Source organism: Mustela nigripes, chromosome 1, assembly GCF_022355385.1.
Source record: "Mustela nigripes isolate SB6536 chromosome 1, MUSNIG.SB6536, whole genome shotgun sequence".
In the NCBI taxonomy this organism is placed as follows: Eukaryota; Metazoa; Chordata; class Mammalia; order Carnivora; family Mustelidae; genus Mustela; species Mustela nigripes.
The window spans coordinates 236665433-236809611 of NC_081557.1; the positions used below are offsets into that span (position 1 = coordinate 236665433).

General features: G+C 42.8%; 2 protein-coding genes and 1 long non-coding RNA gene across 15 annotated transcripts in view; 2 read left to right on the top strand and 1 right to left on the bottom strand.

Annotated features, from left to right (window-relative positions):
• Positions 1-3032: 3032 nt before the first annotated feature.
• On the bottom strand, positions 3033-30608 carry LOC132005657 (uncharacterized). The gene is made up of 5 exons (XR_009400864.1): positions 30550-30608; positions 27759-27835; positions 10779-10845; positions 5886-5962; positions 3033-3391 (listed from the first exon to the last, which is right to left on the bottom strand). It is a non-coding gene; the product is annotated as an uncharacterized LOC132005657 (long non-coding RNA).
• A 586-nt stretch (positions 30609-31194) lies between these two features.
• UCHL1 (ubiquitin C-terminal hydrolase L1) lies at positions 31195-45531 on the top strand. The gene is made up of 9 exons (XM_059383041.1): positions 31195-31313; positions 31432-31443; positions 31923-32051; positions 35305-35455; positions 37757-37842; positions 37921-37968; positions 38830-38896; positions 39756-39814; positions 45076-45531. Exons 1-9 carry the CDS (start codon positions 31281-31283, stop codon positions 45160-45162), a joined length of 672 nt encoding a protein of 223 aa, XP_059239024.1. The 5' UTR covers positions 31195-31280; the 3' UTR covers positions 45163-45531.
• A 58820-nt stretch (positions 45532-104351) lies between these two features.
• The window catches only part of LIMCH1 (LIM and calponin homology domains 1), a 327804-nt gene continuing 287976 nt past the window's right edge, over positions 104352-144179 (top strand). For 12 of the 13 annotated variants that reach the window (XM_059383225.1, XM_059383068.1, XM_059383114.1 and 9 more), the window contains exon 1: positions 104784-105000. In XM_059383225.1, coding sequence (XP_059239208.1) covers positions 104905-105000 — 96 coding nt within the window. In that variant the 5' untranslated portion in view covers positions 104784-104904. Of the gene's footprint in view, positions 105001-144179 lie in introns of all 13 variants that reach the window. The other variant, XM_059383076.1, reaches the window with a different exon arrangement.

The following is a 144179-nucleotide window of genomic DNA, read 5'->3' on the forward strand; positions in this document are numbered from 1 at the left end:
AGAAAAGATTTTCTGAGAAGAGACACAGTGGTAAGGCTGAAAGGTCTAATCTCAGAGGAGTCCTTAAGAGAAAGGACAGAGTATTAAAAATGCCCAGATGGGGGCACCTGGGTGGCTCAGTGGTTTAAGCCTCTGCCTTTGGCTCAGGTCATGATCTCAGGGTCCTGGGATCAAGTCCCACATTGGGCTCTCTGCTCAGCAGGGAGCCTGCTTCCCTTCCTCTCTCTCTGCCTGCCTCTTTGCCTACTTGTGATCTCTCTCTGTCAAATAAATAAATAAAATCTTTAAAAAAAAAAAAAAAGACAGACAGACATTACATATTGAAATGGGTTGATTCATCAGTAATATACAACAATCTGAATATGTATGCACCTATAACTTAGAGATCAAAAATACACAAGCAAAAACTGATGGAAGTGAAAAGAGAAATATGCAAATCCACAATTACACGTGGAGATTTCAACAAATCCACAATTACACGTGGAGATCTCAACAGTTCTCTCTCAGTAATCATAGAACAAAAAATCAGCATGGATATAGATCTGGCTACTCTATAGGACATTTATAGGACATTCTGGCCGACAAGAGCAAAATACACAATCCAATCATAATAGAGTTAAACAAGAAGTTAATAAAGAATGATATCTGAGGGTGCCTGGGTGGTACAGTTGTTTAAAGCAGCCGACACCTGGTTTCAGATCAGGTGGTGATCTCAGGGTTGAGAGATCGGGCCCTGCATCACAGACTGTGTGCTCGGCACAGTGTCTGCTTCAGAGTCTCTCTTCCACTGACCCTCCCACTTGTGCGCGCTCTCTCTCTCAAATAAATAAAAAAATCTTAAAAGAAAAAAAAAGAAGAATATGGGAAAAATCCTCAAATATTTGAAAATTAAACAATGCACCCTTAAATAATTTATGGGCCAAAGGGGAAATTTCAGGGAAAATTAGGAAACAGTTTGAATGAAATGAAAATGAAAATACAAAATTTCAAAACTTGTGGGATGCCCCAAGAGTTTAAAGGAATATTTACAATATTTACTTAAAAAAAAAAAAAATGAAGGGATGCCTGGGTGGCTCAGTCAGTTGAGTGTCTGCCTTCAGCTTAGATCATGACCCCAGGGTTCTGGGATCAAGTCCCACATCGGGTTCCTTGTTCGGTGGGGAGCCTGCTTCTCCCTCTGTCTGCCGCTCCCCACTGCTTGTGCTATCCCTCTCTTCCTTACAAATAAATAAATAAAACCTGTATTTAAAAATAATGATAAAAGTTTTTAAAAAGGAAAGGACTTAAATCAATAAACTTTCATGCTTAAAAAAACCCAAAAAAGCAATTTAAATCCAAAGTAAATAGAGAAAGGAAATAAAAGTATTAATGAAATAAAAATTTTTTAAAAATAGAGAAAGTCAAGAAAGTAAATGCTGGTTCCTTGAAACAAATCAGTAAAATTGGCAAGTCTCTAGTTAGACTGGTCAAGGAAAAATAAAGTTTATAAATTAACAATATCAGATTAATAGAAAAATATTGTTAGCAACTTTATGCTAAGAAATTTGATGTCCTTGGGAAAACGGACAAATTTCTTAAAAGACAAAAATTCCACCCAAGACGGAAAAGAAAACTTGAAAAGCCCTACATACCTTAAAGAGATTGAAAACTTCAAGCCACTGGTGAATTTTATGAATTTTTTAAAAATTTTTATAAAATGTTAAAGGAAGAAATAATAAGACTTCTACATAAACTCATTAAAATAGAAAAGGAGGGAAAACTCCATAACTTATTCTAGGAGGCCAGAATCACTTGATACCAAGCCAAATAAGCATAGACAAGAAAACAGAAGTACAGAGAATATATGTATAAAATCTTTTAACAAAATTTTAGCAAAGTATCTCCAACTATATATATACAAGTTGTATTTTGTCTATGTGTGTATATGTGTGTGCATGTGTTTATTAGACATATTAAAGGAAATCAGATTAGAAAAGAAGATACAAAACTGTCTTTATTTATAAATGACATAATGGTGTATATGGACAATCCAGTGCAATCTAAAATAAGACTGCTAGGGGGCGCCTGGGTGGCTCAGTCAGTTAAGCATCTGCCCTCCGGTCAGGTCACCATCTCAGGGTCCTGGAATAGAGCCCCTCCTTAGGCTCCCTGCTGGTCGGGGATTCTGCTTCCCCCTCTCCCTCTGCCTTTTCACCCAGTTTGTGCACACTCTCTGTCTCTCAAATAAATTCAATCTTAAAAAAAAAAAAACAAAAAACAACAGAATAGAAGAGAAGAGGATAAAAGAAAATAAGGTTGCTAGAACCAAAGAGTAAACTTTAAAAAGCCACAAGATATAAGGCCCACATTAAAAGACCAAACCAGGGTGCCTGGGTGGCTCAGTGGGTTAAGCCGCTGCCTTCGGCTCAGGTCATGATCTCAGAGTCCTGGGATCGAGTCCCACATCGGGCTCCCTGCTCAGCAGAGAGCCTGCTTCCCTCTCTCTCTCTCTGCCTGCCTCTCCATCTACTAGTGATTTCTCTCTGTCAAATAAATAAATAAAATCTTTAAAAAAAAAAAAAAAGACCAAACCAAAACAAACCTTAAAATTCACTGAATTTCAAGAAATGAATAATTGAAAAGTGTTTTAAGATTATGGTAGCATCAAAAAAATTGTAGTTCCACTTACTAGAAAAATTTTAAAACATTCATGACAGCATCAAAATATCAGGAATCAAAATAATGAAAGACATGTGAGACATATATATACCGAAAAATACAAAACATTGCTAAGCAAAGTTAAAGAAAACCTAATTAAATGAAGAACTATCCCATGTTTGTGGATTGGAAGAAGCAATACTGTGAAGTGGCAATGGTCCCCATGTTGTTCTATAGATTCAATGGCATCTCAACCAAAATCCTAGCGTATTTGTGTACAGAAATTGGCAGGCTACTTTTTAAATAGAATGGCCAAGAAATTTGTTTATTTAAAAAAAAAAAAGCCTTCTTCACATTTTACACATTTTAGTTTTTTGTTATAGCAGCATCCTACTTCAAGGTGCTGATACCTGTTTTAGCTATATGTTACCATTTAACAAATTACTCCTTGCAGCTGAAAAGCACATTTATTTTCCCAGCTTTTCTGGGAGGTGGGGGAGGGACAGGCATCTGGTAACATCGTAGCTGAGTCTCCCAGGGACTTTCATGTGATGACAGTCGAGCTGTTGGGACCACAATCCCCTGAGGGCTGGACCGGGGGCAGGATCTGTTTCCACACTTTCTCACATGATTTTTGGTAGTTCTCAGTTTCCGACTATTAGTCAGAGACCTCAGTTTCTCCCCAAGTGAGCAACCTGAGAATCTTGACAATAAGGCAGCTGCATTCCCCTACAGCAGGCGATCCAGGAGAAAGCTGGAAAGGAGAGAGAGAGAGAAAGGAAATAAGGCAGACCAGAACAGACCAAGACAGAAGCCATGGTGTCTCTTGGAGTTTATTTTTTATTTCTTTGTAAATAATGTTAAAAGAGTTGATGTGGTTTTTACTTTTTTAAAAAAGATTTTATTTATTTTGAGAGAGAGTGAGAGAGAGGGAGTGAGCAAGCATTAGTGGGGACAGAGGGAGAGAGAATCTCAAGCAGACTCCCCACTGAGCACTGAGCCCGACATGGGGCTGCTCTCACGACCCTGAGATCATGACATGAGGCAAAATCAAGAGTTAGATGCTTAACTGACTGAGCCACCCAGGCGCCCCAGAATTTAGGCATTTTTATAAAATACCACATTGTTAGTGAAAGAAGAGGGTTTAACTTTTTCCGTGAGAAAACTATAGAGCTTTAAACTTAAACAAGTGATAATAACAATATCCATAATAAAAATAAGCAAACTATTTTGAACATTTTCTATGTTCCGCACACTCCACTGAACACGGAAATTAAGAGCATGGTCTTTGGCACAGACTAGGCAGTCTGGCTTTCTGTTCTACCATGTTATGTGGTTATGTGTCTCTGGGCAAGTTATTAAACATCTCTGTGCTCCTGTGTCCTTATCTATAAAATGAGGGTAACGATGCTAGTTACCATATAGAGTTTTGGGGAAAATTAAATGGGTCTTATGATATAGATCACTTAGAAAAGGCTGCCATCTAACAAGAATTGTGTAAGATTTAGCTAATATCTGTATTACGTAGTGTTTACAAACATCACCTCTTTAAATACTCAAAATACCCTTAAAGGTAAGGGTGATTATTATTTTACTTCATATGCAGGACAGTTGAGCTTGGAGATGTTGGTTAAGCAATTTACCTAAATGTACACGACTGAGTTCTATGCAGTTCTCTGGGGAAAAAAAAATTGTAGATGTAGAAATTAGATTAGAGAACTCACTAGCTACTGTGATTTTTCAGATGTAATGTTAAAAGAATATGGAAATAGAAGACGTTTTAGAGTGCCTGGCTATAGAAATCAGCCCATAGTTCTCACAGAAAAAGTGAATATACGATATCAGATAATGGAAAATCTGGCCAGAATATAGTGAAGCAGAACAAAGACATTTGAGAAGCTACCACACATCTCCAAAGTCTGACCAAACATTGAGGTCCTTTTCTGTGGTATTGCTGGAACATTTCCAATAACCAGAATTGCTTCTGCTTTTAGATACCTATCTGTCATTCAGGGCATGGTAGAGGTTAGGCCTGTCCAAAAATATTCCAGTCCTCCTCTTCCTGGAAATGTGGTAGAACTGCATTTCTCATTCCCTTTTAATTCAAGCATGACTATATGGCTTGCATTTTCCAATGAATTATGAGTGAAAATGACGTGTATCATTGCCAAGTGGAAACTTTAAGAGCCAGTACACCCTTTGCGTGTCCAGGTCATATCAGTCTGGATCCCGTGGGGGACTACCACAAGCAGAGTCTTCCTCTTGACCCTCTTTGGACACGTAGTGTGAGCAGCTAGTAAACTACTGCTGTTTTAAGCCACTGACATTGGGGGGTTGATTGTTTGCTATTCTGCAGAAACCCATCTACTCTGGGATGACTATGCATGGTCTTAAAATTTTTCTTTTTAAGAATTGGACCTCTATGACACCTTAGTGCCGAAAACATTTTGTTGAACCCTATTACTAGCTCATAATGTATTTCCAAAAGCTAACAGTTTATAAACTGGCTTTAGCATCCTTAGAACTGAAGCTTTCCAAATTCATAAAGGGGAGGTTATTAGCTTTTAAGTTTCTTCCCTAGTGTATCAGTTGACCTGAAACAGAAACCAGCAGAAGTTGGCAGAGCTCGCAGTAAAGAAAACCAACACTAAACATTAAATATGTTAGAGTGGTGAAGTTCCTGCTGAATTAGGATTATCAGAAAACCAACACGTTGGGTCCTGTTTTCACCATTTAAACAACAACAAAATAGAAAACAAATACACACAGAAAACCAACTGGATGTCAAAGACATAGGCAATGAGATACAAAGCTGAGATGTTCATAAAGATCACCTTTAATAGGAAACACCTCATACTGAGCAACGATTATTTTGTCTGTGGCTTTTTTAGTGTTCATTATAGACAATTAAAAAAAATTTTATTTTAATTCCAGTTAGTTAATACAGTGTTACCTTAAATTTCTCATCACAGAAATTTAGAGTAGAGCGGGTAGGAATATCACACATTTCACATATGTTTATAGCACAATATACATGTAAGTTAAAGAGGTGGCCTAGGAAGTAGGCAATAAAGAAACAAGGAAAGTAAGAATATATAATAATAATTAAAAAAACAAAACAAAGAAAAGTAGTCTTAAACAGAAGGTGAGCCAGAGGATACTCTTTCAAAAGCAAACACATATGAAGTAAATGTAATACAAATATCAATTATTATAGGGAATTTGTTAATTTGGGAACATACTAAAACCTGATAATGTGTATCATCATCATTTTGAAATCTGTGTTGCTTTCCTCACAAAGTTGCTTTCTTCTCAATTGCTTGTCCTAAAAGCCAAACAAAAGTATAAAACATGATTTCACCTGAAAAGAAACTTGAAGGATAAACATTTTCTTTTTGAAACTTTTTGGTAAAATGGAAATAATTTTTGCCCATTGGCCCCCATGTATTCCCTCCTGTATTACCTATGGTGTAGGTAGGCCCTAAACCATGATGGTTGATGTCCTTAAAAAGACAGCTGTGTAGGGACTCTTGGGTGTCTCAGTTGGTTAAGCCACTGCCTTCGGCTAGGTCATGATCTTAGGGTTCTGGAATCAAGTCCCACATTGGGCTCCTGGCTCAGTGGGGAGCCTGCATTTCTCTCTGACTCTGCCTGCTTGTGCTCGCTCTCTCTCTCTCTCTCTGACAAATAAATTTTAAAAATCTTAAAAAAAAAAAAAAGAAGAAGACATCTGTGTAAAAACACAGAGACATGGGGAGAATGCCACAGGCAGATGAGGCGAAGACAGAACAGATGTATTTACAAGACAAAAACCCCAAGAATTGCTGTCTGTCAGCAGAAGCTAGGAAAGAGACAGGAAAGAAACAAGAGTCTCCCACGAAGTCCTCAGAAGGAATCAACTCTTCTGACATCTTGAATTTGGATTCTCAGCCCCCAGAACTTTGAGGGAATAAATTTCTGACGTTTCTACCAGTTTGCAGTATTTTATTACCTCAGCCCGAGGAAACCAACACACCCATCCACTCCAAACAAACAGCTTTATGTCTAGATAAACACTGTGCAGTAAAAATTTTTGTACCATAAACTAGTATCTCAAAAGTTTCAAGATGGTCAAAGGTATCAAAGACAAAGTCAGAAAAGAACTTGCAAAATGTTATTGTCCTTTTCTGTGGTGACACATTGATGACACACTAAAACAACCCTCCCTAGATTCAGAGTTAATTTACCTCCATTTCATTTCAGTAAACAAAATGATGTGTCGTTATTAAAAGGGGAATGAATGCTGAGTAGGCAGAAACCACAGATACCCACTCTGTGAGCCAATCCGATGTCCTCTACAATTAATATGAAATCATTGCTCTTGTTAAAATGTAGAAAACAGCCTCTATGCCCTCCAGCTACTAAACGTCTCACTATTTGGTGACACTTACCTACAGATCTGTTTAATTCTCTTAGACCAGAGAAAACACGGACAAAAATGAGAAGAAATCAACTCAAAAACAAAAAAGAAAGAAAAGAACTAAAGTGGGTAAATTCTTTTAACCAGGTTCCGAACCTCAAAGCAGGAGCTCTACGATGAGCAGACTCTGGGGTCCTCACCGTCTTTCTGTAAGGGGGAAACACTTTCCTAAAAGACTGCCCCAAACATGTGTGCCTCGGGCTGGAATTCTGTTCCCATCTTCCCTTTCACATTTGCTCTGTCATCCTCTTTACAGAGGGGAGGCCCATCTGGACAAACTGATTCTAACTGGTGCATTGCCTCTGGGGTAAAACCAATGAAAAGTACAATTCAATTTACTGCCCGTGGCCTTGAGGCAGCTGAAGACTTTGGAGACTCGATGGTCTTACAAGTCCTCTCATTCCAGTTCTTTGCAACTAATGAAACTGGAGTGGAAGGAACGAAGTTGTCAGCTAATAGATGGCGGAACCTAATTTTTGTGTTTTTGTCATATACGGAGTGCAAAACATATATAGTGATGATGTTGCTCTAAGAAATTCTTTCCATTCCCATCTTTTGTTTTGTTCTGATATGAACAAAGTTTCTCAGAGCTGTATCTGTAACACTGAGAAACAGAAATAATGGAACTGATGTTAAGCCCTGTCTCAACAGTGGGAGAAGGAAGTTTACTGTTATTATTATTATTACCGTTATATACCTTCCAGCAGTAGTAGCACCTTCATTCGTCCACAAATACATAAACTCATTTTTTAAATGCAGACTTATTTATCTTAAGATATGCACTTCCAGGGGCACCCCGGTGGCTCAGTCGGTTAAGTGGCTGCCTTTGGCTGGGGTCATGACCCAGGGTCCTGGGATCAACCCCCACATCGGCCCCCCTGTTCCGCAGAGAGCCTGCTTCTCCCTCTCCCTCTGCCTGCTGCTCTGCCTACTTGTGATCTATCTCTCTGTCAAATAAATAAGTAAAATCTCAAAAAAATATGCATTTCCAAAAAAATTTGCTTTTAATCTTTAATAATTTTCCATAAGATTTATAACATATTTATGATATTTTGATGAATAATATGCTAGTAATAACAGTAGCTCAAACTGGAAGGTATTTTTAAATTTAAAGACTTAGGTCTCAAGAAATAAAATTGAATTTCGACATTGCCGAGAATTATGTTTAGGATGATAAATAAAAGACTTTAAGGCATTAAAATACATTATATTAGGATGAAATTTTCTGAGAGAAATGGAATTAAAATATGAGATAAAGAGCAAAAAGGAACAATGTAAAATGTTAATGAACAGTTGGCTTAAGTAAAAAATACATGATAGTGAGTATCAAATAGTGATAGTCCTTATTTCCACTGGTTACATTTAAAAGAGTAAAACTTTATCAATATGTCTAATACACCAAAAATTATATTCTTTGCACTGATTTAAGCTGATGATAAAAAATGTTGTACGTCAATTAAAAAATGTATGGAGGGGAGTGCCTGAGTGGCTCAGTGGGTTAAGCGTCTGCCTTTAGCTCAGGTCGTGATATCAAGGTCCTGGGATGGAGCCCCAGCTCTCTGCTCAGCAGGGAGCCTTCTTACTGCCCCCACTCCTGCCTGCTTCTCTGCCTACTTGTGATCTCTCTCTCTGTCAAATAAATCAATAAAATCTTTAAAAAAAAGATGTATGGGGGGGTACATTGTTAATGGTCCATGCTAGCCAAAAATGTTTGAAGAACACCCATCCAAAGGAGAGGCAAGATGGGTATTTTTATTTTTATTTTTTAAGATTTATTTATTTATCTGAGAGAGAGAGCACACCCATGAATGCAAGAGCAGGGGGAAGGGCAGAGAGAAAAGAAGAGAATCTCAGGCAGACTCCCCACTGAGCACAGAGCCCGACCCGCAGGGCTCGATCTCATGACCCTGAGATCATGACCTGGAGCAGAATGATCTGCGGTTCTGACAGCCTGCCTCACCCCTGTGATGGTGACAGGGGTCCACCGGAGGACGCCCACTGAGGGGTCCTGGGCGGAGCCCGGAAGGATCCTCCCAGCCTCTGGCTCTTGGAGCTTCCTTGTCAATGCGAGGTTGTGGTTTCTTGCACCCATTATTGAGGATACTAAGATCATTTTGATCATAATCAAATTCCAATCCTGTCTCCTTCATTTGGCCTTCTGGAGGCCTAAACTGAGCTTTTGGACAAACCCATTCTTCAGTCCACATTTACAGACAATATCTTGGCCTTCCTCCTACATAAGATAAATTATATCTATTATACATGGCTTTATTTTTCTTATTTAACTATCAGGTAAATTTTTATTTCCAAATTTTGATGGCAATAGGAATATGGGGGTCTCATTCCCATGTATCACCTATAAAACATGTAATAAATGCAATTGTAAAATTAGCACTGGAGAAGGAGAAAATTTAGTGTATTAATTATTCAAAATAACGACTTGTAAAGATAGCTCAGCCCTGTACTGAGCATAGCCACTTTGAAGACAGTCAACTAGGAAGGAAGTTTAATTAATTCAGGGCACATTTGCAGAGCTCCAACCAATGCACAGAAGTGCACCGAGATCAGAGGATGGGAAGAGAAGTAGGGCAGACCCTGCTGTGGAGCCTCTACCTGGCAGCAGGTAATTCTCATATGACATGATCGGTACAAATCAAGGGGGGAAAAAGTGGTTTATAGGAGCACGGTGGAGAGGAAGGAGGGATAGGCTTCACAGAAGAGATATTTAGTTCTATCTTAAGGAAGAACAGAAATTCACTAGAGGAGACAGGAAAGAGCCATCCAGTATGGAGAGCACAATCAATATCCGGAGACCTGCAAGGGCATGGCATCTTTAGAGAATGATAAGAAGTTCAGTGTTTCTGGAACTTAGGGTTTTGTAGGGGAGGGAGCAGAAAGTGGAGGAGGAGGTTTGGACTTGACCAATCTGCACGGGAAGGGTATGAGTATGACTTCACATAACTGAATGTGTGGGTGAGCAGAGAAACAGCCACCACCCTAGACAGCTTGGGTAGACACAAGGGGCCAGATGGTGGGATACAAAACACAAAACTTTGGGAACCTACCACTTCAATGAAATTCCTAGGAGTCCAGATGCATGGGCCACATCAAGATATCCCTTTGAAGGATAAGGACAAGTTGCTGCCTATGGCCCCCTCATCAATAGGAAAAAGCAGAACACCTTGTGTTGTTAGGCTGTTTGGGAGGCAATGTACACATTTAGGACTGCTGCTTTGACCCATTTACCCAACAACCCAAAGGATTCCCCATTTTGGTTGGAGTACAGAGAAATATGTGACTCTCTACTGGGTCCAGGCTGCCATGAAAGCTGCATGGCCATTTGGGCTGTCTGGCCCAGTAAATCCCATGGTGATCAAAGTGTCTGTGACTGGTAGGGATGCTGTATGGAGCCATTGGACAGCTCCTCAGTTCAGACTGTTAGGGTTTTGAGCAAAGCTATGCCACTCTCTGCACAGAACTATCTTCCTTTTGGAGAAACAGCTTCTAACTTGTTGTTGGGCTCTAGCAAAGATTTAACTATTCAAACTAATAGTGCTCTGGATGTTGGCTAGCCATAGAGCCTGATGTGTCCAGCGACACTCCATCTTTAAATGGAAGTGGTCAAGACTGGCCTCGGGCAGATCCTAAAGGCATACGTAAGTCATGTGAGCAAGTGACTCACCTCCATGGCTTCCGTTCTTGCTATAGTGACTTCATGCATCTTAATCCGTGCCAACAGCAAAGAAGGCCTATGGGAATAGAAGAAAGAAGTCATAAATATGAATGATGATCAAATGACCAGTTTGAAAACAAGGGCTATCGTGGTTATGAACATTTCTTTCTCACGTTGATAGGAATATATTTGTGCATACATTTTCTTTTTCTCTGTCCCATTTTCCCACTATCTAACATAATGTGCTAATAGCAGTCAATCTTAAATTTTAGGATTTATAGTATGAAATATCAAAGAGGGGCTCAACTCAGCTAGAAAATGAATATATATTCATAACTCTAATATTGACAAGGTGGAATTTTGCATGATCATCTGCTTGAGAAATCGTTGCATATGTTAAGTAGAAGAAGTATGTCTTTGGTCTTGACTTTATTTGAAAATTAAATATGTTTAGAACAGCAGCTAAGAGTGGCCCCAGGCCCATCAGAAGATACTTGGCTCCTAACTCACTGAGGCTGTAACTACACAGGCAGAGGATACAGCAAGTGCAAAGGCCCTGGGCATGAACCTGAATGAGGGAGTAATATGACTGAGTGGAGTTAGTGAAGGAGAGACTGGGAAGAGATGAGATACAGAGGTAAGGGGAGAGAGACAAGGTCGTGTATGGCCTCACAGAATACTACAGGAGTTTCAATTTTTCCTCTGCTTAAGATAGAAAGCCTTGGGAGGGTTATAAGCAGAGTGACATGATCTGACATTTTAAGTGAATCCACTCTTGCTGCTATGTTAAGAATAGACTGTAGGAGGCAGATAAGGGCAGAAGTAGGAAGATGAATTAAAAGGCCAATGCAATATTCCAGTTGAGAGATGTGATTGACTCAAACCCAGCTGTTAGCCCTGAATCAGGTGAGGTGGTGACAAGCTGTTAGAATCTGGATATATTTGGGGGCACCTGTGTGACTCATTTGGTTGGGTGTCTGTCTTTGGCTTGGGCCATGATCCCGGGATCCTGTGATAGAGACCCACATTGGGCTCCCTACTCAGTGGGGAGCCTGCTTCTCCCTCTCCTGCTCCCCCAGCTTGGGTTCTCCCTGTCTCTCTAATAAATAGGTAGGATCTTTTTAAAAAAAAAAAGGGGGGGGGAGAATCTGGCTATATTTTGAGTGTAGAGATTTTAGGATTTGCTATCAAGCAGAATGTTGGATGTGAGAGAAAAAGAGGAGTCAAAGATAACTATAAGATTCTTGACCTGAACAATGAAGAACAGGACTGTCATTTAATGACACAGATGGCTAGGGGTAGAACAAATTTTGAGAGAAATACTGGAAGTTATTAGATATACAAGGGAATACATCAACTGGGCATTTGTATAGACAAGTCTGGCATGTGGGGGAGGGTGCCACAAAATGTGTATCTCTATCTGAGATAGAGATACACATTTTGGGATCATCTGTTTACAGATGGATAAGATTGTTAGGAGAATGAATGTCGTTAGAAAAGGGAAGCGTTCAGGATTGGGCTTTGGGGTGGCTGGAAAGGTTGGAGAGACAAGTGGCCAGAGGACTGAAGAAAAGCAGGAGCTGATCCTGGTGTCTCAATTCTGTGCTTCTCCACCTTTCCTGCAGGTGGAAAACATGTCTTAATTGATCTGTAAGCTCCTGTTATCAGTCATCTATCAGGTACTCGGTAAGCAGATGTTGAAATGAGGGTCCTGCTAGATGACCTCATGGAAAAACACTTTCTCCCATTCTGGGAGAAATCATACATCTGATGACAGATTTCTGTCTAGAATATACAAAGAATGCTTACAACTCAATAATAAAAAGACAAGTAACTCAAATTTTAAATGGGCAAAAGATCCAAATAGATACATCTTCACAGATCTACAAATGGCCAAATCACACTTGAAAGATGAGTAACGCCATTAGCCTTTACAGAAATGCAAATCACAGATACCTACTAGGATGGCTAGAATCAAAAGGAGAAAAACCCGTGCTGGCGAGGATGGGGAGAAATTGGAATCTTTATCCCATGTTGGTGGGAATGTAAAATGATGCAGCCACTTTGGAAAACAGCCTGGCAGACTCTCAGAAAGTTAAACATAGAATTACCATTTAGTTCAGCAATTTTCCTCCTACATAGATAGCCAGGGGTTGCAATTATAATAATCAACAAGATCAGGGGTGCATGGGTGGCTCAGTGGGTTAAAGCCTCTGCCTTCAGCTCAGGTCATGATCTCAGGGTCCTGGGATGGAGCCCCACATCGGGCTCTCTGCTCATCAGGGAGCCTGCTTCCCCTCCCCCCCGCCTGACTCTCTGCCTGCTTGTGACCTCTGTCTGTCAAATAAATAAAATCTTAAAAAAATAAAAATCAACAAGGTCAGATTGGCAATCTAGAGGGGACCTGAGGTTTATTGAGACAGAACATGAGGTCCCCAGGGGCAAAATAAGTGGACAGTGGAGGAGGATACCACTTATGAGGAGAAGAAATCAAGGATGGAAGACCACGAGACTAAGAGAGGGTACCCCAGTGAGAAGTTATCATTCCTTGCCTGGTTCCGGACGTGATTCAGTTTTCAGACCCAGACTCATTGACTGAGTCCCAGGAATAAGGTCTTGCAAGAGCATGTGGGGAAGCATGGTAGTGACCCCCAGGGGTTGCTCTCAAGGGAGGCCAGATGGATCCTGGAAGGTGACAACAGACCACAAGTGTAGCCTTACCGTATCAGCCTGTCAGGAGTGGTGTCCTTGTTATAACCGATTAATATGGCCTTAGTTACATGGTATACAGCCACTGATTTGAAGCTTTTGCCCCTTTTCCATTCCAATCCAAAAGGAAGGGCAGAAACACTGTTCTCCCATGGAATTGACAAGAGTATACAATTATGGTCCTGCCTCAGCGCTGTGCTTCCGTTCTCACATTCCGTCCTAGTGTAGGGCTAAGAGACCTTCATTTTCTGGACATCCTACAGAGCATCACACAGATGCCTTGCAGTGGTAATATTGTGTTGATCAGGCCAGATGACCATGAGGTAGCTAGCACCTTGAAGGCCTTGGGGAGCCCTTGATATGGCACCAGATGTGTGTTGAGCTCAAGAGCAAGGGATCCACTGACTAGGTCTCTGGCCACCCCACCTGGAAGGTGCTGGCCTGATGGAGCATTCAAACAGTCCACCAAGACAGCACAGCCAAGGAATGGACTCTGGGGTACAGAGGCTGCTTCCTTGTTTCGAAGGAAGGACAATTTTGCAGGGAGGTTCATGCTCCAGAGCTTTCTCCGGTTGATCAGGCCAAGGTCAGACTTGACCTAAGACCGCACCCTCGCTTGGGTCTTTCCCCTCCTTTATTTTGCCTCTTTACCTCCTTTTAAGGGTTTTCCTGGATGTAAGGCTTTACCATCAATAAATCACAGTGCACTGAATCCCTCTCTCTGGCTCTGCTTCTTTAAAACCAGACAGGAGACAACCAGCAACAAGGAAATGCCTGTGAGAGAGGGAGCAGTTCCAGAAAAGTGAAAACCACACTAGTTACAGGTCCTCAGGACAAATACCTGCTTGGAACAAAGGATCTGCTTTCCCTGATTCTTCCGAACTTAACAGATCCTAAAGGCTGGGAACCAGTCTGCTTCTCGAACTGGGTTTTTTATACCGTGGGAATATGCGACCACATTTCAGGAGTACTTAGAAATCCTCCTGGAATGACAATGTGCTAGAATACATGGGGGAAATATCTTATTTTATTATTTTATATTATTTGAGAGGGTGTGGGGAGCGAGAGCACAGGAAGGTGGAGAAGCAGAGGAGGAGGGAGAAGGAGGGGAAATGAATCTCAAGCAGACTCAGCGCTGACCATGGAGCACAACATGAGGCGCAATCTCACAGGCTTGAGATCATGACTGGAGCCAAAGCCAAGAGTCGGAAACTTACCTGCATCACCCAGGCGCCCCAGGGAAATATTTCATATTAGAATAAACACACCTCTATTATGAAGTAAAGTACAAAATGAACAAAAACCACTTTTTAGGTGAAACATATCATCTCAAAAGGCACATTTCTCCCGAGGAAGGCAACTAAGAGCCCCCAGAGTTCAAGATTCTTCTGCTGGAAGGAGTATTTGAGTCAAGTTTGATGTGTAGTGGCAGTTAGTGATGGTTACTTTGAACGAGAGATAAAAACAGGCTCCATCCCATAGACTAATGAGATAAGGAGAGGACTCCAAATTTCATGAAACCATTTTAAGTTTTTAGTCCTTCCCCCTGGTAATAACTAGCATGTCTAAGGGCTTTGTATTTGCTAAGCACTTAATAGGTGAATGCAATCCCCGGTCATCCTGTGAGCAGCCTCGTTTACATACGGAGGAAGTTCAGAGAGGTGAGGTCACTCTGCCAAAGTAGTTGGAAAATATGTGGGTACCCTCATCTTGGCACATTCTGTGTCTTCTCCACTCTCTGTGCTCCTAGAATGTAGGGCATATAAAAATAGAGAGATCCAGGTATCTCAGAATAATATGTCGCTGAAGTCAAAAGAGTTGGAATCTGGCCCGAATTAGAATGTTCCACTTCCCACCTTTTATCCTAATGTTCATTTTATGCTTTTGTCCTCTTGATTTCATGTTTTCAGTTGGATTTTTTTGAACTGGAAACCTTGACCTTTTTACCATGCTATGCTTAGTTCTTTCTCATCACCTACATTCATTTTGCCTGATGTACAGCCTCTTAGGTCTGGCCTGTAAAAATGAATACAAGGTAAGTTTGAGAATATCAGAGATGAGAACAATCAGGTTTCACAAGCACAGAAGTCATGAAGAATTTTTTCATAGAGGTTACATTTTGTTTATTACTTTATTCAAAATTCGCCAGGTTCCATGTATACAGTCGGTCTGCCTCTAAAGAAATAGACTTAAATGCTATTTCAGGGTCTCATAAAGAGAAACTCAAATCTACAAGTGGAACTTTTTAAAAAGATTTTATTCCTTTGTTTTGAGAGAGAGAGAGAGAGAACTAGTGGGGAGAGGGTCAAGCAGACTCCTCATGGAGCAGGGAGCCCGGTGCAGGACTCGATCCCAGGACCCCGGGATCATGATCTGAACCAAAGGCAGATGCTTACCGACTGAGCCACCCAGGTGTCCCCAACCTGGAATGTTTTAGGAGAAAAGAATGGATGTTAACTTGTTCCTCCTTTACCAATAGGATCGTTTAAAGAATTGTTTCGTACCATCTTCCTGTCCACTGACTTGCTGGGCATACATCCAAGGTTATGAGGCCTGTATGGCCAGGTTCTAAAGATGATTTCGATTCCTTTCCAGTGTGCTGTTTTATAAGTCAGTCTCATGTATCAGATAATGTTCATATTGACATGCAGTCTCCAGAGGATTTCAGCTTGCATCTGTGGTATGGGAGCTGCTGTCACAGTTCCTGGTATTTCCTTAAAAATTTTGCCCCAGTGGACAGAGAACATTATTTTTCCTAGGTTTGCTAGCTGAGAACTCACTTCAGAAATTTTTTCGAAACATATGGTTTCTGACATTGAATTTCAGGCACATAAAATGCAATAGTTGCACAAAATTAAAACCATTTTTAAATAGATGATTTAAAAGGGGCGCCTGGGTGGCTCAGTGGGTTAAAGCCTATGCCTTCAGCTCAGGTCATGATCCCAGGGTCCTGGGATGGAGCCCCGCATCGGGCCTTGGAGAGCCTGCTTCCTCCCGTCTCTCTGTCTGTCTCTCTGCCTGCCTCTCTGCCTACTTGTCATCTCTATCAAATAAATAAATAAAATCTTTAAAAAAATAGATGATTTAAAAGACTATAAAGGTTTTTCCCCCACTTTCTGACAAGCGTTCAATAATTTTAGTACTTTTTTCAGGGTATCGTTTACTGCTTATAAACTGTTTCTATCTTTTTAAACTTGTTTTTTCAATATGGAAACAATTCCACAGGCACTAATTAATCTTGGCTGATCCTGAAAAGGTGCTCGAGGTAAAACTCACATGATCTCTGAGATAGAAAGGCATCAGATAAGCCTAGTAAGTGTATTAATCGGAAATCAATCTGTAACAATGTGGCAGTTTTGGAAATCTCAAGCCAAGCTTTTTGCTCTGATGCCATGCCTTATTCTGGAAGTCTAGGCCGCCTAGATGGTAAAGCAGTGGTAACAAATGCGACAATGAGGATAAATTGCAAATGAGTCTTTAAAAGAGAAAACTGAAGGGGGAAAAGGGAAGGAAGGAAGGAAGGAAGCTCCGAGGGGAGAAGAAGCAGAGAACGGAAGAACGGAGGAACTCTACCTACCGGCATTTCTCCTTAACCATAGTACAGGTGTTTTTCTCAAGAGGACAATGAGGGTCACCTGGGTGACTCGGTTAATTGTCTGCCTTCGGCTCAGGTCACGATTCTGGGTTCCAGGAATCTCAGGATTGAGGCTCGAACCCCGCTCCCTGCTCAGGGGGGAGTCTGTTTCTCCTTCTGCCTCTCTCCCATCTTGTGCTCTCTCTCTTGCTGTCTCCCTCTCTCTTTCTCAAATAGATAAATAAAATCTTAAAAAAATAAAGAGGTCCAGTCACCCAAGGGGAATCAAAAGGTGGTTCCTAAAGAGGTAGATTTCTCTTTTCTGATAAGTTGAAAGAAACTGTGTTGAAGGAAGTTTTGTCAGAATATACCATAGAATATACCACGATATAACAAGGCCACCATCAAAGTCAAGTTCATGGCTGGGACTTTGTGGTCTAACTGAAACCTAGGGATGCCTGGTTGGCTCAGACAGTTAAGCATCTGCCTTCTATTCAGGTCAGGATCATGGGATGCTGGGATCGAGTCCCATATCAGGCTCCTTGCTCAGCAGGGAGCCCACTTCTCCTACTGCCGGTTGCTCCCCCTGCTGATTCTCACTCTCTCTCTCTCTCTCTCTGACAAATAAATAAATAATATTTTTTTAAAAACGAAATCTCGGGACACCTGGGTGGCTCAGGTGGTTGGGTGTCTGCCTTCGGCTCAGGCCATGATTCCAAGGTCCTGTGATTGAGCCCTGTATTAGGCTCCCTGCTCAGCAAGGATCCTGCTTCTCCCTCCCTATGCCTGCCACTCTGCCTACTTCTGCTCATTCTTGCTATCAAATAAATAAGTAAAATCTTAAAAAAAAAAAATCTAAAAGTTGTCATGATGCTCATCCCAATAGCCACATAAATAACTGAGACACATGTGGCATAGTGGGTTTTTGTCCTACCTTGGCCACTTACTGGTATCATAATTTTTGACAATTATTTGAATGATGTGGGGCTTTACTTTCAGCACATTGAGGCAACAGGCAGAAATGGATGGGAAACCCGTGGCCATCTCTTATTGCTGCATGATTTTAGGAAAGTTTCATAACTTCTGTGAATCGATTTTTTCAACCATAAGATGTGAAAAAGACCTAAAAAGATTGTTTGGAAGAAGCCAGACAAGGGTACATAATTTTATAAATCTACATAAAACTCCAAAAAATGCAAACTAACCTATAGTGACAGAAAATAGGTCAGTGGTTGCTGAGAGAGGCAAGAAGAGGGAGAGACGGGAGGAGAGAATTACAAAGGTGTGCCAGGAAACTGGTGAGATGGTGGATATGCCCCCAGCCTTCATCTGGTGACGATTTCACAGATATATACATATGTCAAAACTTATCAAATTACATATTAGACATTTTAAACACTTATTTTATGTCAATTATGCCATAATAGAGCTGTGTTTTTAAAAGGGTCAGAGGGTACCCGGGTGGCTCAGTTAGTTGGGCATCTGACTCTTGGCTTCGGCTCAGGTCATGATCTCAGTTTTGTGGGATTGAGTCCCATATTAGGCTCTATGCTTGGGATCCTCTCCATTCCTCTCCCTCTACCCCTCTCCCCTCTCTCTCAAAGTAAATAATTTTTTTTTAATAGAAGCATCAGAGAACTAAATGAGACAGTATACTGCCAAATAATTTGCAAAATATATGGTACAAATAGGTCTCCAAATATGACTTTCCTACTTATGTCGTAGAACTATTTAAAATGTTACTGTACTCTACAAACATCTGTCACTATTATACATTGTTAAAGATTTTATTTATTTGAGAGAGAGAGAGAAAGAGAGAATGAGACAGAACATAAGCAGGGGGATTGGCAAAGGGAAGGGGAGAAGCAGACTCTCTGCTGAGCAAGAAAGACAATGTGGGACTTGATCCCACCACCCTGAGATCATGACCTGAGCTGAAAGTAGACGCTTAATCGTCTAAGCCACCCAGGCACCCGTAGATTTCAATAAAACCACAAAGTCCGAGCCATGAACTTGACTTTGATGGTGGCGTTGGACAGAAGATCCAATGTGGTATGTTCTGAAAAAGCTTCTTTCAACACAGTTTCTTTCAACTTGTTGGAAAAGAGAAATCTACCTTTTTAGGAACTGCCTTTTGATTCCCCTTGGGTGAACGTTCTCTTTATTTTTTTTAAAAGATTGTATTTATTTTTTTGAGAAAGAGAGAGAGAGAGAGCATAAGCAGGGGGAGGGGCAGAGAGAGAGAGAAAGAGAAGCAGACTCCCCACTGAGCAGGGAGCCTGATGTGGGACCAATCCCAGAACCCTGGGATCATGATCTGAGTTTACAGCAGTTGCTAAACCGACTGAACCACCTAGATATATTGACAGATATACCCTGTCGATATCATAAACACTGAAAACTTCCCAGCAGTTTTATAGCTGGATAAATATTTTCAAAGAAAAATATGGGACAATATGAAAATACCTCTTTTTTAAGATAATAGTTCTGTGACTTTCACATCTTTATTTGAAGTATATTTTACATTGCTGGAATCATAGTACACATGGGATTTGCATGCTATCTTTTCATTCTACGTTTTAATCATAAAATGTCTGCATGTTATTTTTAATGACTGCTCTATAATTTTCTCAGTGGTAAAAATCCGGGATATGTTTTGAAGATAGAGCTGCCAGGATTTGCTGACGGACTTTGGGGTATGAAAGAGAGGACCCAGGGGGTGACGCTGAAATTTTTGGCCTGAGCAATTAGAAGTTCAGTGACGTGTACTTTGTCTGGATGGGGAAGAGGGTGGAAGGGCAGGTCTGGAGAGAGGATGAGGAATTCAGTTGTGGAGTAGGCACTGGACAGGAAGGAGATCAGAGGGGAGGTCTGGCTGGAGATACAAATTTGGGAGTCCCCAGCATAAAGAAAGGACTTAAGACCATAACTTGATTCAACCACTGAGTGATGGGGACCACCTAATGTCTAGAGATGACAAGAGTGACAGAAAAGGAGTGCCGGTCAGGAGAGAGGAAATCCCAGAAGAGTTGTCTGTCCTAGATGCTGAGAGAAGAAAGCATTTATGGACAGAATGCTGCCTGTCATCCCAGGAAGAGGAGGACAAAAAAGTATTCTTGAAGTAACACATGACTACATCAAAGAAGATTTGGTTGGAGTGCTGTGAGCAAAACTATTACTGGAGTGGATTCAAAAGGTTAGAGTAAATAGAAATTTCTCCAAACAAGATATACACATGGCCAATAAACAGATGAAAAGAAGCTCAACATTATTAGCCATCACAGAAAGACACATCAAAATGACCATGAGAGGGGCGCCTGGGTGGCTCAGTCCTTAAGTGTCCACCTTCAGCTCAGGTCATGGTCCCAGAGTCCTGGGATTGAGCCTGGCACTGGGCTCCCTGTTCAGCGGGAAGCCTGCTTTTCCCCTCCCACTCCCCTTACTTGTGCTGCCTCTCCTGTTGTGTCTCTCTCTGTCAACTAAACAAATAAAACCTTTAAAAATTTTGCATTAAAAAAAATGACCATGAGATACCACCTTACATTCACAAGGGAGGCTACAACCAAAGGAAAATAACAAGCGTTGTTGGAGGATGTGGAGAAATGCTTTCACACAGGGGGACATTTTTAAAAGCTCTCATAACACCATTTTCCCTGATGTCAGCCAACATTCCCTTCTTCACTTTCTCAGGAATATTGGATACAGGAATGGAATGATCTGTTTCTTAGGTGTCTGGCAAGCATATAAGGCCGAGTGTTTTTTCTTTGAAAGAGTTTTAATTACTTTATTACACAAAGCAGGCTTTCTCTTTTTTCTAGGTATTTGCATTTTTTCTCTGAGTTTTCAAATTGACATAAAATTATTCATAACATTCTCTTATTGTCTTTTAAATCTATAATGTGTATAAGACAATGTTCTCACTTTATATTCTTATATTTATATTATTTGTGTAATAATATCTTTTTCCCAATAAATCCTGCCTGGTGATCATCTAGTTTATTTATCTTTATTTGTTTTTTGTTTGTTTGTTTGTTTCCCTCCCTTATTAATCTTCTTTAAAAATTTTTTAATCATTTCTATTTTCCTCCTTTATTAATCTTTTAAAAACACTTTTTAGTCATCTCTACTGTGTTCTACTGTATCATCTATTTCCACTCATTATTATCTACTTTTTTCTACTCACCTCAAGTTTATTTTTCTAATTTCTTCAGTTGGATCCTGAGCTCACTAATTTTCCACATTTCTTCTTTTCTAATATAAGCATTTAATGTTATGAATGTCCCTCAACTAATACTCTCATTGCATCTCATAAATTTTGATATTTCCATTTTTAATATTGTTCAGTTTTATATATTTTCAGATTTCAATTAATGCCTTACTTTGAGCAATGATTTACCAAAAAGCATATTTTAATATCCAAAATTAGTTTCATAGGTCTCCTTTGTCCTTTCATTGCTGGTATCTGAATTCATTGCATTGCCATTAGAAAACATTGTCTGCATAGTCCTGATTTTACAAAAATTTGTTGAGTCATGCTTTATGACAAGGCACTTAACCAATGTTTTTAAAAGCTCCATGAACACTTGAGAACCATGCCCGTTTTAAAATGGTCGGGAACAGTGTTTTGTATATATCCATTAGATTAAGACTGTTAGCTGTAGGGTTCAAAAAAGAATTTATTTATTCTTTTACATGTCAGAAGCTCTGCCAGCGGAGACCGGGGAGAGAGAGAGCTAGAGAGCAAGCTGCTAGGTTTCAGAGGAACTGATTAAAGCAATGCCAAAAATGAAAGAACTAAGCCCCTTTTCACTTAATGCCAAGGTACGAGCAAGAGGCTAAAGTGGAAAGAGTGCAGACTCCTCCCTTCCCTTTTCTCTGCATGGAACAGTACCCTGACCCAAGTTGCTGGATCGGTGCAGATGTGGGGGTCAGCCCACTATTGAGGGAGCCCGGAACAAGACTTGAACAGTTTGATTGATTCTGTAGTCCCAGTGAGGACAAGGGGGAAGGGCTAGGAAGAGAAAAATTCTGAGTCAGCCCGGGTGGAGGTGCCTTCAGGGTTTCCCCCTCTGCTCCCTAGAGGGAGGTCTCTGAAGGGGGACCTGGAAGACTGTGTCCCTGGCTCAGTATATCATTATATCATCCTGGTGAATTAAGTAATCATAACAATGGCCTCCATCTTTAATAATGCCTTTGCTTAACAATGTGTTTGCTGATGTTGATATTAATATGGTCGTACTAGGTTTCTTTGTTTAATGTTTCTCCTGGGAAACTTTTTCCCTTCCTTTTAATTTCAGTCTTGGCATATCCTCATACTTTTGGCATGTCTCTCAAAAATAGGACATATCTAGGGGCGCCTGGGTGGCTCAGTCAGTTAAGTGTCTACTTTCAGCTCAGGTCAATGTCCCAGGGTCCTGGGATTGAGCCCCCTGTCAGGTTCCCTGATCAGTGGGGAGTCTGCTTTTCCCTTCTACCCTTCCCGCCCCGCCCAACCCATGCCCTCTTCTCTCTCTAGTAAAGAAATAAAATCACTTAAAAAAAAAATAGCACATTATCTAGGTTTTTAAAATCTAATTTGATAAAACATGTAAGTTTAGTCATTTATATTTAGTATGATTTATTTGGACTTTTTCCTATCTTACCTTGTTAATCCTATTTGTCCTGGATTTTCTAGGTTTTCTCTTATCTTGCCTTTTTGGGAATTTGATTATATATTTTTTTCTTTATTCTATTTCTCTCTAATCATTTGGATTTATATATCTTTCTTTTCTTTTTGACTTCCCTTGGGATGTTATCACGACTATTTCACTCAACAAAGTCTAAAGTCAATTTTTAACTTCAGTCAGGATAATAAAAGGACCTCAGAATGCTTTCACTCTCATTTCACTTTCTCCCATCATGTATATTATTATGAAGAAGAGTATTTTGCTGCTCTTCTTTTCACTAATACTATACACTAGATATTATTACACATAAATCCATTTGGGTTTCCATACATGCCTTCCCTGAATATTATTTTAACTATTTATTTTTTTTTTATTTTTTTTTAATTTTTTTTATTTTTAAAGATTTTTTTTATTTATTTATCAGAGAGAGAGAGGGAGAGAGTGAGCACAGGCAGACAGAGAGGCAGGCAGAGGCAGAGGGAGAAGCAGGCTCCCTGCGGAGCAAGGAGCCCGATGTGGGACTCGATCCCAGGACGCTGGGATCATGACCTGAGCCGAAGGCAGCTGCTTAACCAACTGAGCCACCCAGGCGCCCCTATTTTAACTATTTATTTAGCTATTTTTTTTCTCAGACCATCTACTGGATTTTTTTTTTTTTTAAGATTTTATTCATTTGACAGAGAGAGAGAGAGAGAGCACAAGCAGGCAGAGCAGCAGGCAGAGCGGGAGAGAGAAGCAGGCTCCCCACCGAGCAAGGAGCCTAATGCGAGACTTGCTCCCAGGACCCTGGGACCATGACCTGAGCCGAAGGCAGCCACCCAACTGACTGAGCCACCCAGGCATCCCTAACGGATCATTTTTTAAAAATTATATCCTTTAAAAGTTCCTTTTATACAGTTCTCTGGGTAGTCAACTCAGCTTCTGTTTGTATGTAATTTTTTCACCTTTGTTTTGAAAATACAGTTTTGCTGAATGTGAAATTCAAGAGTGATGGTTATTTTCACTCAACATTTTAAAGGTATATTATTCCACTGTCTTTTGGCTTCCTGGGTTGCTGTGGAGGAAACTGATGCCATCTTCATTTATGGTTTCTTTACAGCTGATTCTAAAATCCTTCTTTGCTCATGGTTTTCTGCAGTTTCATTGCCTATATTTAAGCACAGATTTCTTTCTCTATTTTCTTTCAGAGATAAATGTCCTTTTTTGAAAGAGAGAGACAGAGACAGAGAGAAGGAGAGAGCATGCTATGGGGGGTGGGGTGGGGAAAGGGGCAGAGCGAGAGAGTGAGAATCCTAAGCAGGCTCCACACCCAGCTGGAGACAGATGCAGGACTGGATCCCACAACCCTGAGATCATGACCTGAGCCGAAATCAAGATCAGCTACTTAACAAACGGAGCTACCAGGTGCCTCACAATTTGTCCTTTTTGAGATACAATGTGGATTTCTTTGCCTTTTTTTTGTTGTTGTTAAGATTTTATTTATTTGACAGAGACAGTGAGAGCAGAAACACAAGCAGGGGAAGTGGGAGAGGGAGAAGCAGACTCCTTACTGAGCAGGGAGCCTGATGTGGGACTCGATCCCAGAACCCCGGGATCATGATCTGAGCCGAAGGCAGATGCCTAACCAACTGAGCCATCCAGACGTCCCACAATGTGGATTTCTTTTCTCCTTCCTATTGATGTTCCTATGATGTGCTTCCCACTCTCTTTAGGCGATCAGAGTCCCCTTACTGAGGTAGGCCTAAGGCTCAGTTCTGGTCAGTTTTCTTAAGAGCAGTTTTCAAGGAGTAAGGGCTTCTGGGTAAAGTTTCACAGCTGAGAAAAAGAAACAAACAGGATATCTGCTTCTGGCATTATGGCTGACCTAGTGCTCTGAGGCACTCTTGCACTGAAGGTCTACTGATACACTGTGTAGAACACATTTTTGAAATACTGCTGGTCTGCCAAGAGGCAACAAAGATCCTCAAGGACAGTCCTCCCTTCTCCTCCTCTCCTATCAATCTCCCGCAAAGGAAAATAGATTTGAGCTGGGGTCTGAGAAAGCAGAGTGGAGCTGGGGTTAGAACAGTGGGCAGCCAGTTAGTTAGGAAGGAGGAAGAGAATAAATTCCGGCTGGGAACCCGCTGGAGTTGGTTACATAAATGACTGAGTACTGGGAGGAATATGTGGAGAAATGAAACTTTAAATTTCTTAGGGTGGTGGATTTATGGCTTGAGGTGTTTTTTTTTTTTAACTTTTAAAAATTAATTAACATATAATATATTATTGGTTTCAGAGGTACAGGTCTGTGATTCATCAGTCTTTTTTTAATGTTCTGTATCTTTTTTTTTTTAAAGATTTTATTTATTTATTTGACAGACAGAGATCACAAGTAGGCAGAGAGGCAGACAGAGAGAGGGCGAAGCAGGCTCCCTGCTGAGCAGAGAGCATGATGCGGGGCTGGATCCCAAGACCCTGGGACCACGACCTGAGCTGAAGGCAGAGGCTTTAACCCACTGAGCCACCCAGGCGACCCCATCAGTCTTATATGACACCCAGTGTTCATTACATCATGTGCCCTCCTCAATGTCCATCACCCAGTTACCCCATTGCCCCACCCCTTTCCCCTCTGGCAACCCTCAGTTTGGTTCCTATGATGAAGAGTGTCTTATAGTTTGGGGTTGAGGGGTTTTGGTTATTTTTCCAATTTGATTTGTTCAGATGTTCTTTTTTTATTGCTTCATATGCTTAGGCCATGGAAGCTCAGTGTCCAAGTAAGACCAAGACACTAAGCATCTATATATTGATTGGTTCATGCTAAGGAGTCTTGGGGGGGAAAAATGCTTGGTAGGTTAAGACTCAGCAGTGTTCTCAAAACATCTCTTCCTGGTGTATTTATAGACTTAAATTTTTCTGCTTATCATATTCTTCATATAAGAATCTCCTGGTAAAAGGAAACAGATAACAAATGGGTCTGAAGGACACTTCAGAAGCTGATTTTAACTGGTCAATCTTTTTTATTGTATTCTAGTGACATTAAAAAGGTCTAACAGCTAACATAACCCAAACTTTTATATGATTTGCTCTATGTATCTTTTATTTTCTGCTGCTCAAGGTCCTTAGTATGCTGGGATAAAGAAATCTCAGAATTCATTAAATCTTCACTTTATTGTCGAGGAGACTGAGTGCGAACTGACCACAGACTGGATGTGAAGAGCTTAATACAAAAGACCATGTCCCTGATTCTAAGATGCACATGTTTTTCATGTTTAAACATTTTTAAAAGGAAAATGCTTTGGTGTACTGGGTCCCCCTCCTATTCTCTTGAGAAGCAGCTTTAAATTGATGATTTATCTTAAAAAGCTAGGAAACATGGCTCACACCTTGTGTCAATTACCTGCTAAAACCACTCTCAACCCAGGTAAGCCTAGTCTAGTGTCAGCACATAGTATACACTCAAAAAAATTTGTTGAATGAATGCATGTACGCCTGGAAGGTGTAAATCAATGAGAACATGTACTCTCCTCCTTCATATTTATCTTTCTTCCTTCCGATAACCCGATAAATGAACTGCTTTTAGGGAAACAGGAAGGAAATTGACTTTGCCATGGGAAATAAGTGGGGTAGTTTCTTTGCATTATACATCACCTTTTTTGGTGTGTGTGTGTGTGTGTTTAAGATTTTATTTATTTATTTGACAGAGAGATCACAAGTAGGTGGAGAGTGAGGGGGAAGCAGGCTCCCTGCTGAGCAGAGAGCCCGATGCGGGACTCGATCCCAGGACCCTGAGATCATAAGCTGAACTGAAGGCAGAGGCTTAACCCACTGAGCCACCCAGGCGCCCCTTTTGGTGTTATTCTGAACTTATAAATCTCTGGATGTCAGAATCTTAACTTCTGGGGACATATTATTGGCAGGGGAACTGTCAAGTAAGTTTAAAAATGTTGAGGAAGTACTCTGTCAATTATTAATGTCATGCTAATTATAAATTCAAGCTAGATCCGTAGACCTATAAGTAAAGCTTATAGGAATGACTTTATCAGGTGACCTGCTCTGGCCCTGGACATTGCAGAAATCATTTCAGCTCTTCTCAGTGCCTGAGCCTCATCCTTATTTCTGGCGGTCATGACCAAGGTCCTAGGGCTGGTCCGTAGATGGAGTCAGGCAGAAGAGTTGAACATGTGCAAGTTCAACGAAATCAAATGAAGTTGGATTGAAACCCAGACTCGGACACTCAGTAGCTGTGTGAACTTAAGCAGGTAACAGCTTCTCTGAAGCCTCAGTTTACTTATCTGTAAAATCAACAAGGACAGCAGAGAACTGGTATGAGGAGTCGATGAGGATGACCAACACAATGTTCTCTGTATAACAAACAAGGCTAGTTTTTCTTCCTTCCTCACCTCTCTCCTTGGGTAACTTCTGCAGAATATATAGAATATTCTCAAAGTATTTGGGAAGTACTGCTTCCATGTTTCAGTATCCTGCCTTCATAAACACATGGTGTACTCTACCCCTTCAAGTAGCAAGACTCTTTTGTCCGAGCAGAGGTTTTCTATTGTTGAGATTTGTGAATGACTCCTGTGATTTTTGCCAGATCCTTATAGACCAATGATACGACTTGCTTATGTTATTTGTTAGACTTGCCCAAAGATTTCACATGGGTAAAACCACAAACTTGATATTCTAATTATATACACATATAAAAAAGCATAGCTTCTCTGATGGATATTAAAACAAATAACTATTACATTTTTGATTCACCTAAAATATAGAAGTATGCTAATATAGGAGCCCCAAAGTACTCCAGATATTTTATTTTTTGAAGATTTTTTATTTATTCATTTGAGAGAGAGAGAGAGAGAGTGGACAAGCAGGGAGCAGGGTTAGAGGGAGAGGGAGAAGCAGACTCCCCACAGAGCAGGGAGCCCAACATGGGACTCAATCCCAGGACCCAGGGATCATGACCTGAGCCGACAACAGATGCTTAATGACTGAGCCACCCAGGCAACACTTCTCTAGGTATTTTAAATAGAAAGGGATTTAATACAGTTTGGTACTTACAAAACCACTGGAAGGGCTGGAGGACTAAACTTGGGCTGAGCCTTCAGGACTGACTGCCACAAGATTGCAGAACTGACCTGCCAAGGATATTTGAGTTTCTGTTTTATTAGTCATCAGAATTATTAGAAGGTAGTTTTTACAGGGTCCATCCCAAATCTTCATTATTGCCAGAAAAATAATACTTATGATTAAAAAAAAAAAAAAAGCCTACTGCTGGTGAACCAGAAATGACATCTTTATTTATGAAGGCTGACTTATTCATTCATTGATTCTGTTTCTCCATCTATAACAGGTCTACTCCATGTTTACTCTATGTGTTTAACTGATTTTTTTAAATGGATTTCTGTCACCAAAAAAAAAAAAAAAATGTTTTTCTGACTTTGTACATTCATTTTTGAGTGAGTTTAATTAAAATGCTGACTTTTGAATTGATATTTTTCCATATTATTACATACTTTTGTAACCATAGACTCTGGTAAATAAAAAAGGGAAAAAATGAATATAAAGATCAATTGTACCATGATAACTGGCACGCAGAGCTGCACACACATCTCTACTGAGTTTTTATTGAGACACAGTCACCCATTTGAAGTTTCCTGGTATATTCATAGGAGCGTACCATCATCACCAAAATCTCTATTAAATGTCATTGTTTATTTTTAACTTGTTTTTCTAAATCTCATAATTCTGCATTTTAGATTGCTTATGTTTACTTGCATGCACACACTTTGTCTCTGCTGCAAAAGGGTTAAAATGTTGCCAGGTGGCTGCAGGTAGAAATGACTCCATTCAGCAGCACTTTTTTCCCAGGTAGAATAACTAAGTTACAAAACCCTTCCAACTATGATATCAATTGTTGCCAACTTAGGCAGCATGAAGAATACAATGGGGAATGTTTTGCCTGTTCTAGTCAGTGACTCCAAAAGGAGAGAAGTGCTGGTTGGCATAACTTGTTCTAAATGCAATCATTCTATTTCTCCTAAGACCCCTAGAATTTTACTGAAGACTGTCATCAAATCTCCCGGCCTACAGTTTCAGCAATACACCCCCCCCCTTTTATTAAAGATCAGGATAAGGTTTGTTTTTGTCTTCTCTCTGGCATCTCCTTATTTGTTGTATTTATTGCTCTGATGCTTTCTGGCACAGAGTAGGCCCTTGATATCTATATATATCTCTATACAAATAAATATAATATATAAACAAATATAATATAAATTATATATATAATATATAAATAAATATAATACATTTCTCATATAATATATAAATAAAATTAATATATTATATATATATATGGTATGATTGAATAAGTGCCTTTCACAGAGATTTCTCTAGTGTTTTCATGACCATTTTTACTATTTACTTTGGTAATAACTGTCACATGCTAAATTCTCTGAGTCCATCAGACCTTATCTTAAACATCACTTCCTTTGGGAAGCCTTCCTGATTCTCCACACGAGGTGAGGGGCTCCTGAGTTCTGATTGTTTTCACATCACTCGTATAAAATCTCCATATTGGAAGTTTTGAGTTTATTTACCGTGTTCACCTTTCTATCCCCAATTCTAAGCTCAGTGCTCATCACATAGTAGATACTTTTTTTTTTTTTTAATTTTTTATTTTATTTATTTGTTAGGGAGAGAGAGAGTGAGCACAGGCAGACAGAGTGGCAGAGGGAGAAGCAGGCTCCCTGTGGAGCAAGGAGCCCGATGCGGGACTGGATCCCAGGACAGCGGGATCATGACCTGAGCCGAAGGCAGCTGCTTAACCAACTGAGCCACCCAGACGTCCCACATAGTAGATACTTAATCAGCATTTGCTGAATAAATAAAGTTAACTGAGCTGTAATTCATCTCTGTCTAAAGGCAAGAACTCATTCAGCATAGCCAGGTGGACTATTCACCTGTCCTGGCTTTCAAGTAGTCTCCTCTTTAAAAACAAAAACAAAAACAAACCAACAACAACAACAAAACCTTGTTGAGGCGTAATTTATAAATCATAAAATTCACCCATTAGATTCTTCTCCCTAATGTTTCTTTCTCATTTTTCTAGGTGAAGGTCATATTTCTGATGGTAAAAATGGGAGAAGATAGAAGTGGAAAGGAATGTTAACTTGGAGAGAGAATGGACTCTTAGTGCCCAACTTACTAGGCTTTACTTTTTTTTTTTTTCATTTTTCTTTGTGATCAGAAACGAATTGACTTCTCTAAGCCACAAATTCTAATTTGTAAAGTTGGACTAGGAAGAATTTTTTCATTGGATCCTCTAAGCATTATGAGAGAGGATGCAATAGATCTGTCCACTGAGACACTGTAGAGGTAATAACTCAAGAAAAACAAAAAACAAAACAAAACAAAAAAACAAAAAAAACCCCAAAAGTAGACTCCCTCTCTTATCCCTGCCATTAACCGGGACTCCACTAAACAGTAGGTCTGTTCTTCCTCCATATCATCATTTTGTTATGAGCATTTTAAAACAAACTTCTTGCTTCCTTAGCGTTTCTACAAGCCCCATTTAATTCTGAGTTTTAGCTCTCCTGACACTATTCTTTCAGATCTTTGTCCCTCTTCTTATCCATTCTTCTGCATATGCTTTTTCTCTCCATCTTTTGCACATGCTGTAGGAAAAACAAGCCCCACCTGCGCTCATTAGAGAACAGCCTTTCCTTCAGCTGCCATGCTCTTTCTCCTTCGCTGTGAATATTCCATTGTGAGCTCAGAATCTTATTTTTCAAAGCCTCCCACTCTTTTAAAAATACGTTTTCTTTTACACCCTCTCGTCTCGAAATCATACCTTTCTTTTCCCTGGATGTGCGTCCTAAAGTCTCCGACCGCCTGCCTCCTCTCTGTCTTATATTACGGTCACACACACCAGGTTTCTATAGCTTCCCCATGACCAACCAATTCTCCCCGGGAGCTACATTACATCAGCATTACTAATGCAATACCGTTTATCCTCCACATTGTTTTAAGCTGGGCAGTCAATTAAAAACGCACCTCGGTACCGATCTGATCTAACATGGAGGATGAATTGTCTGAGGTCAAATGCAAACTGCTGCAAGATTTGGGAGACGGATATTTACATTCATACTAAATCTATACCTGTTGAATTGGGGCTTTTTCTCAAAGCTTCAGAAACCCTGAGCCCTCCGGTAATTGGGATGGTGAGAATGATAGGTTTCCGGAAACTTCGCAAGAAATTAGACCCCCATCTAAATGACTGCTCCATAGGCTCAAGGAACACCCACCCACAAAACCCATCTCCACAACCACCACATTATCTCACCAGCAAGTGAGACTGCAAAGGTTTGGGGGCCCGGCCGTACCACTCGGCGCGGCGCATGGGGGGGTTTCGTGCCCATTTGGCTGCGACTGACCGTTTCCCCGTCGCTTGGTTTTGCCCCTGCTCCCCCTGCGCAGGCACCTACAGTGCGTCAGGCCGGAGCTTTATAGCGGCCGCCTGGGCGGCTCCGCTCGCTGTTTTTCCTCTTCTCCCGGTCGTTCCTCTTCCTGCGGCTCGCGAAGATGCAGCTCAAACCGATGGAGATTAACCCCGAGGTGAGCGTCAGGTGCATCGCTGCTCGGGGACCGCATTGCTGAGAGTCAGCCCAGGCCAGGTAGCTGCCTCGATGACCGGCTTTATTTTTGTATTTTTTTCTGTGCATTTGCCTTTCAGATGCTGAACAAAGTGAGTGGCGTCTCGCACTGCCTCTGTACCCTTCCCCCCGGGAGCGCCGACGCGGAGGCGCGCATCAGCTCCGGCTGTCTCTGTCTCGCAGGGACCCAGCGGCGTCCCGCGCGCTCCCAGATGCCATCCGTCTGCCCCAGCATAGGGGTCGCGGGGTGGGGATGACTCTGCGGAACCGTCCGAGGTGGGAGGGAGGAGGGGACTGGGCTCAGATGCAAGCGAGGGCCAGGCTCCCGAGGGCGTGGCGCGGGCCGCGCGGACTCGGGTGCCCGGGCTTCGCGCGAGCCACGTGTGGGCCGCGCTTTGTGCTGTGTCACTGCGCGGGCGGGGGTGGGGAAAGAAGCTGGGGGCGGGGCAGGCCGCGACTCCTCCCAGGCTGGGATGGGGGCACCGAGGGCGCCGGCTCGGCCCCGCCCTCCGGCAGGTGCCCGCCCCTCGCGGGTCTCGGAGCCCCTGGCCGCGGTCTTTCTTCTCCGCAGGTGCTGGCCCGGCTGGGGGTCGCCGGCCAGTGGCGCTTCGCGGACGTGCTGGGGCTGGAGGAGGAGGCTCTGGGCTCGGTGCCAGCGCCAGCCTGCGCGCTGCTGCTGCTGTTTCCCCTCACGGCCCAGGTAGGGCGTGGGGCCCGGGGTGCGCGGGCCCGGGATGGTGCGCGCGGCTTCCAGACCCGAGTGAGGCGTGGAGGACCGTGTAGACTCCCGGCTCCCGCCCCTCCCGGACTGGGCGCCCACACCTGCAGAACTGCCCCTTTCCTGCGGCATGTGGGGGGGGGAGATATCGTGGTACCTACTCATTGGTGGTTAGAGAATTTACTGGCTCCTCGCTCGTCCATCCAGCGTGGCCTTGAATTTCAAAGAGAAGAAGCAGCATCTCTGTTCCGTCATCTCAGTTACAAAGAAAAGAATTCATCTTCTTAAGTTCACTGGAACCTACGCTTTTCAGAGCCTTCCACTTCAAGGAATGGCTGGCTGGTTGTTTCCCTTTAAGGGCTGAGAACTGTCAGTTTCTGGTTTGGTTCTCAGACTCCCACCTTACATTAAAAAGGGGTGGGGGGTGGCCAGCGGGCTTGCCTAAGCCACAGGGAAACAATAGGTTTTTTTAATGCTCCCTCTCCACTCGGGTCTTTGGTGGCCTTGGGTTTCTTCTCTACAACATGCACACTCGGTTTTTAGCCTCTTAGATGTGTGTGTGGTTTTTTTACTTGTTTTTAAAGCGTAGTCATTTTGTTTGTGGGGTCTTCTTTCACGTCCTGTCTTTCCTCTCTGACCCTGTAGCTAAGTGAAACAGGTGGGCATTAAAGCAGTTTTAGAAACACCTTTTCATTTCCCTTTAGATGGTCTTCCTACAAGTGTGCATGGATGTATGTACCTCAAAGACTGAGCGTCAGATATAAAAAGGTAGCTGGGATGATTGTTGTCTTGCAATGTATGAAATCCCACTAACTGGCCTGGGATTGTCTATCTCCTGTTGCTGTCCCTGATTTGGGAGTGGTGAAATCTGCATTAACAAAACCCCGGGGCAGTAGCTTTTGGGGCTACATTCCAAACACTGTAAGCTTTAATTGAAGCACCACCATGCTAGGACTGGGCGTTCTAGAAGCATCCTCAGCATAAATTATTAAGCCCTATGGGAAGTTGCATTCCTCTCAGTAAATGGACTATTGTGAATTTAAAAACCCTTATTAAAGCTACTAGGATAATCTCCCTGTCCTGTTTTATTGCAAAGCCTTTAGTTGGGTAAACCGGAGTGGCCAAATAATTGCAAGTCAAATTAGCTTCCCTGTTGACCCAATCAAATATCATCTCCTCTCGTTTGAGCCTGTCCCTGAGCTCGCTCGCTCTTTAGAGGCTCCATGATGACTCGGAGATTTTGAGCGGCACTCACGGGCAAGGCCTCTGGGAGGCAGTGGTGCATCGTGTTTGTCTTTCAAAGGCCTACTGCTTGCTTTTTACAGGATGAGGCTGCACTTGTTCTGGTTTGAATCATCTGGGTACTTAGTCCTTTAGCTTAATTGGGGAAGTCAGATTGATTGAGCACCCAGTCTGTGACACAGAACACCAATTAGGCTAAACACTGAAGCAAACTCAAAAGTTGAGGTTTGTATGTTGACTTCTGAATAAGCTGATGTTAATTTAGAAAGCATCTGATTTTGAGAGTGTTATGAAATCCTAACTGGACCAGTTCTTTTTTTAAAAGATTTTATTTTACTTGATTTTATTTGAGAGAGGCAGACCGAGCACAAGTGGGGGGAGGGGCAGAGGGAGAAGCAGACTTGCTGCTGAGCAAGGAGCCCAAGGCAGGACTGGATCCCAGCAGAAGGCAGGCACTTAACTGACTGAGCCACCCAGTTGCCAACTAACTGGACCAGTTCAGAAATAGTAGTTTTAAGTGATAATGAAATATTTGCAAAAGTATCTCCATGCAAAAGCTCAAACATAATAGAGAATGGTGCTATCCTGTTAAAAAGCAAAAACAGAAGTGAAAATCCTTAACAGTCTATGAGTAGTAACTCATTTCAGAGATGTGATAGATCTTTGATGTTAGAATTTCCTATGAGCTGGCCTTGCGGAACGGGAGATCTTCTTTTTTGTCTGATGGTGTCACAGACAAGGCTTAAATTTCAGTTATGTGTATAGTAATGCAGAGCGACTGGAATTGCAAATATACTTCAGGGGCACCTGGCTGGCTCAGTGGGTGGAGTATGCAACTCTTGATCTCAGGGGTTGTAGGTCTGAGCCTCACGTTGGGTGTAGAGATTACTTAAAATCTAAAAAAAAAAAAAAAAAAAGGAAACATGCTTTTGATGTTCTCTCCAATTATACTGGTTATGAGACATTAGTGTTTCTATGGCATTGGCGCCATGCTTTTTTTTTTAAAGATTTTATTTATTTGACAGATCAAGAGTAAGCAGAGAGGCAGGCAGAGAGGGGGAAGCAGGCTCCCCGCTGAGTGGAGAGCCCAGTGCGGGGCTTGATCCCAGGACCCTGGGATCATGACCTCAGCTGAAGGCAGAGGCTTTAACCCACTGAGCCACCCAGGTGCCCTGGCACCATGCTTTCAACTGAGAAGTCCTTCCTTTAAGGTCTAAAATTTATTAATGAAAGGTCCAGACAAGCCCACTAAATTACTGTACAAAGAGCAGATGGATTCTTTGAGGAAAACTATTCTCTAGTCTCATTTACTGATCTCTTCTGACACCCCTCCACCCCCCCATTGTTAATCTGTTCTCAAAATGTATCGTTGACAAGGACAAACAAGTGTCCGGTCTACCTCTTGTAGGATGAGAAGATTTCATGAAATCCCAGCCCAGCACCCTAAGTCAGTTGTCGTTCCTCCCCTCCCCGCCCCCCAAAAAGTGGGAACAATTTCTTTAAATTGCTCCTTTCAGCAGTTAAATCTTGTTTTGTATTTGTTATTGAAAAGAAGCGTACATGGACGCAGTAGAAGTAGGTCTTCCAAGAATGCTGGGATAGAGACAAAGCTTGATTGGGGTCCTGTGTGAAGTACAATGGGTGGTGTGTAAGGACAACAGAAAAAATGAACCTGCCTGTTCTGACTTCAGGAGACACGCATTTTCGAGCTAAAAGGTTGCAGTGGCGTCTAGACCAATCCTTGGGCAACATCCAAGGCCGTGACCACGCTGCAGCATCAGGGTGGAGTCTCAGAACCTCTCGGAACCCTATGGGCTGGCGTGGGTGTGGGAGGCAGACGGGCGAGTCTCTGGGCACTGGCCAACCCCCAGAACCAGGGCTCCTGGTCACACATCCCACTTGTGTTTCCATTTAGGTGGTAGAACTCGCTGTGTCTCCGTCTGTTAGTGCTTTGCATTTTCATTTGAGATAGAAAAACGTTTTCTATTCCCAGCATGAGAACTTCAGGAAAAAACAGATCGAAGAGCTGAAGGGACAAGCGGTCAGTCCTAAGGTGTATTTCATGAAGCAGACCATTGGCAACTCCTGTGGGACCATCGGGATCATCCATGCTGTGGCCAATAACCAAGACAAACTGGAGTTTGGTAAGTGCGTTTTGAGGGCAGTCCTCTCGTTGATCTCTAGTTAACCATAACTTGTCATCCCCCCAACCCCCAGGGGTCTGTTGAGCAAAGTCACTGCCTTACATTTTTCTGAAACCTCCTAATCCGGATGGAACCAGTAGGCAGATTAATGATTGATTCTCTTCTGAGGGAAGGAAACGCCTTTTCCAAGAAATATTGTCTAGCTTCTCTTCCACCCGGAGGGGAAGACGGAGCGAGGGGCAGTTCTGTGCTCCTTCTCTGCACAGGCTCTACCACTGGCACGCTGCAAGTTGGGGTGATTCTTACGTACTTCTGTTCCATTCTCGATGACTCGGAAGAAGTGGAGATGAGGTTAAACCATCAAACATGAACCCTCAGGATTTGTCTCTAATGGTTCTGGGTCTCTTAAGCAACAGGAGAACCAAAGTCGTATAGGGCAGCTGGACGAGGATACTGTGAAAATTGCTGCGGGAAAACGTGGTGGCAGCTTGCTACGTTGCAAGGATCCAGCCAGGAGCCTAGTCAGGTGTGGGGTCTTAGCTCACTTCCCATGAATGTTCTGGAGGAAAGGGAAGAAAGGATTGTCAGAAGCACAATGAGCAGCACTAAAATATATGAAAAGACACGGCATAATGTGTGCTAGTGGCCAAGGGTCCGTGAACTTTCTTAAAAGGTGAGAGTAAATCTTCTAGGGGTTTGAGGGCCGTTAGGTCTCTGTCTTTGTAGTTCAAAGGCAGCCCCAGGCAAGATCTAAACCAGTGGATGTGGTTGTGTTCCAATAATACAAAAATAGGCACACTACTTTGCAAACTCCCGACTTAGGCGGTGGATGGAGGTAGCTAAGAATGGAATAATTTCAGGGGCGCCTGGGTGGCTCAGTGGGTTAAGGCCTCTGCCTTCGGCTCAGGTCATGATCTCAGGGTCCTGGGATCGAGCCCCGTGTCAGGCCCTCTGCTGGCGGGGAGCCTGCTTCCCCCTCTCTCTGCCTGCTTCTCCGCCTACTTGTGAGCTCTGCCTGTCAAATAAATAAAATCTTTAAAAAAAAAAAAAAAAAGAATGGAATAATATCAGTGAATAGTCCATGGTGTTACTTGGAACAGGTCGGATACTTTTTTTATTATTATTTTTTTAAGTGAGGGAAGTGTGGCCAAAACTACTGTTGGTATACTTTCCAAACCAAAAAAAAAAAAAAAGTCTGGCCATAAAGATCCAATTTTTCTAGAACTCAATTTTTCATATTACACAATATTTCATATTTCAATTTTTCATATTAAGGAGGTAGAGCTTGAACCTTTACTTCTTCTGCAGTAAGTCTCCCGTTAGAGTCCTGTGTTCAGAAGGTCAGCAGAGCTTGTGGAACTCTTGTAGCTGTAGTCATGATTGTACTGCAGAGAAGTTACTGGAGTCCCAGCCCTGTCCGTAAAGTGAAAAGGATTCCTTCCAAATTTTAAGTGGTCTTTATTTAACTAATTTTTTGAGTTTAGAGCTGAAAGTTTGAATGTGGTCTTTGAAATACAAATCGTTCTTGCTCTAGCCACGTTGTCTCCTAGACTCAGCTGCATTGAGCAGTGACAAAATGCTTAGGCCAAACTGTCAGCTGGTCCTTTGTCCCTGGGCCCGACTAGTAGGCGCTTTACGTTTGTTAAGATCCATGGGTTAACGTCTATCTGGATAACCATACTACTAAGACTGCATTTTCTAAGTAAAAAAATCTTGGTTTGAGAACCATTATTATTAGACTAGAATGTCATTGTACCACATGGGATCGTGAAGATAACAGCAATTAGAAGAGTGCCGTGCTGGGCTGGCTCAGTGCATAGAGCGCCCGACTCCTAATCTCGGGCTCGTGAGTTTGAGTCCCCTGTCAAGCATAGAGATTCCTTAAATAAATCAATCTTTAAAATAAAAACAAAAAAACAACCAGCGTTCGACAAGATAGTTCCTGCCTTTATGTTAAGACAGATCTCACAAATACATGTTCTGAGGGCATTAGCATCTTAATGAGGGTGATGAGGGAATTGAGAGGGGAGTGTGCGGCGGGAGGGCAGGGGAGAGAGGCAGGAGAGGGCTTGGCCCTGGAGGAGCAGAGAGTTCGGCAGCTTGAATGCAGGGAGAAGGGACTGCTTGGAAAGAGACTGAGGCAGAAAGGAACAGCTCATCCACCTCGTCCGGGACCACGGGAAAGTTAACTTGAGTCGCCAAACATGGCTGCGTAACAGCCGAAGTGTGTTGTAAGTGTGCACCCATTTACGCTATTCTATCTATACTAATATGCTCTTGTTTTTTTTTTTTTTTTTAAAGAGGATGGGTCCGTCCTGAAACAGTTTCTTTCGGAAACGGAGAAGCTGTCCCCTGAAGACCGAGCAAAATGCTTTGAAAAGAACGAGGTAGGAAGAGAACTTGTGGAGCATCAGCTTTAAGGGACTACAGAGGATCTTGTGCTAATTATTTCCTCTCGTCTGCAGGCCATTCAGGCAGCCCATGATGCTGTGGCACAGGAAGGCCAATGTCGGGTAAATGCAATTACAGATCGGGGCCGGGCTGCCCGGGTGCCATCTGTTTCGCCCCTGAACCACATACAATGAACCTCTCACCTGAACACAGCAGACCTCTCCACCCAAGGCTAATTAAGCCCAAGGAAGCCCAGAAAATTCTACCAGAATCCTGCTTTGACCAGACCCATTCATTAAAATGGCTCTTCGGGAATCTGATTGGCAGTAAACATGGTCTTGAGTAAATTCAAACAGTACTTTGTTCAGATCCAAATGATTCTAAGAGAGGAAGCAATTGAGCATTTCACATACTCTTCCCGTAGACTGTTGGAGCGGGTAAGATTACCAGCAGGGACTGACCGTCTCTAGAAGGCTTCAGTATATCGTGAATCTGAACACAGTCCCGCAGTCAGCTGTTAATTTAGATTTAAGTCTGTATCAGTGCCTTTAAAACTACTGTTGGCCCTGCCACTTTCTAGTCTTGACCTTGGGTGAGATACTCAATCCTCCCTAAGCCTGAATTTCCTCCTCAGTAAAAAGTTCTAGCTTTCTAGTAGTTACTATATTTATCTTGATAGATTAGGGTTTTATGACAGTCTTATAACATTGTCTAGTATATAAAAAAGAGGTACATGTTAGCCATACTAATTTAAAATAATACATAAGCAAGTCTGAGTGTATTATACTTAGAGGGACAGAATTTATTAACAAATTAAGTTCTCTTAAAATCATTGCAAAATATGTGTATTAAATCAATACATTATATATTTTGAAGTTAATACAATATTATGTCAATTATCTCAGTAAAGCTAAAGACAAGTTTTTAATACAATATATAGTACAATCAAAACTCATCATCAAAAATATTTCTTGACTCTTCAGGTAGACGACAAAGTGAATTTTCATTTTATTCTGTTTAACAACGTGGATGGCCATCTCTATGAACTTGGTAGGTTTCACTCCATTTTTGGAGCCCCCTACGGTTTTAGACATTCCTTCCGATGAAATTATTCTTACAGTTTTGGTGCATAACTTTGTGGCACATAGTGTATCTTTGTTCACAAAGCCAGCACACCGTACTCTCATTGGGGCCCTTAACCCTTCTTCTCACACTTCTGCCACCCATCAGGCAATGACCTGTGGAAGGAGTGGTTTTAGTCCCAGACCGGTAAGGAGATCTGTGCCAGTTGAAGGCCTCCGTGTTCAGCTTTCCTCTTCCCACCTTCCACTACACACAACCAGTGCAGGCTCTCCAGCAGCGTCCTGACAAGGAATACTTTTGGAAAAAGATAAATGCCTCAATGTGAAAGCATTTGGACATGCTGGGGGCTGCTTTCTCTTAGCTGGTATTTGCTAACAGGAAAGATGGGCCTCCTGGTACAATTCTCCTCTTTGTATTAACAGAGGAAGAGAATTACCTATATGCAGACCAGAGCAAAGGATACTTGGGGCCAGTCAGCAGTCAATGAGGGGCAGTGAAGTCCGAAGGATCCCTTCTTGGCTCTACCTTCCTGACACCTCAGAGGCTGCATCTGCCTTTTACTCTGGGCTCCTTCCCAGGAGATGTGGCCCAAGCCTTTCCGTTAGGGTGGCCACTTTGGGCTCGTATGGTCCTGTTGCTTGAGGATTAGGATTGCCCTGGGTGGACCCTAGGAGCACTTGAAGCTCCTTTGCAGCGACTGCTTCTGACCAGCCCCTCTCCGTGGGAGTGGCAGTGGGAGATGGCAAACTTCTCTTGAGGCTGTGGGTAAGCACAGCGGTCCGAGCATCTGCAGAGAACGTTGAGCTGCCTGGCTTCTGTGTTCCAGACGGACGAATGCCTTTCCCGGTCAACCACGGCGCCAGTTCCGAGGACTCCCTGCTGCAGGTAATCTTCCGAAGCCCTCTTCCCCGGACGCCCGCCTTTCTTCGGCCATACGGTCTCAGGGGCCAATACTTTTTCTGCACAGCAGGCACCCATCGTCTGGGTGAATAGTCTTCAGGGCTTAAAGCGTATTTTGGTAATTCTGTCTACCGTATTTTCTAGCAAATGGTCTTAAACAGGATCCCCCAGAGCAGCCGTGACTAATCTGTATTGTGTGCGGACTTCAGTCCAGGGTTGGAATTAGCCAGAAAGCCATGGCTTTACTTCCTTGTGGGATTAAGGGAACCGTTGTTCTCTTGTCAGATCACATCACAGCTAAGGACTTAAGGGACAGAAACCCAAGCCTTTCCTAATCCATCTCATGCTGCTGGATTTGGGTCGGTCTCACAGGTTGGATATTATGGGTTCCAGTTAGGCCGTCAACTTCAGTTTTTTCTTTTCTCTTGGGCTGCTGTTACGGGGCAAGAAGAGCAGATTCAAAACCTGCCTCGATATAAGATCCAGGATCACTGTCCTTACTGTAAAGGACTCCAGAAACCTCTTAATTCTGGACAAGGGTTGATAGACCACCTGAGGTGCCTCCCCTCTAAAAACAAGTCTTCTAGAATTGAATCAATTTACTGTTATGAAGGGAAGTTGTTTAATTGTAATTTTTAAAAAATGCTGTTAAGGTCTTAATACTTCATCTGTAGTCAGAACTAATCTTTTTTGAGTGCTTGCTGTATACAGATGAAGGTCTGGAAGACTCTCCGTAAAGAACCAGGTAGAAAGTATTTTGAAAATGGGCTTTGTGTGGCACTGGGCTCTGTTGCCAAGCCAGGCATACCTCAGGGATATTGTGGGTTCAGATCCAGACCATTGCAATAAAGCTAATGTTGCAGTGAAGCGAGTTATAAATGAGATGTTTAGTTCCCAGTGCAGATAGAAGTTCTGTTCGAACAATACTGAAGCCTGTTAAGTGTATACTGGCATACTGTCTAAAGGAACAGCATACATATTTTAATGAAAAACATCTCATTTCTGGAAAAAAACGCCTGCCATCATCTGAGCTTTCCAAGTTGCGAAGTTTTGCTGGTGGAGGTCTTGCCTTCTGCCTTGCTGTGGACGGCTTCTCAAGGCAGGGGAGGCTGTGGCAAGTTCTTTAAAGAAGACAGCAGTGAAGCTGGCTGCCTCTGTTGATTTTCCTTTCGTGAATGTTTTCTCTGTAGTGGGCGGTGCTTTGATAGTGGGCGGTGCTTTTGATAGAGAATTTTACCTGCAGTAGAACGGCTTTTAAAATTGGAGCCGATCCTCTGAGACCCCCACTGCTGCTGTAATAACTTAGTTTATGATGTCTTCTAGCCCTTAAAGCCTCTTCCGTTGTCATTTCAACAGTCTTCATAGCTTCTTCGCCAGGAGTAGATCCCATCTCTAGAAACCACTTTGTTCACTGTGAGATGCACCTTATCTGTTCAGATTTTCTCCTGAGGCTGCAGCAGTCCATCCTGCCTTCTCGCTCTGCTTCTCACTCCAGTTCTCTTGCTCTTCTGACTCTTTCCACCACATCTGCTCTTTCTCTGAGTCTTGAGCACTGCAAAGTCCTCCATGAGGGGTGGAATCCTCTTCTCCCAGACTCCTGTTAATGTTCATATTTGATCTCTTTCCACGAATCCAGAATGTTCTCAGTGACATCTAGAATGGTGAATTGTTTCCAGAAGGTTTTCGATTTACCCAGCACCATCAGAGGAATCACTCTCTATGGCAGCAATAGTGTTACAAAATGTGTTTCTTAAATAATAAGACTTGCAAGTTGAAATGACTTGCTGATTCCTAGGGCTCTGGAATGGATGGTACTTAGTAGGCATGAAAATAGCCTTAACCTTGTCCATCAGAAATGGGGTGACAGGGTGCACTGTCCATGACCGATCATATTTTGAAAGAAATCCTTTTTTTCTGAGCCGAAGTTCTCAAGAGTGGGCTCAAAATATTCAGTAAACCATGTTGTAAACAGATAGAATGCCATCCAGGCTTTGTTTTTCCACTGATAGAGCCCAGTCAGAGTAGACTTAGCCTACTTCTAAGGGCCCTAGGGCTTTCAGAATGGTCAGTGAGCATTGGCCTCAACTTAAAATCCCCAGCTGCATTAGCCCCTAGCAGGAGAGCCTGTCCTTAGAAGCTTTGAACCCAGCCATTGACTTCTCTGCTCTAGCTTCAAAAGTCCTAAGTGGCATCTTCTTCCAGTAGAAGTGTAGGTCATTCATGTGGGAAGTCTGTTGCTAAGTGGAGCTGCCTGTGTTAATGACCTTGGCTAATCTTGTGGATAATGTGGTGTAGCTTCTCCATCCGCCCTTGCTGCTTCCCCCTAGTTTTTTGATGTTACGGAGATGGCTTCTTTCCTTAAACTTGGACCGATCTCTGCCAGCCTCACACTTCTCTGCAGCTTCGTCACCTCTCTTAGCCTCACAGCACGGAGAGTTAGGGCCTCCCTCTGGATTAGGCTTTGGCTGAGGGGAATGTTGTGGCTGGTTTCATCTTCTATCTGGACCACTCACACTTTATCCATATGAGCAGTAAGGCTGTTCTGCTTTCTTATCATTCATGTGGTCTCTGGAATAGCCCTTTTAATTTTCTTTAAGAACTTTTCCTTTGCTTTCACAACTTGGCTAACTGCTGGGCACATGAGTTCTAGCTCTTGGCCTGTCTTCACTTTCAACATGCCTGTGTTAATCCTTCCCAAGCATAACCCTTCCTAGCTCTGGATTTAAAGTGAGAGATGTGGGACTTTTCCTTTCGTATGAACACATTAGAGGCCACCGTAGGGTTATGAACTGGCCTACTTTCAATATTGTCTCGGAACAGAGAGGCCTAGGGGAGAGAGAGACACGGGGGGAAAGCTGGTTCCCAGAGCCACGGGAATGCACACGTGTATTGATAAAGGTTGCCGTCTTGTGCGGATGTGGTTTGTAGCACTCTCAAACGAAGACGGTGACATCAAATGTCACTAATCATAGATCATAATAAATACAATAAAAAAGTTTAAAATACCGCAAGAATCACCACAATGTGACATGGAAACCCAAAGCAAGAAAATGCCATTGAGAAAAGGCACCGATAGACTTGCTTGATGGAGGCAGCTGCAGACTTTACATTTGTAAAAACTCAACCTCTGAGAAGGGCGGGAAGATGAAGTGCGATAAAATGAGGTCTGCTGTGTCCTGTTGGGCTGTCAGAGCCATGGCACAGCCTGTGGACCGTGTCTAAGTGAATGTGGAGCTCGTTAAACTTTATCCGTAACAACAGGCAGCAGGCTGCAATTTGACCCTGGTGCTAGAGGCAGTTCTCAGTGTCTTCTCTCTTCCAGAGCATGCATTTGATGAGGCTCTGAGGTAGTGATTATATCCCACATTTTACAGGTGAGGAAACTGAGGTACTGGGTTAAGTGATGTTCAGGGTCAGTGGCTTAAATGGCAAAACCGTGGTGCAAATCTGGGCAGTCTTCACACCACTGTTCAGTACTGCCTTTTTGGGTAATAGACCTGGCCTGGGAACATCTAAACCTCATGACCTCAAGGTGGACCACTAGTGTGAACCAAGTCATGCCACAGAAGGAGAGAAGGTCACTTTCTGTAGCCTGCTGTCAGTTATACCTTAGATAAGTTAGAGCCAATTCTCTGGTATATGAGGGGCATTTGGGAGTAGGAATACGGAATGAGAAGCAGATCTGAAAAAGAAGGATCGAGTTGGGTTTGGCAGGCAGAATTTATTTAGGGGAGAGAGGAAGAGGCAGATCTTCTGGAGATGACCCATTTGGGGGAAAGACTGGTACTTCAAATAAAGCTCTAAAAATACTTTACTATGAAACATTGCTAATACCTTAAAAAATGTACCCCACACAGGATGCTGAAACTGTTACTTGAGCAGAATTTACAAGGTGTGGGGAAAGTAAAACAGTTTAAAAAATAATAAAAATTAGTTAGAATCTCATTTAAAATTAAACGGAATATAAACCAGCATCTTAGTGAAAATTCTTGTCCTGAGTAAGGCTGGTTGTATGTGGTTAAAGCTGTTCTAGGTTGTCTGAACTCTATGGTTTATTATTGCTAAACTGGTAAGAAATTACATAAACTGGGGCGCCTGGGTGGCTCAGACGTTAAGCGTCTGCTTCTGCTCAGGTATTGATCCCAGGGTTCTGGGATCGAGCCCGGCATCTGGCTCCCTGCTCAGCAGGAAGCCTGCTTCTCCCTCTCCCACTCGCTTGTATTCTTTCTTTCCCCTGCCCCTGTCAAATAAATTAATAAAATCTTAAAAAAAAAAAATTACATAAACTTAACCCATGAATTCAGAGGCCACGTCACTGCTTTACAAACACACCTTTAATGGCGGCCGTCCCTTGGGTACTACAGGAAAGGTCTGGAATGCCAATATATTAAAAATTCTAATAGAGAATGAGATATGTAGATGTCAGTCTAGAATTTCCCTCTAGTTTTTACAGGTGGTTCTAAAGCAGGAGCAAAATTCTGGGTGTGGCTGATGCTTTTTAAGGGCCAAACTCATGGATTTGATGGTTTTTAGAGCTTGGAGCTGATGTGTCAAGACTGTCCTCTCCTCTTAAAGGTCTTATATTTCATATGGTTTGTGGAGCGGTCTTTCCACTGGACTTTTTACAAATGAAACTGATATTCACTCTGCCAAGGCATTTAACCCCTAGAATTTGGGATCATTTTTTTTTCTATTACCAATCTTTGTAATCTGGGTCTTGGAACTAGTAACACATGTCATTCCAACCATCAATGACCCATTAATACCTGGAAACCAGGTGTTTAAAGCTGTTCTGTGAAATGTTTATTTGAAAGAAATTCATGTTTACTTGAAATTTCTTGAGGCCTAAGAGAACTCTTAGGCCTTATGGGAGAGAGGATCTATTTTTTTTTCACCTTGTTGTGATTTGAGGAAAAGTGCACTCCTAGTGTATGTAGTTTTGTTGTCAAAACCAGGCACGAGGTGAAGGAGGCCCAGGGCACTTGGTGGAAGTCATAAAAAAGTCAGAGCTTCCAAAGTCAAGTCCATGTCATGGGTTCTTGTCTTGCTCATCACCTAATTTTTTAGTTTTTTAAAATTTTTTTGTTATTGTTGTTATTTTGGTCTGAAGCCAGTCCTGGTTTATAAGTTTAATGGGGGGTTTGAAGTTGATCACGGTGACCTCTGAGCCATACCGTTTAACTTTTCTGATGCAACTTCCTTTTGAGCCGCTGCTGGTTGGATATGAATGACCTTTCTCCTTTCAGGATGCTGCCAAGGTCTGCAGAGAATTCACGGAGCGTGAGCAAGGGGAGGTCCGCTTTTCTGCGGTGGCACTCTGCAAAGCGGCCTAATGCCCTGGGCGGGGGACGTAGCCTTTTCCCCCCTCTTCCCCTTCTGTGTGAAACCAACCCCCCACCGACACAGTCCAAAATGCTTCCGTCCTTGCGGAACACAGCTGTTCTCCTTTGGTTCTGCAGATAAGCTCTCCCCCTACCCCACCGCCCCGCCACCCCCGAACTCTAGCAGAGCCCAGCTGTCGAGCGAGCAAGGTTTGGTATGAACCTCCGATGGCGAAGCATTCCCCCTCCCCCCATGTATGTATTGTACCTCAATAGCTAATGCTTTAAATGGCCACTTTGGTTTGCGTCTGTAAATTAAGGCCTTGGATGTGGTTTAATTGTTTGTCCTTAAAAGAAATAAAACTTTTCTGCTGAGTAAGAGATGAGCTTCAACTGGTTTCCACTTTCTCTTTGACCTTCTCCTCCAAGGCTATATGATTGTCTTCCATGGAAGCAACTCCTAGGGCACAAGTAGGAGAATTACCATAAAAACAGTATTGGTTCAGTGTCTCCAGACTTACTCTATTCAGTCATTCATTCCATTTATTTTAAAGATTTTCGGTAATCTCCACGCCCAGGCTGGGGCTTGAACTCACAACCCGGAGATCAAGAATCACATGCTCTACCGACTAAGGCAGCCAGGTTGCCTCTTTCTATACATTTATATGGCTATGTATACCTGTGGACTAAAAAAAATTTGAATAGACTTCATTTTAGATGAATTTTAAACTTGCAGAAGATTGAGAAGCTCGTACAGAGTTCCCATTTATTCCTCCTCCATTTTGCCTCTTAACATCTCACTTTAGTATAAAACATTTGTTGTAATGAATCCATCTTTGTCTTTCTGTGAACTCCAGTCCACAGCTTCTTCAGATTCCCTCAAGTCTTGACCCAGTGCCCTTTTTCTGTTCCAGGAGCTGATCCAGGACACTGTTTTACATTTAGTCATCATGTATCGTTGGGTTCTTCTTAGGTATAATCAGTTCTCAGATTTTGTTTTTGAGAACTTGACAATTTTGAGGGGGACAAGTGTTTTACATGATGGCCCTCTGCTGGCCTGTGTCCAGTGTTCTTATAATTAGACTAAGGCTGTCAATCTAGCTTCCAAGTGAAGGATGTTTTGGTTCCTGGGAGGAAAATGATCCTACTATTGACATTCTTTTAATGTAAAGAAACAAAATGTCCAGTGACTCAGATGATTCTAATGGCTCAGAGCTGAAGCCAGAGGGATGTATTTTCTATTCTAACTTGGTGTGTGACTTCTATATAACATTTTGAAGAAGGACTTAGGGGAAAGGAAACAAAGCTAGGCTCTTTCGTACTTAATAGGAGCTGGTAAAAAATATATATGTGTGCGTGTATGTATTTGGCCTCAGAAATACAAATTCTACCACTCACTATAGCTCTAAGCCTTTATACTTCATGTATGAGAACATATGTATTAAAATGCTCCCAAAAAACATGGCTTAGCACACCACACCATGAAAGGTTATGCAATAGCTAATATTTGTGGGTGATCGCGCACCCCGGAGATACAGAGATATTTCAGTTTTACGCCAGCATGGAGGTTAGGTTACGTGCCCAAGCCCTCACTGCTATTCATGAGGGAAGTGGTTTAGACGACTCACGACCTAAAGGTAGCTAGACTAGGTTGGGAGTCCATATGAACAGGCTTCAGGGTTATCACACTTGTCTTTGACCTCCACTTTTGCCTCACTAATTTTGGGCAAAGGAATTACCCTCTTCCACATCTTCATATTTTCATATTAAACTAGACATAAGAGTGAAGGTGTCAGGAAAGGGCCTCTAGAAGGTTCCATCTGGTATCAACATCTTCCCCACTGCTCTCTCTGAAGCCTCAGCCATGTACAACTCCTAAGGGTACCACTGACTTTGTATTCTATGTGAAGGCAGTATGTACCTGTTTCCCCAACAAGCCCTCTTGATGTCCTGGATTTGTCAAAGATCTACGTCCAGTTGGCTTTTTTCTTAAAATGTTATCAGCCTTTGGTCTTGAAGAGGACTCTAGTGCTTCCAACAGGCAAAGCCGCCTGATGTTAAGCATCTCCCCTGCTTTTTTTTTTTTTTTTTTTTTTTAAAGTAGGCCCATGCCTGGAACGAAGCCCCAAAGCAGGGCTTGAACTCAACCCTGAAATTAAGACCTGAGCTGAAATCAAGAGTCAGACGCTTAACGAACTGAGCCACCCAGGTGCCCCTAAGCATCTCCCTTCTTATTTTTATTTTTATTATTTTTTAAGATTCCATCCATTTATTTGACAGAGAGAGGCACAGCTAGAGAGGGAACACGAGCACGCAGAGTGGGAGAGGGAGAAGCAGGCTTCCTGCAGAGCAGGAAGCCTGATGTAGGGCTCGATCCCAGGACCCTGGGATCATGACCTGAGCCAAAGGCAGACACTTAACTACTGAGCCGCCCAGGCACCCAGCATCTCCTTTTTTAAACTAACACCCAAAATGTCCAATTGAGGAGTCTTTACACATTAAGTATAATACTTGGTCTGTCTGAAAGACCCCAAAACATGGAAAAATATTTGCGCATCAAATGAGCGAGAGTTTTATAAACGTGTATATGTATGTGTTTAGAAAAGACCATAATAGCTAAATTTTTTACTATATTCTATTTAAAAAAATTAAAAATTTTTTAAGCTATATTCTAAATTAAACTTTGTCACATCTGAGATTGGTATTATCCCCATATTGCAAATAAAAAACTAAAGCACAGCAAAACATAAGCAGGCTTGCTGAAGGTTATTTGGTAGGAAATGATGTTGCCCAGATCAGACCTGAGCAGGCTGGCTTTAAGAGCCCACACACTGGTGGTTGCTGGGCATAGATGGACCCAAGTTTAAGCAAATGAAGTTTAAGCATTAGGGTCTCACACTTCCATGACCCTTCACAATACCCTGGCTGTGTGTCCTTGTGAAATCTGCAATTTCTCAAAGACATGGGTCTGCCCCTCTCTCTAGGTATTGAGACTATGAGTGATTTTAACTTTATTTTCTCATTTTCCAAGCTTTCCAAAATTACCACATTATTCATAATAAAAAAGTGTGAATTTTTCCCACCTAGGACTTGGAACTCTGCAGTGTGCTTCTGGTTAATTCCAGCTTGCTTTCCAGTTTCTTTCATTTATCATTGAAGTCGGTGGAACTCATCAACTTGGTCTTTTGTCTTCTGCTGGCTCTATTATAAGGTTATTTTATTTCTGTGTTTTTAAGTAAGCTCTATGCCCAGTGTGGGGCTTGAAGTCATCACCCTGAGATCGAGAGTCATGTTCGATGCACTGAGCCAAACGGGCACCCCCATTACAAGGCTATTTTAGAACTTAAAAATCATCATCTTTATGCTTTCCTTAACCTCAAATTACTTGGACCATGTTCAGTTTCCTACACACCCCGTCATGTTCAATAATGACTTGACATGCTCATTTGGCATTTACTTCTTCGTCCCTTGAATGATGTGATCTTAGCTCATTGGTGCAATAGCATTAAGTTGTTCACCTGTTTGATATGTTGCCTTTGCATTGGCTGAGGAACAAGGCATGGTTTGGCACAGCCCTGCAGAGTGTGCCACTGTGGTCGGGGCTGTCCCGTGCAGTCCTGTAGGATTGGAACGACAGGACCTCTCCTGCAGGATTTAGAGGATCCAGCTGAGATAGGCCACAAAGAGCTCAGTACATGCAGAACTTGCCTTGAGTAATTGTACTTATTAACATAAATGTTAATACAGAGTTGAGTGTGTGTGAATCTTCATGAACAAAGGAGAGAAGTAGAGAAATTTCAGTGAAACAAATAGTACAGATGATCTCTTCTCCTAGTGCAAAATATCTGGATTTGAGCTATTTGAATCATTTGATGGTTCCCTTTTTCTTATGTTTGCAATTTAAAAAAATTTTTATTTTATTTTATTTTTGGTCTAAAACAAACTCTTTGAACCACAAATTTACGTCTCTGGTTCATCTGTGCTGTGCGAAACACTCTCACTCCCAATCCCAGCTCCACGGGCACACTCCAACGTCACGGTCCAGCTGTCAGTGCGGGGGTGAAGGTGGGTGTGGGGCTGGCCCATGGATCTGCATGAGTCTGCACCTGTCTCTTCGGGGCAGGGAGCTCAGACTGGGGTTGTCCTTGCCCTGCTTCAGAGCCTCCCTCAAGCCCTCCCATGGGGAGAGGTCACTCTGAGTGGTGGAGCAGGCTGGAAACTGTTGAATCTTACAGGCGCAGGGCTCCATCTCTAGGGGTCGGCCCTGTCTGCGCCGTGGGGTCTGGCTGGCGGGACGCAACTGGGGCAAGTTCAGTGCCAAAGGGCGGCATGGGCACCAGTGGGTGAACAGAGGGCGCAACGCTGAGGCTGCCTGTGCACCCCCCGCCCCCCCCGCACCCAGGATGGTGGGGGCAATGAGACTCAGCCAAGCGCAGTCAGAGACAGCGTCTGTGACAGTGGCCACTGTTCTCTGCCATCAGTATTCATAAACCGTTCAAAATCAGATTTTATACTAACGTGTCTCCATATTCTTAGGAATCAGATGTTTTCTATAGTGTTTATCATTCTCTAAAAACCAGGCTTAAAAACATCTTAACCTCAGTATGATACATTTGCCCCAGTGAATGCACCCATATTGATGAATTATTAACTAAAGCCCATCCTTGATTCATATTTGTTTCCTTTTCACTTAATGCACTTTTTAGGTTCCAGAATCCTGTCCATGATTTTGCGGATCATACGGTTGTCATATCTCCTCAGGCTCCTTTTGGCTGTGACTTTTTAAAAATTTTATTTATTTATTTATTTTCACTAAAATCAATGATATTGACCAAGGGGGCTGCCTTGGCTTTGTCTCCAGGCCGCAGAGCTTTGTGCATCCTGGCCATTGCAGGCAGACTGCTTCCAAAGCCTGTGCAGGCAGACTGCCTCCAAAGCCTGACTTCCCCTCTGCAAGATAAATTCAGCCTCTGCCTCCTCCATGATGTGAGAATCCCATGACAGTACTTGTACTGTTCTTGGGGATGTGCCTAGAATATAGTGGATGCTATTCTTTTAATTTTTATCACTAGCTAGTTTCTTTCTAGTCTTCTCTCTTTTTTTCTCCAAGCTAAACCCCAAGGTAGCACGGGCCCAAGTCACGCCTCATTTTCTGGGATAAGGCCCATTTCCAGAACAACTTTTGCCAAAAGTTATCTTAAACCATGGCTCCTAGACCATCAGTGCCTCGTTCTTTGCAGTGAGGGGGGTACATTCTCTTTTGCATCAAGATGTGAACCACAGCAATGTATTTACCCTCTTGTAGGGTAGGGATTTTGAAGAAGGGAATAATGATTTATACTTAGGACAGAAGAGGTGTTTTGAAAAGGGAGATTCATAGGTTTGTTGGCTTTGGATGGCATTAAGGTCTCTCTAGTGGCTAGAAGAAACAACCTTTAGATATTCAGGGTTTGATAATTAAGACTAACTAAGTTCTCTATTTCACATCCAAGCTCATTGAGTAACAGAAGACAAAGCGTACTCTAAACTATATTTGGGGAGCCTGGGTGGCTCAGTCATTAAGTATCTGCCTTTGCCGCCGGTCATGATTCCAGGATCCTGGGATTGAGCTAGGCACTGGGCTCCCTGCTCAATGGGAAGCCAGATTCCCCCTCTCCTACTCCCCCTGCTTTTGTTCCTGCTCTTAGGGTCTCAAATAAATAAAATCTTCAAAACTATACTTACTATGTCCAGTAGGTGGCAGCATAGTAAAGCTTATGGCAATTTTGTAGCTAAGTAAGTTTGAACAACATTGAGTCAGGAAGGAAAAACCAGTCTTTATTGGTGACCGTGGCTCTTCTGGGCAAATGGGAAAGAGTGATAGTACTTGGACCTTCATTTCGGCCCAGTGTTTTGGACAGGACTAAGCAGTCTTGGTATAGATTGGCCAAAGCCAGCCTTCTGATTTGCTCATGGGGCTATTCATAATTTTATCTAGGTTCTATTTATTTTATCATAAGTAGAAATAAGCAGTAGTAAGTTCAAACAACAAGTTCATTAAACAAATACTTTGTCTGCCAATGCTGAGTTTGATATTATATGAAGTACAATCGATATGATATAACCAATTCCTTTTTATTAAGATTATTTATTTGAGAGTGAGAGAGAGAAGGAGAGAGAGAACTTGAGCATGAGAGGGGGCGGGGCAGGGCCAGAGGGAGAAGTAGATCCCCTGCTAAGTGGTGAGCCCAGCGTGGGGCTTGATCCCAGGACCCCAAGATCATGACCTGAGCCAAAGTCAGACACTTAACTCACTGAGCCACCCAGGTACCCCAATATAACCAATTCTACAATTAATTCTACATCTAGTAAAACCCTTCCTCCAAATCCATCTTAACATTAGAAAATAATGGAGCTGATTGTATAATATTAAATTGTTAGATCTTTAGAAAAACATTTTCCTTAGCCCTCCAGTTAAACAATGTTACTTTAATTTTCAAGTAGTTTCATATAGACTCATTTGACCCTTCCATTAGGAGTACGGGGTCTGGTCCTGACATTGACATTAGTTAGTTAGGTGACATTAATCAATTCCCTTTTCCTTTTTTGGTTTTAGTTTTTTCATTTTTTAAAAAATAAAAAAATTAGACCCAAAACTCACAAAAGTCCCTTTAATCCCTACGAGTTTATGTATCATAAGCTCCACTATGGCCCCTTATTATAGTCTGTATGTTGTAACACCCCCTTCACTATTCTGAGAGTTCATAGCTAATATAACTGATCCACACATGGCATTGTAAAAAGTCCACTTAAAGAACAAAGATATGGGGACGCCTGGGTGGCTCAGTGGGTTAAGCCGCTGCCTTCGGCTCAGGTCATGATCTCGGGGTCCTGGGATCGAGTCCCGCATCGGGCTCTCTGCTCAGCAGGGAGCCTGCTTCCCTCTCTCTCTCTCTCTGCCTGCCTCTCCATCTACTTGTGATTTCTCTCTGTCAAATAAATAGATAAAATCTTTTAAAAAAAAAAAAAAAAAAAAAAAAGAACAAAGATATGGTAAAAGCTACCACATAGAGAACATAGTCAATGACACTATAACAGCATTATATGGTGACCAATGGTCACTATCATTGTTGCGAGCACAGCTTAACACATAGACTTGTTGAATCACTACGTGTGCACCTGAAACTCACGTAACAGTGTGTGTCAAGTAGACTGTAGTAAAGAAAAAGGAAAGAAAATAGGGATTTAAGGGTAAGCACTTAGGTGTTACTACTATATTAGAAGACAGGAAGGAGGGTGAGGCGTGTATTTATCGTAACGTCTCCAGGACAAGGACAGCTGCCACTGCAGACAGAAGGTGGGACATTGCACATTGACAATTCTGATTCCAGGAGCCATCTTGGTACTGGTCATGTGATTTTTCCAAAATGGCTGACAATCTTGGTAAAGTCCCCAGCAAAATAACTATGTTATTTCTCTTGATTTACCCACTAAGTGCATTTCTGGAAACTTCAATGCAAACACTGAGAAAAAGAAAACAAAACTGAGCAAATATGATACAGATTTGTCCTTAACATGACTGCCTGGAGGGACACCCCAAACTGGGTAGATGCCGCCTACTTCCTTCTTGTGGGAGGCCGTCTTCTTGCAACCCAGCCCTGGATACTAAATGGTGGCGGAAACTACCCTCCATCATTCCACCAATAACACCCCTAACACCCTTGAGGATGAGTGGAGAGTCTTTCTCAAGTAACTCACCACAGGCAGAATTCCAAAATGGCCCTTGAGATTCCCGGCCCCATCTCCCAGGTATTCAATCAAACACTATGCTAGATGTGGCTTTGAAGGGATTTTGCAACTGTAATTAAGGTTCCAAATAACTGGCATTAAGATAGAGAGATTATTCCTGTTTGGCCTGACCTGGTCTTTAAAAAGGATTTGGTGCTTCCTGGCAAAGAATTATGGTAGCATTTAGGAGCCTGGAGTGACCCCCAACTGACGGTCAGCAAGGAAATGGACTTCTGAGGTCTACAACTGTAAGGAGCTGAGTGGACAAAAGCCTGAAGACACTTGGGAGCAGAATCTTCCCTGGAGCCTCCAGGAAGAAGCACAGCCCACATCTTAACTTTGGCATTAAGACAATACCTTGTTAAGGTGACAGTGCAGGTACGCCATGCTTGACTTTTTTTTTTTTTAATTTTTTATTTTTTATAAACATAATTTTTATCCCCAGGGGTACAGGTCTGTGAATCACCAGGTTTACACACTTCACAGCACTCACCAAAGCACACACCCTCCCCAATGTCCATAATCTCACCCCACTTCTCCCAACCCCCCTCCCCCCAGCAACCCCCAGTTTGTTTTGTGAGATTAAGAGTCACTTATGGTTTGTCTCCCTCCCAATTCCATCTTGTTTCATTGATTCTTCTTCTACCCACTTAAGCCCCCATGTTGCATCACCACTTCCTCATATCAGGGAGATCATATGATAGTTGTCTTTCTCTGCTTGACTTATTTCGCTAAGCACGATACACTCTAGTTCCATCCATGTTGTCGCAAATGGCAAGATTTCATTTCTTTTGATGGCTGCATAGTATTCCATTGTGTATATATACCACATCTTCTTGATCCATTCATCTGTTGATGGACATCTAGGTTCTTTCCATAGTTTGGCTATTGTGGACATTGCTGCTATAAACATTCGGGTGCACGTGCCCCTTTGGATCACTACATTTGTATCTTTAGGGTAAATACCCAGTAGTGCAATTGCTGGGTCATAGGGCAGTTCTATTTTCAACATTTTGAGGAACCTCCATGCTGTTTTCCAGAGTGGCTGCACCAGCTTGCATTCCCACCAACAGTGTAGGAGGGTTCCCCTTTCTCCGCATCCTCGCCAGCATCTGTCATTTCCTGACTTGTTGATTTTAGCCATTCTGACTGGTGTGAGGTGATATCTCATTGTGGTTTTGATTTGTATTTCCCTGATGCCGAGTGATATGGAGCACTTTTTCATGTGTCTGTTCGCCATCTGGATGTCTTCTTTGCAGAAATGTCTGTTCATGTCCTCTGCCCATTTCTTGATTGGATTATTTGTTCTTTGGGTGTTGAGTTTGCTAAGTTCTTTATAGATTTTGGACACTAGTCCTTTATCTGATATGTCATTTGCAAATATCTTCTCCCATTCTGTCAGTTGTCTTTTGATTTTGTTAACTGTTTCCTTTGCTGTGCAAAAGCTTTTGATCTTGATGAAATCCCAATAGTTCATTTTTGCCCTTGCTTCCCTTGCCTTTGGCCACCATGCTTGACTTCTGACCCACAAATCTCTGTGCTGTGAAACAGGACTCAGTTTAAGTCTCTATGTTTGTGGTAAATTGTTATGCAGCAATAAAAGTCTTACACATAATTTAATAAAGCTATACAACCTACTCACGGAGTCCCTGGATTTCTGTGTTTGTCCTCTAAAAAACCACCCATGTGCAGTGCCCACTGCAGACCCCCCCCCCGCCCCCCGTGGCTGCACTGGGAAGCAATCACCTTGATTCTTCTCAGCTCCTTGCCCTCCCGCCATCTCTGAGTACGAGGGTGTGAAGAATACATGGAAAATATCGGGAACCTTATTCTGTATCCTCCCTGGGGACGTTTAAGGTCACTTGGTTCCCTGGTCCAGCCCACAGCCCAGCGTTGCCTTAGAAACACGTTCTTAACCCTGCTTATGGTTTTCATCATGAGGCACCAGGTTGCGGAAATATAAACAGGAAAAATGATGCGTAACCTTAATCACGGATTGAAATCTGATCTACATGTTTTACTCGTTGCTGCAGAAAGTCACATAAATCCAATCTGCTTGAATATAATTTAAAAGAGAATGTTCTTAAAATGTGTGGTACAGAACAGTCTCATTGTATGTGCAGTAAAGCATTCCAGCCTTCTGGGATGTCCTGTCGCCTCCTTCTCTCTTCTTTATGGGACTTTTTTTTTCTGCAGCTGCACCCCTCATCCCCACCCCATGTCGCCACCCCATCATGCTCAGAAATGCCACCAACAGAGCCACTTCACTCTAGAAGTTTCCCCTTTCCATTCCTTTTGGAAACATAGAAGCCACAGCAGAGGGCCTTATAATAATTATTATTTTAACATTTTAAAACCCACAAAAATCTTTGAAATAAAGAGTAACAATTGGCCCAGGGACCAAGCCTGGTTTTTTTCTACCTTTGCTTGCTTCTGTGGGATGCTACGGTCCCCCGTTCCTCCTTTACAGACACATGGTGGCAGTATAGAGGCCATAATTCATTATCATTCATGCAAAGGTGACACATTTCATGAATTTCATGAACCCCATTGGGGTATCTTCTGATGGTCTAAAGCCATCACAAAAGGTGCCCTCAAATATATATATTATTTCCTTCCTTTCATCTTTCTTGCTTTATCTCAACATTTCTTTAACTTTTAATTAAGTAATTTTTAGAAAGAGTTTTATTTTATTTATTTGAGAAGAGAGAGAAAGAGAATGAGTCGGGAGGGTGGGGAGGGCCAGAGGGAGAGGGAGAAGCGGGTTTCCCTTTGAGCAGGGAGCCCAATGCAGGGTTTGATCCCAGGACCCAGGGATCATAACCTGAGCCAAAGGCAGTCACTTAACCAACTGAGCCATCTAGGCGCCCCATTTCTCAAATTTCTAAAATTATAGCATGCATTTTATATTAATTTTCTTCCTAATCTTTCCTCCTGATTACATTTCTTCTGCATTTCTTTAATAGCTTTATTAAAGTAAATTTACATACCATGAAATTCACCCATTGTAAATATGCAATTTAATTATTTTATTATTTTAATTATATTTATTATTTATAGAGTTGTAAAACCATCCCCACAAATCCAGTTTTAGAACATTTCCATTGTCCCTAACAATTTCTCCTGTTTACAGTTAATCCCTGCTCCCACTCTCAGTCTTAGGTAACCACTGATTTGATTTCTGTCTCTATAAATTTGACTTTTCTGGATATTTCACATAAATGGAATGTTACAAACATAGTCTTCTTGCACCTTCTTTCACTTACCATAAGTTCTTTCACATTGTAGCATGTCCCAATAGTGGTTTTTTATTCCTGAATAGCATCCTACTGTATGAAAATACCTCAGTTGATGGACAACTAGGCTGTTTCCAGCTTGGGGCCATTATGAAGAGTGCTACTTTGACCACTCATACACATGTGCTTGTGGGGATGGGTTTTCATTTCTCATGGGTAGACTCTTAGGAGCGGAATTGCTGGGGGTACATAATAAATATAAATTTATAAATGGCCCCCAAACAAAGTAACATTCCTTCTCAACAAGTGCCTACTATTCAAAAAGTGTGATAGGCAATCAATTTTGTGATATCTATAAAAAAATCTTATACACCATCTGATCAGGTAACTCCAAAACTTAGAAGTAATCAAAGATCTATGTGAAGATTTCTCTACTGAGTTAAAGAAACAATAAGGGGAATAATTATAATAAGGGGACAGGATTCACAAACAGCTATGTAACCACAGAACAGATAAAACCCTCTGCTCTTGATCGAGGCAGGAGGATGGGCAGGAGACAATAAATAATAAACATGCAAGTAAGGTGTCTAGTGTGATAGAAAGTAAAGAAAGCTATGGGAAGAAAGTCAGACAGCAGACCAAGGCAAGGAGGTGGGGCGAGGGCATGTGGGAGTGTTGAACGGGGCAATCAGTATCGATCTCACTGAGAAAATGACATCTGATCAGACGGATGCATCTGGGAAAGCAGATTTCCTGCAGAGGGAGGAGCTGGGGCCAGGAGGCCAGTGGGGCAGGAGCAAAAAAGGCTACAGGCAGGGAGCAAGTCAGAGGGGACCCTGGTGGCCGCCATAAGGACTTTGGCTGTATTCTGTGTGAGATGATGAACGGGAAGCCATCAGAGTTTCAAGGAAAATGATATGATCTTTTTAAAAAAATGATCCCTCTAGCTGCTGGGCGGGAAATAGACTGCAGGGAAATGAGCGAACAGCAAAGAACAGGTAGAGGAGGTTCATAATGACCAGGTCTGAATGATGGACAGAACCTGTAACTTCACAGTATTGGACTTGCCCACCTTCCCTCTCAACATCTGCTGTGTTTCCTCTTCTTCCAAACACACACACACATATACACACATACACACATACCAATATGCAAACCATCAGATGTGATTGGTAACGTAGCTGGGGTTGTGATGGGGATTCAATCTTTCTAGCTCTTTCTCATCTCCAGCAAAACCATGTGTGGACATGGTGCAGGTTCTGGAGGCACAGAAATAGGAGAGCACAATCCCAACCCCTGAGAGAGAGAGACAGAGACAGACATACAAACACATGGCGGGGTCGTGGGAGGGAAGGGTGTGTGGAGAGAGACAAGCAAAAGACAACAGGACCCAGTTGCTCATCTGGTCTCTGGCAGGATCAGGGGTTTGGGGGAGGGGAGAAGTGAGATCTCTAACTCTGAGGTTGGGGAACTGAGGGGGCAGCTGGAGCTTCACAGGTGGCTGGGGGCTGAGTGAAGCCTGGAAGAGAAGCAGATTATCCGGCGAACATGGTTAGTGGGAAAATGGGGTGGCCTGCCAGGCAGAGTGAAGTCCAAGGCAGAAGGGAAAAAGTGCCTTTCTGGTTCGAAACCCGCAGACCACTGAGGATGGGGTTGACATAAGGGAGAGTAAGGGCTTTTGGGGGGCAGAGGGGGTGTGCTTGGAATACAGGCAGGAACCAGATTAGGAGGGTCTGGGAGCCCCAGCTCAGGAATTTGGTTGATCTCTCACAGGCAGAGGGGAACGGTTGTGGGTGGGGTTCAAGCACGGAAGGTGCTCCAAGGACTTTCAATGTAACCTCGGGAATCCTGGCAGAGGTGGCAGCCCCGGCCCCTCCCCATCTGGGGAACTTGGAATCAGAGTCGTTTAATGGGAGCCCGCACCATTGCCCATGACCGTGACTGCAAACATTGTACAGCCGGTGGTGATTCTAGTGATGCAAGCCAGGCTCAGTTCGGCAGGAAGGAGGTAAATCTCTTTTGAGCAGTAACAGCAGAGGCTATATTGTTCTCGAACAGGCAGGGCTAAGATCTTCCACCATTTGTCTGCCAGATCCCCTGCCACGAAACAGAGGGTGTAGCCCTGTATTTATACTGATCTTCTCTGGAGCTTAGTAGACAGTCGAGTCATGTGGGGTTTGGGTTGTTGTTGTTGTTTTTTAATGTTAAAGGTGGGTAGAAGGGCCAAAGCCATGTTACCGGGAGGAACCCCCTTTCCCCCGAGACAAGGGTGTCTCACGTCAGCTGTGTCACACTGAGGTACACTCACTTCTCAGCCTGTGAAGAGCCATCTCTCCCCCTCTCTGGTGGGAAGGCTGGATAGAACATTTGTGTCCAACCTCAAGGGACTGGAAGCACCCCCAGCCCCAAGCCCAGCCCAGCGCGGACCCTGAGCATAAGCCCCTCAGGGTCTTCAGCCTGTAGTAGGTGCTCAGGAAATATTTATTTGCTGACTGGGCGGAGGAGGCTCCTAACGAACATCCCGTTGAAGTCAAAGCGTTGCTCGGGTTTGTAAAATGCACGTAGAGATCAAGAGCCCGAAACTCTTCTTTTCCTGAGCAGAGGGATTGGGTTTCCTGATTGGGACAGCCGGGGGAAAGGATTTGAGATGCGGCTCAGGGAGTAGGAAGCAGCTTTGGGAACGGAGAAGGTATTCCCGGAGACTTGTCCTGGGGGAAGAGGCAGTTGAAGGAAAGGACAGAGTTAGAATTCCAACGTTTGTCCTCGCAGTCTTGACTGACATTCTGGGGCCCGCCGACCTGACTGTTGGTGGAGGACCTTTGGGTGAGTGAAGGCCTGGTGTTGGTGTAATGGTGTCCTTTTAGGAAGGCAGCGTGGGGAGAGGATGGGTCTCCTTCTCCACCACCTTCTTGGTGAGTGACTGCACAGAAGGGAGTGGAAGAGACAAGTGAGTCTTGTAACGGCTTTTTGGCTGAGCTGCCACGTGTGACAGTGGCCTCCTTGAGGCTCCAGAGTCCCTAAAGTTGAATTCCCTGATGTCCCCCGCGGGTTCTCAAGGAGCATATTTCAAGACCTCCTTGTAAAATGTGCTCTATTACTATTATGAACGCACAGTGAGAGGCAGCATAACTCAGTAAGAACTTTGGGTTCAGAACACCTGGATTAGAATCTTGCTTCTCTTATGAACTATATACATCTCCTTGGGCCAGCAACTTAAATGTCTCCTAATCATTTTTTTTTTTTTAAGATTTTATTTATTTGACAGACAGAGATCACAAGTAGGCAGGGAAGCAGGCAGAGAGAGAGAGAGAGAGAGAGAGGAGGAAGCAGGCTTCCTGCTGAGCCGAAAGCCCAATGCGGGGCTCGATCCTAAGACCCCAGGATCATGACCTGAGCCAAAGGCAGAGGCTTTAACCCACGGAGCCACCCAGGCGCCCTCTCCTAATCATTGTTAAAGCAGGAAGAGAATATCTACTTTGCAGGGCTGTCATGAGGACTGAAAGGAAGAGTGCTTGTAATGCACTTTTAAAAACTGGAATGAATATACTTTATTGTTTGAACTGTGTTTCTTATAATAGATAGCACATACAGAACAACCATATGGGACAGTCATTCAACTTAGTGAATGACTTAAAAAGACTTTTTTTTATTTGACAGAGAGACAGCGAGAGAGGGAACACAAGCAGGGGGCGTGGGAGAGGAAGAAGCAGGCTCCCGCTGAGCGGGGAACCCTATGTGGGGCTCATTCCCAGAACCCTGGGATCATGACATGAGGGAAGGCAGATGCCTAATGACTGAGCCACCCAGATACCTCAACTTAGTGAATTATTATAAAGCACACACCCTTGGAGTCACCATCCAGACGAAGAAACAGAACTTCACTAGCTGTCCGAGTCCTCTGTGCACCCCGTCTCTGTCACAACTCCCTGCCTCCCCCAAAAGTAACCTTCCTCTGACTTAACATAGTCACTTTCTTGCTTGTCATCCTTCAACAGTGTCTCCCTAAATGCTGTGATTTTCTCTTCTTCACAAAATCTCTCTCTTAAATCCCTTATTATTACAGAGCTTTTAGAAAAACTGCTTCTTAAAAAATTGGCTTTATTTTTTAGAGCAGTTCTAGGTCCACGGTAAAATCAAGGGGTGGGGGAGGGGAAGTACAGAGATTTCCCATGTATCCCTGCTCCCACTCATGCATCTCCAACATCCCCCATCAGAGAGGAACATTGGTTGCACTCCATAAACCTACCATGTGACATCGTCAACACTCGGAGACCAAAGTTTACACTGGGGTTCCTTCCATGTTGTACACTCTGTGGGGTTGGACAAATGGAGAATGGCCTATACCCATCATTGTCCTAAAAATCATCTGTGCTCTACTTATTCATCCCCGCACCCTTGTGATGAATTTTTTAATACAGTGCCTGCAATGGCCCACTGACATCATCTGAGAATAAATTCTAACACAAATGGCTAATCCATGCCTCAAACATACCAAGTCCAAGAGTACAGCCACATTGGCCTTTTTAATTGTTTCCTGTTCCTAAAACCTACTGAGACCACCCTTGCCTCATGTCCTTTGCGGGGGAGGTTGCCTCTATCTGAAATACTCTTTCTCCCTATCTTTGAAAGACAGGCTCCATGTCATTAGTTAGGGAACAACTCAGTTATCACCTTGGCAGAGGTGTTGCCATCACTGGCACGTTGCCCTCTTTGAGTTGGCTCTTACCTCCAGCTCGCTGATCCTCTCTTGGAAGTTGCCTCCCCCCACCCCCATTAAAATCTTCTTGAGGCCAGGGACTTTGCCCATCTCTCCTCCACTTACCTCAGTGCCTTAGACAGTGGTGGAGAGATTGGAGGACTCAACAGACATTTGTTTAGTTCAGAATATCCTTTCATAAGTTTCCTTCTGGAAGGTATTCCATCATTTTTCTTTTATTCAACTCTGTGGACTCTACCACCTTCTAGTCATTTCAGAATTCATGGAAACCAAAAATCCTAATCGGTTTTCTTGGAAGATCTCACATCACAGCTTCTAAGGAATCAGCCAATTTTAGAATAAAGAGTTCCTGGCCACAAGTTGGAAGATTTTTGGTGAGTCTTTATGGGCCTCCATTTTGTCACCTTACTGTGAGCTGTGGCTAAAACCATGTGTTCTTTCTACCTCACTTACCTCCCACGACTGAGACCTGGAGTCCCTCCCTCATCACCATACTCACTCTTCTTCTATTACTTTCCTCCCAGACGTATTCAGAATCCGGCTCTTCCCCTCCATCTCCACTGCCCCCATCTCCATTCAAACTCAGTATTTCTTAGGTGGATTACACCAACAACCTTTAAAAAAGATTTAATTGTGGTAAAATTTACATACTATAAAATTTACTACCTGAATCATTTTGAAGTGTACAGCTCAGTGGTGTTAAGTACATGAACATTGTGGATTAATCATCACCACCACCCATCTTCAGAGCTCTTCATCTTACAAAACTGAAACTCTGTACCCATTAAATAATATCTTTCCATTTGCTCTTCCCCCAGTCCCCAAAACCATTCTACTTTCTGTCTCTCTGGATTTGAATTCTAGGTATGTTCTATAAGTGGCATCATAGCATTTGTCTTTTTGTGACTGACTTATTTTACTTAACACAATGTCCTCAAGGTTTATCTGTATTGTAGCACATTGTCAGAAGTCCCTTCCTTTTTAAGGTTGAATACTGTTCCATTGTATGTATGTTTATCTTCTCATTCATTAATGGATACTTGAATTGCCTCCATGTTTGACTGTAAATAATGCTGCTATGAACATAGTGGTACAAATATATCTTTGAGACCCTGCTCTCAATTCTTTTGGGTATAGACCCAGGAGCAGAATTTCTGTAGCATATTGTAATTTTATTTTTATTTTTAGTTTTTTTTTTTTTTTTTTCAAGGAACTGCCATACTGTTTTCCATGTAGCTGCACCATTTCATATTCCCACAAGCAATATACAAGGGATCAATTTCTTCCCCTTCTCAACAACCTTGTTATTTTCTGTTTGGTTGGTTGGTTGGTGTGAGGTGGTATATCTCGGTGTGGTTTTGATCGCATTTTCCTAATGACTAGTGATGTTGAACATCTTTCATGTACTTAACTTTTCATTTGTTTGGAGATATATCTATTCAAGTCCTTTCCCTATTTTGAAAATTAGGTTGTTTTTGTTGTTGAGTTGTAGGAGGTTTTTATATAGTCTGGATATTAACCCTTCCTCAGACATTTGGTTTGAAAATACTTTCTCCCTTTGCATCAGTTGCCTTATTGTGTCTTTTTATACACAAAATTAAAATTTTTTGATGTTGCCTAATTTATTTCTCTTTTGTTATCTGTGACTTTGGTGTCATATCCAAGAAATCATTGCCAAATCCAATGTCCTGAAGCTTTTCCCCTGTGTTTTCTTCTTCTTCTTTTTTAAGGTTTTATTTATTTATTTAGTTGAGAGAAAGAATGTGCATGAGCAAGAAAGGGCAAAAAGAGAGAGAGAATCTCAAGCAGACTCAATATGGAGCCTTGATCCTATGAAGCTGAGATCTTGACCTGAGCCAAAATCAAGAGTTAGACACTTAACCAACTGAGCCATCTGGGCAACCCTGCCCTATGTTTTCTTCTAAGAGTTTCAGCTCTTAGAAGAGCTTTTAGGACTTTGATCCACTGTGAGTTAATTTTTGTATCTGGTATTAAGTAAGAGTCCAACTTTATTCTTTTGCATGTGGATATCCAGTTTTCCTGGCAACACAACATTTTAACAATAGGCTTGCCTTACCTTGGCCCACCCAGTCCATCCTCATTCACTGGCCAGGGAGACCTTTCATAAATGTTGAAACCTCATTTATTGCTTCTGTATACAATGTACACATAGCCGTAATGACCTGGCTCCTGCCTTTTCTAGGTTCATCCCTTCCCACTTCTTTACAAGACTCCCAGGCTCTAGCCACAATGAATTGAAAATTTGGCAAGATATTCTCTCTCTGCCTGGAATCTTTCTCCTCCATTTTTGCTGGTAAATTTCCAAGAGTGTTTTGACTCTTTTGATATGATTTTCCTGAGAAACTTTCTTCCTTTCCAATACATTTTAGATCAGGAGATGGCATACATTGGCTCTCAAGACAAATGCAATAAAAAAAATTTTTTTTTAAGATTTTATTTATTTATTTTACAGAGAGAGATCACAAGTAGGGAAAGAGGCAGGCAGAGAGAGAGAGAGAGAGAGAGAGAGAGAGAGAGGAGGAAGCAGGCTCCCTGCTGAGCAGAGAGCCCGATGCGGGACTCGATCCCAGGACCCTGAGATCATGACCTGAGCCAAAGGCAGCGGCTTAACCCACTGAGCCACCCAGGAGCCCGAAAATTTTTTTTTATAGATAAAGTTTTACTGGAACATTTTCATGCCCATTTGCATACGGATTGTCAATGGCTGCTCTGATATTACAGTGGCCATGGCAGAGTTGCATAAGTGTAACAGTTACGTGTATTCCACAAAATTGAAGACCTACTCTGTGGTCCTTCATGAAAAGTTTGTGGACCCTGGTTTTAATGCCTCTCGTTATGTATTCCCACTCTCTACCGGCTGAGATAGAATATGTCGCAGTATAGTCCATCTTGTCATTTATCTATCTTCTTGATTCCCACCATCAGAGAAGGGCCCATGTTAACACAATGCATTGCTTCCTAAAATACCATTATGAGGTTCCTCTAAGGAAACTCATTCAACTAAATGAGAACTTTTGAAAGCATAACTATGATGTGGCTCACAAAAGACACACAAAAGCAATAGGAAACTTGTTCATCATTTCCGAGAAGGACGTAAGAATTTAAGGGTCCTTGATGGGGCATAAGAATCAAATTAAGCAGCACCTCAAAAAGAGAATGGCGAAGAGCAAAATGCTGGTGTACTTAGGGAAAGTAGAGTAGCAGCATGAGAAACCCTGGTGGGATTCATTACCAAAAGCTTTCTAGAGCGTAAGCATTCCAAGTCTTCTGAATTTAACTGCAATTGGGAATCACCTGGGGTGCTTTAAAGAGTCCTGATGCATTGGTCCCACCTCAGGGATTCACATTTATTTGGCTGGGGTAGAGACTAGGCATCTGGACATTTAAAAAATCCCCAGATAAATGATGGAAATATTCTGGAACTAGATAGTAGTGATGATTGCACAACACTGTGAAGGTACTGAATGTCACTAATATGACACTTATGTATAAACTTTATATTTAAGTATTGTAACACACACACACACACACACACACACACACACACACACACAGTTCCCAGATGATTCTAATGAGAAGCCAAAGTTGAGAATAAATGAGCCTTTATTACCATTTCCCAGATAATAAAATCAAGTGGAGGTCTTTATTAAATCAAGAGACTGCCAGATATCTGAGCCAGACATTCTGATTCTGTTGTTCTGGATGAGGGCAAAGGAATTTGCTTTCCAGCTAGAGGTGATTCTTATCACAAGAGAAATTTGGGAAATCCGGCTTAGTTCAAGGCTTCCCAAGCTTACTCAATCTTAAAAATCACTGGGGACTCTCTTCAACTTTCAGATTCTGGGGCCCCACCCCAGACCCATTACTTAAGGATCTGCAGAAGAGAAGGGGGACTCGGTGGGTGTAACAAGCTATCTAGCTCATTCTTTGGATGAAGCAAATCTGAGAAACACCATCTAGTCCAGTCCTCAATGTTGGCTCTTCTACAAAAACTGTAAGCTTAAAGAGTCAAAATTCCTTCTTTTGGGGATGCTGATTCTGGGGAAAGGCTGACATATCCCCAGTTTTATTGTTGTTGTTATTGTTGTATTTGTATTTTAAGACACCACCTCTGAGTTTGAGGAATTATGTTATGGTAGGCTTTCTTTTTTTGCTTTCTACTTCCCCAATTCTCACCACCAGCTTTGTTAAGGTATAATTGGAAAATAAAAGTGTAAGCTATTTTAAAGTGTCCAGTGTAGTGATTTCATTTACATACACATTATGTAAGGAGTTCCCCATTGGGTTAAACACATCCCTCACCCCACATGGTCATTTTAATTTATAGTGTATGAAATCATTCGAGTTCTACTTTCTTATCAAATCTCAGTTGTACAGTAGTGTCATCACATACAGTCTCCATAAGGTCCTTAGACCTTATTCATCTTGCAACTGAAAATTTGTACCATTTTTTTCTGACCTTTCCCTATATTCCTCACACAACAGCCTCTGTTTCTATGAGTTCAACTTTTTTTTTTTTTTTTTTTTTTTTTTTTTAAAATTTTTTTTTTGCAGGCTCCCTGCTGAGCAGAGAGCCCGACGCGGGACTCGATCCCAGGACCCCGAGATCATGACCTGAGCCGAAGGCAGTGGCCTAACCCACTGAGCCACCCAGGCGCCCCGAGTTCAACTTTTTTATTTTATTCCACGCATAAGGGATACCATGTGGTTTGTTTTTTGTCTGGCTTATTTCAGTTAACATAACTAATAATGCTAATAAAACTAATAATGCTAATAACAATAATAATAATGGTATAAACATGGGAATACAGATAACTCTTTGAGATACCGATTTTATTTCCTTTGGATCTATACCCAGAAGTGGAATTGCTGGATCATAGGGTAGTTCTGTGTTTCATTTCTTGAGAAACTTCCATACTGCTTTCTCACAATAGCACACACGTTTTCCTTCTCTCCATGACCTCACCAGCATTTGTTAGCTCTTGTTTTTCTAATAAGAGACATCCTAACAGGCGTAAGATGGTACCTCATTGTGGTTTTGATTTTCGTTTTTTTGATCATTAGTGATGGTGAGCCCATTTCCATGACCCTGTTGGTCATTTGTATGTATGTCTTCTTTGGAAAAATGTCCTTTGCCCATTTTTAATTTTTTTTCACTGCTATTTACATGTCTCTTTTGCCCATTTGAAAATTGGGTTATTTGTTTTGTTGCTATTGAGTTGCATGAGCACCTTGAATGTTTTGGATATTAACCCCTTACTGGATATTGTTGTAGTCATTTGTTATGAAAACAAACTGTCCTCATCTCCGAGGTTACACACAAGTTACTGAGTACACGCAGTTCTACACAACACTGTATCCAGACGTTGAGAATTATGAGGTGAGGAACCAGGACCTGTCTGCTCAAGGCACTAAATCACAGAAGAAGAAGGAGAGAGATTAAGATGTACCCAAACTAAAGAAATAGAATCCCCCATGGCAACTTGGTGTCATGTGGGGGGAAGTAGAGATCCTGGGCAAGCTTTGACATCTCCAAGGGGCATGGTTGTCAGTGTCCAAGGCTGGATCTTGGGAAATGGTTCTACAGGCTGTGTCCATCCTCTCACCTGCTCCCTAATTAAGAAGTTAGGTAGTTCAGTGATTACTGCTGACAAGGATAGACTTCTACCTTGGGCAGAAAACCCACAAGAAGATGATTATTTTCTTTTCTTTTTTTTTTTTTTTAAGATTTTATTTATTTATTTGACAGAGAGAAATCACAAGTAGTTGGAGAGGCAGGCAGAGAGAGAGAGAGGGAAGCAGGCTCCCCGCCGAGCAGAGAGCCCGATGCGGGACTCGCTCCCAGGACCCTGAGATCATGACCTGAGCCGAAGGCAGCGGCTCAACCCACTGAGCCACCCAGGCGCCCCGAAGATGATTATTTTCTAACATCTTTTTAGGCTTGTCAAAAATAATATGGCTCTGGTTGTCAATTAGAATGAATGAATTGAAATTCTTTTATCTCAGTAATCTTTTTTTTTTTTCATTTTGTTTTTTTTGTAAGCTCTATGTCCAATGTGGAGCTTGAACTCACAACCATGAGATGAAGACTTACATCTTAATTGCTTGAGTCAGCCAGGCGCCCCCTATTTCAGTAATCTTTGTATCTACATGAGGAAATCACCTATTTTACTCTGCCTGTCCAGGTTAAGAGTTTTAAATAGTGTTCTTCAGTCATCATAAATCTTCTATCTTGCCACCATCCCGCTACTCGTTTCTTAGGTTGAGAATATGGAGGGAAATAGACACAGGCATGGCCTATTGTCTCACGGCACATTGAACAGTCGTTTGTTAGATCAGATGCATTACAAATCCAGAGGGAAGTCCAGCCAAAGCCATGACCCATCATGATGGTGCTTATGCAGCTTTGCCTCTACTGACATCGAGAATCTTGACAGTCATGGTCAGGTAGAGTTCAACAATCCATTGCTTCTTCCAGACGTGAAGGAGACAAATTATAAATATAATGTATACTCATTCTAAATTACTTATTTACATGTCTGTCTCCTGGCTGGATGGAGAACTTCCTGAGAAGAGGAACCCGTCTTTATTTATTGTGTATCTCCAGCTATTATTTCAGGGGTTGGCACAGAATGGAGAGTTATAATTGTTGGTAAAGTTAATGAACGAGATAGACTCTGTCTCTTTGGAAATAACACAATGATGGTAAGTCTAAATTTAGAAGAGGAGTAGAAACAGTTGCATAGATAATAATCCATGTACTTTGATATGGACATATCTGTACTCTGCAAGTAAAATCCCAGGGGTCAAGCATCCCTTAAGTAAATACTTTCTCCTTGGACTTCTATTTTTACTCACAACTGCTTCACATGGCTTAATGCACCTTTGTTTTGTGTTCTACTCTCAAGTGTGCAATTTGAAGAAAATGTTCATGCTTTCATCGTTGCTGTATTTTGTCAGTTGTCCTCCCCCGACCCCATTTTCAGTGGTCCACTTATATTAATTCATGGCTTGATTTCTTATCAAGTCAATACCTTTGGAACTCTCCTTGCTGAATTGTCCACCTCCAGCAATAATTGAGCTTGAAGATGGAGCACACCGAAAAGCAAACATTAGATTTCAGTCTAAAAACACAAAACAGAAAACCCCAGCAATCTTCTCCTGAATGCCTGCCATCTGCAGAGGGAAATGGCCACAAGAATCCCAGCTGCAACTGTTAGTGTCCAGTAGAATCAGCATTGGGGACCGAGCTTGGCAGAGGCAAACCATTGTGTGACCGCGTCCCCCCCACCATCACCCCCCAGCATAGCAGCTGAATCAGCATTTTAGAAAAAAAACCACTCATTTTCAAAATAAGCTTGGACTTGGACAACTTGAGTTTCACTGATGTGTTAAACAGGAGCACAATAATGTTTGCTCCAGCTTAACTTTCTTTCTGAAAAATCTATGTCCCTAGGCTTTCAGCTAAACTAAAACTGACATTATTATACTTAAAATACCAAACATTCAGAACCAACGGAGAATAGAAAGAATGGGCTGATTTTCATAGATGCCTAAAAGACGGCGGAACCCTTGGAGGTAGGGGGTAGTGAGGGAATGGGGAAACTGGGTGATGGGGATTAAGGAAGGCACTTGAAGTAATGGGTACCTGAAGTGTTGTATGCAACTGATGAATCACTAAATTTCATCTCTGAAACTCATCATACAGTAGTAAATTAAATTTAAATGAAAAATTTTTTAAAAAGACAATGAAGAGCATTGACCGTCAATTTATTTGGGACTCTGTCTCACATGCTAGGATTTTTCAACCTAAAAAAAAAAAACACCAAAAAAAACCAACTCAAGTTTCAGTTAGCCAAAGGCAGAGGAAATATTTGGTTCCTAACTTTGGGTCCATGTGAAGATGGAACAGAAAAACCTTCTCTTGCAAAGATCTAGAAGAGCTATGATGATGACCATGAGAACACCATTTGCTGGTGATAGAGAGGGTCTGATAGAGCCATCATTTGAGGGGACGGTTAAAGAAGCACCCAAACGGGCGCCTGGGTGGCTCAGTGGGTTAAGCTGCTGCCTTTGGCTCAGGTCATGATCTCAGGGTCCTGGGATGGAGTCCTGCGTCGGGCTCTCTGCTTGGCAGGGAGCCTGCTTCCCTTCCTCTCTCTCTCTGCCTGCCTCTCTGTCTACTTGTGATCAATCTCTGTCAAATAAATAAATAAATAAATAATCTTAAAAAAAAAAAAAAGAAGCACTTGAACTGTGGCAACCTATTGGTAGTTTGAAGTATTTCTCAAGTACACCCTAAACTCCAGGCTGGTCTTTCCTCTTGGTTGGAGGCTTTGGCTTCTTTCCAGTGGCCTGCTGGCCCCACGGTTGTGACATTGTTTAGTACAGAAAATGGAGGATATTTACTAAGGGAGATGTAGCATTCTCCCCCCTCAGGTAGGTTTTCATGGGCGCAAGGCATCAGTGGCTGACATCTGTAATCCCCACTCCTGTGAGATCCGTGCCCCTCCTCACCCATGTGGCCACTGTGGGAGAGACGCCATTTTCTTATGTGACCTCACGCCCTCATCCTCGCTGGCTGAGTCTGTCCTCGAATTTATTGTAGTATGGAAACAGCCAGAGTACAGAGATGATGGCGCCAAAACGGAGGGAGAGGTTGAGAAGAGCGATCTAAAGTGGAGCACCGGGGCACCTGGGTGGCTCAGTGGGTTAAAGCCTCTGCCTTCAGCTCAGGTCATGATCTCAGGGTCCTGGGATGGAGTCCCGCATCCGGCTCTCTGCTCAGCCTACTTTCCCTCCCCTCCCTCTGTCTGCCTACTGGTGATCTCTGTCTGTCAAATAAATAAATAAAATATTTTAAATAAATAAATAAAGTGGAGCACTGGCTGGCTTTTGGACCCTGGTTCCCATCATTCCCAGCAACACCCCTGCTGGGTTCTGCAAACCAAAAAATTCTGCTTTCTGTCTAGCTGTTCCAAGAAGTGTTTCTGTCGCTGGAAACCAAACACACACAATGGTAAGAGCAGTAAATGGTCACCTCCAGGCTTTTTTTTTAGGGAATTTACTTGAATGATTTGTATTTCTAGATTCTGTTCATTGCTAGGTACAGTGTTATCTGAGTTGCTATCTTCATTTGAATTTGCTGGAGGAGATAAACATGGAAGAACTAAGCTCTGTAAAGGTGTTTTTTTTCCTTTAATACAAAAACATGTTATTGTGGGTATATGATAGAATCCCTTTTGAATAACTTTTCTAACAATGATGATTAATGTTAATGCAATTCAATTTTTTTTTTTAAAAAAGCATATACTGAATGCCCACTATATAGAGGCTTTGAGCATACAGAGATAAAAGGCCAGTCCCCTACTGTGTAAGAAGTTTATGGTCAAGGGCATGGTACTTAAAGTGGTGTTTCCGAAGCAGCCATAGCGAAGCAGCCACAGCGTCACCCGGGAACCTTGTTAGAAATGCAAATGAATCAGGGGTGCCTGGGTGGCTCAGGCATTAAGATAAACGTTTTGCCTTAGGCTCAGGTCACGATCTCAGGGTCTTGGGATCTAGCCCTACATCGGTCTCCCTGCTCGGTGGGAAGCCTGCTTCTCCCTCTCCCACTGTCCCTGCTTATTTCCTCTCTTGGTCAAATAAATAAATAAATAAAATCTTACGAAAGAAAGAAAGAGAGAGAGAAAGAAAGAAAGAAAGAAAGAAAGAAAGAGGGGTGCCTGGGTGGCTCAGTGGGTTAAAGCCTCTGCCTTCAGCTCAGATCATGATCCCAGGGTCCTGGGATCGAGCCTCACATCGAGCCCCACATCGGGCTCCCCGCTTGGCAGGGAGTCTGCTTCCTCCTCTATCTCTGCCTGCCTCTCTGCCTACTTGTGATGTCTGTCAAATAAATAAATATTTAAAGAAGAAAGAAAGGAAGGAAGGAAGGAAGAAACGCAAATGAATCAGAATTCTGGAGGTGGGCACAGTCATCTTGTTTAAGAATCACCCCCAGGTGATTCTGATGTAGCTGAAGTTTGAGAACAACGGGTCTAGGAATTTATTACAGATACCTGCTCACCCAGTCTTCCTTTTTTCTCACTAAGGGCACCATCTGTGACTCACCTCAGCTGCAACGCCAACCTGTGCCCCGTCCCGCCCTCTCATTTTAATGATTTAAAATGGAAGCTCTTTGGAGCTTTCTGAAGAACAAAACCAAGGGTAAGAATCCTGGGAAAAATCTCTCAGCTCTTTGCCCCAGGGCCAACAAGAAAGGAAGGTGTGTGCTCCAGGCCTGTCTGAAGTGGCTCCAATTTATCTCTGCAGACAAGACGGGGTGTGGAAATGATGGGGAAGGGCTAGGCCCTGCAGGCCTGGACTCCATCTTGGCACCGCCTCACTCGAACCCAATCTCTGAGCAGGGAGCCCGTGCCAGGGCTTCTGTGGGAAGGTGTTTGACGAAAGCCAGTGATTTCAGCCCTCAAACCACATCAGAGCCCCCACCTTCCTCTATTAAAACTCAGCACTTGGTGCGAAAAGAGAGGTTGAGGGATACAGTGAGAACTGAGTCAAATCAAAGGGTTTGGAGAACGAGGGTTTCTTGCACCCTGAGGAGTTCCGACGAGCATTGTCTTTCTGAAGACTCTTGCCTCCTGGTTGCCTTCTCTCACAGAACTTCCTAATTTGTTCTTTTCTGTCCTTTTGCTTCCTTACTTCTTAACTTTCTATTTTCTATCACCCAAGTCAATTACATAATTCGTCGAATACCTCTCAGGGGCCAGGCTCCAACACCAGCACAACAGGTTGGATAAGATTCAGGGCTGGGCCTCCAGAAGCATGTGGTTTGCAGTACCCCAGCCAGCCATCATCTGATGGCCCAGTTACAGGCCAGGCGTCGAGCTGGGTTCTGGGTGTCAGACAATGAAGGCAATGTGGCCCCTTGTACTCAAGGAATCTGTTGTCAGAGGAGATTGGCACAAGCTACGTACCACGAGGGCCGTCATGAAGGTGAGGAGGCGTCCAGAGACCAGAGCGATGGACTCTGCCTCATGGGCCTGAGGAATGCTGGAAGGAGAATTGGCCCCTGGAGCTGGGCTGGCCATGTAAAGAGTGGTGACCAGGGGATGGCATGTGACAGCACGGTGTGTCCAGAGAAAGACAAGCTCATGGCGGCTGGAGTTCCGGTTTCGTGGTTGAAGACTAGACCGTGAAGGGTGCCGTATGCCCGGGGAAGGAGTTGAGAGCTGATTCTGTAATGAGTAGAAGTCCATCGGGGCTTTCTTTTCTTTTAAGACTTTATTTATTTGCGTGAAAGAGACAGAGAGAGCGAGCATAAGCAAGGGGAAGGGCAGAGGGAGAAGGCAGACTCCATGCTGAGTGGGGAGCCCTGCTCGGGGCTTGAACCGAGGACCTCGGGATCATAACCTGAGCCGAAGGCAGATGCTTAACCCATTGAGCCACCCAGGTGCCCCTCATCAGGGTTTTCTTAAGCAGGGAGGAATATGGCCCAATTTCAGGCTTTGGAGAGAACTAGGAAGGAGCTTGGAGGATGGATTTTGGGAGATAAAAGCAAGAAGTTAGCGTTTTAGTTATCCGTTGCTGCATAAAAATGACCCCACACTTCATGACTTAAAGCAATGACAAGGTATTATTTCTCATAATTTTATGAATTAGTTGGGTGGCCCTACTGTTCTCAGCTGGGCCCATTCCCAGGGCCGCAGGCAGGTGCTGGGTCAGCTGAGGCCTGACCAGAACTCTCTTTCTCCCTGCGGTCTCTCTCCGTGGTTGCTCATCAGTGTCTATCTAGACCCTGTTTTCTCACATCGTGGTGACAGCGTTCTGATGTCTCCCACCCCAGTGACTGGCTGGCTCTGCGTGCAAGAGGCTGGCCCCTTGCTTCTGGCCAGGATTTCCTGTGGGATCAGCCTTCAGGTGGGATGGCCTCTTGCTCAGCTGCTCTGCCCTGCGCCGCTTCCTTCACTTCCTTCACTCCCTGGGAGCCTTCCTCGGCTCTGCTTTGAGGGACCCCAACCTGAGAACGCAGGAGAGTAAATATTTGAAGAGGTGCTGGAATTTCCGATGGCGTTGCTCCTCTGTGCTTTCGGATTAGTACCGTCTCTCCATCTATTTTCTTTTCTTTCTTTCTTTCTTTTTTTTTTTTTTTTTTAAGGATTTTATTTATTTATTTGACAGAGATCACAAGTAGGCAGAGAGGCAGGCAAGGTGGGGGTGGGTGGGAAGCAGACTCCCTGCTGAGCAGAGAGCCCAAGGCAGGCTCGATCCCAGGACCCTGAGATCATGACCTGAGCCGAAGGCAGAGGCTTAACCCACTGAGCCCCCCAGGCGCCCCTGTCCATATATTTTCACTTCAAAGTTCTCTCTCTACTTTCTGTCTTCTTTCCAATAGCTTAGTCTCCCTTCTTCTCAGTTACAGATTTTTCTGTGCCATTGGGCAGGTTTATTTAAGAATGCTTAAAGGATTCTTTCTGTGGGCCTGGATAGATAGATTTATCTGTCAAAGATACAGCCTTCACAGAAGTGAAGCCAAAACGGTAGAGTTAACTAAAAAAATAAGGGCCTTAATCTTATAAAGTAAGCGTGGTCCTATGGACAAAGAATGTAGTCTATGGGTTTGAAGTCTTGGCACAGTAGACATCTGGTGTGTTTTGTTCTTGGGCATTTTTTCACCCTCTGACATAGAGCCTGATGCCTCCCCTAGCCCTCTCCTCAACCCTGAGACCACGTTCCTCAGGTGGGGCTGCATTTCTGATTCAGGGGAGAGCGTGTAACCGAGATTTAAAGCAATTAGAACATAATACCCTGGAGTTCACAGATCTATACCTCAAGCTGGGCCAGTTAGGGGCGATCAGATATGAGCTGGGACTCTTCCTTGAGCTCTCAGAGAAGGAGTTTCCTGCTGCTTTTCCTGTGGTTGTGAATCAGGAAGTACGTCACTCCAGGAGCTATGGCAGCCATTGTTGGTTGGTGAGGGGAGACTCAAAGCCAGAGGGAGTCCACACAGAGGAAACAGAACTTAGAAGTAGACAAGCTGGTCCTGATTTAATCGTGGGAGCTTCTCTCTCTAGCTGTGCCTGTTATTCTTGGACTCTGCAGTTAACATGAGCCACTACACAATTTCTTTGGTTTGTTTTCCCTTAAGCTGGTTTGATTTGGGTCCTGACACTTGCAACCGGAAAAGACCCAACTAGAACACAAGGAATTTTTTTCTTTAATGAAGCATTCGGTCGATTACCCTCAGACATGCCCTCTCTGTTTGTCAAACGTCGGCAGTGGATATGAAGAGTTTATAAGGACATTCAAGCCGGGCTGCAGCTTAATTAGAAAGACCTTAAATAAAAAGGAGACAAGTGTCTGAAACAAGGAAGATTGGCTGGTAGGGGAGGAAAACCTGGCTTCCCATCCCGATCCTGCCACAAATCACCCTAGGACTCCTGGTCCAGCATCCATTTTGCCACATGGCCACTCAGCTCCAAAGCACCTGTTTCTGCTCCACATTTTCTCCTATTCTCTCTGGCCCTTGGATATTTTTCTTTCCCTCTTTTCCTTTTTATCTCTATTAAGGGCATGGAGCTACAAAGTTAAGGCATCCCGGCAAACGATTAGAGCCCTTTGCAAGTATAAAATCCTTGGCTCCCATGTCCCTGAACTTGTTTTAGCTCTTTAACCTCAGGGCTCCCTGATTTTACCAGAACACAGCCAGGCACACAGACGACCTCATATGTTAATGAACATCTGCATATGTTAATGCCTTCAGTTCTCAGAGGAACCATGCCGGGTAGGAATTCCTGTATTCATCTTATAGGTGAGAATATTTAGGTTCAGAGTAAGAAATTTGCCCCGGAACAAACAAACAAACAAACAAAAAACCCCTAAAAGTTTGTAGGTGAGAATCAGGATTGAAAGAGTTCTGACTCTGGGGCACCTGGGTGGCTCAGTGGGTTAAGCCTCTGCCTTCGGCTCAGGTCACGATCTCAGGGTCCTGAGATCAAGCCTTTCATTGGGCTCTCTGCTCAGTGGGGAGCCTGCTTCCGCCTCTCTTTCTGCCTGCCTCTCTGTCTACTTGTGATCTCTACTTGTGATCTCTCTCTCTCTCTCTCTCTGTGTCAAATAAATAAATAAAGTCCTTAAAAAAAAAAAAAAAGAAAGGAAAGAAAGAAAGAGTTCTGACTCCATAGGCCATGTTCTTTCTACTCTCCTGCAGGAAAATGGAATTCTATAGCTTTGTCGTGGAAGACAGAAACTTTTGCACACCCTTCCCTGACCCTGAATCCCTTGGAAGGCCGTCTGTGAGATGAAAGCTGCATAGTCATTCCCTCAGTAATTTAGGAGAAAATTACTGAGTGCCTATCAGGTGCTGAGCACGTTCCAAATGCTGAGAATACAACAGTGAACAGGAGAGAAAACGTCCCTGGTCCTCAGAGAGCACTTACAGCCAGTAAAAAGGACAGATAGCAAGCATTCAAATAGATGACAGGTATCATGTCAAGTGATAATAAGTCCCATGAAGAAATAATGAAGCAGGATAAGGGTGTTAGAGAGTGATGAGGTACTATTTGAGATGGAATGGTCGAGGAAGACATCTTGGAGGAAGGACATTTGAACAGACACCCCCATAGAGTGACAAAGTGAGGTGTGCAGTTTTCTGGAAGAGGAGTGTTTTGTGCGGACACCTTTTCACCATCATAGGATATCATCAGCTGTCCCTTCTTCTCTGACCACCACCCCTTCACTAGAGAAACTCCTTGAATGTGCGGATGCCCCACGGAAGAGCAGAAACGCCACTGGTGCTGGGAGTGACCGGAAGTAAAGCCACCCCAACAAACAGATGCTGACAGGAGCTCACATCCTAAAACAAGCTGGCCACGTGGTAGCCTGAACTGGATCCTGGAATAGAGAAGGAACATTAGAGGGACACCTGCTAGGAATCTGAACACGGTCCATAGTTTAAATTACAAGTATTTCCCAATGTTAATTTTCTCAATTTTGATAAGTGTACCATGATGTTAACACCAGGCAAGAGTGAGTGATGGATATGTGAGATCCCTGTACTAGCTTTATTACTCTTTTGTAAATATAAAATGATTTTACAACAAAAAGTAAAAAAAAATAACAAAACATAAGAAAATACTGAAAACTATAAACTATTACTAAAACAAATTAAACAAGACCAAAATAAATGCAGAAATATGCCATGATCATGAATTGATAGACTTCATATTGTCAGTTTTCCTCAAAATTATCTATGGATTTGGTGTCATCCCCCCTAAAACCACAGTAGGTTTTGTGTATGTGGATTAAATTATTGATTTTCGTTTATATGAGAGTGCAAAGGACCACGATAGCCAAGACAGTCTTGAAGAAGAACATTCTAGATATCAAGAATTATCATAATTAAGACAATGATGCTGCAAAGAAACTGGAACAGAATTGACAGTCCAGAAACAGACCATATATAGTAACTAGATTTATGACAAAGGAACATGAAAGTTCTAGGAAAAGAATGGTTTTTAATAAATAGCACTGAATCAATTGGATATCCACACAGGAAGAAATGAATTATGAACTCCATCTCACACAATACACAAAAATCAATTTCTTATGTATTATAGGAAAATAAAACTTCTAAAAGAAAACAAGGAGAATATTTTCATGACCTCAGTGGAAGCATTTATTTCTCAAAACACAAAAAACATAAGCAACAAAGAAAATAATAAATTGGACTACCTAAAACTAAGAACTTTCTTCCTTAAAAGAGCTCATTAAGAAATTTAAAAAACCGTCATGGAGGAGAAGATATTCATAGTTTATGTATCTGACAAAGGACTGATATCCAGAAGATATAACTAAGTCCTACAAATCTGTGACATAATTTGACAAATACTTCCAATACACAAAGCAATATGGATGAATCTCACCAACATGGTGAGTTCAAAAAGCCAGATACAAAAGGACTCCTGTGCAAGTCCATTTATATCAAGTTCAAAAGCAGACTATCCTATGACCGTGTTGTTTGCAAAGTTAGCTTGACACAATAAATATTATCGCCGACAGTTTCTGAGAGTCAAGAATCTGGGAGTGGATTAGCTGAGTCATTTAGGCTCTGCTTTTCATGAGGTTGCAAGTCTGAAAGCTTGATGTGCTGAAGGATCCACTTCCCAGCCCACTCACCTTGTTGGCTGGTGTTAGTTTCTTGCTAGTTGCTGCTGGGTCCCCAGTTTCTCATTCCATGGCCCTTTTCATGGGCTGGGTGAGTGTCCTATCAACATGGCAGCTAGCTTCCCATGGAGTGAGAGAGCTGAGGGAGAAGAGATTCCAAGATGAAGACCACAGTGTTTTTTACAACCTAATTATGGAAATGACATGCCGTCACTGCTGCTGTATGATGTTGGACACACAGACCCATCCTAGTGTAGTGAAAGGAGGCTACCCAAGGGCATGCATACCAGGAGGTCGGCATTGGGAGCCATCTTGCTGGCTGGCTTCCAGACCCATCTTCCTCACCACCCCTTCATAGAATATTTGTAGAAATTCTAAGATTCCCAGAATTAATTTCTTTCCTTTTTTTTTTTTTTTTTGCTACGATTTCATCAATATGCATGAAGATTTCCAGATGCTTTTAAACTGGTGACTCTGTTGGAAGAACTTGCTGGTAGGAAGGAGGAGAAACTTGGGAAGAGGGACAAATTCTCCCATTGCTCTCTCACAGCACACCTGTTCTATGAAGACGGCTGTGCAGGCGTATGATTACAGAAATTCTAGCAGGCTTCTCGGTCCTATTACCTCAACCTAACTTCTTCCTTTGATCTCTGATGTCTCAAATACACCAGTTGAGACCCATACCATTAGCAAAAGCTATTTTTTTTCCCTGGTCACATGCAAGCACATTAATCAGAACACAACAGCATGGTTTCCTCACTCGACCGCTCATTGGAATCCTTTGGGAGCCATTAAAAATACCAATTCCCAAGTCCACCTAGGTCCATTGGTCCAAAACCTTCTGAGGTGGCCTCCCAGATTCCCTACCTCTCATCCAGCTCTGAGAGAGTTGGCCAAACATCTCCCAGCCGATCCTGCAGTGGTATGTGGAAAGCACTGTTACATACCATTAATGGATGAAGATTTCAGAACCTTTCTGGAGAGTGAGTTTCAATGAGGGCAAATCATTTGTTCACAAAGAGCTCATTTTCCTTTCCACCTCTATCTGTCCAATGTGCTGAGTGAGATAATGCTTCCTGGCCTCTATGAACGCCCTCTTGTTCCCCTGCTGCACTTTGGTTCCCATCACGTCAGCCTTGAGGTGGAGTGGCCTGTCAGCACCGCTGGCTTCTGACCCGAGACACAGAATCAACTTTCTCTTCTCAGCTGCAGACTTTGTGTGAACCCATGCCAGGAGGGGGCTAGGGACTTACATTTAAGAGAACACATGGCCATCTCTTGACACAGATGGGAGATGTTTCCTTTTTGGCAATAGAAGGACGCAATGCCTTCTAGAGTTGCCACTTAACGTAGATGAGATTATAGTTTGTGGACTGGGGGAAGCTATAGACTCTTCTCACTTATGGGAAAATATACAAATCCTGGGAAAATTCTTTTTTCTTTTAAGAATTTTATTTATTTATTTGACAGAGAGAGAGAGAGCGAGCAAAAGCAGGCAGAGTAGCAGGTAGAGAGAGAAGCAGGCTCCCTGCTGTGCAAAGAACCTGATGTGAGGCTTGATCCCATGATTGTGGGAACATGACCCAAGCCAAAGGCAGTTGCCCCCCTAAAATTTTAAGGGTGCCTGGGTGGCTCAGTCATGGTTAAGCATCTGCCTTCGGCTCAGGTAATGATCCCAGTGTTCTGGGATCCAACCCCACATCGGGCTCCTTGCTCAGAGGGGAGCCTGCTCCTCCCCCTGCCTGCTACTCCTCCTGCTTGTGCGCACTCTGACAAGTAAGTAAATAAATAAACTCTTAAAAAAAAAAAAGTGAATTGTAAAAATAAGCTTTGTTTTTGCATTCATTCCCTTGACAAATACTGACTGAGCGTTTCTGACCAATATCCTGCTCTTGCTTACCCTACCCCAGCTACACTGACCCAACTTCGGTTCCTCCAACAAGCCACACCCTCTCCCGACTCAGAGAATCTGCCAGAGCTGCTCCCTTAGCCCAGAAAACTCTTCCCCGAGTATCTGTTTGGCTAATTTCCTTACTTCCTCCAAGTCTTTGTTCAAATCCTACCTTTTCACTGAAGTCGAACCTGACTACCCCATTTAACACTGAAACCAACTTCCCTTTCTTTCTTTCCTTCTTTTTAAAAAAAATTATGTTAGTTGGTCACCAAACAGTACATCATTAGTTTTTGATGTGGTGTTCCATGATTCCTTGTTAGCGTATAACACCCAGTGCTCCATGCAGTTCGTGCCCTCCTTAATGCCCATCACTGGGCTCACCCTTACCCACCCTCTCTCCCTTCTAAAACCCTCAGTTTGTTTCCTGGAGTCCATAGTCTCTCATGGTTTGTCTACCCTTCTGATTTCCCCCTCTTCATTTTTCCCTTCCTTCTCCTAATGTCCTCCATGCCATTCCCTATGCTCCACAAGAAGTGAAACCATATGGTAATTGACTTTCTCTACTTGACTTATTTCGCTTCCAGCTTCCCTAACCTGGCTCTACCTTTCTGCTTTTTCCATGGCATTTTTGGACTCTAAACATGCCATATACTCTAGTAGGTTGATCATTTATTTTTTGAGGTCTTGCTCGGGGCAGGAATCTTATTTTTGTTCACCAGGCATCACAAGTACTTAAGGTAAGGCCTGGCACATGGTAGACATTTGGGAATACAGGCATGCCTCAGAGATATTGTGGGTTTGGTCCCAGACCACTGCAATAAAGCAAATATCACAATAAGTGAGTCAAATAAATTTTTGGTTCCCCAGTGCATATAAAAGTTATATTTACACTATAGTCTACGAAGTGTGCTGTAGCATTATGCCTAAAAAACCAATGTACGTACCTTAATTAAAAAATACACTATTACTCAATAATGCTAACCATCATGTGACCTTCCAGTGAGTTGTAATCCCTGATCAAAGGTCATAATAATGAAAATAATAATAATAATGAAAAAAAATGGAAATATTGCAAGAGGTACCAAAATGTGGCACAGAGACACAAAGTGAGCAAATGTTGGAAAAATGGCACTGGTAGACTTGAGACAGGGTTGCCAGAAAGTTTCAGTTCCTAAAGAAAGGCAGTATCTGTGAAGTGCAATAAAATGAGGTCTGCCCTCATTCATTGAATTGATTAATTGGGACTGGAATAGTGGTAAGCAAGACAAGTGTGATCATTATTGTCACAGAGATTCTGATTAACTGGAGGAGATCATTAACACAGAAATCATTATCAAAATGTGTATTAGTGGGCACCTGAGTGGCTCAGTGGGTTGAGCCTCTGCCTTCAGCTCAGGTCATGATCTCAGGGTCCTGGGATCCAGTCCCACATCGGGCTCTCTGCTCAGCAGGGAGCCTGCTTCCCCCACCCCTCTCTCTGCCTACTTGTGATCTCTCTCTCTCTCTGTCAAATAAATAAATAAAATCTTTAAAAAATGCATATTAGTGATCATTGTGATGGCTAGGATGGACATATATGGAATTCTGTAGGAGAGTGTATGAGGAACCTTACTTGTCAGGGTGTTAAGGGGGGTTTGCTGAGGGAGCAACATTTACCTTGAGGTTGGGAAGTTGAGTGGAGTAACCCAGTTGGAGGGAAGGAAGGCAGAAGAAATAATCTACATTTTGATTAGTTTCTAGTAGTCCAGCCCACTTATAACAATTAGTATGCCTACATATCATTTGGGGTGACTTTCTTTCTCTCAAAGTATCTATTCAAATTAAGTTTCTAAAAATCTGTATACCACTTGCCCCATTTCTTGAGAGTATCAAAATCTGAACATCACTTTAAAATTTCTCCTTCTATGGGGATAGTCTTTGATGATATTCTCTATCTTTTGGGCTTCTTAATCAGATGGAAACACAATGAATAAGTTTTCAAACCTCATGAACCACTGAATAAGTAAAGTTTAAATATACTTAGCAATGAATCAAGAGTCTTAGAGATGTTGTCTCAGAGACAAAACCAAAAGAAAAAGCTTGAGGTAAAAGTGCCTTACACTGAGATGAAAGCCTTAGTTGATGAGATGAGTAATTCTCTAGGTATTCTTCCAAGACTTTGAAATAAGGTACTTTGTAAAAGGCAACGCAAGAATATGTCTGTGGGGATTTGAAGGTCAAAGTTATAACTGTTAATCACCTGTTAGAGATCACCTGACTGCATTAGGCAGTTTTTCTTTCCATTTCTTAGAAGAACAAACACATTTGTAAGAAAACCCATTGGTATGGAATAATGAGCAAGTGGCCAATACTGTGAAAAAGATTGGAAAACTCATAAGCACTAACAGAATTTAAACATTCACTTGTTGGCCAGGAGGTTAAGAAGAAAAGAACACTAGCGCACTGTTGGCAGGAACGTTAATCAGTACAGCCACTGCAAAAACGGTATGGAGGTTTCTCAAAATGTTAAAAATAGAGGGGTGCCTGGGTGGCTCAGTCAGAAAGCATCTCCCTTCGGCTCAGGTCATGATCTTGGAGTCCTGGGACAGTGGGGAGCCTGCTTCTCTCTCTCCCTCTGCAGCTCCCCCTACTTGTGCTCTCTGTCTCTCAAATAAACAAATAAAATCTTCAAAAATATATTAAAAATAGAACTATCATATGATCCAGAAATTCTACTTCTAGGTGTTCATCTGAAGGAAATGAACACACTAACTTAAGAAGATATCTGTACCCTCATGTTCACTGTGGCGGTACTTACAATAACCAAGACATGGAAACAACTTATGTGTCCACTGATGAATGAAAGGATGAAGAAGATATTACATACACACACAGTGATTCCAGATTGACCGGCTGAAGATCAATTCCCGAGCGAGGGTGAAGCTACTCTAAGGTTGGGTATTTAGCCTTGGTTTGCTGACCTGGGGCTTAGCACAAGTGGCTCCATTTTAGGCCCATTTCTTTTCTCTTTTTGATCATGGACCAGGGAGCAGGGGTTGTGGGGGCTGGTGGTGGATGTTCTTACCGCCAAACAATTCACTGACGTCTGCTCAGAGTCCTACAATTCAGCTCAATTCTGACACTATCTACTCTGAGAAAGCATCAGATTTCACTGATTTCACCCACAAAACTCCTATCTACTTCAGATGCCACAAGCCCCTCCTCTGATTAAATTAATTTGCTAGAGAGGCTCCCAGAATTCAGGAAAACATTTTTCTTCCCAAATTATAACTCAGAGATAGCCAGATGGAAGAGACACATGAGGCAGATCTGAGGGACAGGGGCAGGGCTTCCAAGCTCTCTCCTAACTGTCACTTTCCCAGAGGCTCCACATGTTCACCAATCCAGAAGCTCTCCAAACCCTTTCTTTTAGGGTTTTATGGAGGTGTCAGTACCTAGACATGATTAATTAAATCATTGGCCTTTGACAATTGATTCAACCTCCGGCTCCTCCCACCCCCCTGAACTCAGTTTTAAGCCTCCAGTCACATGGCAGCCATCTTGAGGTGCTTTCCAAAAGTAACCTCATTACTGTACACTCAGGGGTGGTTGAAAGGGGTTGATATGAATGTTAAGACACCTTTATTACTTTCATCACTTAGGAAATTCCAAACGTTTAGGAGCTCTGGCCAGAAAGAGGAATGAAAACCAAATACATATCTCTCATTACAAATCACATTATCGCACATGCTTAAATTTCCATTTGAACAAGAAATTTTTTGAAAACAGTATTTATGTCCAGATGGGTGATTTCTATTTTCTTCTGAATATTTTTGTATTTAAAAAAAAATTTTTTTTTATAATGACCACAGATTGTTTATAGGATCTAAAAATCTCTTCTAAAATAATAATTGAATTTGGGTGTGGATGAACTAAGCGTGTTTTCACATAAAGCATCACACTAATTGCCAGAATTATTGCTTTCTAACTGCTCACTCCAAACTCCCACCTCGCTCACGCAGTTTAGGGTCCAGGATAATGCCCGAGAAAGGAACCAGCAATTTTCTCCCTGAGCTTTGTGAATTCTACTCGCTAAGGAAAGCCTGCCGCCCACCCAACAAACCGCCTTCTGGGACCCAGTAACTGTGTTCTTGTCTTTTCTCTCCAGATGCCCGTTTTCTGCCCAGCCCTGAAGGGACTGAGCAGGGGATGGGGCCGAGTGCAGTGAGGGGAAGTCCTTTCTCTAATCCGGTTTGTCTCTCCTGCCAGGCTTCACTGTTCCCCTGAGGGTGGATGAAAGTCAGGAACACTCCTTGGTTTCTTCTTTCAGCCCCCGACATCCTCTCCTGGCAGCCGGAGGGAGAAGAAAGGCTTAGCTGCTTGAATGGAGGGTCCTGGAGGAAGGGGAGCTTTTGGCAACGGGAAATGATGCAGCCAATTTGGAAAACAGTCTGGCAGGTTTTCAAAGGTTAAACAGAGAGTTACCACACAAGCCAGCAATTCTACTTCTGTACATGTGCCTATGAGAACTGAAAATACATATGTCCACGCAAAATCAAATGTTCATAGCAGCCCTATTCATCCTAGCCCAAAGTCAGAACAACCCCAATGTCCATCAGTTGGTGAACGGATAAATAACATACTCATATCTGTACAATGGAATATTATTTGGTAATAAAAACGAATGGCTTGCTGGTACGTGTTACGATGTGGATAAATCTTGAAAGCATTATACGCGAAGTGAAAGAAGCTTGACGCATAAAACCATATATTGTGTGATTCTATTTATAAGAAATCCAGAATAGGCAAATCTATAAAGACATAAAGTAAATGTGTGGTGACCTAGGTCTGGGGGGAAGGGTTTGGGGAGAAATGGGAGTGACGGCTAGTGGGTATGAGGTTTCTTTTTAGGGTGATGAATGTTCTAAAATTGTGGTAATGATCGCACAACTCTGTGAATATACTAAAAACCATTGAATTGTACACTTTAAAAGGGTGGATTGTATGGTATGTGATTTATAACCCAATAAAGCTGCTAAAAAAGAAAAAAGGTGAGCCAATTGAAAAAATACTGGTTATTTCCCACCAAGCTACTTTTCAACCATATGCACGTCATATATATTACAGATATTTTAAAAATTGGAAGCAGATCCTAGATGCAGGTGATCCTACTTTCCCTCCTAAATATGTATTAGGCGCCTACTTTGATCAAAGTACCATGGTGGATACCGGGGAAATACAAAGATGGATAAGGCATGTCCCTTCCTTTGAGAAGCTTACAGTATGATTGTTTCCATCCACTTGACTTCTAGCTGCTGTGGTCCACAGGTGGAATCGATTATTCTTTTCACCTGCCCAAATTAATATCTCCAACTTTAGTGAGTTGAGAGCAGCAGTTAAAAGAATCAAGAGGATAGAAGGATGCGGTAAGAAGTCATACTAAAAAGAGTTCAACTTTGCAGCTAGTAAAGACACATGCGGAGAAGGGCTAAGCTGGCTTGAGCTGAAATGTATGCTCGAAATCTAGGAACCCTCAACTTTTGAACCTTTAAAGTTGCACCCTGTGCTTATTAAGTCAGGATCTGGGGGTGAGATGCAGGCATGGGTTTGTCTTTGAAATGTTTTCCTTGATTCCATGTGCAAGTTGGAAACCCCCAGCTTGGATGCTTGAACTAAGTAGTTTGTTGTGAATAAGGGCAAGGGTTACTTTATAAAGGGGAGCAGTGGTCAACCTAGGGGAGATATTACCTCCCAAAGACTCTGTCTGGAAGGTTGGGCCATACCCAGTGTGATTTGTCTGGGTGAGGAGGCTGTGTAAATTTAGAAGTTGACTCCCAACATCATGTTTGTGATCAAAACCGGCCAGAGGGACACAGGAGGAGTTTCCAAACCAAGAAATGGGAGGAACCTTGGGTTAAAACCCGGAGGTGGTCATCGATTCATCAAACTGGAGAATCATCAAATCATACAATCAAACTGGAGAGGTCAAGCCAAAAAAAAAAAAAAAAAAAGTGTTGAAATATGTCCAAAGGGGATTGAAGGGGAGGAAGTAAGAGAAGTGGGAAGTTCAGAAGTTAACTCCTTGAATGCTGAGTGATGACTTTCTAACATGAGTCAGTCTATTTGCCTGGGTTCAAGGGGGAAGCATTAGGACTTCATTAGGCTTCTGAGGCCTTGCAAGTTGTAATTAAGGGAAACTAGAGATATTGGGGGTCCTTTGTTCGATATCTTTGGGGCTTTCATCACGAAGGGCAATTATACTATTCCTTAAAACATTCATTCGTCTCCACTCTTGAAAACAAAATATTGGGTTGAACAGATTGCCCTCTGTTCTGGCTCAGTGGTTCCAATGTCCTAATGTCTAACATTTAATTTCCTTTTTTTTTTTTTTTTTTTTAAGGATTGATCTGTCCAGAATGAGAAGAGAATTGTGACTGGAAGTCTTTGTCCATCATATGATACAAACAGGGACAGAGAGGATTCTGTGTTTGCTCAAGGCTCCATGCCGAACAGGATGCACTTTGGACATCATGGTTTTTTGCAAAGCAGTATCCCATTAGTGGGAGTGGAATTAAACACAGAATGTCAAACTCCATATGATTGGGGTCTTGGCACTGGAGTTACAGTCTTGGCACTAGGAGCTATTTCCTGGTACAGGAACCTAGAGGAACTGCCTTCCTGTTATGTTTCAACTGTCCAATTTGACTATCTTCTCTTCCAGAGTATCCATAGAAGCAGGCTAGCTCATTTGTAGGGAAACCCCACCCAGGCTTTTAGGACTGATAGGCAGAATTTCCCAGGGCAGAGAGGCTGTCTGCAAAGCAGGGGCAGAACATGGATTGGAAGGGTCTGACAGAAGGTCAAATCAGTGGCATGGAGGACCCTAGAATTCAGTTAGGCAGCCTGAAGAGTATTTGGTTTAGGATCAAGCCAGGATTTTCTCCGCAACTCTGAAAAAACCTAATAGTCTTAAACTGGCTACTGACTGGGTGAAGAGGTCTTAAGTTTGGGTGGGGATGGGGGGATGGGCGGTGGGCAGTGGGGATGGAAGAAGTTGTTCATTTCCTTCTTTGATTACATTTTAAAGTATGTTTTTACCCAAGTTCCAATTGCTTATAGGATTTATAGCCCTGGAACTTTGAAAAAGTCAAGTATTTGAGATTTGAAAACCCATGTGCTGGGAAAGATAAGAGGTCCTCGAATTTCAGTTCTGTTAATGCTGTCACAGAAGGCGATGGTAGTTTTTGCAAAACAAAATAGGTTTTTGGTTGGTTTTATTGTGATTTTGATAGAATTAATTGATTATTGATATTTTGGAGAAATGGGTGAGATTTTGACAGAAGGGATAACAGACTGGTATTGTCTATTCTAATAGCTTTTTATTTGGCTACCGGTCAAGTATTTGAACTGGAAAACCCAAAATTGTTAAAGACTGGAACTGTCTCAATTTTGGTTTTACATCTTGACACTATTTGATTAAAGCCTTCACACATTCAGTTTATTTTCTTAAAGTTTGTTATAGAAGCAACCAAAGTTCTGCAGATCTGTAAATAAATTATATCTCACTGTACATAACCTGGGTTACATTCTTGGGTGAGTCATGTCAACATTGGCAGAATGTTTAAATAAACATTCTAGAGAAGGTTAAACAGAGGTTAAACAGTTTACGCGCCCCTTCATACCAAGAGCCTTAGGCATTTCAATCTTAAATTTTCTATTTTACGCAACAAAAATTTCATGATCAATCTCGGTAAAAAATATTATCATTTCTTAATATGAAAGCCTGCAAATCTTTTACTGATCACTCATGTAATCTAAACAGATCCTTAAAAAAAAAATCACCACTTCCCAATGTGACAATATACAAAATGTTTGCTAACAAGATTTTCTCACCAGAACATCAACTGGAATTTCAACTTTTAACAAAGCTTCTGGGCAGAGCCAGCATTGGGGTAAAATGGATATAAATAAGCTAGAACATTGGAATTCCTTTGTGTTTCTAGCAAGGCCCCAAACCTCAAAGTTCTTTCTCTAATAGACTCTCCCTTTGAACACAGGGGTTGACACGTGACCCAAGTTGGACCCTGTCTCTTGGCCTCTGAGACTGATGCAGGATAGACATGTGATCCAAGCTGAGCGAGTTTTTGTTCTTCCTTGGGATATTTCAGCCTCAAGTAAGAAGTTAGTAGTTCTTTTTCCTTCTTGATCATGGAGCTATTGGGATGTGAGTCCATCGCCATAGGCTACCATATTCCATATTCCTCTTTGCACGGACAATGAACTTTTGAGGTATCAGAGAAAGAGAAGAACAGGCAAGTAAAAGCAAAGAGAAACAGAGATGAGTAGAGTCATAGGAGAACTGTGAGAAATGGAAGACACGAGAATTACTCACATCCAAGTTGTGTCATGGTAGTAGTGTTAGGAGTGGCAGAAAACACTTGTGTTTATTATTTGGATGCCATGAAGTATCTCAGTGTATTGAGAAGTAAATGGAACAACATAGAGCCCTTAAAAATCTTATCCATGAATTAACTCAGTGTATTCTTTGTAAAGGAATACATTCCCCACTCTCTCTCTCTCTTTTTTTAAAAGATTTATTTATTTATTTATTTGACAGACAGAGACCGCAAGTAGGCAGAGAGGCAGGCAGAGAGAGAGGAGGAAGCAGGCTCCCTGCCGAGCGGAAAGCCTGATGCGGGGCTCAATCCCAGGACTCTGAGATCACGACCTGAGCTGAAGGTAGAGGCTTTAACCCACTGAACCACCCAGGTGCCCCAACATTCCCCACTCTATTTCCTTGTGCAGAGAGAGCTTTCATGTCCTACTCTTGGCCTCTCTTGCCAATTCCTACTCCTCCCCATGGCAAGAGGAGTGCCAAGGTTTAATTGGTCGTATGGGAGAAGGACTTGTGCATGTTCAGCTAATCTCCTCCCTCTTTCCTCTCTTTAGAGCCCTGCCTGCCACCCAAGAACCTGTGTCCTGTTCTAGTTTCATGACATGCATCCCTGTAGTACTCGAGGGGAGAAACAAGATGGATTCATGGATAGATGCATAATTATAGAATAAAGCAAGAATCATAAAATGTTATGTAGAATTAAGGTAGTGCTATAAGGGGTGTTAATTTTCCGATTCTTTCAAGTCCGCTGTATGTTTGAAGTTTTTCATAATAAAATGCTGGAAAAATACTAGTCTGCATTATGATGGTCTAACCTGACACAGGCATTTGATATAAGCTGGGAAGCAGACAGAGATTATATTCCTTAAAAAGAGTCTGGTATCAGGTGTTGAGTTTTGCAGATCACATAGGTATTATAAGCAAGTGTAAGTTTAGCTGTAGAGCTTCAGAAAGTGGCCAAACAGGTCATACTTGTAATTGCCTAGGAGAAGCAATTCTTCCTCACAGGTGAAAGCTTTTGCTCTATTCACTAGCCGGAATTTTGAATGCTACTCTCCTTCCCAGAAAGCAAAAGGAATGGAAACTGGATATTTCAATACTTGACGGGATGTGAAGGGTAGGTTCAAGGAAAGACATTTCATAACTTAATTGAGATAATGCTTATGAAATGCTTACTATGTTGGCTGGGTAGATTCCCAATAAACGTTAGCTGTGATTATAATTAGCTTATTGAAAAAGAAAATCATATATTAGTTATAACATTTGAGTGGGTTGAATTGTGTCCTCCAAAAAGGTATGTGCAAATTCTTGTCTCCCCCACCCCGGACCTTGAATGTAACCTTATCTGGAAATGGGTTCTTTGCCGATGTAATGAAGTTGGAGTGAGAGCTTGCTAGATTTAGGTAGGCCCTAAATCCAATGACTGATGTCCGTGGAAGAGAAAGGAGAGAAAGACACAGAAAAGGAGGGCATTTGAAGATGGAGACAGAGCTAGGGTTATTGCTACCACAAGGCAAGGAAATCAAGGAGGCCCCGGTAAGGAAGCCACAAGGAAGGATTCTCCCCTAAACCATCAAAGGGAACGTGGCCCTCCTGATACCTTGATTTTCGCTTCCAGAATGGTGAAAGAAAAATTTTCTGCTGTTTTAAGACCCTACATTTGTGGTGATTTGTTATTCAAATGTTAAACCAAGAAAAAGGATGTGACAAGATATTACGTGGTTTGTTACAACTGAATAGTGTAGATTGGGATAGGAGTGTTGGGGGGCGGACTGTATTAGAATCACCTGGAGGACGTGTGCCGTCTCAAAAACCTCTTTTCCAGGGAGGTAGCTACTAGATGGTGAGCAGTTTCTCCTTTAAAAATCACTACCTTGGGGTGTCTTGGTGGCTCAGTCGTTAAGCGTCTGCCTTCAGCTCAGGTCATGATCCTGGGGTCCTGGGATCGAGCCTCACATCGGGCCCCCTGCTCAGTGGGAGGCCTGCTTCTCCCTCTCCCTCTCCCCCTGCCTGTGTTCCCTCTCTCGCTGTGTCTCTCTCTGTCAAATAAATAAAATCTTAAAAAAAAAAAAAAATCACTACCTTGTTGTTGGGAGTACATGGGACCCTCAACTGGGCTGGATCTGAATTAAAGTAGGAGAACCAGTAGTCGAGATAATAATTGTGGTATGTCCGATGGAGAGCAGGTGATTATCACCTGAAAGACATGACTCTCTGTATTTGGTTGTCCCGGCGACATAGGCAAAGAGAAATAAATTATATTTAAGCCATTTATGTGAGATTTAAAATGTTAAGATATTGGGTTTGTGTTAAATAAATGTTAAGATATTAATGCTCAAGGCTCTTGGTGCCTGCTAAGAGAAATAGCACAGTCATTTTTGTAGTTATATCGTTTACTGGAATGTTGAAAAGAAAAATGCCTCTGTGATGGATAAGGCATAACAGAGATCTTTGAGCTTATGGTCTGAATCTCAAGTGCCTACCCATTTCTCACTCTTATCATTCAAATGGGGTCACGGTATATTTCAGCCATCCTCAACTACTTTCATCTTTAGAAAATAAGATTAAGAAAATAGTAACACAAACAATCCATGTCCATTGTAAAATAATTAGAAAATGCAGAGAAGTCAGATGGAGGAGAGGGGGCCTGGGTGGCTCGATGTGTTAAGTGCCCAGCTCTTAATTTCCGTTCAGGTCTTGCTCTCAGGGTCATGATCTCAGGGTCCTGAGATCAGCACCGGGTGGGGCTCTGCGCTCATCAGGAGCTCTGCTTGAGATCCTTTTCCCTCTGTCCCCTCCCCCTCCCATTCCCTCCTCCCCATCCCCCTTGCACACAGACACGAGCACGCTCTCTAAAAATAAATAAATAAATCTTTTTATAAAGAAAATACAGAGATGTCAGATGGAGACAACATTCAAATTATTCGCAATCATGTCAGTCAAATATTGCCACTGTTCACACACTGGTGACTATCCTTACAAAATATTTCTGTGCAAGCATGCGGTTACGAGAATTTGATTATGATATACACACTAGTTGGAAACTTGCTTTTTTCCCCCCTTTCATTATATATTATAAGCATTGAATATGTTAGTAAGCATAGAACCACCTCAATGATTTTTAATGGCTATATGTTGTTCCATTTTAATAATGTACTCTTTATTGAGGGATATGTTGCTGTGATTATTGTTATAAGGAACACTAAAATGAACATTCTTTTATATATATTAAATTGCATGTCCAGTGATTTTCTTAGAATTGGTACAAGGTTCCAGAATGTCCTCAAGATTGTTTTTATTGGCTTAATGTCCCTCCAATGGTATTTGTGAAGTCCTGTTCCCCTACAATCTTACAAACTGGTAATTACCCAGTTCATGTTTATCAATCTTCTAGGCAAAATAAATGGAATTTTGTTATAATTTGTGTACCTCTGCTTATTAATGGTTTCTAAAAGATGATATAACACTCATTCCTCAATTCAGGAGTGCTAAGGTCACTATTTCTCTATTTTTCTGTACTCTGCCTCTTTTCTTAGTCTTTGAGTCCTCATTCCACTGGAAGGATCTCAATTCCACACAGTTTTCCCTGGGATTGCAGCCAGATTCCGGGGGACTAAGTGTAAAGTCATTGGGTGTGAGTATTGGTGTGTGTTTTGGGGGATCTGGGTGACTGGCAATGTCCCTTTTTTCTCTGCCCTAAGACCTACTGCAATGAGATGACCATCTATCCATTTGATTCTTGTTCCTCTATCTGTCCCTGAAGGATGAGGGACAACAAGATGTCAAGATGATCAGGAGGGGCTCTCCGTTCTGAGAGCTTACCTTGTTATTTCTGAGGCCACCTTTGGGCACAGGCGTCACTCTGCTGCTCTGTGACAGGCCGGCACTTGGGAGGGACTGTGAGGGTATTTGAGTTACCATCTGCCTAGACATACCACGACTTCCCTAAGGCAGGCAGTATGGAACAGTGAGCTGTGGCAGTGCAGGAAAGGAAGGGCAGAGGGAGAAAGTAGATACCCTTTAAAAGCAACTGCTAATATTTCAGAGTATTATCTTACACTATTATTAGCCAATCATACTGATCCTTTTATGAGATGCCTGTTCTGTTCGGATCCTGTGCTTATGCCAGCTATTTTCAATTTTCTCAAAGTACCAGACCATCTTGCACTTGCAAATGTCTTTGTGCCTGCTTTTTCTTCTGGTTAAACCCTGCTTCAATTCTATATATAATCATCGTTTAATCTCCCTCTAAATGAACACTCATCATGCTCTATGTAATTGTATATTTATTTGCTCGTGGGCAGTGTAGACCATAAAACCTGCTGAAACAATTATCCTTCTCATTGAAATTCCTTGAATGAAAAGACTGTGTCATAGAATTCTTTTTTTCCTTTATGAACATATTCTTTTTTTTTTTTTAAATTTTTTTTTTTTTTAAGATTTTATTTATTTATTTGACAGAGAGAAATCACAAGTAGACGGAGAGGCAGGCAGGGAGAGAGGAAGGGAAGCAGGCTCCCTGCTGAGCAGAGAGCCCGATGCGGGACTCGATCCCAGGACCCTGAGATCATGACCTGAGCCGAAGGCAGCGGCTTAACCCACTGAGCCACCCAGGCGCCCCTGAACATATTCTTTAAAGATCTTTTAAAGTTAATTTATTTGATACAGAGAGAGAGAGAGAGCGCACAAGCAGGGGGAGTGGCAGAGGCCGAGGGAGAAGCAGGCTCCCTGCTGAGCAGGGAGCAGGATGCAGGGCCCGACCCCAGGACCTTGAGATCAGGCATGACCTAAGCCAAGGCAGACACTTAATGGACAGAGCCACCCAGGCGCCCCATTTTCTGAACATATTCTGAAACCAGTTTGGAAATAAATAGTTTAAGCTCTTGATGTTTACACTTAACTAAAATGGAGATAAATAACCAGGAGTGGTTTAAAGTACAACCTCTAGAATCAGAAAGAATTGAGTTAAGCTAGAACTTGTTATTTACTAGCTGTATGACGAATGGCAAGTTATTGATCCTCCTAAACCTCAGTGTTCTCATCTATAAAACGGGAAGCATTATAGTGACTTGATATGGAATTGCTTTAAAGCACATTGCCTGCCACTTAGTAAGCAAACAACAAATACAGGTGATTATTATTAATAACTATTCTTAGGTGGAGAGCAGAAAGGCTGACATGTTTACAGTCTTCTACGTTGCTGCTACCTGATGGTCAGAACTGCACATTACTTAAATCCGTAATTTATGCAGGAGAATTAGCACTAGAGAATCAAATAAAAGTGATTTATTTCTGATGATCAGTGGATATGACTGGCCATTCTGCTACTTTTCTCTTGGGCTGGTAGAAACATTGTATTCTGTGAGCCAGAACACGATTGAGTTTTGGAGTTTTCTGTACTACTTTTTAGGAAGTGAGCGTTACATGGATTTGAAGCAGAAATTATAAAGGCAAATGCCAGAGAGACCAACCAACTAGGGCTCGTGAATGAAGCAGGCAAATGTGAAAGGATCAGGAGTGACAGGGATTGTGGCAAAAGGGAATGCCACGCCTCTCCCAGGGGACAGCTGTCCTGGAGCTCTGGCTTTGACAAGGCAGGAATTTGGAGCCAGCCACATCTTCCAAGTTTTCAAGAGAAGTTGGAAATCTAGAGGGCTTTTTTTTTTTCCTTTCCCATGAAGTTTCTGAATTTCTAGAAGTTGGTAACTCATTCAAGCATTGTTTTAAAAACACTGCGCAAGCCAAAACACCATGCCTGCTGGCCAGACCTGATTCACCGGTCACCAGCCTGTGACCTTTGATTTGAGATATCATTAGCATTTTCAAGAAGCATGGAGAAATGCGGCAACTTTAAAGGGCTGATAAAACACTACACAAACTTTGTCCCGTGCGATGTGAACTATTTCTAATATGCTGTCTAGTCAATTTGCGTTAAAGCATAGGTTCATTTAGGGAAAAAAAAAATAAAAAGAACAGCAAAAAAACTGCACACAAGAGATTGTAATGCCTTTCATCCTTCAGTTAATTCTGCATTGAGGTTCGGCTGACTGTTTTCAATCTTGACCTCCTGTGGAAATAGACCAGGGAGTTTCTAAGTAAACTTCATTCTCCTAACAGGCCTCTGCATGAAATCAGCTGGAGAAAGTCCTGTAGCTCAACAGGCAGATGGCAGTAAGAAATTAACTTGAACTTCAGCAAGGCCAAGGTTTCCATGGGAACAGAGGAAGCAGCCATACTGCCTGGCATTCGAACTGAATAGGAAACAGGCTCCCTGACAGCATAGTTCTAGAAACGATGGCATCTTTTGGCCACTCTCCCCAAGTGCTTTAACGTTAGGTAATAACCAGATAATAAATGATACTCAGATACATGCTTAAATAGGTTAGAGTGTCTATGAGTCTCAGATACGAGAAAGTGTAAGTAACTGCTGAAATCTGAAAATCATTAATAAGCTTTAGCAGTCTCCATCACAAAAACTGTATTCTTTACTGAATGAGCCCATGACATGCAGAAATCATCGCTTTAATCTTATTTTACTATAAGGAATTCAAAATTCAAATAAACTTAATTTTTATATCAATATGCGGGGTTTTTTTTTTTGTTTTGTTTTTTTTTTTTTTTTGGGAATAACATTTGTCATTAATATGTATTTTGTCTGGGGACGCCTGGGTGGCTCAGTTGGTTGGGCGGCTGCCTTCGGCTCAGGTCATGATCCCGGCGTCCTGGGATCGAGTCCCACATCGGGCTCCTTGCTTGGCAGGGAGCCTGCTTCTCCCTCTGCCTCTAGCCTGCCACTCTGTCTGCCTGTGCTTGCGCTCTGTATCTCTCTCTCTAACAAATAAATAAAAATCTTTAAAAAAAAAAATATGTATTTTGTCTGAACTTTGGGGCATTCTGCATGTGAGGAGTGAGTGACCTTGATGAGCGCGATGCTTTTCTGAATTAATGACTGAAGTGGGTTCATTTCACTTTCTGTCTCTTGCCCAAAGGCAGATTAAGCTGGAAGCTAAGGACATTTAAGCTTCGTGTCCTCTCACTTGTGTTGGCCTCTCCCAAGACCTTAGGGTGAGCCTCCAAGCTGTTCACATTGTCTTATATTTTTGTAACATTTTTATCGCCCTGTGTTTTTGTAACAATTTTGTAACATTTTTAAAAGATACTTTAATTGCAATGGTTAAGGCTGTGATCCATTTCCTCTCAAACTTCCCTTCATTTCAATTCCCCTCCTGTTGAGTGATGATGAATGGCCACAGGTATTTTGGGGGTGTGAGTAAGGGGAAGGTGAGTTAGGGATACATTAATTATGGAATCAGTGGGATATGTGTATGTGGGGCGAGTTTTGTGTGTGGGTATGTTACTGCCATTTGTCCTGCAGTAAGAATAACTTCGAGTAATAAGCCTATTGCCCACTCTATTCGTCCACGATGTGTCAGTACCATGACACCAAGGTGCAGTGCAGATGTTGGATGGAGACATGGTATGTGTCCCTTAGTGCTTGGAACTTGGGAAATGGGGGTGGGGGAGAAATAAAGCTGAGTGGAGCCAGGATATAGCCTGTGGAACATGCTTTCCATCCCCAGACAAGTCAAGTCATAAATGGGAGATCTGGCTCTCTTTGGGTTCTAAACCAACTGGAAGCTCTAGCCTATGAGAAATAGTCTTAAGGCAGGGTATACAATTATACACATGCAGAATATTTCTTATGGGCATTGTGGGATATGGAATTTATCAGAATTCCAATGATTAAATTCCCAAATGAATGACTATGAAACACTGTTGACAAAGGGAATGTAAAACTCAATATGTAATTACCCCAGGACCATTGATGACAAAATGGGTAATGAGAACTGTTGATTCAAAGATCATTTAACGGGTGCCTGGGTGGCTCAGTGGGTTAAGCCTCTTCCTTAAGCTCAGGTCATGGATCTCAGGGTCCTGGGATGGAGCCCCGAATTGGGCTCTCTGCTCAGCAGGGATCCTGCTTTTCCCTCTCTCTCTGCCTGCTGCTCTGCCTACTTGTGATCGCTCTCTCTGTCAAATAAATAAATAAATTCTTAAAAAAAAAAAAGATCATTTAAGATGGATCATGACTAGAGTAACTGACTTACAAGAAATTCGAAAGGCCTGGAATCTCATAGCTTATATAAAAAACTTGATGGAGGTTTTCCTAAATTTGATAACAGTTTTGAAAGTTTATCTCATGTTGTCCATGATGACCTGTACAGCTGAAAGAAACTTTCTGACCTATCAATAACAGATTTTAACATTGCCACAGGCCAGCAACTCCTAACATGGTCAGTGATAAAACATTCTTCTCCCACAAAAATCATCTGCTGGTCTAAGTTCAAAACAATCACTGTTACTGTTACTCTTGAGTTTTCACAACATAATATGTGTAATATGTTAGTTTAAATCTGTCCATCTCATGTTACTTGTTCTTTAATAAGCATTAGAAACACCATTGGAGCTGTGTCTGATAAACTCCCCGTTGTGTGTCAACCCCAGACACACAGTGATGCAGTTACATGTTATTTTCTTTTTTAAAGATTTTATTTCTTTAATTGAGAGAGTAAGAGAGAGAGCAAGCATGAGCAGTGGGGAGAAGCCCGATGCAGGACTCAGTCCTAGGACCCCGGGATCATGACCTGAGCCAAAGGCAGACGTTTAACTTACTGAGCCACCCAGGTGTCTACTACGTGCTATTTTAAGAGAAGTTCATAATGCTTCAGAATTACTCTAATTTGCTTCAGACTTTACGAGGTGTGTCTCCCCATGATAATACACTCTGCATGTAAAACAATAGCTTTTATATAAACAATGATAGCAGGCTGGTTGTAAATGAAGACACAGAACCCCAGTTACTTCCATGCTGTTTGTTATTCATAGGAAAAATCAACCTGTGAACTTTGCAGAGCTGACTTTTTGGAACCAATTTTTCATGTGTTTTCACCCTCCCCCCATTTTAGAGAATATAGTAATGTGAACTAAAAGTAGTAATCTATTACTTTTGTACTTTCTGTCTTTTCTGCAATATATTTTGTGATTTTTATTATTTTATTTATTCCTATCGTGAATATATCAAGTCTAACAAAGGAAAATTTCAGTGAAAAAAAAAACAAACCAAATGCGAATTTACCCTGCCGGATGAAAGATGGTATAGTCTCTCTCTCTCTCTTTTCTCCACAGAAAATGATAATACAAAACATCACATAAAGAGGTAATCAAAGAGGATACAACACCAAAAAGTTAGGGGAAAAGAGCCTTATGGAGATATGTCAGGCAGTCTATTAACAAAAATAATTTTATTTTTCTGGATTTTGTAATGGTTACAGTATTTGATAGCCTCTTAAAACTTACAAATTATTTTATTTCTTTTATCATTCTAAATAAATATTCATCTTCAAACCTAATTTTGTATTTGTAATTTGTAGACGCTACAGGCCCAGTAAAAATTAGAGCTGTCCTTGTTCTCATTGCCCCCATAACGGCAAAATCAGTGTTTTTAGAGAAAATTTACAGAGAATAAAATGCACAGATCTTAAATGTACAGATTATTAAACTTTTGCCTATTTATATAACTGTATCACCAGCATTCTTGAAGATGTAAAACATTTCCATCACCTCAAAAAACAATTAAAATTTTCTAATATACTCAGGTTTAAGAAGTCAATAAAGCCATACAAGAAGAATATTTTGCTAAGACAAATCATAAGAGACTTTTAATCTCACAAAACAAACTGAGGGTTGCCAGGGGTCGGGGGGGTTGGGAGAGGGTGGTTGGGTTATGGACATTGGGGAAGGTATGTGCTATGGTGAGTGCTGTGAAGTGTGTAAACCTGGCGATTCACAGACCTGTACCCCTGGAACTAATAATACATTATATGTTAATAAAAGATAAAAATAAATAAAAGAAGTACACACATACAAAAAAGAATATTTTGCTAAGAAAAATCAAACTCAATACAAGCAAACGCCTAGTGATAAACTTAGAGTTACTAAAATTAAAAACTCAACAGAAAGACCAGAAACTAAGGTTGAGGAAGTTGGCCAGAACATTAAGCAGAAAGACAAAGAGATGGAAAATCTGAGAGAAAAAAATGAGATCTAAGGAACCAGTGAGAGGAAAAACTCCAACAAATAGGAGTCCCAGAAGAAAGAAAATGCGAGGAAACTTTGAAAGAAATAAATGTTTGTAGACTTGAAGAATGTCATGACTTTTCAGATTTTAATGAGTTTCTCACTACCCAGAAGATCAATAGCTGAAAAGTGTTTTTATTTGATTTCCTTACAAAATCTTCTTAAAATTTTGTGAAACAAACGAAGTGGAAATATTTAAAAGACTAAAAATGAGCATGTTAGAGGAGTATTTGACTTTCACTCAACCTATTTTTTCCAGGTCACATTTGGCCATTGTTATTCATTCACTCATCCATCCAACCATCCATCCATTCAGCACTTACTTGGTGCTTAGCCATGGCAGTGCTAGTTTCAAAGGAAAGGACTGATTCCAACTATACATCCAAGCACAGTTCTGTATTATATGTGCTAGGGTGGAGGTATAAAGAAGCAGCTATCCCAGTATTTCTCACTGTCATCAAATAATATCTCTTTTATTTTTTCTAGACTCATTATGCTTTCTGAATCTAATGATTCAAGCATTTCATTAATTATTTTTTTAAAAAATATTTTATTCATTTATTTGACAGAGATCACAAGTAGACAGAGAGGCAGGCAGAGAGAGAGGAGGAAGCAGGCTCCCTGCGGAGCAGAGAGCCCGATGCGGGGCTCCATACCAGGACCCTGAGATCATGATCTGAGCTGAAAGCAGAGGCTTTAACCCACTGAGCCACCCAGGCGCCCCAAGCATTTCATTAATTCTAAAAAAATTCTAGTCATTAGTTTTTGAAATATTACCTCTCTTCATTTTCTCCATTCTCTTCTTCTAGAATTCCTAGTAATTGTTTTATGAGAAATTTGTATTTTCTTAGCCATTTTTTAGCACTTTTTCTTATTTTCCTTTACTTCATTCCATATAATTTCTGAAGATCTATATTCCAATTCACAAATTTTCTCTTCACTTGTGTCTAACCTATACGTTAACCCATCCTCTATGTTTTAAATTTATGACTACAACTTTCTAGTTGTTCTTCTAATACTTGTGCAACTCCGTGTGCCCTTTTTTACTGTGTCTTGTTATTATTTTCTTCCATTTGGATTCATTATCTTATGTCTTTAATCATTTAAAAATTTACTTTATAACCTTTACTGATAGCCCTATTAAATGAATTCTGGGAAACCTAATGGCATTCTTTGTCATGTCCTTTGAATTTTGCTTATATTACATGGTTTCTGCATGTATTTTGTACTTTTAAATGGAAAGCTGATCCTCATTAGGCTTTATTTGTGAGAGTCCCATGAGGCTTAGATGGAAGGCATTTTCTTCCAAAGGGATTTTATATTTGTTTCTTCTAGGTGCCCAAGAGGCCCTAGACCAAATTGTTTAAGTTACTTTCTTAGCTTGAGGGGACTTGGATCAGGTGTATGTTATCTATAAAGAGGATTAGCCTTTTGTTTACACATTCTCTGGGGAGGTTACCCATATCCCCCAACCCAGCGCTGAGGTCAAGACAAAGAAAGGTCCTTATCACGTCCCTCTGTGGTGGTGGAATATTTTCTAGTCCAGTCTCTCTCTGTGGGATTAGTGTGTATATGTCTATGTGTGTGTGCATGTGTGTGTGTCCCCGTGTGTGTGTCTGTGTATGTGCATGTGTATATGTAAGTATGGCTTCTCAGTTGCATTCTTCATACACACAGGGATAGGCCTCAACTTCCGGTACTACAGCCCTAGCCCTAGGTTTCTAACAACCCCTGTACACTGTGTCTCTCCATGGGACAGTCAAGGGTCAGATCATGAATTTACTTCTCTAGTTTTATCTTTCCTTTCCATTTTGCCTTCCGAAGAATTGCTGTTAATTTCTTTTGAGCTTGACTCTTCAAGTAAAGATTATTTTATTTATTTTGTATGGCATTTATAGGAGTTTTGCAGCAGGAAAGTTATTCAGTCAGTCATCATCTGGGAAATTGAGATTGTTATTCACATTCTTTTTATTATTATTATTATGTTCAGTTAGGCAACATATAAAAATCTTCCACTAAGCAAAGAAAACTACCACGTTCTTTTTAAATGGCTTTAAAATTCAAAGCAATGACAAATGGAGAGTCTTTTTCAGAACGCTCCTTAAAGATTCTCATACCTACTTTGCTATGGTGAGAACCACCACATTATAGTAACAGAGAAAAAGAGGTGGCTAATTTTGACTTGGCTGCTAAGGAAGTTGCCAGAAAGGTGACATTTAAGTCAGACTTTGGAGAATGAGAAATTCAGTACCCCGATTTACCACCAACCATTAGTCTCCAAACTATTTTACAGGGTGTCATTTAGAGTTAGTCCAATTGATTTACCTCATTTTATATACTAATGATATACATATTTTAGTACACAATGTCATCAAAGTTATTATCCATTAATTTCTAAGTGGCAGGAAAGGAAGCAGATGATTTATTGATAAAACTGCAAACCCAGAAAGGCTAAATAACATTTTCACTCCTGTAACACAGTGACAGGGCTGGATTCGAACTTGAGTGTGGCAACTGTACCATGTGCCCTTCGGGGAGCTTCACTGACCAATGGCCTCAGCTGCTGTACTCTGAAGTCCATTGCCATGTCTGCATTAAGCCTGGCTTTCCACTGGGCCGCTTGCAGCCAGTTACTAAATATGGCAGAGATACTAAGGCAGGCTTTTCCTGGAAGACCCTGGACTCCTCTGGCAGCAGACTGGCCCACAGACCTCCTCGCCAAAGCTGCCTTGGAGACCGAGATGACACTCTGCCTGAACTTCCTTCCCTCTCTTTGCTTGAGGTCAGGCTTGCATTGTGCTCTGACTGCTTCCCCAGCATTTTCTCTCAAAGTCATGTCCCTGATAAAATCCTTACACATTTAACTCTATCTTGGTGTCTGCTTCTCAGAAGACCCAGACTATCGCCCCTAGTTTGTGGAACCTCAAAACCCATGATTTTAGACAAAATGACTAAAAATGGACTAAAGATTAAAATGTAAGAGGGACAACTATCGGACTGTTAGAAGAAACATAGGCATCAGTCTTCATGACCCTGGATGAGGCGATGCTTTCTTAGATAAGACACCCAAAGCACAAACCACAAAAGAAAAAAAATAGATATTTTAGACTTCATCAAAATTAAAAACTTTTCAGGGCGCCTGGGTGGCTCAGTGGGTTGAGCCACTGCCTTCGGCTCGGGTCATGATCTCAGGGTCCTGGGATCGAGTCCCGCATCGGGCTCTCTGCTCAGCAGGGAGCCTGCTTCCTCCTCTCTCTCTCTCCGCCTGCCTCTCTGCCTACTTGTGATCTCTCTCTGTCAAATAAATAAATAAAATCTTTAAAAAAAAATTAAAAACTTTTCTTCTTCAAAGGACAGCATCAAAAAAGTGCAAAGCCAACACACAGAATGGAAGAAAACATTTGCAAATTGTATATCTGATAAGATACTCTTACACAGGATATATAAAGAACTCTCCTAATTCAATGATAAAAAGAGAAATCACTCAATCAAAAAATGGACAAAGATATGAATAGGCATTTCCTCCTAGAAAATGCGCGAATGGCCAATTGTTCGTGAAAAGATGTCAACATCATTAGTCATCAGGGAAATGCCAATTAAAACCACAACGAGATACCACTTCACATCCACTAAGATAATTATAATAAAAAAAAATCAGAAAATAGCAAGTGTTAACAAGGAGATGGAGAAATTGGAACCCTTCTACCCTGCTGGCAGGAATGTGGAAATGGTACCGCCATTTTGGGAAAATGGTACATTAGTTTATCAAAAGGTTAAATACTCAATTATCATATGACCCAATGATTCCACTTGGCATTTACTAAGACAAATTAAAATGTGGGTCCACACAAAGACTTGTACAGGCATGTTTATTGCAGTATTGTTCACAATAATTGAAAGGTGAAAACAACCCAAATGTCTATCAACTGATGAATGGATATACAGAATGCGGTATACTCATACAATGGCATATTATTTGCCCACAGAAAGGACCAAAGTACTGATATATGCAGACACATGGATGAACCTTGAAAACATTATGCTAAGTGAGAGTAACAATACACAAAGGACCACATATTGTATGATTCCATTTATATGAAATGCCCAGAAGGGGCAAATTGATAATGACAGAAAGGAGATTAGTGTTTGCCAGGGTGCAGGGGCATGGTAAATTTGGAGGATGACAGCTAAACACTGTGGGGTGTCTTTTTGGAGAAATCAAAATGTTTCAAAATTAATTGTGATTGTTGTACAACTCAGTGAATATATTAAAAAATAGTATGTGAATGGTATCTCAATAAATCTGTCACTAAAAAATCCATGCTCTTTGAATACACTATATCCTTCCTCTGGCATTTATCCTAGAGTGCCTTGTCTTATAGTTCTTTTCTTCCCACCCAAATGTTGCTTCAGACCCTCCAAAGAGCGATGATCTTTGAATTGTGGCGTTTCTTCTGGATTTGATTTCTTCACTCTAGTTTTTTCAAATTTCCTCCAGTGGACGTATATTACTTTTATATTTGAAAACTATGTTATACAGAAATGAAAATGTTGTTTCATTAACAAAAGTATTAGCCCCTAAAGGAAAAGGTCTGTGTCCCTTTGTGGAGTCCTCTGATGTTAGCACAGAAAGTAGGTGCTTAGCAATAATTTGTAGATGTTCTTGAGAATGGCACGAGTTTTGAACTCCATTATGGTTGTAAGTCCTTGGGTCTTTGGTAATCTCTGTGAATTTCTTATTGGTAATAGAGTCCAGGAAAAGTAGGTATTATTTTGTGATTATTAACCTTCATGTATAAATGTATTTCACTGGAAGAAAAATGTTTTAGTTTGAATGCTGGGTTCAATAGCAGACATTTTACTGATAAGGTAGCTTTTACCTTCATGAAATCATTTTCAAACATTTGGGTCAGCCGGCTTCCCCTCCTCCCACTTACTCCCTGCAGGGAAGCCTGCCCAAAGGGGCATCTTTCATTAGTGTGCCAGGGCTGATAGTGAATTATTGACTTCGCCATGTTTCTTTGTAGAGACAAGGTCCTCCTCTGACAATATTTCATTAGCCCTTTTCCTCAGCTTGTCTTCTTTACTCTTTGTAATGTCCCCCTCCTCCTTTTTGGAAAGCAGGAAGGATTAAACAGAGCACTGTCTCTGCCAGCCCCAAGCTGGGTCCTTTCACATTCAGAAATCCTGTTTTCTCCTCATAGTGATTCTGCTGAAAGGTTGCCATCTCAACCTCATTTGAGATGAGGAAACTGAGGCACGCATTGTAAGTGGTGGCCTTGGGACCCGGCCTTGCTGTGCAGTGCGTGGTTAAGGGCAGATGGCGCCAGGCTGTCTGGGCTTGAATCCGGGCTTCAGGGCTCCCCAGCCTCGTCCCTCCCCTCCCCTCGCCGCCTTCTTTCTCCTAGTTCCTTACAGGGTTGATAATAGTCCATGTTACCAGGTTGGAATAGGGAATGAGTTAGTCAATTATTTGTAATGCACTTAGAACAGGACCTGGCATCATGCAAGTACCATAGAAGTGTTGTAAAAGTAAATAAACTGAAAGCTGTCTGACTCCAAAGCTGCTCATGGTGGAATTTCAGGCTTGCTTCTTGTTCCATTCCCCTATTAAAGCAGCAGAATTGGGCAAAAGCTAAACTTGGACTCTGAACAGGGAACAGAGGCTGAGCTGCGGAGGCACCCACGGACTTCCTGCCCCGTCCAAACTCTCTCACCATCAGCCGTTCTAAAATGTGAAACCGTTTGCTTTAAGTTGGCTGAAGGTACTGAGCTCTGAGGTGCCAGCCTGAGCCCCCTTCCGAGCCTCAGGCCTGGCCTAGCCTGAGGCCTCTCCCCTGTTGTCGCTCCGACCTGGTTCCGCCCTCATCACTCCCCAGTCACGAATGCTAGCCTTTGTGGGTCCCCTGACCCCTACTAAGCTCATTCCCATCCCAAGGCCTTTATAGGCATCTGGAAATAGTTCCCCAGATGGCTGCGTGGTTAACGTCTCTCTCATTCACGTCATCTTGTCACCCAGCTTTGTCAGAAAAACCTTCCAGGCTCACCAAATTGGGCTCCGGAGCAAAACAGAAGGCGTGCTCAAGGAGAGTGGCTGAGAGTTTATTAGGACATCATTGGGAGGAAGTGGGGAAGGTAGGGAAACCACAATAAGATGGGGAGGCCTTTACCACCACCTGGCCTGGGGCAATAGGCTGGGACAAGAGGAGACTGGGAACCTCGGAGAATCCAAGGACGGCCCCCAGGCAGGGCTGTCGTCCTCAGGGGTTGCTGCAGCAGCCAGTCTGCCGGATTTCTGCAGTAAGGGGCAGCATAAATACCCCACCTCCCTCTCCTTCATCCCCCCCTGACCTCCCGCCTCCCTACCGTTCACCGAGCCTGAGCGCACAGATCGAGCCGCCTCCCAGGAGGAGTGGAGAGGTAATCGGAAGTCAGCTAATCCTCTCTCTTCCCAGGTCATAGTTTACCTTCTCTTTTCTCTTTACAGGACTCCCCACAATCACCTTCTTTTGTTTTACACGTTTATTTTCTGTCTATCTCCGCCCCTGCCATCCTCTCTAGAAGGTAACTATCTGGAGGGCACGGACTTCGGCGTTTTCTATTTTTCTTTCTTTTTTCATCTCTGGGTCCTCAGCGCCAACCCCAGTGCCTGATACATAGTCACACAGTAAATACGGGTTGAATGAATCAAAAGACTGGATCACAAATAGCTTAGCTGAAGAGAAAAAGGCTTATAAGGGCGGTTTTTCTTTTTTTTTTCCTCACATTAGGATCGGGTGCCTGAACCCTGCCTGGCGCTGGGCCCGAGGGCTGCTCCTCTTGCTCCCCCCGCCGCCCCCCGCCGCCCCCCGCCCAGACTTCTGCGAACGGGCGGGACGGCAGGTGCCGCTAGGCCCCCTCCCGCGCCCCTGCCCGCACGTCCTTCCGACCCGCCGCTGGCCCGCCGGCTCCCCCCGGGACGTGTACGCCGCGGTGGGCGCGCATCTCCCAGGCGCCGGCCGACCCGCTGGCCTGTCCGCAGCGGGGCCCCGCGCAGGGACGTGCGGGGTGGCTGCCCGAGGGCTCCAGGCCGGGTTGCGGGCAGGGAGGGAGACACCCAGTGCTCACTCGCGGTTATTTTTACTCGGTAGCTGACACCCTCCCCCCGGGGGGGGGGCGGAGCGGCCAGAGAAGGTGGGGAGAGAGGGAGCTCCCGGCGCCTCCACGCTCGCTCCCGCCGGGGACTCGGGGCGCGGCGGAGACCGGGCGGCGCAGGGAGCAGCTGCCGCGGCGTCCTCCGGCAGTGCGCCGCTCTCCTCCGGGACCTGCGCCGGGCGGGGGCGGGGCGGGGCGGGCCGGGAAGGGAGGGCGGGCGGGAAGGGGCGGGGAGCGCGCTCCTGCGGCGGCGGCGGCGGCGGCCGTCCTCATCCCGGCGGCCCAGCGCTCGAGTGCACGCGGGGCTTCGCAAATGGCTTGTCCCGCTCTGGGTCTGGAAGCTCTTCAGCCTCTGCAGCCGGAGCCGCCCCCCGAGCCTGCTTTTTCGGAGGCACAGAAGTGGATCGAGGTAGGTGCCCCCGGCTGGCGGGAGGCCTTGCAGGGGCGCCCGAAGCCACCGACCCGCACACACGGACGACAGGTCCAGCCTCGCCCCCGCCCCCCCCCCCCCCCCCCCCCCTTTGCCCCCCCCCCCCCCCCACCCGCCCGGGCCTCGGCCGATCTGCGATGCCCTGGCGCGGGTCTCGGGAGAGGGTGGGCGTGAATGAGGGGCGCCGCAGTCTGGCTGTGCGCGTGGGGGGCACGGAGCGGTCTCCCGCGCCTGCATCCCTCCTGCCCGCCAGCCGCGCGAATCTCAGCTCCCGCCGCTTCCACGCCGGGCGGAGGGAAGCGCAGTGCCCGCAGGAGCGCCGCAAAGGCGCAGGAAGCGCGAGACCCAGAGTGCTGCAGACGCCGCATTTCGAGGGGGGGGGGTGTCCTGCTCCCGGTCCTACCTTCCCCCTCTTGACACCCCCTCCTCCCGTCCCAGCTCCTCCGGAGCGGAGTTGGCAGTGTCTCCACGGAAGCGCGTATCCACCAGCGCTTCTGGCTGTATCCTGGCAGCGGGTCAGGTGAGGCTGGCCCAGCGCACAGGGCCGGGGAGCCTGCAAGACCCACCTGCAAGCGCGCCATCCGCATAGACGCTGCCCAGCCATTGGCAACCCCTGCTCCGTACCAGAGGCGGCGGGGCGGGCTCCCAGGTTGCCGGGTCGCAGGCCCCGCTGGCATATTTCACTTCTTAAATGACTCGGTGGCAGGCCAGGGAAATCACTGGAGCTCTCGGCTCAGTCCAGGCGGCGCTCGCTGGGTGATCCTGATTCTCGATGTCTATCTGTAGATGTAGCTTCGTGGCCCAGCGCTCCCCAAATGACGTGTCTGCCGGGGATCAGGACGCTTGGAGGGCGCGAGGGGGGAAAGGTGACCCCCTGTGATCCGTGCAGTGAGCCTCTGTTTCGCCAGATGGCCTTTCTTGAGGCTTAGCGGAAGGCGAATTTGACCCTTTTCCTCAGTGACAGGCAGCCCTCCTTGCGGATAGTTCAAAGGAACGAATGCACCGCTAAGTCATTGGCCGGGCAATGGCGAAGCCTGTTAGTACTCAGGCTGTCACTGGGTGACCCCCCCCCCCCCTTGTCAGGATGTTTCAGGGGTAACAGAGCTACGATGGTGCAGATTTGAACCTGCTAAACTGCTTGCAGAAACCACCCTCACTGACTGCTGCCCCAGTGCTCCAGCAAGAGGCCTGCCCCCTCCAGGGTTAGCCTGATCCAAGCAAGAGTGTTAGGCAGAGTTTAGAAACATCCATTTAAAAATAGGGTGAAAGAAACAGAAGATTAGACTTGAGGCTCTGTTGATAAAAGCCCCAATTATATCTCTCATAATTTGATGGCTCATGACCTGATGAGAAAAACACCTTGGCTTTTAATTTTTGATATGTGGCCAGAAAGGCTTGGGGGGGGGGTGACAGGTGCTCTCTGTGCGGCATACTTGGGTTCACAGGACACACAAGAGACGTTTGTATTCACTGGCTTAGTTGAGAGTTGGCGAGCTGTATTTTTCATGTTCTTGAACTTTAAAATTCTCAGGAGAGATTTTAGATGTGGATAATAGGTGAGGGCAGAATACCAGAGCCCAGCAGTCTTGCAATTCGTGGAGGCAAGTGGTTTATTCTCAATATTCTTAATTGTAACATTAATATAGTCTATTTAGAAAAATGGGTTGTCGTATAAATTGCAGGAAAGGGCACAAGTCTTAAGTGCACATCTGCGGGAATGTTCTCATATATATATGTACCGTTACAACCTCCCTCCAGATCAGGGTCTAAAACATCTCCTTTCGCCCAGAGGATCACGGTCTGTTTTTAAGTGGTGGTATGTATGAGGCTAGATGTTTTGCAGGACAGGATGTCAGCTTTTGTCCGGGTTCCACTGGTTTAAAAGAATTTAAAAAAAAAGAAAAGCAGGACTTCCTTAAGAAAGGAGAGCCCTGATTAGGACCAACCGACGGGCCTGGCATTATTCGCGATGCCTTGAGGGTATGCTCATTGGAGAATGCGAGACCGTGGGGGCGTGCGTGGCTTTAGGACTAGGCGGCGGTGGCGCTCTGCTCTGCGCGTGCATTATTGAAGCGGCCTATCTCCTTTCATTTGCGGGAGTTCGGTTTCTGGGAAAGGAGAGCTTCTCCTCCCAGGCCGTCTGAAAAGGTATTTGCTCCCGGGAGAGATAGTGACCTCCCTTTTTTTTCCTTCCCGGAGGTTCCTCTTGAAATGTAAATGCCGAGTGTGCAAACCGGGGGAACCCGGGAGCCGTTAACAGATGGTTCTGCGCGCAGTTGCCCGGTGAACAAAGATTCCTGGGCTAATATAGCAATAATGTAGTACTTAGACGGAGCTGAATTCCTGGCTGGATTGTTATCTCGAGACAATTCCATCTCCTTTAGGGGCCCCATTGTCTTCGGCAACATCCTTATTGGAAGGGCTTTGTTTTTCACTTTTTGTTCTGTCGTTGATTAAATTTCCCACAGCACCCCCTCCACCGTCCCCCCCCCCCCCCCCACAGGCCACCGCTTTGAGTAGTCAGGAATTTCACCCTTTCAGAAACATGTTCCCTTGGGTGCAGCAGGTTAATAAACAAACTTTGCAGCTTGTCTTTCCTTCTCAGCCCTTGGTCTTCCTTGAGTCATGGGTTGGCCAGAAAAGATTCATTCTTAATAAAGGCTCAAGGAACAAGCGCCATGAGATCACTTGTTAGTGAGGAATTTCTCAGCCTTGGCTGTTAGAGGGCCGGGTGACGGGCAGGAAATGTGGGCCAGGGACCTGATGCTCCCACCTCCGCCCACCCCCAGCTTCTGCCTTAGCTGGCAAAGGTGAGAGCCCTAATGGAGGTCACAGACCATGTGGGAACAGCTCGGTAAGATAGTGCGGGGTTTTTTGCTTTTGCTTTTTTTGTTTGTTTGTTTGTTTTGTTTTGTTTTAATAGTTGCAGAAGCAGGGCTGCGTGTCTTAATGTGGGTTTAGGAGACTCCGAAAGGAAACAGCAAACTTCTAGGATTAATCGCGGCCACCAGCAGGCAGGGGCCTAACTTCCTTCCACATTCCTTTTCTAGAAGGCCTTCCCAAACAAAGGGGCAGTAAGGACAGCACAGGGGTTAAGAGGTCAGACTTTGGAGCTGGGCACCCTGGGTTTGAGTCCTGGGTCTGTTGTTTTCTAGCTGGGTGACCTTGGTCAGGCTGCGCTTCCTCCCCTTTTGGTTCTAAACTGTTTTCTTTGAAAGCTAGTTCTAGTCATTAACAACAGAAATCACAAAGTTATTGTTGAAAGCATCTGTAAAACAGGGGCACTAAGACTAGCTTATCTACCTTGAGGAGTGCTGGGAGAGTTAAATAAGTCAGTGTGTTTTATTTTATTTTAAAAGATTATATTTATTTATTTGACATACAGAGATCACAAGTAGGCAGAGCAGCAGGCAGAGAGAGGAGGAAGCAGACTCCTGCCGAGTAGAGAGCCTGATGTGGGGCTTGATCCCCAGGACCTAGGATCATGACCAGAGGCTTTAACCCACCGAGCCACCCCAGTCCCAGGACCTAGGATCATGACCAGAGGCTTTAACCCACTGAGCCACCCCGGTGTCCCAAGTCAATGTATTTTAAATGCTCAAAAGAGTACCCAGTATTAAGGAAGTGTTGTCTAAGTAATGATTGGTGTTATTACCCTTAATAATAATACTACTGCCATTCTTACCACCATCACCACCATCATCATCAACACGCCTGTGATTGCCATAATTACTGTTGTTCCTATACCTGTTTTGGAAAAAAATCTCCAGAACCCTGAGTTTCTAACTATAAAACAAAGAAACTCAATTACCTACTCATCTCATTCCATTGTCGGACCTTATGAGCTCCAGATACCTGGCCCAGAAGTTAGGTGCATGCTATGTTACCTCGCATTAGAAGAGATATAGGGACCAGAGCAAAACCGGTAATATCTACTTATAAAATGATCCTGGTGGTCCATGCCATTAAGGCTTAGAAAATGATTCCTCAATATTATGTCAAATATTTGCATTTAGTGTGGTCTTTGTTACCAGACTCCAAGCAGAGTGCTCAGTGCCTCTCTTCTTGCTGCCGATCCAACGTTAAGTCATTATACAAATAGTGGCTCTCTGAATATTCATCTCAAATGTGCAGCGTTTTGTTCCCTTAAGTTTTATCTGCTCCTGCTAGAAAAAAGGAATCATTCCCCCCTTTAATTCCCTGCCTCCTTCCTCCCTCCCTCCCTTCCTTTCTTTCCTTTTTTCTTTTTCCCTTGATGATATCTGTTGAGTCACAGGAGTTTGTTAGTGGGTAGATGATTCTAATTTTCTTGGTAACCACCGCCCGCGCCCCCTTTGCCTCTCTGCCCACAACAATATTTATCTGTTCTAATCTGTGGTTCTTCTCTGCAGTGCCAAACACTTTCTGGAGAAACAGATGTCCCTTCAACTTGGTTTCAGTTGTGATTTGGAACAGGTTGCCAGGCCTTTGGGGAGGGGTTGCACATTTCAACCCAACTCAGTCTTGCTTCTCAACTTGAAGTCTCTGGACTCCTTTAACCTTAATCACAGCATGCCTGTGGGGCTTGGTGCCGAATATAATCTTATTTGTGACCTAATCCATATTTCACATGCGTGGGAACTTGTGCGGGGCGGGCTGGAGGGAGGGGAATCCAGCTCATCATTTGGGGTCTTTTCTCCTGCCCATATAGAATTGTTTTCTATTCCACTGGGACCTGATTTTGGAAGATTAAAGGCACCAAGGGTACCTTTGCTCGCCAAGACTGAACGATGGTGTATCGTTTGGCAATAGGGAAGATTTATGAGTAGTTTTTGAGAGAATCTAGCATTTGGTGGCGGGTGACATATGATATTTGCAGTGTCATGACGAGTGAACGTGTGACCTAAGTTGTATCGTCGTTCAAATTCTCCATCTCTGTGGAGACTGGATGATTCTTACATCTTTCCACTACAACAGAGATGTAACTTGGCATATCCTTCGCCAGCATTGCATGGGTTGCTGAGGAAGAGGAAGAAAACCTCTTTTGGCTAGACGGAGAAGGGAGTAGTGGTCTGAATAGATATGTAAATCAGAGCGGGCAGCATCTTTCTCCCAAGGACATTTAAATAAAATCTGGCCTGTTTGTGTACAGGAGCCGCTATGATACAATGCGGTCACGTGGTGGGAGAACAGTGAGGTCCCACAGATTTGGGGGAGAGGGAAGTGGCATGGGAGGTAGAGCTGGCACCTCTTGCCCCAGCATCTCCCTGGAAACCGAGTTTGCACGGAGTGAGCTCCGAATGCAAGACTGAACTCTGGCCACCAAGAAGGGGCGGGGTGGGGCCTGTGTTCCCAGCCCTGGATCTCTTGGCCCTCGGCTCTCCTCTGGGGGATGACAATGGAGCCATGATGCAGACATCTGGCTGTGATTCCATGGGTGGCAGTCAGTGCTAGGTGGGACCAGGCAGCTCCTGGAGATTGGCCTGGCAGCTTCCCTTTTCTGCTTTGAACCACTCTGAAATTTAAGAATGGTGTAGTTCGGAGTAACGTGGTAATGGTAATGATGGTTGTGAAACCGATGCTCAGGATGATAAAAGCTGATATTTATTGAGTGCTTACTACATGCCAGGCACTGGGCTAAGAAGTCGGTGTCTGAATGAATCCCTTACAAGTAAGTACTAGTATCATCCCCATTTACAGAAGAGAAAATTGAGGCCCCGAAAGATGAAGCATCTTGCCCAGACTTTCAAGTAAGTGGCAGAACTAGGACTTAAAGGACCATTTCTTAACTTTTATGAATATATACATTGTTAGACACCCCAGATGCTATAGTTGAGGAAATTGGGGCTTTCAGGAATGAGGAAACCCATCCGGAGTCACAGAATCCGTGAGTACCTGTTAGAGTCAGGATTTAAATCCAGGCCATCTGACTTTGCTGCCCTTGTTATCTGAGCCCTTCTGTTGCTGCCCACATTAGGACCAGGTGTAAAAACTCTGGTAAGGACTGAGCTTCCTGTTTCTCTAGCAGCTTCCCCTGTATGTGGGAGCAGATTGTGGATTTCAGAAGCTGTGGGTCGCTAGATCATTCCCCATGGCTCGTCTCTTTCAAATATGGGTGCGAAGGGGTATCCCTGATGGGTTTAAGTGCTGCTGACGCGTCTGAAGCCTTTACCACAGCTCTCACCTTCCCCCGAGAGCGCTCCCAACGGGCCAACATCTCACCTGGGAAAGGGTTTGTTGTTGAGTTCAGCCAAGAGGCAGGTCCTTCCGAGAGAGGAGATTGGCAGCCTCTCCTGCAGGTGTCCATGTCATATCCTAAAGAACTGAAGGGTCAGAACGAAGCAGCTCCGTGACTTCTGGGAATCCTCGGCAGACCTGTCACTGACCTTCCAGTCTAACCTTAATCATTTTGGCCCTTATTTTCATGGTTGAGGACTGAATGAGTTGTTCTTTGACTAAACTGCTTGCACAGGAACTATATTTTCTTTCTTTTCAAAAAAAATACTTACTTACTTATGAGAGAGAGAGAGAGAGAGAAGGAGAATCTGAAGCAGACTTCCTGCTGAGCACAGAGCCTGGCATAGGGCTCGAACCCAAGACCTGGAGATCATGACCTGAGCTGGAACCAAGAGTTTGGTCGCTTAACTGACGCAGAGCCACCCAGGTGTCCCTGCATATTTTTGTTAAGCCTGGTTTACTCTTCTGTGGTTCAGGAAAATGTGGAAAACAGTTTTATAATATTTCCCCTCATCTGTTCTTAAGGATGTGTGTGTGTTTATATTTGAAGCGAAAGAAAGGTAGCAGGTATGATCTTTTTGGGGTGAAGTGTTGGGTGGGAAAAAGGATGACTTCAGTGCAATCAAATGAGGAAAGGAGAGGAGAAAAGAACTTTGTTTTTAAGTGATTGAGAAAAATAAAGATAGTCTAAATGAGAGGGTTACTAGATGATACAGGAAAAAAAAAATAGTCCTTTAAAAAAAAAGTGACAGAATATTGGAAAGACTTCTGCCTGGACATGAGGAGATGTTCTATCTCTCTCTGCAAGGAAGAATGATGTCATCTAGTTCAGTTCTGCTGTGGTAAAATTCCATGTTTGTAGCGTTGAAAACAACACTCCCAAAGAGATGTGCTCAGGAAGCTAGCCCTGATGGGATGGCCACTGTGTCTCAGGGAATTATCTTTAACAGGCGGGAGGAAACTAGGTGACGTAGTCTGCGACTTGCACCTAAGGAATGTCTTAGTGGCTGTCTTTGCCCACTAAACTTACATTATCAGCAAAACTGCATCCTTATATCTATGATGGGACTTTAAGAACAAAGTATTGGTTAGGCTGAGAAAGCTCCACGTTTCCACTGTTCTGTATTTTGCCCGTGATAGTGATCAGGCTATAGCTCATACAGGATGCAACTTGGCCACCTGGTCAGCCATAGAATTTAGAGACCTACCCCACCCACCTATCCCTAAATAGCCCATTGGGAAGCTATGTAAGAATAGACCTGCACTTGGTGGTTTTTTTTTTTTTTTTTTTTTTTAAGTAAATGTCAAGGGCAAAGGCTTGTGGCATTTTTATTTCCATGACCCAATACTGTTATAAAAAAAATCCTCAGCGATACTTTTCTTACCAAGGGACTGAAGTTTTATTTATTGTGCTGAGGACACAGTTCTCTTTTCCTTCCTTGATAAGCATTTAAAAAGAATGATATTCAAACACTTACCTTCTTTCTAATGGGAAACTGAAGGAAGGTTAGGATGGGCTCAGCCAGATTGTCTAAAATATGAAAATATTTGGGATACTTCATTATCACTCATTTGTAAATTCACTTCAGTGTAAACACGAAAAATAAGCATACAGTGGAAGTAAACATTAATGTGTGAAAGTGTTTCAAACAAATCAAAAGATTTGTTTCCTGGGAAGTAGTTACTAAGCCCCAAAGATGTGCCAGGCATAGTGCTAACAACCAGGGTTGGATGGTGAACAGCAGAAACCTAATTCCCATTCACATGAAATGCACAATGGTGTGTGTGTGTGTGTGTGTGTGTGTGTGTGTGTGTGTGTGAGCTTAAATTAAAATACACAATTACAAACTGGGCTAAGTACTATGAAGACAAAGAATGAGGGGTTTAAGAGAAAAGTGCTTGAGGCAGACAAGGAGCATTTAAGCTAAGACCATGGAAGGGTGCTGGGCAGGAGAATTAGATGGACACAGATTTATTGAGACAAGGGCTTGCAGGTACATATAACACATGCTTTTATTGTGATTACTCTTGGAAAAAAAGGTAGAGTAGGAACACTGTTAAAGTTCTCCAGATGTATTGAAGGTGTGTGTATGTGGGGGGAAGGGGCCAGGAAAGGGGCTGAGTCAGAAGTTCTTGAATATCCTTGCAAGCCTCTCAGAGTAGGGTTTGCATTATGATCCAGTGCACCTCTTAGGACCGAGGCACAGGTAAGTCAAGACCTCTTCTTCTAGGGGCGCCTGGGTGGCTCAGTGGGTTAAAGCCTCTGCCTTCAGCTCAGGTCATGATCCCAGGGTCCTGGGATCGAGCCCCGCATCCATCTCTCTGCTCAGCAGGGAGCCTGCTTCCTCCTCTCTCTCTGCCTGCCTCTCTGCCTACTTGTGATCTTTGTCTGTCAAATGAATAAATAAAATCTTTAAAAAAAAAAACAAAACCGGGTGCCTGGGTGGCTCAGTGGGTTAAAGCCACTGCCTTCAGCTCAGGTCATGATCTCAGGGTCCTGGGATCGAGTCCCACATCGGGCGCTCTGCTCAGCAGGGAACCTGCTTCCTCCTATCTCTCTCTCTGCCTGCCTCTATGCCTACTTGTGATCTCTGTCAAATAAATAAATAAAATCTTTTAAAAAAAAACAGCAAAAAACAAAACCTCTTCTTCTAGGAGAAATAGCAGAGAGGATCTTGGGATTTATTTTTTGAGCCTGGACTCTGGGATTACAATTCTTTTTGAAAAGATTTTATTTATTCATTTGACAGAGAGAGCGAGAGCACAGCTGGGGGAGCATAAGAGGGAGAGGGAGAAACAGACTCCCCCTAAACAGGGAGCCTGATGAAGGCTCGATCCCAGGACCCTTGGCCAACGGCAGATGTTTAAACAGCTAAGCCACCCAGGCGCCCCTGGGATTAAAATTCTTATACCAAATCGGGGCTATAGAAGCTGTACTCCACTCTGAGGTAAGAGGCTTGCAGAAGCTTACTTTCCTTTCAGTGAGTGAGAAGAGCAATTTTGTATATGACTTTGGGTGATGACCTATAGATGTCCACTAATTGGGAACTTGCCCCAGACTCCTTTAAAAGAAGGGGCGTTAAAACTAATAAAGTCATGTGCCATTTGGGAATCCTAGAAGTCGTAAACTCTGGAGGTCTGTGACTTTGGTTTCTTTCAGCACTTGAACCCACCACCTCTATGCCCCCTTCCTCATGGTTCAGCACAGCTCGTTATCACATCATCCTCCAGGGGACACCTGGGTGGCTCAGTTGTTAAGTGTCTGCCTTTGGCTCGGGTCATGACCCCAGGGTCGAGCCCCACATCAGGGTCCCTGCTCAGTGGGAGGCCTGCTCCTCCCTCTCCCCCTGTTTCTGTTCTCTCTCTGTCAAATAAATAAACAAAATCTTAAAACAAAACAAAACATCATCCTTCCAGAAAGCAGGATGGAGGAATAAAAAATAAAGACTCTATAAGACACCTTCTAGAAAATTCTTCCCAATTCTTCTGCTTATGTTTTTTTGCCGAGGTTTTCAGTAATATGGCCACTTCTGGTTGTAGGGGAGGCTTCAGTGTCCTCAGGTCGTACTCTGGATTCTATTCCTCAGAAGAAAGGGGAAAATGGCTGTTGAGTTAGGGGGACCCTAGGATGTCCTTTCCCCACTTCTCCAAGGACAGATCCTTTCCAGACAGAGCTTAAATATGTCTGCCTCAAAGCAGACTCCCTGATTCCTCTAAGCCCATTAATCCCTCTTCCTCTGTGCAAACCGGACATTTAGTATCTGCCTCTGTTAGAAACGTTGTCACATATCATTGTAACGAATATATGGTTGGGTGAGATCTGTCTCCTTCTATGAATCCCAGAGTTCTTGTGGCCAGGGACTAGGACTTAGTCACTGTCCCCGTTCCTCCTCAGTCTGCACCCCACCGGAGCCCCATGGCCACATTACCCACTGCCCAAAAGGTTTCTCAGAGAGCCTGTGCCCAGCTATCATTGCCTGATTGGCACTTGGACTCTACCATGGCAGAGAAAATAGACTCTGTTGCTGACCTGACAGGAAGCAAAGTTTTTTTTTTTTTTTTTTAAAGACTGATTAAAAAAAGCAGTTTACCCAGTGGTTGCCTGGAGATAGTCAGTGATTGGACACTTGGAAAGTGATTTCACTTTTGGCTCTTAGGCAGGTGATATCTGTTGAAGGAATGACTTAGGAGGCCAACTTTCCCCTCAGGTTGAACTGATGTGGGGCTTACAGTTCCTGTCTGCAGGGTAGGAGAGCAAACATCTCTGTTCTTTAAATAAACATTCCCCTCCTGCCCCAGCATTTTCACCTGAGACTCTTGCCACTTTTTTCTCCTACCTCAGAGCAATCAGTCAGCTTCCTTTCTCTTACCTGTTGTGGGGGTCCAGATAATTCCCCCCTCTTAGTATGAAAGAAAGATCAGACTGCTTCAACTTAGAGGATAAAAAAAAAAAAAGGCACTGAGGAATTTTTTGTTAATTAAAAAAAATTTTTTTTTGAAAAAGGAATTTTATTTTTATTTTGCTTTTTAATGAAATACCATATTTTGGGGCACCTGGGTGGCTCAGTGGATTAAGCCACCGCCTTCGGCTCAGGTCATGATCTCAGGGTCCTGGGATCGAGTCCCGCATCGGGCTCTCTGCTCAGCAGGGGGCCTGCTTCCCTCTATCTCCCTCTCTGCCTGCCTCTCCGTCTGCTTGTGATCTCTCTCTGTCAAGTAAATAAATAAAATCTTTAAAAGAAATACCATATTTTTATTCTACACATAATTATCCAGTATCACTATACATAGTATACTATAAAGAATATACCATTGTGGGGGACGCCTTGGTGGCTCAGTCGGTGAAATATCTGCCTTCAGTTCAGGTCATGATCCCAGGGTCTTGGGATCAAGCCCCACATCAGGTTCCCTGCTCAGCGGGAAGCCTCTTTCTCCCTCTCCCACTTCCCCTGCTTGTGTTCCCTTTTGCACTGTGTCTCTCTCCATCAAATAAATAAATAAATTAAAAAAAAAAAGAATATACAATTGGGAAGGCATAGATGATTTTTAAAAATACGTTGTTTTTATTGCTGATGATTGCATTTATTTATTTATTTTATTTAAATTCAATTAACACAGAGTGTATTATTAGTTTCAGAGGTAGAGTTCAGTGATCTATCAGTCTTATATAATATCCAATGCTTATAACAATACATGCTCTTCTTAATATCCATCACCCAGTTACCCCATCTCCTCATGCTCCTCCCAGAAACCCTCAGTTTGTTTCCTATTATTAAGAGTCTCTTATAATTTGTCTCCATCTGTGATTTCATCTTGTTTTATTTTCCCCTCCCTTCCTCTATGATCCTCTATTTTGTCTCTTAAATTCCACATATGAGTGAGATCATATAATTGTCTTTCTCTGATTGACTGATTTTGCTTAGCATAATACCCTTTAGTTCCATACATACATGTTGTTGCAAATGGCAAGATTTCTTACTTTTTGATGGCTGCATAGTATTCCATTGTATATATATTTATACCACATCTTCTTTATCCATTCATCTGTCAATGGGCATCTGGGCTCTTTCCATAGTTTGGCTATTGTGGACATTGCTGCTATAAACATCGGGGTGCACGTGCCCTTTCAGATCACTACATTTGTATCATTGGGGTAGATACCTAGTAGTGCAACTGCTGGGTCATAGGGTAGCTCTATCTTCAACTTTTCAAGGAACCTCCATACTATTTTCCAGAGTGGCTGCACCAACTTGCATTCCCACCAACAGTGTAGGAAGGTTCCCCTTGCTCCGCATCCTTGCCAATATTTGTCATTTCCTGACTTGTTAATTTCAGCCATTCTGACTAGTGTGTGAGGTGGTATCTCATTGTATTTCCCTTATGCCGAGTGATATTGAGCATTTTTTCATGTGTCTGTTGGCCATTTGTATGTCTTCTTTGGAGAAATGTCTGTTCATGTCTTCTGCCCATTTCTTGACTGGATTATTTGTTTTTTGGGTGTGAAGTTTGATAAGTTCTTTATAGATTTTGGATACTAGCCCTTTATCTGCTAAGACATTTACAAATATCTTTTCCTATTCTGTCTGTTGTCTTTTGGTTTTGTCAACTGTTTCCTTTGCTGTGCAAAAGCTTTTTATCATGATGAAGTCCCAATAGTTCATTTTTGCCCTTGCTTCCCTTGCCTTTGGATATGTGTCTGGCAAGAAATTGCTGCAGCTGAGGTCAAAGAGGTTGCTGCCTATGTTCTCCTCTAGGATTTTGGTTGATTCCTGTCTTGCATTTAGGTCTTTCATCCATTTTGAGTCTATTTTGTGTGTGGGTAAGAAAATGGTCCAGTTTCATTCTTCTGCACGTGGCTGTCCAGTTTTCCCAACACATTTGTTGAAGAGACCTTTTTCCATTGGACATTCTTTCCCACTTCATTGAAGTTTAGTTGACCATAGAGTTGAGGGTCCATTTCTGGGCTCTCTATTCTGTTCCATTGATCTTTATGTCTGTTTTGGTGCCAGTACCATACTGTCTTGATGATTACAGCTTTGTAATAGAGCTTGAAATCAGGTAGTGTGATGCCCCCACCTTTGTTTTTCTTTTTCAACATTTCCTTGATGATTCAGGGTCTTCTCTGGTTCCATAACAATTTTAGGATTGTTTGTTCCAGCTCTATGAAAAATGGTGATGGTACTTTGATAGGGATTGCATTGAATGTATAGATTGCTCTGGGTGGCATACACATTTTAACACTATCTGTTCTTCTAATCCATGAGCATGGAACATTTTTCCATTTCTTTGTGTCTTCCTCAGTTTCTTACATGAGTATCCTATAGTTTTCTGAGTACAGATCCTTTGCCTCTTTGGCTAGGTTTATTCCTAGGTATCTTAGGGTTTTGGGTATAAGGAATTTTTATTATAGTGCTAACCTGTATGAGTTCTTACTAGAGAGGTATTTTTTAAAAGGAGAATATCCCATATAAGCTAATAGCCTGTAACTGGTGTTAATAAGTGACCATGGCTATGACCACCAATTGTCATGACCCAATGGAAACACTGAGAAATAGCATCCTCTCTGCCTTTCCTGCAGAAAATTGACAAAGGAGCTCTTGGAGCTGAATGTTGTCTATCAACCCACAGGTGTGGTTGCGGCCCTTTTCCACAGAGACCTTGCAAGATGTCATAAATAGGAGGGGTGGGTGACAAGTGGAGCGTGATTCATTGTGTTGCAAGAGTTGACAGAATGTGATAACATAAAGTGGTAAAGTGGCTAGTTCAGTGCTGAATAAAAATAGTCAGAGTGACCATATTTCTAGACCACTTCTGTGCCGGTGCTAGTCCAGGCCTTTGTTTGAGTTAATGGGAATATCTATTGATCTGTTTCACACCTGGCACAGTGCCTGGCACATTAGGTAAGCACCATTTTATGCCAATTTTACAGATGAGAAAACTGGAATCCAGTTAACTGATTTGCCTGGTGTCATGTAACTAATAAGTGGCAGAGTTGGAATTTGTACCAAGGCAGTCCCGTTCCAGAAACTGAGCTAGGGCTGGTGACTGTTGTGCTTTAGATGTAAGAGCAAAACCTCTAAAAATCATGATCCCAAGTAACTCTCTAACCAAGCATATGACCTGCCCCTCCTTCCCTCCCTGCTCTTTCCCTTAACAGCTGTTTACTGAACATCTTCTTTGTGCACAGTACTATTAGTTGCTAGGAAACAGTTTTATCTGTGCTAGTAATTTTCAGTGTTCTTACTGCTTTTGTCAGTGTTCTGGTTACAAAACTGAATGGGATTTGAGCCTTCTGCCTGAACTCTGTATTTTCCGCAAGCCCTGTTATTTTTTAGGGTGTGATTTTTGCAAAGTACAGGGTTGTTGGTTATTTGTCTTACTTTGGGACATTGTTGGTTCATTTTCAGGGGTGTGTGTGTTGTTTTATAGTAGAGATGCTTGGATTTTAATGTGTTTTGCAGACTTACTGTCTTTCACTCGCATAGTCATACATACCACTGTAACTGGGGAATCTGGGATCTTTGGTGGTAAGGAACTCGATGTTTCCTATTCACTGTCAGAAGACCTTGGGCACTCAGTCGTGTGTGAGAGACCTACGGCTCCTGCCCTTGCAGGGTTTCTTTCCACGGTGAAAGACAGACCCTGAACGCAGAATTCCATGTGTGATACGTGTTCACAAAGGGGAGAGCAGGTTGTGTGCACTGTGGAGAGGTTGGGCCCATCTTTGGTCTATGGGGACTTGGGCAGGCCTCCGAGGAAGTGCTGTTGAAGCTGAGATCCCAAGGAAGAGCAGGCAAAAAGGAACAGGATGTGGGAACACTCTGAAAGGAAGGCGGGAGTGTTGGGAGTCAGGATGGTGGAGGTGCGGAATGTAGCAGCAGCAGGGAGAGGGAGGGCTGTCCTGCCCTGGGGCAGAAGATAGGGGTCCTCAGTGCTGCCTGGCCTGAGCCTGGGGCCCGCACATGGCTTTCTCTTGGAGGTGGGATCTTCTCCAAGCTTCCTCAAATTACTTCTCCAGTGATAAGTTTCTTTGGGCTTGTAACCTGGGCTGGCCCTGTTCTGAGCAATTCGCTTCTCCCCTACCCTGTGAGCTAGGTTCAAATCTTTTTACTTCCAATGCATAGAGAAACAGGGAAAGTCACATAGTCATTAGATGGTGGTGCTGACTTTCAAACCCCCGCAGCTTGGCCGCTTGAGCTGTGCTGGTAAGGCATGCTGTGGGGTATGGGCTCTTCACCAAGGGCATCCTTGAGGGGTGGCGGTGAGGGGGAGTGCAGTGAGGAGCGCGGGGAGGGCTTGGGTGATGGCTGAAGATGCAGGAGGCCAGTGTTGGCCTTAGACATGCTTTCAGCATTTTTCAAGACACCCCCCCCGCCCCTGCAAAATGAATCTCTTTACCCAATACACTGCTTGGTAGTTGCTACCACCCAGAAAGGAGAGAAATCTTATCCAAAGGAGGCTCCAGGGTTGTCCCCAATCCCACTTTCTAATGCACAGGGGACTCTCGGCCCCAAGTGGCCCGCCAGACCCTGTTGTTACTCGGATATGGTAGGTCACTGACTTTTAACTACCATCAAGGGTCGTGAATTGTGTGAGGTTTTTTTTTTTTTTTTCATTCATTTGGCTTTATATGAGTGTATGTTTCATAATTTTTCATTCAGATCGTGTGTGTGTGTGTGTGTGTGTGTGCCTGTGTGTGTTTGTCTTAGTATTCTGATGGTTGCAACCAACAGAAATCCAATCCAAATTGGCTTTAGAAAAGAAGATGGAGGGGGGTGGGGGTTCGGGGAGCCTGGTGGTGGGTATTAAGGAGGGTGCGTATTGCATGGAGCACTGGGTGTGGTGCAGAAACAATGAATGTTGGAATACTGAAAAGAAATAAAATAAAATAAAATGGAAAAAAAAAGAAAAAAGAAAAGAAGATGGTTTATTGGCTCATTGGGAGTTTTGGAAGTAGATCCCTCCTTTAGGAAAGCTGACTTAGCAGCAGGATGTTGTCTGTAAGAACAAGGATTCTCTCAGCCATTCACTGAGCTGTGCGTCATGGGACTTTATGCTCAGGATTTACACAGTGGATTGACACTTGTCCTAGCCCATCCCAGAAAGTCTAGGCTTCTCCAGTTGAGGGCTCCTGGATCTTGGATGCGCTGGGCTGTCTGGAGGACTGGCTGCTGGAACAGGTTAGCCTGGAGGCCATCAGACTGTCCTTCTCCAACCACAGAAGAGCCATCACCAGCAGAGAGATCCTTGGAGCAGTTACGCAGAGATCCTCTTGGGAGAGCTTTTGTATAAATGAAGTGTTCTGAATGGCTCTGCTGTTGGAATGATTGCATTTGTCAAAAATATTAATCAGAGGGGTCAGAGGCCCGAGTCGGAAAACAAGGTATCTGATAGATACCCGTTAACAACAGGAGTCTTGGTGCTACACACCTGGTCTCTGAGTCCTGTGTTTTTAGCCTCTGACTTAATTTGTAAAATAAATAAATAAATAAATAAATAAGGAAAAAAAAACTGGCTTCTCCAGTTGAGGGCTACCATCTAGGCAAGGGAAGGGGACGCAACTCCCTTCTATGATCAACAGAGGAATAGACAAGTTGGTTAGCTTAAGCCAAACAGGGTCCACTCTGGTCCATCTCTAACAGAGAAGTTGGCTGCTACCCGGTAACAGAGCGCTGAGTTCCCTCAAGTGAAATCTGGGAATTAGACACTGAGTAGGCCACCAACAAAGTTACCAACATTTTAATTAAAATGTGATAGTAATGCACACGCAGGGGTGGTAAGACAGTAGAGAAAAGCAAGGAAATCATTAAAATAAGAAAGTCAGAACAGTGGCACCTTCTTGGAAGTGAGCTTGAGGGTTATAATCTGGGAATGATTAAAAAAAGGGGTGTTAATAGACTGTTTTATTCTTATTTTTTAAGACTTGAAAAGGGTCAGATTTAAAGATGTCACTGAATGCCAGGTGTCTACCCAGCACGTCATTGGTTCTCCTCGGTATTAAAATGAGATTGAATGAATCTGATTGATTTAGAAGCGTTGATTAAGAAATACTATAACCCATACAATTCAATAGCAAAACCCCCAAACAATCCAGTTGAAAAATAGGCAGAGGAACTGAATAGAGATTTTTCCAAAAAGGACTGCTAATGGCCAACAGATACATAAAAAGGTGCTTGACATCACTGCTCCTCAGGGAAATGCAAATCACAACCCCAGTGAGTTATTATCTCACACCGGATAGCCTGCTGCCGTCAAAACCACAAGACATAACAAGTGTTGGTGAGAGGGCAGAGGAAGGAGAACCTCGCACACCTCTGGTGGGAATGTAAATTGGTGCAGCCACTATGGGAAACAGTATACAGGTTTCTCAAAAATGAAGCGTAGAATTACCAGGGGTGCGTGGGTGGTTCAGTCCGTGAAGTGTCCTGACTCTTGATCTCAGCTCAGGTCTCAGTCTCAGGGTTGTGAGTTCAAGCCCTGCGTTGTTCTCCACACTGGATGCGGAGGTAATATAATATAATATATATCAAACAAACATTAAAAAATAGAATTACCATATGACCCAGTAATTCTACTTCTAGGTATATATTCAAAGGAAATGAAGACAAGATCTCAAAGAGATATCTGCATTCCCACGCTTAGTGCAGCATTATTTACACTAGTGAAGATATGGGTACAATCCAAATGCGCATCAATGGGTAAAGAAAGATACGGTGTAATATATATATGTGTGAGTGTGTGTCTCTGTGTGTATGTATGTATATATATATATTTATGTAAGTGTGTATATATATAATATGTATATTTAATGTATATTATACACACATCTATAATATATAATACACATACACACATATAATGGAATATTATGCAGCCCTGAGAAAGAAGGTAATCCTGCTATTTGAGACAACATGGATGGAGCTTGAGGGCATTAGGCTAAGTGAAATAAGCCAGACAGAGAAAGACAAATACTGCATGGTATTACTTTTTATAAATCTTATAATTCTTATAAATCTTACAAAAGAGCAAAAAGTTAAACTTATAGAAACAGAGAGTAGAAAAGTGGATGCCAGGGGCTGGGGGTGCAGGGAATAGGGAGACGTTGGTAAAGGGCTACAGACTCTAGCTGTAACATAAATAAGGTCTGAGGATCTAAATATAACATAGTTCCGTGGCTGATAACACTGTGTCATATCACTGACATTTGCGAAGACAGAAGAATTGAAATGTTCTCATATATATATATTCTCATATATATGTTCTCATATCTATACATATACTTGTATTTATATAATATATTAAATCAGTATGTGAGGAGATGGCATGTATTAATAACTAGATGAGAGGAATTCTTACAATGTATACATATGTCAAGGTATTACATTGTATACTTTAAATGTCACAATTTTATTTGTCAATTTTATCTCAACAAAGCTAAAAAAAAAAAAGAATATAGGGGTGCCTGGGTTGTTCAGTGAGTTAAAGCCTCTGCCTTCGGCTCAGGTCATGATCCCAGGGTCCTGGGATTGAGCCCCACATCAAGCTTTCTGCTCAGCAGGAAGCCTGCTTCTCCCTCTCCCACTCCATCTGCCTGAGTTCCCTCTCTCGCTGTGTCTCTTTCTGTGAAATAAATAAATAAAATCTTAAAAAAAAAATAGAAAAAAAGAATATAGAAAGGTCCATCCTGGGCCTTGCAGTTTTCCTTTTCCCCCAATATATATGGACCTTTTTACTGAGTTACCAAACAGCAGCTTTAAAAAAATATTTGCAATGTAAAATTGTCAGTGGTAGAATCTGATTTATTTTCCCCCATTTAATTCCGTGTTCCTCAGGTAAGGATGTCTTTTTTGAAGCTGGAAGCCTGGAACTAGCAAAACCACACAGTTGCTGTCCGCTGGCCACTCGGGCATGGAGAATGTTTGGCTGTGGCCGTGTACTCCCCAGGCATGTGGGCCCTTCTAAAAGTGGATACGGCGGCTGTCGCCCACTGATCCTCTGCTTGAGTGACCCAGATTGGCACAGCACAGCTGGGTCCTAGGCAGAGCCAGTGCGGGAAAGAGGAGGGTAAAAATAAAAACTGGTTGGACAGCCTAGATGGGGGTCAGGATACCTGAGGGCTCCCTGGTTACTCTGCTGGGCCTTGGTTAGGTTTTCACTTCACTGCTGTTATTGAAGGGGGTGATGGTGTTTAGAGTGATGTGTTTCTTGTTTCTTAGATTGGTTAAAATCGTTTCATACAGCACAGCAAAGTAGCATCTGGGGTGCTTTTTCTATACATAGAAAATATGTTTTCTGAGTTTAGAACATTTGCTCTTGACAAGAGTTTCTTATTTATCTCATGATTCAAGATACAAGTTTTCAATAAACTTTTATCCCCCAAAGGCATCTCCATTTTATGGAGTTATTCTTTGACCTAAGACCCCCTATTCTCCTTTTTTTTTTCTTTTTAGTTAATACAGTGAAATGAACCTGTCGTTATAGAGTTTTTTCAAAATATAGTTTTCTTTGGAATCTTAAAAAAAAAAAAAAGGGTAACGGTGTTTAAGTATGGTGTCAAGGATCCAAACAGAATAGTTTTTCAGTCCTGCCATTCTTTGGGATTTGGCTTTTGTGTTTTTAAAGTGTGAATTTGCCAATTTTTAAGGCTCTTTCCTATTATTAGAAATACTGAGATTTTATTTTTGGCATTTGACCAAGAGATTTTTTTCTTGTAGTGCTAAAGCAGATTCCATATCATGTTTTCCTCAGTTGCTGATAGCTTCGAACTGTGTGAGACTTTTTTTTTTCCCATCCTCCTCTATGCTTTGTGGCTTTTAAGGTCCACATCTCTCTGTGATCCATAGACCAAAATTAAATCCCCAAGTGGCCTTTGCCTTATGATAGCAATTATAAAGAATATTAAATATTTGTATTTAAAATACATGAGAAATATGGGTATAAGTTACTTGAAAAATAAAATGACCTTAAAATGCCTAATAGAGAAGCATTTCTGAATTCTTTTTCTGCAATGTTTATTTATTTATTTTTGAGAGATTTTATTTATCTGTTTGACAGACAGAGATCATGAGTAGACAGAGAGGCAGGCAGAGAGAGAGAAGAAAACAGGCTCCCTGCTGAGCAGAGAGCCCAACTCGGGCCTCGATCTCAGGACCCTGAGACCATGACCTGAGCCAAAGGCAGAGGCTTTAACCCACTGAGCCACCCAGGTACCCCTTCTGCAATGTTTATATCATCCTGCTAGTTTGGAATAAGTTCTTCTAAGAATTTTCTTACATTTTCATTCATTAAGTTATTCACTTATGAAAATCTGTGAAGAGACTGCTAATGGCACTAGGTTTGTTTTTGGGGTGATGGAAATATTCTGGAATTAGATAGTGGTCATGGTTTCATGGTTACCTACTCATTTATGGTACTTAGTGAAAATACTAAAAAATTCTGATGGATATACTTTGAAAGGGTGAGCTTTATGGTATATGAATTATAGCTCAACAATGTTGCTTTCTTAATGTTCTAAGCACTGTTCTTAGCCTTCAAGCTGTGTAAATAAACACATGAAATTAAGACATCTGGGTATATATTAGTCAGCTCTTGGTACAGTAGTGCAGTGTAACAGACCACCCCCAAAGCTCAGTGGCAGATAGTGATGGTTCATTTGGTTGGTTTTTTCTTGGGCACAGATCCAGGGGACAGCTGGAGTGGCTCTGCTTCAAGTTCTAGGTTGGCTGCAGTCAGCTCAAGGCTGTGGGTGGGGTTCAGGTCTGCTTCATATGTCTCTGTGTTCTCTGTGGACCAGAAGCAAGTTGGGGGGATGTTGTCTTAATGGCAAATGAATAACAGGTGCACCAGAGCCCAGTCAAGCCATAAATGGATTTAAAATCTCCACTTGCTTCACGTCTATTCATGTTGTACTGTTGGAACAAGAGATGTGGCCACGTCCAGAGTCACCGGATCGGGAAGGACATTCTGAACTCATAGGGGGAGGGGAGAGGAGTGCCTATTTTTCAAATACTATTCCAGTCTCTCACAAAGCATTAGGAAACACGTTTGTGTTGGTTTCCTTGGAGCCACAAAGGAAGAAGTGAACATCTCCCTTGGTAGGGACTGGCATCTTCAAGGAGATCAGTGTTGGGTTGAGGCTTGAAAAATGAGCAAGTGTTGACATTTGGATGGAGAATGTGAAGGTGAGGAGAGGTGAGAGCAAGGGCTGGAGAAGAGCCTTCTAGACTGTGAGAGCAGCTTGAGCAGAGGCATGGAGGTTTGTGGGAGCAAGACACATTTAGCTGCAGAGCTGAGCAAAGACTCTGGGTTATATCAGTGAAGGCCATGTGCTTCACACATTAGGGTTTGGAGCCAGAGCCCAAAGGGCTGACAGAATTACACAGCCTCAGTTAAAAACTTGGCTCTTCCATTTACTAGCTCTTCGACTTACTTGGACTCTGTGGGACTTAGTTCATCATCTGCAAAATGGTAAGGGTATTCTGAGGGTCTGCCTCATGAATTGTGGTTAGGGTTAAAAAATTATACACATAAGGCCCCAATAACAGTGTTTGACCATGCAGTCAAGGGCTCCATAGGTATTAACTGCTATTAATATTTTAAGATAGGATTTGGGTTTTATCCATGAGCAATGGGAAATAACTGAAAAGTAAGGAAGGGGTGTGACTGTAGTATTTTTCAGGAGGATGACCTTGGTGGCAACACAGGGAATGATGGCAGTGGCCAGTCCCAAAGCAGAAGGGCCATAGGGTTGTTGTAGGAACAGAGATCAGAGGTGGTGATGGTAACAATGGTGAAAGTGAATGTCAAGGGTACAAAATTGATGAGATTTAGTGACTGAATGGATGTGGGTGAACAAAGGCAAGACAGAGACACTGAGGGTACCTCCTGATCATATGGCTTGGTCCCTGGGGTGGAATAACTCCCCAAGAGAGGAAACCTCTGGAGAGGAGTGGTATGAGGAGTCAGGATGAGTTCAGGCTTGCGTGTGTGCTTTGAGGATCCTGTGAGATGTTCAAGAAGCGGCTCTGTGGCTGTGGGAGTTGGGAGGATGGTGTGAACTGCTTTGTTACTGCAGTGGTTGCAGCGGCTCAAGGAATGTGGGAGGTGTGAAAAAAGAGAGGGAGTGTAGATTATTACTTCAGGGTACTTGTCAGTGAAGAAGGCAGAGTAGTGAAGAGCGGGATGGGAGGAACACGGTCACAGTTGGATTTGTTTGGTTCGGTATTTAAGGGTGGGAGAGACTAGAACGTATTAGAAGCCTTTCAGAGAAGAGAAGGGGGAGATCAGATTATATAACAAGGAAGAAAGGATTGATGAAACAAGGTTCCTGGGACATGCAGGCAGGGTATTGAGACTATATAGAAATAGGAAAAGGGGCACTTCTAGATTTTTCCCAAGAAAACTTAAAATGTTGTGATGGTGCATTAGTTATCTTTGCTGCAAAGCAAGTTAACCCTAAACATAGCATTTTAAACCAGCAAATATTTATCATTTCATGGTTTCTGTGAGTCAGGAATTTGGGAAAGATCAGATGGGCAGTTCTGTATCAGGGTCTTTATCGAGGTTGCAAACAAGATGTTAGCTGGGGTTGCAGTCACCTGAAGGCTTGACTGGGGCAGGCAGATCCTGTTCTAAGATGGCTGACTGTGAGCGGAAGCTGCAGTTCTTTGCTGGCTGTTGGCAGGAGGCCTTAGCCCTCTCAATGGCGCTATTTGTTGTCCTTACAACATACAGCCGACTTCCCCCCTCATGTCCTGAGTGAGTGATTCAGGAAAGCAAGGAGGAAGACAAAACACCTATCATGAATCAGCCTTAGACTTCACATGCTTCCATATCTGCCATGTTCCTTTCCCTAGAAATGAATCACTAAGTACAGTTCACACCTCGGAGGTAGGGAGTTAGGCTTCACTTAAAGGGAGAAGCCTCAAAGAATTTGTGGATATATTTGAAAACCACAAGTGCCTATAGAATCTGTACCATGTTTCATATATAAGGGATTCAATATTGGAGATGCTAAGATAGAATCCTTAGTCCTAATCTAGTCCATTTGGGTAAATGGAAAGTTCTCTCTGATATATCTTCCAGAAGGAATCTAGTCTTTAAAATTTTAAGATTATAAACAACAAGAAACAGTAGAGGAATAAAAGAGCTTCCAAACCTGAATCTCACCTGATGCAGGTAATCACTGGTATTATTCATGATTTACATTGAAATCCATGTTGCTTATGATTTTGCTTCATTCTAGAGCCTTCTGTTCAATTGAAGTCTTATAGACATTTGGGGTTTCCTCAAATTTTATTTTTTAAACTAAGTCGTCCTGCTAGTGGAGAGCTGGAGCTCAGCTGTTCTCGGCTCTGGCTGCAGATTTCAGTCACTTGGGAGCTTGTGATTTCAAATGATCTGGATCAGGGCCTGGGCATTGTTAGTTCATAAGTTTCTCCCAAGTGGTTCCAATGTGCAGCCAAGGTGGAGAACCCAGCAGATGACAAAACAAGTCAGTTGCACAGGGCGGTATTGGCAGATGTAAGATTTAAAATTTATTTTAATGATGATTTCTGTGGGGGTGTGTGAAGGGTTGTGTATTCAGGGAATATTATATTCTCTGCCAACAACTTCATTCCTAGCTCATGTGATGGAATAAATAGTCCGAGTCTCATGGTGGACTCTAAAGAACAGTATGAAATTCCGAATATCTGAGCAAAGTTTCTTTAGGAGAATCTCCTTTTTCTGTATTGTGTCCCAGATGTCCCAGGGTATATGCTGATGTCCTTGTCACTGTCCTTGGCCTGAACATATTCATTTAGTCAATAAGCAGTTCTTGAACAGTGCCAGCCAGAGGCAAATGGTTTAGTGCATACCAGCGATCACCCCTGAGGGTAGGGAACACAATGTAGGCTATTTTAAGTACCCAAAAAAGAAATGTCAACAAGAGGGAGCAGAGAGAAAGGGGCACTCCTAGAATTCCGAATTCATGTTTCCTTTGTAGAGGGAATAGAACCTGTGGCTGCCTGCACCAGTTCTTCCTTCTGTCCCTTAGATGCATCCCTTGCCAAGTGACTGCACTTTGTACTAGAGAGGGGGCTTTCCCTACCCCTTGGATCTGGGCAGGCTTGGTGACTTGCTTTAGCTGGCAGAAGGTGGCAGAAGCGATGATGTATTGTTTCTAAGCTTAGACTGGAACCACCTTGCAAAATCCTGCTTGTTCTTGCTTTGTCTCTGCCATCGCTATGACCAGGTGCCCACGACAGCCTGTGGAGGATAAGAGAACATGGACAGAGCCACATTGGCTCAGTTGATGGAGGCCATCCTAGATTAGCTGCCAGCCAACCAACACCTAGAGCAGAGCTTCTCAACTGGGTCCCTTAATTGGCATTTGGAACTTGATAATTCTCTATTGTGGAGGAATGTCCATTTTAGGATGTCTGGCATCATTTCTGACCTCTAACCACTAAATTCTGCCTGCACCCATCCCCCTCTAGTTGTGACAACTGAAAACATCTCCAGATATTGCCAGATATTTCCTGGGGCACAAAACTGCTCCTTATTGAGAACCACTGCTCTAGACTTAGGAGTGTGTCCATCCAAGTTCAGCAGAACTGCCTAACAGCTGACCTTCAACTCATTGAACTGGTGGTTGTTTGCTAGGTAGCATTTTTGTGGAATAGATAATTAATACAATGAGTTATATAAAAATGTGGAAACATGAACATGAGAGATGGAACTGGGCAGTAGTGACTAGTCCAGTGTGGTGAAAGCATGATGAGTTTTTAAAATAGAATGGGGGTCAGTGTGAGGTACAGACAAGGCTGAATATGGGTTGTGGACTGTATCCATGGAGACTTTGGGTGCCTGGGGAGGAATTGTGGACATGATTATTCATGTGCAGAGGGGAGCAATCAGAGGTTTTATTTATGCATTTATTAATTATTTATAGCAGAGGGAACAGAGTATCAGTCTATACTTTAGGCAACAGTAGAGAAGGGGAATTGGAGGCTGGGAGGAGGGTTTTGCAGTAATTCAATGGATTGGTGCAGAATGCCTGAATTAGGAGGATGACTGTGGCTTTGAAAAGGAAGGGATGGCTGCCAGAGACATTTGTGTATAAAACTGATGCACTTTGGTAGCCCATACATTGCTGTCTTTGCAGATTTTGGTTCCCTGTGTGTGAAATGTCCCCACTCCTCCGGTGAGCCTCTACTCAGTCTTCAATACTTTGCTCAACACTCAGGGAGATCTTTTGGTGAAGTTTTCCATGTTTGCTTTTTTTTTTTTTTTTAATTAAAATTTTGTTTATTTATTTATTTGTCAGAGAGAGAGAGTGTGTGTGTATACAAGCATGCAGAGTGGCAGGCAGAAGCAGAGAGAAAAGCAGGCTTCCCGCCAAGCAAGGAGCCTGATGTGGGACTTGATCCCAGGACCCTGGGATCATAACCCTCGGCATGACCCAAAGGCAGTGGCTCAACCGACTGAGCCACCCAGGCATCCTTCCATGTCTGCTCTTTCCTCTTTTTTTTTTTTTCTTCTTCCACATAGGACTATGTTAATTACTGCTGAATTTTCCAACTTATAGTTTAACTAATCAACGGTAAGTCTATCTCCTCCACGCTATCAACCACCAAACCCTTATTAAGCACGTACTCTGTGTTGGCTTGGTGGTTGGTACTTGGGCTACAGCTGTGAATTAGAGAGATGTGTGCTTTCTTGAAGCTTATGGTCTAGTGGAGTAATACTCAGATAGATAGGCAATCACAGTACATGCTGTGATGAGGGAAGCAAAGAAGGGTATGGTGGCATATAGGAGGGATGCTCAATCTGGAACAGGGGGTGCCAGTGAAGGCTCCTTGGAGGAATGAAATGTCAAAGAGGTAGGATATAGTAGAGGAGGAACTAAAGCCAGGCAACTGCATGTTTTATGATTTAGGATTGAAGGAAAACACACACATTTGGGAAACATAAAATTAAGCATAGCTTGAGAAGACATGAACAGACATTTCTCCAAAGAGGACATATAAATGGCCAACAGACACATGAAAAATGCTCAACATCACTTGGCTCAGGGAAATACAAATCAAAACCACAGTGAGATACCACCTCACACCAATCAGAATGGCTAAAATTAACAAGTCAGGAAATGACAGATGTTGGCGAGGTTGGGGAAAAAGGGGAGCCCTCCTACACTGTTGGTGGGAATGCAAGCTGGTGCACCACTCTGGAAAACAGTGTGGAGGCTCCTCAAAAAGTTGAAAATAGAGCTTCCCTATGACCCAGCAACTGCACTACTAGGTATCTATCCCAAAGATACAAGCATCATAATTCAAGGGGGCACATGCACCCCAATGTTTATAGCAGCAATGTCCACAAGAGCCAAACTATGGAAGGAGTCCAGATGTCCACCAACAGAGGAATGGATATAGAAGAAGTGTATGTATATAATACAATATTACTTAGCTGTCAAAAAGAATGGAAACTTGCTATTTGCAGCGATGTGGATGGAACTAAAGGGTATTATGCTTACTGAAAGAAATCAGTCAGAGAAAGACAAATACCATATGATTTCCCTCCTATGTAAGAATTTAAGAACAAAACATATGAACATAGGGGAAGGAAAGGAAAAAGAGAATAAGATGAAATTTGAGAGGGAGGCAAACCATAAGAGGTGCTGAACTCTAGGAAATAAACTGAGGGCTGCTGGAGAGGGGGAAGGTGGGGCGATGGTGTAACTAGATGATGGGCATTAAGGAGGGCACTTGATGGAATGAGTGCTGGGTGTTATATGCAACTGATGAATCACTAAATTCTACCTTTGAAACTAATAAAAAAATTGAGCATACCTTGACCATGAAGGGCCTTGTAAATTATGATCAGACCTGTGTTGGGAAAAATCACTTTGATTTTTAGTCTTGGCTGCACATCATAAGCACCTTACAGAGCTTCTAATAATACAGACTATTATTTTAATAATAATAATCTGAATCCTGCTCCAAACCTACTGACCACTACCAGAGCCTGTGGCTTCTATATATAGGTATGTGTACATGTTCATATACATGTATGTGTGTATGTATATATTTTAAAGCTCCATGTGTGGTTCTCATGTGTGGACAGGGTTAAGAACCCTAAGTCTGCAATGGAGAAGAAAGAGTGGAGGGAAGGGCTAGAGTGGAGTCAGGGAAACGAGGGAGGCATAAAGTAATCTAGGTGTTTAATGATGGTTGGAGAGTCGTCCAAGTGGGATTAGGGAGAACATGTATGCATGAAGAGATTTAGTTAAAATCGATGGTACGTAGGGTTGATTGCTTGTTGGGAGATGGAGGAGTTTGGTTCACAGATGACACCCAGCATGACCACAGAGTGGTAGGTCGTGCTCTTCACTGATCTGGGAAATGTCACAGGAGGAGCAGGTTTCATGAGGGAGGTGAGGCTTTTAGTTTTAGCTGAGTTTGAGATACTCCGTGGAGCCTTCACATAGAATTGTCCACTAGGGAACTGTAGGACTCTGGAGTTCAGGAGAAAGATTTAGCTTGGAGGTAAGGAATTGTAGCGCACCACTGTATACCTGACCATTGAGCCCACGATAATGGGTGAGATTGGCTAGGGAATGCGAAGAACCACATCCTTTAAGGGATGAGTAGAAGAGGAACCTACTGAGAAGTTGGGATAAAGAAGTCAGAAATGCGGGTGGACAGAAGAGACTGGCATCTCAGAAGCTACCAGAAGACAAATTTCCAAAAAGGAAGGGGTGAGTACCATGGTCAAATGCTACCAAAAAGGCATATGATGAACTGAAAATGGCCAATAAACTTGGCTCCTGAAGGTAGTTGGAGAAGTTGTATGGAGCACAGCACAGTGGAGTAGAAACCAGGCTGCACAGGGCTGAGCAGTGAGTGAGAAAAGAGAAAATGCAGATAGTCAAAGGCCCTTGGCGTGAGGCTCTGCCTTCCTGGTCATCCAAGGGTCCTCCGCACTAAAGTTGTAAACAAGTGCAAGTGTTGGGGGAGGAAGGGGTTAAAGGTAATGCCAGATGGTAGCCTGATGTTTGGGCCCGTGGTAATGGCATTTGCTGAGATTTACAGCCAAGTGGGAAGAAGAGCCTATGTTTGGTTTTGTGTTTTAGGCCTGTAAGGGAGAAGAGCACACGTGGGCTTTCATGCATGTTGAATTTGATACCCTTCTTCTGAACGTTCTATAGGTATTGTCTTCAAAACCCATTCTAAAAACAAACCAGGGATCTACTTGGAGTTGACCAACACTAGGGTCAACTTGACTCTCAATTTTCTAAGCTTGGGAATATGACAGAACTGGGATTGAAAAAAAAAAACAACATTAAGAAATCTAGGAATTTAAGAAAAAAAAAGAGAATGTAACAATTCATTTCTGGGTATAAAGGAACTAGAGCTGATGGACGGGGCATGGTCTTCTTTGGATGACCAAGTTGGGCTAGCTCTGTTGTATTTTTAAACCATGTATTTGTTTTTTCAGTGTCTTTAACTTCTCTCCTTTTGAAATTGGGAAAATTCAGTTATACTGTGGACCAATGGGGAATTGTGCTCTGGCTCTGTCCCACTTGGGCAAGCTTTGTTTCCTTAATGAATACACTTCTTCATCTGTTAGTGATAAGCAGGCAAGTGAAGAATTCTTATCTGCATATATGGGTTGAACATCTGTTTCTGTTCCACTGTGTTTCAGTTCAGACTTCTCTACTAAGAAATTAATGCAAATAAGTAAGTCCCCTCTCGTGTAAAGCCATTTAGGATTGTGAGTATTTATTATCTGAGCACCTTATATGGATTATATTGATAATCAGAGATCTTTTCCCCTGGTATTTTGAGTGATGCAGAAATCATTGTCGTGGTTTTCCCAGTCTGCTGCAACAAGTTTTTTTAAAAATGTAATTTTGTGGATGATAACTACTAAGTTTATCCTCTGAGATAATTCATATTTGTCAGCGTGCTCTAAGGTATTTTATTCTGCATATAATAAGTGTTCCAGAAAGGAGAGAAAAAAAAAATCACCATGGAAACTCGATAGAATGCTCTCATTTGTTTTTCTGAAAGTAAAATTCTACAATGAGGCATTGGAGTATAAAAGAGCCATGGAGAGCCTGTAGTCGGCTTCCCGGAAGTGAGCTCAAGAAAGAAGGGATTTGGTGCCCTATGTGGGTCAGTGTCATTTAGTGTCCCTTTCCCCTTTTCTCCTGAAGAAAAGCCATGAAAAAGTCCGCCAAACAGCCTGACGAAGTCTTCTTTGCAATGTAACCTTTTAGCAATCACCTGCAAGGATCAGGGCCCAGGTTGGGTCAAGAGCTGGAGGAGTTGGTGGGAGAAGTTCCTCAAGGTGCCAGAATTACCCAACTTGTCTATTTAACAGAATCATTCGGTTTTCTTGCTTTCCATGCACCTCTGGGTGGTTGTGATGGCCAGCTAGGTTAGAAACCGCTGTTCTGTGACTCTAGGTCGTGGACATGCTCAGTCAGTGGGTGTCCGTTTCACCTTTCCTTCCAGTCTGTGTTAGATAGATGTCCCATTCCACCCGTAGAGCCCTGTGGCTTGCCTCGAAGCCTTTCTTCTCATACTTGAAGCTAGATATGGTATTTCTTTGCAATCACCGTCGGGAACTGACTCACCTTGGAAGCATCAGCACATGGATCTTTTTTATTTTTATTTCTTTTTTACTTTAAAGACAGAAAAGTAGTGTTAGCCGCAGAGCAGACAACATTCCTGTTCCCCTTGAATCCTGGATGTCCTCTTTCTATGACCCTCTGCCAACCTGCCGATGCATGCCTCTTACTCCGCTATTTTCCAAAGCTTAGGTGACTCTATATACTCCTGCTCCCCCTGCTTCTCTCAGGGGGTGAAGACTCCTCAGGCTGGGCAGCCTCTGACTCCCTGGAATGCTGAGGGATACAGTTTTCTTCACTTTGTTGGCTAGCTGTTATCTGTGCCTTTTGTCTGTGTATGTGCCCTGCTGAGTTCAACTCGGGTCGTCAGTTGGCTCCGGAGGGAACATGACGTGTAGGAGAACACCTGCCATGTCCTGGTGTGTGAGGTTAGTAAGCCATGAATTATCAGATGGTATCAATGTATGCTTTGGAGTCTAACTGGGGTTGCCAGATTTAGCAGATAAAAAGGCAATGGGGCCCTGTTAGATTGGAGTTTCAAATAAGTAACAAAATTTTTAGTTAGACCTATGTTCTTTGATCTGAAATTGAAATCTTTGTTGCCTGTGTTTTATTAGGCAGCCCTGAACTTCCCATCAGACCTGGCTTCACTCTTGGCTTCTCCACTTGACTAGTTAGAGACTCAGCAGGTTAATGAGCATCTCTGCACCTTGGTTTCTTTCTCTGACATTTAGGGTAAATATTACTTGTAGGTATGGGCCCCTCTCCTCCTCAGTGGACTTCAGGCTCACAAGTGGCAATAGTTAGATTTATGTGCTAGTTTAGAACTTCTGTTTCCAGTGTAGTGTCTGGAATTAGTCAGATGGCCACACATTGCTCTGACGGTGGCTTGGACTGGGACTTTATTCTGGGCAACCATGTGCCTAAGCTATAAATTGGGGATTCTATTATATAGGAAGAACTTGGAGGCAATTAACTGTCTTGCCCACATGTTTTGTTTTCTTTCTACAATACTGATAAATAAATGCTGTTGGTTAAACACAATGAACAGAACAAAAAGTCTTACCCAGTTGTAATAATCAAGAAATTATTTGGGTCATTGCCAAGGACGTGGATTGGGGGATCACACCTGGACTCAGTTCACTTGCTGTTTTATTCTGCCGTATTGGGGAAATAGTTTAATCCATAAATGCGCTACTTCTTCCATTTCTGTGCTTATACTCTGCCTGCTTCCTTCCCCCTATCCCAGTCCATGTTAACTGGGCCCACAGAAATAATTTTAATATGTGGCTGATGGTCGATCTCCTTTTTGGGATGTGCCACGTATGTTTTATAGACCTCCTTTTGTCTTGGTGACCAAAGGATAGTGGAGGTGCATTTCCGCAAAAATTCAGCACACAAAACAGACATCATGTGTGGTGAAAGTCAATTCTGAGTGCGGGCTGACATAGTGACTTACTTAGAACAAGTAGAACGTGGAAAGGGAAAAAAGTAACTTTATGGTGCAGGAAACTGGTAGCGCCACCTTCAACAACTATTCAAGGTTATTGTCACTGATGATAATAATAAGAATGATCGTTGACACCAGATGCCCTTTGATATGAGGTAGGAAGAAGGCTGTTCTTCGAGTCTGTGCTATTCTCCGAAATCTATACCCCAGAATAATCATGTGAAAACACCAGACAAACCCCAAATGAGGAACATTTACAAAATACCTGACGAAGTGCCTTTTAAAAATGTCAAGATTAGGGACAGCAAGGGAAGCTGAGAAGCTGTCACTAATTGGAGGACACTCAGCAGTCAGGCTGCTAAACAGAATAGGGACATTACTGGGGGACTAAACCCTGGTTTAGTTCAAAGTATTGTACTAATGATAATCTCTTAGTTTTGATGCATACACAGTGGTTAGGTAGTAGGATGCTAACTTAGAGAAAGCTGGGTGAAGGGCGTATAAGAAGTCTCTTTGCAACTCTTACTAAATCTAAAGTTATTTTTTTTACTGTTCTTTTAAAAAAGTGCTCCTGAAATTCTCTTGAGAATGTCCCATGTTATGAATGAGAACGAATGTGCCACCTTCAAAGAAGATTAGCCTGTCTGTTTTTCTTCCTGTATTAGTGCAGATTACTGTTTTATCGGTAGATATTTACACTTGGATTTTTCTGGTACTGGGCATACAACAGTGAACACAACAGTAAACAAGAAAAATCTCTGCCTTGAAAGAACTTGTATTCTAGTAGCAGAAGATAATAAACAAGATAAGCAAACTGTATAGGGCATTAAATAGTTTTAAGTGCAGTGGGGAAATATAAAGCAGAGAAGGAAGAAATAAAATGTAGGAGAATTGATAAAGCTTAGTTTGGAGGCTCAAAGAAGACCTCACTGAGAAGATGGCTTTAAGGTAAAGACATGAACAAAATGAGGAAATGAGGCAGGGAGACCATATAGATGTTTGGGGTAAAAGCCTCCCAGATAGAAGAAATCGCATGTGCAAGGGTCCTGAGGCATTACCCACTTGATATATTTGAAGAACAGCCAGGGATGCTGTTTACTTGTTTGGGCCTCAGATAAAGTAGCTAGTTTTCATTTGGGGTCATACTGGAGGAGAAACCTAGATCTTTAGCCCCTGGGATCACACTCTGCTAGGTGAGATCGCTTATGCTGTGAGAGGCATGTAAAAACTCAACTCAGCTCGGTTCAAGGGGCCAGCCTTCCATCTCATCCAGTGCCATCTACTTATCTGCTGAAATGGAGGGCTAAAATATCCACACTCTTCAAAATGTCACTTTTTCTGTCTTCTATTTTTTGGTCAAGCATATGTATCGTTTATTTCCGATTTTTTAATGGCTAGTTAGAAGTGACTACATAGTCCAACCATAATTGAGATACTGAATGTTGCTGGAGAAGAATGACTTTCTCCTTGATGTCTTCTCTAGCTTTCCTCATTTAGTGCCCCCTCTCCCACTTTCTTGTGAGAGAAGCGGCCAGGAGCAGTGTGCTCTGTCTTTATACCCTTTGGGAGGGGACGGGAATGTGGCAGCGGCTGCAGGTAGTAAAGTAGGATGATTGTGTCCTCTCCATGAATGTCACTGTCACTGACAAGACTGTGTATGATAGGGGAGTCTGTGGGATTGTTGCACCTGGTTTGGGCATGCCCTCTGATAAAAGGATTCCTTTATCTTAGGGTCTTAAAAGACACCCTCTTTAAACATATGTGGTGAGAAGGGCTGGGCCAGTTACACGGTTGTGGTTCTAGTTACTCACATGTAGTTAGCTAGTCCTGTGATGGAGACGGATTGGCTGGAAACTGTGCTGGAAAGAAAAGAAAATGAGGGTTTCTCCCATAGACTCGGGAACCATAGTTTCATTTGGAGCTTTATTATCTTATAATACATGCTGAGGCTTTAAAACTGTTTAACAGCAGGAAACACACTTTTATCTTGATGTCTTCAACCTCTAAAAATGGATCCCTTTCTTAAGCATCTAGACATAAGTGTGTGAACATAAACTATAAAACTGGAAAGATCTGAATGTATTTGTACAAAAAGCAGTAAACTTTCTTTTTGCTCAGAAAGCATGTTTATTGGCTGGCTCAGACTTCTTCACTTTTAGGACTTGTATAAAACGAAACCCTTTCGATTGAATTATCTCAGGAATGATTTTTACTATGTTACTAGGAAAAATAACAACAGTTTTAGAATAACATAAGATGTTCCCGAGTCTGAAATATATAGGCTTTAAGTAGAAACTTAATATGTGAGAGAAACTTTTGATCCTTGCTTTTGGGATGGAATTCTTTGTCTATGTAAACTTGGTTCCTGTATTTCTAAAGTAACTCCGTAAGGGATATTCACTCCATTTCCGAAGCGTACTATACAAAATTGGTTCTGTTTTATGTCTCATTGACAGTTTGCGATTGAACCCGACCAGATCGCCGGGAGAGCTTGGTCGAGTGAGTGCCTTGTGGTGGTGTTTTCAGGAATGAACACTTCCAAGAGAACCCTAGTTGTGGCATACTGATGGAATCAGAAGTCGGATTCTTGGGTTACATTTAAACCTCCCAATGAAAAGGACTTTTTATTTTACTATGAAACAAGAATGAAATATTCGTTTGCTTGGAACCTGTTCAATTCTTCAATTTCATATAGGAGGTACAGAATAAAGACCTATTGTGGGCTAACCCTAATCTGAAAATCTCTATCATACTTCTGTGCAAGCTGGAAAAGCTGTGCACTTGTCCCCTTGGTCCTGGTATTTAAAAGCTTTGGATTTCCTGAGATTGGTAGCGGAAGGGAGTGCAGAAGTGAAAATGCCAGGGAAATTACGGCCCTTCTTGATCTGGGATTGTAGGGACCTCTGTGACCTTTAATTCAAGATTCTTTATTACGTATCAGCCTCAGGTTCTCCTGGAAATCACATGTGTCAGGGAGCACCTAAAAACTCTCTCTTGGTTCTGTAATTGGGAAATATTTAGGGCAGGGCAGATGATGCAGAAGGCATCTTTTTAATTTTTTTTTAAATTTTTTTTATTGAAGATTTTTATTTATTTGAGAGAGAGAGAAAGAGAGCGCATGAGAGGGGGGAGGGTCAGAGGGAGAAGTAGGCTCCCTGCTGAGCAGGGAGCCTGATGTGGGACTCCATCCCGGGACCCCACGATCATGACCTGAGCCAAAGGCAGTCGCTTAACCAACTGAGTCACCCAGGTGCCTGCAGAGAGCATCTTCTGTGGCTGCAAGGAGTCGGAATGCTTGGAGACCCTGCGGCAGGTCGTGGCCTTCACACACTGGGCTCGGGGCAAGGGCACGGCCTGGATCCAGGTCAGGAAAGAGATGCCAGAGTTGGCCTGAGGAGTTCTTTGGAAAATCCTTGTCAACTGAATCATGAACGTGAACTTCATCGCCTCACTTCCTTCTTGGGTCAAAAGGAGAAGCAGATTGCTGGAGGTCAGAGAAGCCGAACTGAAAATGCATTTAGAGTTGCTCAACGCACTGTCAGCGTAAGACAGGAAGTACCAGGGATGTGTTCCTTACAGGTCTAGCACCTTTGCCACTCTCAGTTAGTTTCTCAGAAAAAAAACAAAAAACAGAAAACGAAGAGGGAAGAGGAAGAGTTTGCCTGTGTTGTGTGATTGTTGGACATCAAGTGTTAATTTTAATCTTTTTTTTTTTTTAAGACTTTATCCATCTATTTGAGAGAGAAAGAGACAGAAATAGTCAAAGACAGCATAAGCCAGGTGGAGAAGGAGAAGCAGACTCCCCACTGAGCAGGGAGCCCCATGCGGGCCTGGATCCCAGGACCCTGGGATCATGACTTGAGCTCAAGGCAGAGGCTTAACTCACTGAGCCACCCAGGGTCCCTAGTGTTAATTTTAGTAAAATAATTTTATTTGATTCCTTTTGCAGTCTACCTTGTAAAAAATAATTTGAAACGCTATGTTATATTTTTTACATGGATTTTCTTCTTTATCAGCTGGATCAGTAAAAGTGAATAGACTCAGTGGCCATATAATTATTTTCACATTTGACTTTTAGGGAGGAAAAGGAACACCTGGGTGGCTCAGTCAGTTAAGCGTCTGTCTTTAGCTCAGGTCATGATCCCAGCCAGGGTCCTGGATGGAGCCCTGCATTGGGCTCCCTGCTTGGTGGAGAGCCCGCTTCTCCCTCTCCGTTTGCTGCTCCCTCTGCTTGTGCTCTCTTGCTCTCTCTCCTGCCCTCCGTCAGGTAAATAAATAAAATCTTAAAAAGAAAGAAAAAGAAAAGAAAAGAGAGTGCTCTATTAAAGTATTGCTTAGTGACTGGGTCTCGATTTCCTTCTCTTAGGCTTAGGTGTGCTTTTATGGAAGCTGTGGGTATATTTTTCTTCCTGCTGTGGTTTCCTGTTCTCTGCATTCATCCACACAGCAAATATTTATTGAGCACCTATTATGTGTCAGACACTTTTCTAGCTCCTGAGGATCCCTGTCTTCACAGAACTTCTATTCTAGAATGTACAGATCAAAAAAACAAAAGAGAGATGTATATGTCAGGTAGTGCTGAATGCTGAGAAAAAGAAAGGACAGTTGAGGTAGGGAATGTTGGGGATGGGGATAGGCTATGGTGGTCTCTGAGCAGAGACCCAATAGGAACCAGAGAGAAAACCATAGCAGACCCTGGGAAAGGAGCCACTCTGGGAATGGGAACCCAAAGGAAGCTAGAATGGGGGAAGGAGTAGAAGGTGAGGAGGAAGCAGTGATGGGAGACATCCTAAGGGAGTGCTGGGGACCAGGTCTGGAGGCTCGCAGAGATCAAGGGAAAGATTTGGGATTCGACCTGTGTGGGTTGCATCCTAATGTGATTGCTGCACACCTTTTTCCTCACCCTCTTTCGTTTTCCTGTGGTAGCTCTGGTTGTTTCACCACACAAGATGTGTGTTAAAGTTCTACAAAACAAAACAACAACCCCCCCCCCCCCACCACCAAAGAACAAAGTGCTAAATGCAAATGATTGAAACCTCAGTGTCTATTTCTGTTAAAACATTCTTCTTTTTCTGTGTGTTATTTGCTGGGGAAAGCGACATTTGTACTGACCTATTTAAATACGCGGAGCTCAGTGCCCTTCCCAGACCTTCATGCTGAGCCCTCTGGAGGATAGAAGGTTGATATGTTATTTTGTGACTGTATTGGATGGTTTTGTGATTGGGTATCTGGCTTTGACATTCACCTGCATCAGGGCATTTTTTGGAGGCAAGCTCTGGGAAAACAGATGTTTTTGGTATGATGCTGATTATGTTTGATTCCTTGATATCCAGTCCACTTCACCCCACTCTGGTCACTGTGGTTGACTCCGTATGTCCAGTCTGTCCTGTTAAGCCAGTCATGGTTTTCCTTGCCAGGGACTGGTTGTGGAATGGACATGGCCAGAGTTGGGTGGACTTCTTTGAAGTGTTTCTTTGCTTCTGAGAAAGGCATAAAGAGAAGGTTTTCTTTTTGCCTCTGGTGGTTGTGTCTGTATGTGATGCCTGGAGCAGCTGCAGCCATCTTGTCGCCACCTTGACAGTGAAGTTAGTACTCTCTGAGTTATGGAATCATCCATTTCTGGAGCCCATCCACGTTGGGCTTTTTATGGTGTGAGATAATATATAGCCTTATTGTTTGAGGCAATTTTGTTTGTTTGCTCGTTTCCTTTACAGCTGAAAGCATCCTAAGGGATCGAGATTGGTTAGTTCTCTTCCAACAGCCCTTTTCAGAATACATTGTTTGGATTTGCACTTAGTATTTTCCAGTGCTACTTGGCTTCCTGGACTTGGAAGTTACTGAAACAATTTAGAAGATTAAAATGGAAACATGGTTATATTAAATTGCCTTTGTCTGATATCTGGAGTTTAGTAGAGGGGAATTTATGTGTTTTTTGTACCTATAACAACTTTGAATATTTAAAGAGCTGAAAGAACTCTTTAGATAATATTAACTTATTCTAATGATCATTATTCTGCTCTTTAAATTGAATTCTTAAAACATCTGAACTGACAGTAGTAGAAATATAAAGGTTAATTTTAAGACACACACCTGTGCCTATATGCCAGATTCTTTGGGAGCTATTCTCACATAAACCTGGATACTTTAAGAACTTAAAGGTATCATCCGAGAGCTTCCGATTCATGCCTGTATTTCATTCATTTACTAAGATTATTCATAAGCAGAAATGATATGGGCAAATTGAAACAGCAGTATGCCAGAGATTTAAGGGGGCCACAGTGGAAGCCTCATCAATTTCTGTGCTTTTCCATCATCTGACCGAAGTTGGTGGATTAGGAACATTACTGCCCTATTTATGTTGAAGCAATATTTGTGGTGTTTTGTCCTATCTCACATATCTCTCTTAGTAATTATAAAGGCTTGGGAAGGAGCCTTGCTTCTCCAATGGGGAGCAGGTAAAATGAAAAGTTTGGCCGCGACCCTGGGAAAATGCTAACAGTGAGTGTCTTTTCTCTATCTGATCTGAAATCTGAGAGGTTCTGAGTTTCTGCACAAGGTAGCTTTGTGCATATTTCCCTGATTGCCGAGGCTGGAGTGAGCTACCTGACAGGCTTCTGGGGTAATCAATTCCAAAAGACTGGAATTCTCTTTCGTTCAGAATCTTACCGGAAAAGGTGAACAAAAAAGCGTGAAATAAGTATTTTTCTGCTCACGTATCCCCATCCCCAAGCATAGCATGGCTGTGGGATACCGAAAGTACTTCAAGATACTCCTGTCTCTTGCCTCCGTGGTTCACCCTGAATGCAGCAGCAGGCAAACAGCCCCAAATGCCTAGCAGGAAGACAGTTGCTTTTTTATTTTGGCAAAACCGAGGAACTCGTTGTTGTGTTGCTGTCCGCAAACATAAAAGGAGAATTCTATGAAAATATTTTGGCTTATTAACATTTACAGGGGACCCATTGCTGAGCCACCATGCGATGTGTTATTTAAGCTTTGCAGAGATAAATTAAAATTTGCCTTTTGTCTCCTTGTCTGCTTAAAGGGGAAAGCAGACACAGGGGATGTCATTATAAAATAAGGAGGTCAATTTTCACGTGAGGCTTAATACAAATCAGTCCTATTACTTCGTCTCATTGTTGACGCTGACAAACACGGTATTTTCTATGATACAGACTCCATTATTTATTGGCTTGTATACTAAGACCGTTCAATGGTATGAATAAGGGGGGGCACCACCCCTCCTTCCCCCAAGACAAAATAGAGAGGCTGAAGGGGGTAGGGAGGAGGGGAAGGAATGTAGGAGAAGAAGTAACAGGATTCGTGGCCAGGGAGTGAGGAGATGGAGCAGGTGGAGGTGAATTAGTTAAAATAAAATAGGGCAGTTGTTGGTGGAGAGAAGGAATGCAAAATTGCATGTAACTAGCTTGTCATCTGTAGATTCTAGATACGCCTTTCGGGGATGTGGGCTGATTTGTTAATGGGTATTTGCCACATGGGTGCCCATACTGGTAAGGATCAAGACTTCATGCATATTATTCAGATAATCTTCCTCCTAACTGTCCTGTGGGGTGAAATGGATAATGATTTTCATTTCCATTATTATTTTTTTTTTGAGGGGGGAGTTGAAGTTCATAAAGACTAACTTTCTTAAACCCTCAAGTGGTAAGTAATAAACCCAAGATTTAAACCAAGGCTAGGCTCCCTGATCCTGCATCTGACTATTTGAGGAAGTAAAATGGAATACACAACTGAAATCACTTTGTATCTTTTTAAAAAATCAGAGCAATAGAAGCATAGCATTTGAAAGCTTAAAAGGTCTTTAGTCTTTAGAGGTGAGTTTGTAAGAGAGAAAGCTGAAGTCCAGGGAAAGTGTCCTAAAGCTCTTAAACTGGTCATGGAAGGAATACCTTGGAAAAATTTCCACCCTTGTATTTCATTGTAATTTCCACTCTCCAAAACAGATAAAATGCATATTCTGCCCTGTCAACGGTTTCCCTCCAGCTTGTTTTCATTAGGAATGTCAGGGCAGATGCCTATTTTATTTTATTTTATTATTATTTTTTCAGACACCTGTATTAAATTGAATTCTGTCATGAGAAATGCTTGCAGGATTATGTGAACTTGGCAACTCAATGCTGAATGTAAAACTGGGATTTAGTAAATGTTCCTATCCAGTGTCCCTTGTAAATTTTTCTGTGTTGTTCACAGGTAGGGTGAGAAGAACAGAGGTCTAGTGTACTTTATTTAGGAAGTGTGGTACACTTACAGTAACTAAAATTATTACTGTGCTGTAATGCCACCAAGGGCTCTAGAATAGAGTTGAAATATTTAGTGTTTTCTAGATAGATCTTAAAATCTAGCAGTAGAAAACTAATT

Excerpts from the sequence above, each read along its gene's own strand:
- UCHL1 (XM_059383041.1), top strand. The coding sequence starts at position 31,281 with ATGCAGCTCAAACCGATGGAGATTAACCCCGAG. Across the intron at positions 32,052-35,304 it reads TGTTTCCCCTCACGGCCCAG|CATGAGAACTTCAGGAAAAA; the intron begins GTAGGGCGTGGG and ends TTCTATTCCCAG. Across the intron at positions 37,843-37,920 it reads AATGCTTTGAAAAGAACGAG|GCCATTCAGGCAGCCCATGA; the intron begins GTAGGAAGAGAA and ends TCTCGTCTGCAG.